Here is a 123,250-nt window from a genome sequence, read left to right as displayed (position 1 = left end):
GTCCCGATAGGCATAAGAGGTGAGGCAGCATCGCCTCCAAACATCCTGAAGAGTTGCAAGGTAGAGTTCAAGGGCGTTGCCCTGAGTTTTATTCACATCTGTGAAGAGCCCTCACCAACCCTAAGCCACTGGAGATCTGGCTGTACTGAGGGCGCCACGGTTTCCGGAGACAAACTGTCACCCAGCAGGAATGGGAGTCGCTTCCTGACAGAGGTCCCTCTTCCTGTGAGGGGTTGGTGGTGAAAGATGGAGAGGATCCTGTAACTCCCAGTCACAACTGGAAGCAAAAAGAGGATGTTGGCTCTTCAGGAAACATACCAGGCAACGGAGTAAAAAAAAAAAAAAAAAAAAATTTAACCGTATCACAATGAGGGACGCTTATTAGCTGCTGTGAGGGCTTAAATAAAGCAGAGACTGGAGTTCGATGTAGCAATAAAGAGGTCTCTAACTGTAACTGGCTTGCTAATAGTGAAGAAGAAAAAAAAAAAAAATCAATGGCCAAAAGCCTGGAGGCCCAGATCCTTCCCCTCTTGTTGGATTTTGTCAGGTCACGTCACTTCCCCGGGCCTCAGTTTCCCATCTGTAACGTGAGGGCGTTCCCCTGGAGGGAGGTTCTCTCTAGCGTTTATGCCTTCATTCACTCAAGAACAATGAGGAGGTTCTGCTGCTGCTTTGCTGAGGAGACTAAAATGAAGACAGTCCCCGCCTCCAAAGTGCTCAGCGGCCTGGTACAGGCTCAGTGAAGGTGTACCAGAGAGGAAACCCCCAACGGTCACGGAGGGTGACCATCAGAGGTTCAAAAGGAGCTGAGTTTTGAAGGATGAATAGGAATCTGCCAAGAGCGAGGATAATTGGGAATAAGGAGTGCTCATCACGTTTCCAGAGATGTGAGAGCATCTGGAATGTTCTGGGAATTGTAGTTTTGAATGACTAAAGTTTGGGGATTGGGAGATGGGTCACGCTGGAGGCGTAGGCACGATGAAAGGCCTGGTAGGTGCTCAGGAATTTAGAATTTTTCTTGGAAGTCGTTTGGGATTGGCTATTAAAGGGGTATGAGGTTTCAGAAAAAACAAAAAACAGTTTCCAAGGATTTTTGAAGAATAGAATAAGACTGGCGACAATTCCCCCCCGCCCCCCCCCCCAAAAAAAAAAAAAAAAGTTAGCCATCGCCTAAACTAATTCAAAAGTGATACAGCTGGAGAGGAAGAGGTCTCTGGAGATACCTAAGAGGCTGACTTATCTGGACTTGGTTACCATGTGACAGCGGTGCCAATCTAAGGAATGTGGGGAAAGAAAACTGCATTTGGGTTTCAGTTTGAAGTGTGGGAGGAACATGCAGGGTGGTTAGGTCTGAAGTGGTTTAAACTGGCTGATGCAGGAGACACAGATTTGAGAAGTTAATTCGATAAATATTATCGAGTACTTGCTCTGCGCCAGACTCTCCTAGCACAAAGGGTCCTGTTCTCACAGAGCTTACGTTCTGGGGTGGGTGGGTCAGATGGCCATTCAAACCTTGACAGTCTAAGTGGTAACTGAACCTGATGCCCTGGAGTGGTTGCTCCTTTTTGACTAAAGTTAATCCCAGAACCCTTTGCTCCCCCTGAGTGCAGCAGATCAATTTGCACAGGCCCTGCTGTTCAAATAAACACATGTTTTATAATGTTTCTGTTTAAAACTAAAGGACAGTTTGTCACGCGACATCATTTAGCCAAATTTTGAAGTGGAGTTGTAGCTTTAAGTTGGATTTGTTGGGGCCTAATATAAAAATCTGGCCACTTCTCTACAGAACTTTTAAGAGTTGTTTGACAAGTCGTTCGTTTTTTTTTTTCTTACACGCATACTATGTGCCTAAACATTTGAATACCACTTAATAAAAGTTGAAAGTATGTTGTACTCCTATATGTACTTTCTCTCCCTCATACACACACACACACACACACACACACACACCACTTAGTATTTCTGAAGCACATACTGAAACTGGCAACAGGATATTTCATGCTTGCTTTCTTTTTATTTTCATTGTGTTTATAGTTTGTCTTGGTAACTTCTGTGCCTTATAAAGATATAAGACAGTGTGGAAGAAAGTGACTCTGCAATCAAAACGTCTATGCAGGGGCACCTGGGTGGCTCAGTCAGTTAAGTGTCCAACTGTCCAACTCTTGATTTCAGCTCAGGTCTTGATGTCACAGTTTGTGAGATTGGGCTCTGTGCTGACCGAGCAGAGCCTGCCTGGGATTTTTCTCTCTCCCTGTCTCTCTGCCCCTCCCCTATGTGCTCTCTCTCTCAAAATAAATAAATAAACATTTTTTTAAAAGTCCATTAAATCACTTTAAGCCCATATCCTTCACTGAATAAATGTATAGATTGGGTGAGGAGTTCTCTTCTAAATTCTTTGATTCTTGGTGCTTTTCCCTTCTGTTCCCTTCCCTTCTTGTGCTTTTCCCTGCTTTTTACTTTCTGTACAAAAAGAAAGTTCTGTTGCTTTCTACATCTCACTTTTACATTAACTCCCAGTTGGTAACCCACACCCTAAGTGCACTCACCATCTTACCTATCTTGATTTTAACACTGCAATTACTAATTGAGGGTTCCACTTAATGAGGTACAATCTACTTTCATGTGTAGATTTTCTAATTAGTGGTTAGGTTAATAGACATATTTTAGAGGTCCTTATTTTACTTGAAATTGCCATGGTTAGAACATGTACAGCAAGTCTCACCAGTCTGTGTCCATCAGATGACAAAGTCTATTATAAGTTATGACTTTGCCAGAATTATGAAGATGTACCTACTTTAAGAAAGTACCATGCTTGGAAATCTAAGTTTTAAAAAAAGTTATTACATTAGGAATAATCATTTATCTGACTAATCAAACATCTCTACAGAATACAGAAGAACCTTCAAAATCATATGCACCTTGGATGTTGAGATATGATTTGGCTTTTTCACAGCCCTGAAAGAATGCTCTAGTGCTTAAAATATACCATAATTGCAAAAATAAGTTTAAAATGTATTAAGAACTTAGTGTGAGACCTGAAACCACAAGAGCCCTAGAAGAAAACACAGGCAGTAATTTTTCTGACATCAGCTATAGCAACACTTTTTTAGATATGTCTCCTGAGGCAAGGGAAATCGCAAAATAAATTGGGACTACATCAGCACAGCAGAGGAAACAATAAAACTGAAAGGCAACCTATGAAATGGGAGAAGATATTTGCAAATGACATATCTGATAAAGGGTTAGTATCTAAAATGTATAAAGAACTCAGGCCGCCTGGTGGCTCAGTCAGTTAAGTGTCCTACTCTCAGTTTCAGCTCAGGTCATGATCCCAGAGTCGTGGGATTGAGCCCAGAGTTAGACTCTGCACTAAGCGTGGTGCCTGCTTAAGATTCTCTCTCTCTGTCTTTCTCTCTCTCTTTCCCTCTCCCCACTTTCACTCTCTCTCTCTCTCTTTGAAATAAAATATATATATTCAAAGAACTTATACAACTCAACACCACAAAAACAAATAATCCAATTTATTTTTTTCAAATAATCCAATTTAAAAGATAGAAGACATGAACAGACATTTCTCCAAAGACGACATACAGATGGCCACAGACACATGAAAAGATGCTCAACATCACTAATCATCAGAGAAATTCAAAATCACGATGAGATATCACCTCACACCTGTCAGAATGGCTACAGTCAAAAATACAAAGAACAACAAGAAAATACAAGAAATACAAGAAACAAGAAGTGTTGGCAAGGATGTGGAAAAAAAGGAACTCATGCACCATTAGTGGTAATGCAAACTAGTGCAGCCACTGTGGAAAACATCATGGAGGTTCCTCAAAAAATTAAACATAGAACTACCATATGATCCAGTAATTCCACTACTGGGTATTTACTCAAAGAATACAAAAACACTAATTTGAGAAGATATACACACCCTTATGTTTATTGCAACATTGTTTACAATAGCCAAATTATGGAAGCAGCCCAGGTGTCCACCGATAGACGAATGGATAAAGATGTGATACACACAGAAGCACACACATGCACACTTACATATGTATGTATATATATGTAAGTATATACAGTGAACTATTATTTATCCATAAAAAAGAATGAAATCTTGCCAGTTGCAACAACATGGGTGGATCTAGAGAGTATAATGTTAAGTGAAATAAGTCAGAGAAGAGACAAATACCATATGATTTCACCCATTTGTGGAATTTAAGAAAAAAAATGAACAGAGAAAAATGGAGACAAACCAAAAAACAGACTCTTAACTACGGAGAACAAACTGGCAGTTACCACAGGGAGGTTGGTAGGGGAATGGGTGAAATAGGTGAAGGGGATTAAGTGTTCACTTATCTTGATGAGCCCTGAGTGATATATAGAATTGTTGAACTACTATATTGCATACCTGAAACTAATATAACACTGTATGTTAGGTGTACTAGAATTTTTATTTATTTTTCATTTTTTTAATATTTATTTTTGAAGAGAGAGAGAGAGAGAGAGACCGAGCGTGAGTGGGGGAGGGGCAGAGAGGGAGACACAGAATCTGAAGCAGGCTCCTGGCTTTGAGCTGTCAGCACAGAGCCCGACGTGGGGCTTGAACTCACAAACTGCGAGATCATGACCTGAGCCAAAGTCAGGTGCTTAACTGACTGAGCCACCCAGGAGCCCCTGGAATTTTTTAAAAATACCGTAGTTGTTGCTTTTTTTGTTTTGTTTTGTTCTGTTTTGATTGATTAGTTGTTTTGTTCTGCATTTTGTGGCAGCTGCTGTTGCACTTAATGTCTTGATATTTTTGGGTGTCAATCTATGGATTATGTCTCATGTGAAGTACTGGATAAAATTTGGGGGCAATAGAAGTCTTGATTTATTCACAATCAATTAAACTACTTATTCAGCAGATAGTCTATTGAGAACCAACTACATTAAAAACAACATTAAGCTTATCTTAAAGAAATGTATATTATTATAAATATATATAAGTAATTCAATGATATAAAATGTTACAATAACAACAGTTGTGATTAATACTAAAATGTTCTATCTATGTAGTGGGTGGAATAGTGTGCCCCCACGCCCAAATTCATGTCCATCTGGAACCTCAGAATGCGAACTTATTTGTAAATAAGATCTTCACTGATGAACTCCCTCTTCAATTTTGAGAATTTGCTAGTATGGCTCACAGAACTCTGGAAACAGTTTATTTACTATTACTGGTTTCTTATAAAGGGTACAACTCAATAATGGCCAAATGGAAGAGGCACAGGGTTGGGTATGGGGGTGGGGGAGAGGCCATGGTGTTTCCATGCTCTCTCCAGCACTCTGTACCCCAGTACCTTGATGTGTGCACCAACCCAATCTCCAAACCCATCATTTAGGGATATTTATGGAACATCCATTACACAGGCATGATTGATTAAATCCCTGGCCACTGGTAATTGACCTCTCCCCACTTCAGAGTATCGGGATGGGGTTGAAAGATCCAGCTCTCTAATCACAAGGTTGGTTCCTCTAGCAAACATCTCCCCTTCTGAAGCACCTAGATTCCAGCACCCCCCCCCCCATCACCTTATTAGCATAAACTCAGGTGTGGTTGAAAGGGGCTTGTTATGAATAACAAAAGATGCTCCTTTCACCCCTATTAGGAAATTTCAATGGTGTTAGAAGCTCTGTGTCAGGAACCAGGGACTAAGCGCCAATATGTATTTCTTATTGTATCACAATTAGTTTTCTACATGACAAGCATTATTATTTGCCATTACAAGGTCTTAACTACGTGAATAAATCCACACTTACAGGAGAAACTCTTAGCTCTCTTCCTTCCAGCTCATTTCTCACCACCTTCCGTACAGATGCCTTGTGATCTAGAAACACCAAACCACTCTCCTTTCCTAAACTGGATCTCATCTTTCACGCATTCAGAAATTTACTTCTCTATCTTAAGTATCCTTTCTCTACCAGCCCTCTTCCTTGGTGAGCCTGCAACTTCCCACTTGCTTTTCATTCGGGAACTAAATCCCTTGAGATGGTAGGGGCTGGTATCTTCATTTCACAATGGGGAAACCGAGGCTCAAGAAGGGTTGTGCACTCTAGATCTCTCCCCAGATTACTTGTGCTTTTTAACATCTGCACAACTCCCTACACTTTGCTTTTGTTCCTGCCACCCCTTCCACTTTAATCCTCCTCCCTTTCACCCTGATCCATGGAAGTCCTGGCTATCTTTCCAAGCCCAAGGGAAATCCCACCTCCATAAGACTTGCCCAGTGAGCCCATAAAACTTGCCTCTGCACTTCTTTATAAACCCCTCCTGGAAGTTACTTTGTCCCTGTAGGGATCTTTACTTAATGGGGATTCAAGTTGCAGCAAGTGGAATCCAACTAGTACTAGCCCCAACCCATTCCTCTTTCCACTATGCTTAGGACTTCAGGGTTGCTCTAATATTTGAATACAAAAAACCTTTTGCATGCTAAGCAAAGCTTCATTTTGACTGACTTCAGGAGAAAGGGAGATATAAGCCCATTACTTATAGAAGTGTTTTATTGTGTTCACCAAAGGATAATGGGGAGAAGAATGCAACAGTATAACAATGAATGAAGGAAATGAAGGAATTCCTGCTCTGGGGGAAGCATACAACAGCTGTGCACCCAGCTGTAGGAGTGTTTTCCAAAAGCAAAACAAAACAAACCAAAAAAAAAAAAAAAAAAAAAAGATTGATTATACGCACTGAAGCCAATAGTGAGTACTTTTAAGAGAGAAAAGGGAATATTCCATCACTGGAGTTATCTGCATACTCTGGATTTGTAAATACTGCTTCAAGACCCTAATTGTGGAAAGGGTTTGCTTGAGGGAATACTTCATGTGAGAATCATTAACTTTTCTGTGTGCTATCTCTTTGAACTTCAAATGAAATAATCTGAGGGCTATTACAAATAAATGAATATTCACCAGGGCTTCTTCAAGGATTAGAAGAACACCATTTGTGCTGTGCGAGTTTATCCATCACCCCACCCCAGGGCCCCATATGATGTCATTGACCATTTAAAGAAATGAGTTTGTATATTTTTCAAATTTTGTTCTGGAAGAAAAGCCTGTTGCCATTATGCTCAGTTTATTGCCAAAATTGAACACAACTCTTTTATAAAATATATGCAACAAGGTAAGATAAAGAGCAAAATGAAATTTTCCCTATTTCAAAAGATAGAAGTGAAGAATGATCAGTTTGATTAGGCAAACAGGGCATGCCACTTAGAGTGAAAGAATCCCTGAAGCCATGTAAAATACAATGTAAAGAAAGTAATCCTATCTAGCTTCATATTTACAATGGTAGAAGTTACATAATTACTGCATAAATATTCATCAAAATTCTTGTGTGAAACCAGGTACAAATGAAATAAAAGAAAGTTATACATCAGATTTATATTATAAGGAAAATAAATCACTAGATGCTGTTGCTCCTGCAATGCTCATCACTGCACATCCCAGATTTCACAGAGAAGTGGGGTGAATTTGTGGTCATTTACTCTCCAAGACATCAGCATCTCGGCATGGTGATGATTGAATGTCCGCAACTCAGTCAGTCGACCCAGGAGACAGGCAAAGTGTTGGGGATTTTCAGGCTGATAAATCTTGCACAGCTTTTGTAGCACATCAAGCAGTGGTTCCTGAAGCTTCTCTACTGCCTCTCTGTCCTTTATGTATTGTCTGTCTGTTTTGAAGTTTAAAATAAGATGACAAAATAAAAAAGTGGAAAAGTATTCATTTGGCATAATAATAGCAATGGTAACTTTCTTGCAACGTAAATTACAAATGTGCACTTCTAAATGTACAAATAACGTATTCAACTTGATGAATTTTCACACACACACACGTATATATTCATGTAATCACAACTAGATCAAGATATAGAACACCTACTGGCCCACCACAGAAGCCTCTCTAAATTCTCCTTTTAATCCATGCCCCCAAAGGTAACTCATACGGTAGATATAAGCATCATTTCTAGTGGGTGTATTCTAAGTAGCAGAATTGCTAGGTCATAGGGTGCGTGTGTGTGTGTGTGTGTGTAGCTTTAGTATATATGGCCAAAAACTTTTTTAATTATAAGTTTTATGGTAAAAAAAATTAAGTAACAACTAGTTTCTGCCTCAATATTATATATAAAAATGTTTTAAGGCTAATATTGAAATATTGGAAACATCCTGAATACCCAAACATGGTAACAATTAAGTAAGTGATTGTACATTAATATGATAAATATGATGGATACATATATTTCAACAAAGTTTTACCAATATAATTTTTTAATGACATGGGAAAATAAACTTTAAAGAAAAGATAGTATGCTCTATATTATGTTAAAAAAGATGTAGGGGCACCTGAGTGGCTCAGTCAGCTAAGCGTCCAACTCCTGATCTCACAGTTCATGAGATTGAGCCCCATGTCATTCCATCTCCACTCTGATAGTGCAGAGCCTACTTGGGATTTTTCTCTCTCCGTCGCTCTCCTCCTTGTACTCTGTCTCTTTCTCTCAATAAATAAATACATACATACACACATACCTACATACATACATAAACTTTAAAAAAAGTAAGTTTAAAAAGGATGTAATTTCCTTTACTTCCCTGTTCAAATTTCAATCCCTCAGAAAAGCCTTTCCTGCCCACCAATTATAACATTCTGCTGCCACTTTCCTTCCTTATATCCTCATCTTTATAGTTGTTTTACCATTACCACCTCCTGAAAGTTATTTTTGTTTCTTCATTTATTGTCTTTCTCATCCTACTAGGATGCAAGCTCTATGAAGCTATATTTGGCCTGTTTCTTTACTGCTGTATCCTCCATTGTCTGGAACCATGTTTAGTACATAGTAGGTGCTCCAAACTCAATTATTCAATGAAAGACTTTAATGTTTACAAGAAAAGCTGGGAAGAACTACACTGAAATATTAACAATGATTCCATTTGAGTAGTGGAATTACAGGCCATTTTATTTTTTCTTTATGCCTCTGTGTCTTCTACACTTTTCTTTAAGAAATTTTATTGCTATTATACTGGAGAGGGAGGAGAATAAACAAATGGCATAAAGATAAAAACATGACAATAAAATTACCTGGAGAGAGGATAACAATTGCTGTAAGCAGAGCATACTCTTCTTGAGTCATTTTCAATTCTGCAACACTTTTATAAAAACTAAACATAGGTGTTATATACTCATCAGAGATACCTATGGGGGAAAGATGAAAAATTACAGAGGCATAGTTAAATTTTTGAGTGACTAAAAAGTGAGAAACTACAAACATATATACATGCACATGTTAATATTTATGCACAAATAATGTCTATATTTTATTTGTCCAATCAAAGGCAGGTCATTGCAAAGAAGGTCAGTTAACAAAATCCTCAATATATAACTTAATCAGTGATTTGTGTGTCCTTGATTTCAGCAATGCCTTTATTTTAGTCACTCCTGTCCAACAATAAATATCATAATGTTCTTGAATCGCCCAAAGAATCTCCCAACTTCACCATTTTCTGGATGGGGTATGGTTAATCTTTTTAATATTAATATCTATTGTGGGGAATAGGCTTAAGAATTCCCTGAGCTTGCACCAATGGGTTAACAAGGCTTAGAGCAGAAAGTGGCCACAGGGCAAAAGCGGCCCAGTGTAGAACAAAGAGTAGAGCAGAAATCTGCTTCCACAGGACTAAAGCTTCCTAGAATAGGTAAACAGGTGAAGAGGGCAAAAAAGACCTCCGCCCCACTGGCCCAACATGGCGGAGAAGTAGGGGGATCCCGCATCTCTCAAACAAAGAAGTTCTGAAGCCAAAGGACTTTGAACCCCAACAGTCTGGGAGGAAAAGAGACTGAATCTACCAGGAAGAAAATGGGACAACTTGAGAAACGATAGGTGGGTGATTGTGAATTGGGGAAGATAAAACAGGCCACATAGACATGGAGGGGAGGGATCCCCTTCTGCGGAGAGACAAAAGGCAGAGAAAGAGCAGCTGGGGAAGTGTAGGACTGTATCTGGACAAGAGAAAAACCTCGGACTGGGACTGAGGAGGGATCCTATCTCTAACTGCAGGGTTTTCTTCAGACTGCGGCTGGCTCCCTGTTTGTGCACCTGGGGAAGAGGGGAGCCAGCCCTGGGTTTGGGGGTAGATCAGGGGAGCAGTCTGCAGTAGGAGAAAGTGGCCCCCTCTCAGGAGCACTGTGGGAAAAGGCAAAGCCTGCCTGCATCCACCACCCCCAGGGCCCAGCGAGGTTGGCGGGGCAATCCGCAGTAGAAGGCAACCCTCCCTGAAGTGCTGCGGCACAGACAAAGCCAACTAAGACCACATATTGTGCCACACAGAGAGGCGCTTCCCCAGTGTCAGAGCGCATGGAGTGGGTCTTTGATTCCCAGCCAAGTCCAGGGTCAGGGGAGTTGGTAGAGCGAGAAGGACAGCCCCGTCTGGGCCCATGGCACAGTGAGGATGACTCAAACGGAGTCTACCGGGTCCATGGAGAAGAGACTGGGGGATCGCCATTCCCCCCACCACCACCACCAAGGCAGAGCTTCAGGGATCATCCGAGGGCCCCACAGTGGAGGCAGGACCAGACTACACCAAACCAAACCATGCCCCTCCACACTGGGTAACTGTGTATCTACTGGAGCAAGACAGACCCTGTTTAACCAGATGGACAGCTCCTCTAGACCAGTGCTGCAGCATTGCCTGGATTAATTCCAGGTCAATTCTGGATATACAAATATATTCTCCCCACCATTTTTCCTCCTTATCTCTTCCCTCCTCGAGGCTGGTTACCCTGGTTATTGGTTTGTCTAAATAGGCAAATGAAATCAAAGGCATCAAAATTAGCACAGATGAAGTCAAACTTTCACTTTTCACAGACAACATGATATTCTACATGGAAAACCTGAAAGACTCCACCAAAAGTCTGCTAGAACTGATACATGAATTCAGCAAAGTGGCAGGGTACAAAATTAATGTATAGAAATCGGTTGCATTTTTATACACCAATAATGAAGCAACAGAAAGAGAAATAAAGAAACTGATCCCATTCACAATTGCACCAAGAAGCATAAAATACCTAGGAATAAAACCTAACCAAACATGTAAAAGATCTGTATGCTGAAAACTATAGAAAGCTTATGAAGGAAATTGAAGAAGATACAAAGAAATGGAAAAACATTCCATGCTCATGGATTGGAAGAATAAATACTGTCAAAATGTCAATACTACCCAAAGCAATCTACACATTCAATGCAATTCCAATCAAAATTGCACCAGCATTCTTCTCGAGGCTAGAACAAACAATCCTAAAATTTATATGGAACCACAAAAGACCCCAAATAGCCAAAGTAATCTTGAAGAAGAAAACCAAAATGGAAGGCATCACAATCCCAGACTTTAGCCTCTACTACAAAGCTGTAATCATCAAGAGAGCATGGTATTGGCACAAAAACAGACACATAGACCAATGGAATAGAACAGAGACCCCAGAATTGGACTCACAAATGTATGGTCAACTAATCTTTGACAAAGCAGGAAAGAATATCCAATGGAAAAAAGACAGTCTCTTTAACAAATGGTGCTGGGAGAATTGGACAGCAACATGCAGAAGAATGAAACTAGACCACTTTCTTACACCATTCACAAAAATAAACTCAAAATGGATGAAGGACCTGAGTGTGGGACAGGAAGCCATCAAAACCCTAGAGGAAAAAGCAGGAAAAAACCTCTTTGACCTCAGTCGCAGCAATTTCTTACTCGACACATCTCCAAAGGCAAGGGAATTAAAAGCAAACATGAACTATTGGGACCTCATGAAGATAAAAAGCTCTGCACTGCAAAGGAAACAATCAACAAAACTAAAAGGCAACTGACAGAATGGGAAAAGATATTTGCAAATGACACATCAGATAAAGGGCTAGTATCCAAAATCTATAAAGAACTTACCAAACTCCACACCCGAAAAACAAATAATCCAGTGAAGAAATAGGCAGAAGACATGAATAGACACTTTTCTAAAGGAGACATCCAGATGGCCAACAGACACATGAAAAGATGCTCAACGTCACTCATCATCAGGGAAATACAAATCAAAACCACACTGAGACACCACCTCACGCCAGTCAGAGTGGCTGAAATGAACAAATCAGGAGACTATAGATGCTGGAGAGGATGTGGAGAAACGGGAACCCTCTTGCACTGTTGGTGGGCATGCAAACTGGTGCAGCCACTCTGGAAAATAGGGTGGAGATTCCTCAAAAAATTAAAAATAGACCTACCCTATGACCCAGCAATAACACTGCTAGGAATTTACCCAAGGGATACAGGAGTGCTGATGCATAGGGGCACTTGTACCCCCAATGTTTGTAGCAGCACTTTCAACAATAGCCAAATTATGGAAGGAGCCTAAATGTCCATCAACTGATGAATGGATAAAGAAGTTGTGGTTTATATATACAATGGAATACTACTTGGAAGTGAGAAAAATGAAATCTGGCCATTTGTAGCAACCTGGATGGAACTGGAGGGTATTAGGCTAAGTGAAATAAGTCAGGCAGAGAAAGACAGATACAATATGTTTTCACTCTTATGTGGATCCTGAGAAACTTAACAGAAGACCATGGGGGAGGGGAAGGGGAAAAAAAAAGTTACAGAGAGGGAGGGAGGCAAACCATAAGAGACTCTTAAATACTGAGACCAAACTGAGGGTTGATGGGGGGGTGGGGGAGAAGGGAAAGTGGGTTATGGGCATTTAGGAGGGCACCTGTAGGGATGAGCACTGGGTGTTGTATGGAAACCAATTTGACAATAAATTATATTTAATAAAAAAAAAGACCTCCACAGCAAGGCAAAATTACCTGGAGCTAATCAGTAAAAACAAAAATAAATAAATAAATAAATAAATACATACATACATACATACACACACACACACACACACACACACACACACACACACACATAAATGCCTTGTTAACCCTGAGATAGCATCCTCCATCTGTCTTATCCCCTAGACAAGTTAAGGTAAACAGACATGGCACCTGGCACCTGCAGTAAACAGCCGTCTGCTCGGTGCTGCAATTCTGTTTTGTATTGACTGAAATCCCTAATACCACATATCTTTGAAAACCCCTTTCTCTCACACACTTGAGTTAATGATCACTGTTTTATTATCTCTTTTTGCACATCCATCACGTTTGTAAGCCTTCTGATCCTAATAAATATGGAGCAAGGACCCTTACTCGGGGCTCTTGTCTCCTCCCGAACATTAGCCTCTCTTGTATTCAATTCTGTGTCTGCTGTCTTGCTGGACAAGAGAGAACTCCAGAGTCAAAGTTTGTGACAAACTGTAATTAAGGTATAGGTAGCATCTTAAATAATCAATAAAAAAAAATTACTGTTCTTAAGCCCAGAAGTATAAACATCTTGACTTAATACATTGGCTAAGATTCTTCTCAGTTCCAGTGCCTACTAGGGCATTGGTACTTGGCTGTTCTCTTCAAACTTACATGTCTAAAACCAAAGATACCATGTACAGAACTAAACTCCTCATCTTCCTCCAAATCCACCTCTTTCCTGATATTCCCATTCTCAGTGACATATCTTTACCCATACACTCTCCCCTGCCTGACAACTGAGATTTGGCCCTCTCTCTAACCCAGTTAGGTGCCAAGTCCTATGATTCAGCATGATAACTCTCCCTAGGTGTTCTCTCTCCTCTCCACAACCTCTAGAATTGACTTAGTTTCAGTCCTTATTTCTTTTCATCCGGACTGCCTCCTCAGTCTTCAGTTTGGTCCCAGAATCTCAAAATTCAAATCACACCCTGTCTCCTCAATTTTTACAAATCTTCAAAAACTCTCAGTGGCTTTTGGCATAAATGTTCTTCCTTTTTACATAGGAAGCTCCAAGACCTGTACCCACCCACTACTCACCTACCTGATAATAGTAGTAATAGTAGGATCCATATTTATTGAGTATTCATTATGTATTATACACTGTTCCAAGCACTTCTTATGCTATAATTCATTTAATCTTCCTAATACCTCATGAGGTAGGTGCTGTGAGGTTACCTCATTTGCCCAGAGAACCACAGCTCATGATTGGTGGAAACAATATTCAAACCATGGATAGCTAGCAGGCTCCAGTGTCCTGGCTTTTAGCTGTCACTAAGCTGTACAACCTTTCTATCACACAGCCTTTACTCCAGCCATGTTTAGCCACTTGGATCTCCCTAAATAATTCATAATGCTCAGTTTTGTTTTTAAATTTTTTTAGTTCATCTATTTTGAGAGGAAGAAAGAGAGCACACATGAAGGGGAAGGGCAAAGAGAGAGGGAATGAGAGAATCCCAAGCAGATTCTGCACTGATAGTCCAACGCAGGGCCCACAAACTGTAAGACCTTGACTTGAGCCAAGATTGAGAGCCAGTTGCTTAACTGACTGAGCCCCCTAGGCACCCCCACACTGCTCAAGATATTCTAGCTGGAATATCCTCTGTCTCCTTTATCTAGATGTAACTCTTCATAATTTAAGGCTCTTTTGTGTCACTTCCTCCACTCATTCAACAAGTATTAACTAGGTGCCTGTTCCTGTGCATGACTCCATTCCAGAAAAGTTTTGACAGGGGAATTACAGAGACAGAAAAAAAGAAGAAGAAGAAGGAGAGGGTGGGAGGAGGAAGAAGGGAAAGGGAAGGGAAGAAGGGGAAGGAGGAGAAGGAGGGAAGGATTGGGGGAGGAGGAGAAGAAGGAGAATGAAGAGGAAAGGAAGAGGAAGAAGAGGAAAAGGAGGAGGAAGAGGAAAAGGAGGAGGAAGAGGAAAAAGAAAAAAGACCATGGGTGGGCAGGGGGTGGGGGAGACTGATACGACTTATGGATGAATTAAAATGAGGTTGAGATTCCCTGAATTGTTCCACACTAAAATAGAATGCTGTATCCCATCCTGAAGCAGACCTAGAGACATACAGCTTTGGTCAAACCAAACTAGAATACATTTGGATTCCAGATGCTAAAGAGCATAATTATCATCTAATATTCTGCTTCATAGAATCAGAAAGTCTAAATCCTTACCTTGAGAATAATCTAAAGAGTCTTCCCAAACTGAATCCCTAGTCTTCCTCTCTTTAGTCAAAATGCCACACTTTTCTCCCTCCTTTGACTTTTGATTCTTTAATCTACCCAGTGGGCTCTCTTAACAACAGTGTCTTTGTTAAGCAATTTGGGTATTACATCATGTGGAAGATTCCAGCTTTTACAGATTGATCCAAATACCCATCACTGAATTAGATACAACTTAAAAATGTAGAAGGTGAAGTATGTGATCCTGGGAATACCAGTCCTGGTTTCCAACAAACATAGAGGTTAAGAGTTAGTGAGCCAGCTCTGAGTTTGAAATTTGACGTATGATTTGATCTTAGTCACAGAACTTAAACTCCATAAACCTCAATTTCTTCATTTGTGAAATGTGAATTATAACAATAAGAAGCTGTTATATTGTATGAGATAATATGCGTGGAGTGCTTAGCATAATGCCTGGTTAATAATAAACCCTCAATAAATGTTAGAGCAAATACTAATAATAACTATTATTGTTATTCAGGAAATTGGATTAATTTTACTTCAGTAGTTCATTTTAATCTCAGTTCATCTTAATTTTAGTTAGATTAAGCTCATGTACTTTTGTGTTTACAAAGCTACATTTTTGTTTTGTTTTTATATTCTGCACTTTCCTAGAGATGAATCCAAATTGGCCGATCAGAGATTTGCTTCAGTATTTTTCTAGGTGTTAAAGCTTAACTACATCTATATTTTCTTGGCAAGGGTGTTCTATTTCACTTTAAAAAAGAAAAATGGCAGTCTTTAGGCTTTCTTCAGCATTCAGGGACTACGCTCATCATATCTGGCTACCCAAAATAGTAATTCATGATTCTGCTATTTTTAAAAATAGTTTACAAGGATATAGGGATAATATTAAAGGCAGCTGATTTGAAAATATTTAAATTTTAGAAATTATCTTTAACTACCTAATTTTCTATTTTGTCTTTCTTTTTTTTAATTTTTTTAATGTTTATTTATTTTTGAAAGACAGAGAGTAAGCAGGGGAGGGGCAGAGAGAGAGAGGGAGACACAGAATCTGAAGCAGGCTCCAGGCTCTGAGCAGTCAGCACAGAGCCCAACGCGAGGCTCAAACCTACGAACTATGAGGTCGTGATCTGAGCTGAAGTTGGATGCTTAACCGACTGAGCCACCCAGGCGCCCATCTATTTTGTCTTTCTAAATCCCCATTAACCTACCAAAAATGCTACCTTCATTAGCGACCTCATTATTGTTAATAGTTTTCAGGAAAAAAAAAAAAAAAGTAAAGATGTTGGTTATGATTGTTCATATTGTACATGTTCTACAAGCCAACAGTGAATATACATTATAAATGTAAGAAATAGAATGTTATAAAAATAAATTTCCTACAGGATAGATCAAATATAAATCTGCTTTTGGAATTAGAGTTAATAATCAGAATTAACCACAGCACCATCAACAAAGGGGTATTTTAAGTGTTTACGAACCAGCAATTTCTAACCTAAGAAATGTAACACTAACATCATTCTGAAGGGGCAGTCTTTTCTTGATTTCCTGCCTCCTCCTCTCTGGAGACTTGCTTAAAGTTTTGTTTTTTGCTCTTTTGCCCAATTAGCTGATTTTTGGTCACAAGGGGGGGCTATTTTCTAACTTAAAGACAAAGACTACTGTGGAAAAGTGCAAAGTTGTAAAAAAAAAAAAAGTTTGTTTGCACTCCTGTTTCTTGTTTTGCCTTAAAAAAAAAAAAGAGGTATGTAATTTATAAATTATTTTAAAATCAGAAATATTCCTTGAGAGAAAAACTATTTGATAGAATTAACTCTGCTATTTTCAGTTATTTTGAATGTAAATGTCTTTCATTTCCTAATTATCTTCCAAGTTTTGACTGGGAAAAAAAATAAAGCAGAGGGGTGTGTATGTGTGATACAAGAATACGTATTATGTAAGAAAATTCCCACCCCTTCATTGAGGGAAAGAAGAGGAGAAAAGGAAAGGAAAGAGTGTGTGCTGACAAACAATTTCTGAGATTGATAGTTTGGACCTAATTTTAAATACCAATAAAATTATATTTGTCATGTCAAAGATCTATTTGAATGAAAACTCATAAACTAAAATCTGTTTTTTAGTATTTATTAAGTTAAAAAAAATTCCTGGTATTTTAAATACTTCTATCTGATATATTATAATTGGTTTGATCAAGATAGACCAAGAATCTTATTAAAAATGATACTATTTGCTCAAAACCATATAATTTGACATTTTTCTAGAAATGATGCCGCCCCATAGCATAGAAGTTAAGGTATAAGTCTCTGACATGGCACACAAAGCAATGTTTGCTTTCTGCTTTCCTTCCAAACTAAGCTCTCTCCATCTAACTACTCCATCCAGTAGTTTCCCTATGAACTAATGACTTCCACTCTTGGTTCCTGAAGCTGATTCAGGTCATTGTCTACACAGCTTATCTACCTCCCCCGACCCTAACCTTATGGCCATGTACTATGGCAAAGACAGATTGAAACTCCAGCCCAAGGTCCAGCCCCCCCTTGGTCTCATTTCTCTTGTCAGAGGTTGGTTAGTCAGCGACAGTACAATTCTGACCAATGTGACAAAGGGGAGTCTACTCAGGAGCTCTCAAGAAAGATTTCTACACTCAGGAAGAGACCATTAAGTTTCTACATTGAGTTTCTTTTTCCTTTGGCCATTGTTGCACCACATGTGATGCCTGAAAATGCTCTGGCCAGGAAGAGAATCAGCCTGAGGGTAAAGCCAATACACCAAGAATAGCAGAGCAGAAAGATGAAAAAAGACCTATGTTTCTGATAATGTGTTGATCCCTTTAATTAACCAATTTTGCTGTCACCCTTCCTCTGGGTTTTTCATTTGAGTTAATGTCTTTACTTTTTCAGGCCATATGTAATTGGATTTCCTGTGATTGTCAGCCAAGAGCATCCTAACAGATAGTTCCTCTAACACATAAGATACATTTTTAATGTTTTCATGCTTTTGGGTCTGAAGTATAAGGTAGGATCCCTGTGAGGCTAGGACACACCATTGATTTTTCAAGGCAACATTCAAATTTTGCTTCCTCTGTGGAGGTTTCCCTGTCACCGGGAAGCATAATTATTTTCTCCCTTCTGTAGGTTCAATTCTATTGCATGTATCAGAATTCATATCTCTTTCCCATTAGAGTGTGAAATGCCATAAAAAATTTTTATGCGAACAGGAACTAATGCTGTATTCCCAGTGCCTGACACACTGCCTGACCACTAAATGGTGCTCCATAGATGTTTCTTATCCACCTCTGTATTCTCAGTAACTATCATCCTACTGGAGACATGGTTAAGAATAACAATTGTTTGTTAAATTGGGCAATATTATGTTTTGCTAGTTCTTTGCAATGAAGGTCACATAGTTCTGAGATGTAATGGTGGCAAGGGAGGCCATTAGACAATGGAAACATTTTCATGGTGTTAAGAGATTGGACCCTAACCTCTACTTCAACTGCTAAATTCTACCTAGTGAGTCATTTGTGCCATACTGTTGGCCTTAAGTAAAAAGCTGCCATCAGATTGGCAATTCAAAAAATAACTACTTTCAATATAAAAGATTTCATTTGAAATACTTAATAAATACTTTCCATTAGCCCTAGTGGTTAAAAGTTATCTGGCTAAATTAGATCTTACTGGTGCTTAGGAATTGCCAGTGTCTGGATTGTCAAGTTCCAGATTCATCTCAACAAAATTCACCAATTTTTGTATGACAAATGTGTGCCATGCACTATGATAACGCTGGGAATAATCTTCTAGCAGTTAATGGATTAATGGAAGGGGCAGATACATAAATACATAATGTCCAATACTGGACAAGTATAAAAGGCTTAGGGAATACAGCTGAGAGCCATTGAAAAGGCTGACTCTTGTATCAATTTAACACTTTCTCTTATTTTGAAAAAGATTTTTCCTACAGTTTGAATCCCAAATTTTTCCATGCCAAAACTACCACATGACCACTATGAAAAACAAAATGAGAGGTGTTGAGAACTCCAAATTTTGACTTACACATTTACCTTTTTTACAAATATTCTGCCATTTGTTCTTTACATTTCCAACCCTTTTTTCAAAGTCAGTATCTGAACTGATAATCAGCTTACATCTTCTTCTTTAGAAAATTTACTTCTTCCAATTGTTTTCATTTGTTACTAAAGCTAAAGCAACGAAATCATGTGTATTTAAAGAGCAGAGACATAAGCACAGTATACTACATAGAGCACACCTTACTATGCTACTGTAAACTAGTTACAACTCTACCATGCTAATAAGGATGTCTCATTTCTCTAACCTCCTTGATCCTGTTTATCATTTACTTAAAACCAATTACAAATTGCTACTCATTGCTTATACTTTCTCTCTCAACCAAAGGGCAGGAATCTGTGTTTTACTAGGTCTTTGTATTCCCTACTAGCTGATAGTAGAGCAAATATTAGGCCATGGTGAGTGAAACATATAGAAAGAGTACTGAGCTTTGAATTGAATCACCTGTGTTCATCTCTTGGCAATCTGCTGATTAGTTGTGTGTCTTTGAGCAGGTCAACCAGCCTCTCTAAGCCTGTTTCCTCATCTATAAAATAAAAGCAATAGCACCCACCTTCTGGGGCCACTGTGAATACAATAAGATGATGTGTATAAAAGGAAAGCATTGAAAAAATCACAAGAGATATTGTCATCCTGATAAATACAAATAAATTGAATATTTCATTTATGTCTGTTATGGGGATCAAAAAAAGACCAAAATATACCATAAATTTCAGTGGTTATTTATATTTGAAGTTAATAGAACAAGTTACATTGGTCTGTGAAAAGTTATTGCTCATTCCCTTAATGTTAAAATAGAAAATCATTCAATGTTGGCAATTATAGTGTTGTCATATTTTATCATATGATTATTCCTATTTTTAATAAATATTTTAGCTTTAAAGCCTAGTTTGCATAATACTACATTAGGAATAATATAATTGAGGCACTAAAATTATATGGAAACAACCCAACCACAGGTTATGTCAGATATAATCTTCTAAAGCTTCAATTAACATATAAAAACACTGTAACCCTCATTAATTAAATGTATCTCAGGAGACAGTATTTTTGTGTATGTAATTGAGAAAATAATAGCAAACAAAAGAGTATGAATATGAAGAAAAAAAAGAAATTTCACATTATATTCTTTAAAAACTTCTGTAGGCATAAACAGGGCAACTTTGAGATATTATGTTTCTCTAGAATTAAAGGTACAATAGAAAGAATATGTTATATTTGCACAAGAATAAAAAGTTATTCTGAAAGGTCATCTTGCAAGATCATGGTTCTATGTGGTGTGTGGAAGAGGCAATGTTCTGAAAATCCACTGGGAGAAGCAAATTCATAAATATTAATAAATGGAAGCATCATTATAGATAATAAAATATGAAGCAGCATGCAAGTTTGAATGGTTTTTATTGTTACAATATGTGGTTGATGTTTGGATAAAGTAATCTATTTGTGAACTGGAGGCATGCATATTTATTTATACAGTTCTTCTTATGGAAAACTTCATTCTTGAACTTTTCTGAAATTTGCAAAATCACAAGTTCTGAAACCTATGCTAATCAAGCAAGTTTTTTTCTTTTTTATTACCTATTTTTTAACCTACAAGACCCTCACCATTTCTCACCTAGTTTTTGCACTGATTTCTTTATAGGGACCTGCTTCTTATCTCAATCCCTCCAAACTTTCCTTCATATTACTGCTCGAAAGATCTTTCTACAGTACTGGTATGGTCATGTCACACAGGCTCCGAACATTACAGAAGACTCCCCATTATATAAGAACTACATTAAACTACTTTTGTGGTGTTCAACATCCTTAAAAATCTAGCGGTTACCACATTTCACCTTCACAAATATTATTTTTAGCAATATCAAGGTATTTGTGAGTCCTCTACATGGATGCTCTCACATACCTCCTCATCTTTGCACTTGTAATTTCTATATTACTATAATCTAATGGATATATCTCTTGGAATGCCATTCTCAGGCTTTTGTGGCTTGACAAGTTCCTAACCATGATTCACTTGTCAACTTTGCAAGCCTTTTCTGACTCACCAAGTAAGCTCACATAGAAAGGCAAGCACATCTTTATGCTTCTATTTAATTTTTCAATTTTATGCTTCTATTTCATATTTCAACATACATTCCTCATAGTCCTTATTACACTGCACCTTGATTTGGAATCCTTTGCTTATAGCTCTTTCCCACTAGTCAGTAAGCTCCCTGAGGACAAAGACATTTCCTCATCTCCATACCCTCAATAATCACACAGTGCTTGGCACAAAGTAAGTATTCAATGGATATTTGTTGATTGGAAAGATCTCCTTTAATGTGCCTATTGATCAGTAACTTATTTTCCTCTCCTAATCAATGGCCATAAAGTTTCAGTTAAGCAAGATAAATAAGTTCTAGAGATCTACTATACAACATTGTACCTATAGGCAACAATTCTGTGTTGTATACTTAAAATTTTGTTAAGAGGATAGATCTCATGCTAAGTGTTCTTACCACAATAAAAAAAAAATCAAGATACTCAAGGAGCTGCCTGCCTGACTGGCTAAACCAGCAATCAGAAATATTGATTAGTTAAGAGAAGGCAACCAGTAAGGCTTATACAACTAGATGGTGCCATGGAGGTTACCTGATTCAATTCTTCTCCCTTACTCCCAGCATCCTGGACGATGGATGGAGGGACGGACGGACACATACACACACACACACACACACACTGTACATTCCAGAACATGTAAAATAAAATCTGTCCAGGACAAGAATCTATATTTCTTTATAATACACTGTCTTTCAAAAGGTGAAAATCTCCAACAATCTATTTCTCAGATCCTTTCCCTTCTTTCCATTTCTTCTGGCAGCACATTCGTGAAACCTTTGCCTTCTGACTGGTGTTGCTGGAAGATTTGTAAAGCATGATGTTGATGTTTTTCCTCCCCTGCTCAAAAATCTTCAGTGTCTCCCTGTTTCTTTTTTTTTTTTTTTTTAGTGTTTTATTTTTAAGAGAGAGAGAGAGAGACAGACAGACAGACAGACAGAAAGTGAGCAGAGGAGGCGCAGAGAAAGAGGGAGACACAGAATCCGAAGCAGGTTCCAGGCTCTGAGCTGTCAGCATAGAGCCTGACACGGGGCTCGAACCCATGAACCATGAGATCATGACCAGAGCCAAAGTCAGATGCTTAACTAACTGAGCCACCCAGGTGCCCCAGTGTCCCCTATTTCTTATAAAATAAAGAATAAAACCTTTAGCCCAGCATTCAAGGCCCTCAACCATTTGATTCTTTTTAAAAATTCTATTTCCCTTTAATGTAACCCTTAATCTAAATACACTCAACTATTCATTCTTCTTTGAATGCATAACCTGGGCTTTCTTGCCTCAATCCTTTGCTTGGGTTGGTCCTTCTTTCTTGTACCTCTATCCTAAATATCCACATCTAATACCATTCAAGGCCCAGTTTGCCAGTGAAATCTTCCAGAGCCCTGCCAACTAGGAGTCACCTTTCTCTCAGTTCTCTTCCACATTTTTTTATAACTATCTATGTAAAGTTCATGTCTTCCTACTAGACTGTAAGCTTTATAGGAGAAGGAACACATCTGATTCCTCTCTTTACTGCCTCCATAGTAGCTTGCCCTTAAGTACATGTTAAACTAGTAAATCAATGATATATACAAATAATGCATATTTTAAATGTATATTCTTTAAATCTATCAATAATGATAATTATACTTTCAGTGTTTAAAAAAACACAATGACTATGGATGGCTGCTTTTAAAAAATAATTTCCAATTTTTCAATTATTTTTCTTATATAACAAATGCAGAACTTCCTACAAACTTTCCTTCCAACCTCTGTTCTAAAACACTGATTTTATAAGTACCTAAACTTTGTTCTAGTCTTTCATAGAAGGATACTTTGGGAAGAAAGGATCTTGAGACATCATTTCTTCTCATTCATCTCTCCCCTCCCAACCCATATAGAAAGTATCTCAGGAAAACAAGCACTTATCCTATTTTAAGACTCTTCTAAGATAAACTGCACAGAATTCCAGGAAATGTATTGCAATGTCTCTTAACCCTTTCTGTCGCAGTATTCCTCCATAATAAGTTCAACTCATACTATTATTTCATTTTGTCTCTTGAGAGGCATGTAGCATAGTGGCTTAGACACACAGCTTCTGAAGTCAGACTTCCTGTCTGTCTCTGGGAAAGTTATTAACCACTCTCTGTGTCAGTTTCCTTATCGATAAATTTTGAATAATAATGGTACTTACTTCATAAGACTTTGCAAGATTCTGATGAAATCATGTATGTAAATTATTTAGAACAGTGTCTAAAACCTAATGATAATGATATATAAATGTTGCTATTAATAATTCTTTTTATTTTGCTTTGAATAGAGATGGATAATAGTTTGAGCCACAGTCTTTCATAGATGAAGATTTTGAACAAGTGAATTTTTTTTTCGACTGAATAATCCCAACTCCTTTATGCTATGTTTTTTTATCTAATTTTCCAAACTTCTAAAAATTCCTCCTTTGGCCCTTAATCTTAGTATAGGGCAAAGAGTATTTTTAGTATTTTGCTACTACAAGGACATGTGAAGCAACCCTCTAAAAGCCTCATCTAAGGGCACCTGAGTGGCTCAATCAGTTAAGCATAAGACTTGAGCTCAGACTTCAGCTCAGGTCATGATCTCACTGTTCATGAGTGTGAGCCCCACATCAGGCTCTGTGCTGACAGCCCAGAGCCTGGAGCTTTCTTCAGATTCTCTAACTCCCACTCTCTCCACCCTTGCCCCACTCACACTCTATCTGTCTCTCTCTCAAAAATAAATAAATATTTAAAAAATTAAAAACAAAAAGCCTCATCTATTTAACACATATCTTTTTAGAGTCATTCACCATACTAGTCACAATGCGAATGTAACTTTGCATAAGATAGGTAAGAAGCCTGCCTTCATGGAATGCTTACTTGCAGGAGCAAACTCTTTACCATTAACCAAATCACATACCGCTCCTCCGAATTCTTTCTTCCAATAGGTCAGCATGTCCAGCTGGAAGCTTCTTATTGAAAATCTCAGCTGAACGGAGGAACATAGCTTCTACTGCAGACCCTTTCAGCAAAGCAATTTGATCTTCATGGTCCAAAGTCTGAAATCCTGGATGAAGATGATAATCAAATCAAGTATCAAGGAACTGTGAATGCTATATAACAATATTTCATCATCATTATCATCCCCATTGATAAAACATTTCCTTAAAGTTATTTTGTAATTGTTTTAAGATTGGGTAGTCAGGTTGAGTCACTAAAAATCGATTTTTCTGTCCCAAATAGAAGCTGACTTTTATCTTATTGAGTAGTTGTACAAGTTGTACAAGTTGGGTAAAAAAGAACGTCCTATCCACACCAAAAATACATATAATGGCAGTGAAGGCTGATTCAAATGAAGTAACTCAGAAGTTAGAAGCAAACAGATTCTCTTTTAGCCATTATATTAGTCACATCTGGTGATACAGGGTCAACTCTGAAGAATGGAAGCATCCACAGACCAGAAAAAAATCTTTACATGTATCCAGCCGTGGGAAGGAATTGACAACCTGAAGGAATATAACACCACTTGGAAATCCAAAGTCCTTATCCAGGCTTGTATGCCACAGTCTCCAGCAGCCTCTCTGACATCATTTCCTCCTCTTCCTTTCTCTTACTCACTGTGTTCCAGCCACACTGACTCATGGCCCTGCTGTGAACATACAAGTTTGCTTTGCCTCAGGAGTAAATGCCCTTCCCCAGCTATCCAAATGCTTTACTCCCTCCACTATATGCAGAGACCCTATATTCAAGGTGACCCTACTAAAATAATACTACTCCCCATAACTCACTAGCCCCTATCTGCTTTATTTTTTTTAATGTTTATTTATTTATTTTTGACAGAAGGTGTGTGATCAGGGGAGGGGTAGAGAGGGAGACAGAGAATCTGAAGCAGAGTCCACACTGTTAGCACAGAGCCTGACACAAGGCTCGAACTCATGGACACAAGCTGAAGTCAGACACATAACCAACTGAGCCACCCATTAACCCCACTAGTTTCTTTACTTTTACTCATAGAATTTACCACTACCTGACATAATAAATTTATCTGCATATTTGTTCATCGTTTGCCACCTCGAATAGAGTATAAACTTCATGAGGGCAGAGACTTTGCCCGTTTTGTTCACTTTTGTATCCCCAGTACCTGGCACATAATTGATATCCAAGAATTATTTGTTGAATAATTGGATAACTGAATAAATGGGAAACAAACATAAGCTCCTATGCACATGTATACATACACATAACACACTTATGAAGATAAACTAATACCATCAGGGGCCAGGTGGCTTAGAAAAGTATTAAATAGAAATGGGAATTTAGAGAAGAGAGTAATGTTAAGGTTTAAGAATCACTATCTTAGGGGTGCCTGGGTGGCCCAATCATTTTAGGCATCCCATTCTTGATTTTTGCCCAGGTCATTATCTCAGGGTTCATGAGATCGAGCCCCGCATCATTTGTTGGGCCCTACTGACAGCATGCAACCTGCTTGGGAAATTCTCCCCCTCCCTCCCTCTAACTAACTAACTAAATAAATAAATAAGTAAATAATTCAACTTAAAAAAAAAAAATCACTATCTCAGAGCTCCTTTGAAGGCAGAAGCCATTCCTGCAGGGTCTCCAGCACCCTGGACAGTGCCTGGCACAGGTCGTGCACCATGAACTACAAAATGAAATGATTCATCTCTTTAACCCACACCCTTTCATTATTGGTATTATATCACTATTACTGTTATTTTTATTAATGTTGTCATTTCCATAATTATTGTTAAAATATTAATTTTAACTATATTACTAGTACTGTTAAAATTTCTTTCTCAGGAGTTTTGGTCTTTTATTTCCTATTGTATTTTTTTTCCTTCTGTTTTCTCATTTTTAAAAGTTTATTTTTAAGTAATCTCTACAGCCAACATGGGGCTTGAAACTCACAACCCCAAGATCGAGTCACATGCTCTCCCAACTGATCCAGCCAGGTCCCCCTGCTTGACTCATTAAACACACATTAATTATACTCTTTCCTCCCCCTCAGGAACTAGTCTAAGCACCGGAAATAAAGAGATGTGTTAGATATTGCTGTTGCTTTCAGATAAGCTACCTTTTATGAACAAGATTTTTTTCTTCAATTATTTTGTGGTTCAAGACCAATAGACCATTTGAACTGAAAACCTCTCTTTTCACAAACAACCAAAAATATATTTCTCCCTTTCCCAATTCCTCCTCCCACAACTTTCACTCTTGAATAATCTTGTTTTTGATCAAGATTCCCCTCACCTTAATTAGCATATAACAAATTAAGTTCCTCTTTCATTGTAATAAAGAAATGAGAGAATATTAATGTTAAAATGAAAATGAGAACTTCCTCCTCACATTTTATGAGTTTATGTAGGCTTATGTCTATTCATGACACTTTAATAAAATAATAGCATGATGCTGGCCAAAGAAGACAAATTAACCTAATTAAAATCTTACATCAGAAGTTACCTTCTATAATTTAATATTACAGTGCTGTGTTGTTATACAAGGTATTTATTATACTCTTCCAGTGCCCGGCTAGCTCAGTCGCTAGAGCATGAGACTCTTATTATACTCTTCCAGATCATAGAATTCTATTGTACTAATATATTTTTAAAACACTGAAACAACTTAAATCTATTGGCTGAGATAGCATTGATAATGTAGCCAAAGGAATTGGGAAGCTGAGAGATAAGAATCTTGAATTCCAGTTTCTGTACTGGCCCCATCCAAATGACTATAGATAAATTCCTCTCCCTTGTCCCACAATATATTGTTCAGTAAGCTCTATTGATTTTTGAATCTCTCTTCATTTTGTTTCCTCTTCCATCTCCCAGTGCTGTTGCTTTATTTCAAGCCTTCTGCCTTGACTGGTGCAGTAGCATCTTAAATGATCCTCCTGCCTCTGGTCCCTCCTCGTTCAAATTCATCTTATACAAAATGGAACAAGTCATATCTGTATTAGCATAAATCCCATCACTTCCCTCTCAATATAAACAACAACAAAAAACCACCAAAAACTCTTTACCATTCAGTAAATTAAAATGAAATGTAAATTCATTTCAAAAGTAATGAAAATTAAATTCCTTACTTAAGCCCTTGTTAATCTGACACCAACTTAACCTTATGCCTAACCAAGGAGTCTACCACATTATGCTGTGGCCACATTGAATTTTTCCATCTCTAATAATCCTATTTTTGTTCATGCCTCATTATATTTTCACAAGTAGATCTCTTGACCTGGAAGGTTCCTTCTATTCCATACCACCAGGACAACTCCGTTTTCTTTTAGACCCAATTAAAATATGATTTTCTTTGAGGTCTCCCTGTCTTTCTCAGGTACAAATAGCAACAACTTCCTCTCTGTTCAAACAGCACTTTGTATATAATATTTTTATTATAGCCTTTCTTAAATCACTTCCCTTGAAGGCAATAGCTACATACTTAGTATAGAATAGGTATCAACAAGTGCTTGTTAAATGAATAAATGGATGAATGACAACTTCACAAAGTCTCAATTTCTTAGTCTATCAATCTGGAAAAATAATTATAAGTGATTTGAAATATCCTACCTGGCTCTAACCATTCATGTCTATAGTAGTTAGACATATTAATTTAAATCAAATGTGAGATAATTTCTACTTTACGACCAACAGACCTGACTTTCTCAGTGTCACAAGAATATTGCACAGTATAGCATATACATGTAAAAAATACCTGGAAGTTTTTTTGTGAATTCTACGAGAATCTGTACATGACTGGTAGCCATTTCAGTTAAAATGAGAAAATTTTCTTCTGCACTGAATTCTTCTTTTAACTAAATTTTAAGAAGAAAAGCAAATGATTAATAAGTAGATAAAAGGATAAATCAACACAAAATCATTAGACTAAAGAATAAGATTTGGATAATAAAATTTAAGATCGAGCTTATATTTTTCAGTTCCTTGGAGAGCAATTACTATTACCAAGATAGATATGAAACGTCTTGTTCTTTGTCTAATGCTGCTAAAAGTTTAAATGCATAACTTAAATTCTCAGCTCTAATTATTTCAAAGTAACAAATTCATATATAATTTATATAGAAAATATTAACTTTCAACCTATGCATTTTTAGATATTTGTACGTACAATTTTATTTGTTATTTCCTGAGGCATCCTCTGTTTGCTATATGAATCCATAATATAATGAAGAAGATTCTGTTGATCTGGGGTGAGTTCAGTTTTCTCCTACACTGGCAAAAAAATAAAAGGTATTAGGGAGGGTTGTTATAATGCACTTTTTCTATATGCACATTCATCTGGAGTATACTAATCTCAGAAATTATTGATAAAAGCCCTAAATATGGCAGGAACTATGCACTCTGATACAGTGTGCACTGTAATGGCTTACTCTGGGTCCTTGGTCAAGCATATCACAACTCACTAAATGGGTCCCAAATTGTTCATTTTTCTATCTGTAAAATAGGGATAACAAAATATTCATTTCATGTATATCTTGGGGATAAATAATAGTCTAGATCTGAACCCTATCAACCCCATTCATAGAGAAGTTCAGTGAAAGTTCAAGGGTTAGTCACTAATGAAAAGTTCCCACATATAAAATAGAGAATCCAATTAAGGGCATTCATATAGGGCAGGAGTTGACAAACTATGGCCCATCTACCAAATCTACCTGACTCTACTGGAACACAACCACGTTCATTTGTTTATGTGTTATATACACTCCTTCTACACTAAAACAGCAGAGTTCAATAGTTGTCATGGAAACCTTGTAGCCAAAGCCTAAAATATCTGACCGTTTACAGAAAAAAAAATGTTTACCTAGCTCTGAAGTAGAAAGTCATCAATCTGGACAATTCAGATGCCAACTATCACTTTCTCCTTTACTAGCACATTTTGAAGAGTGTGGATAATTGTGTCAGCTCTTTGCTTCCTTATACCAAAAAGTGTTATTGATGAAGTACTATGGCAAAATAACACTTTGATATAAAATTATTTTTTTCTCAAATGAATGCAAAATACTATACTTGGAAAACTAAATATGGATGAAGTTTTCTTTGTTAGTAGTACAATCAATATTAAGAAGAGTGTGACTTAAATAATCATGGATTTTTGTTTTCTCAACTAATGGCAAATTAAAGTTCCTCCATATACCCTGTGGATTATCACAATGTGTTTAGTTAATCATCCAAGATGCTGTTCCTCTATTTTGTCTCAAGTTGTTCAAAGAACTTCTTGCAAAAGAAATTTGAGCATAAGAAAATTGTGAGTTCATTGGGAAAGGCTTCTCTCTGTTGTTCCACAGATGTGTATCCACCCAATTTTACCCATTGATAGGGACTAATCAGCAAACCTCTACTGAGTACATCTCCTTCCCACTGTAGGCCTCCCTTCTCAATGACAGGGAAAAGAAAAAGGTCATCAAAACTCAACCTGAAAAATCCATTCTATACACTGAACTAATTCTACTGGCAACCTCTTGGTAGTAGGAGTGGAATGGAGCCAGAGAAATGGAGAGCTTTCACTTTTTTACCTGATTTACTGCTATTATTTGAGTTTCTAGACCAAAGCAGGTATTACTTTCTTGATTAAAAAGAAAACTATTTAATACACAATTGAAATGAAATTCTGCTTGTGGCTGTGGCTCTAATTTTAAAGCCTCCCAACCAGATCACTGATGTGGATAACAAAGGCAAAAGAAATATAGAAAAAATTAAATTTCCTTTGCAGCCCATTGACAAGTACTTGGGACAGGCAAGGTGACCTTCCTCCAGGAACTCAACTGCCTCAATGTTAATACTTCACTAGAGGCAAAAGGCAACCTTTGCTTGACATTAGCCCGACCTCCAGGATCCTGTAAGTCTTCTTTAACATATAAAAATCCCTTTGGAAACTTCCTTTATCTCTACCCACCCCCAAAGATATATGTTAGCAATCAACCTCCAAGCATTTGCCCACTGATATACATCTGAAGGGTCTCATGACAAGGGTTTACTAGACAATATAAATGACCCCTGGAGATCCTGGACACTTGCTTACAAATTCCTTAGAGACTAACCTTATCTCTAACCCTCTCCCAACTTGAAAGTGTATAATCAATCATTTCTCATAATCCCAGTGCTGCTCTTTTTGCCCACAGGTCCTGTCCCCATGCTTTAATAAAACAACATTTTTTTGCACCAAAGACGTCTCAAGAGTTATTTGACTGTTCACTCCCAAGCTGCAACATTTCACATTAATCACTACATGCCAGAAGCTCAGCTCCTTCTGGCTTTAGCCGACACCATTGCATGGTATTACCCTGCATGACTTAGTCGTCGAGGTCACTTGTCGCAAATCTCGACCTTCACTGTCTTCATTAATGGTCTGATCTGCATGCTGCTTCACATTTTTTCTTAGTCGTTTAGATTTACACTGAATTTCAGTTAACAAGCCTGACAAAATAAAAAACAGAGACTTCACCATGAAGTTCTAGTGGGTGTGTGGTCATGAGGCAGCTGATGTGTAGTCTGCTCACATCTGTGCAATTTGGCACAGAGCTAATTCTAGCCCTTTTGAATTTTAAGACTTGGACTTGAACAAGAAATTTATCCCTCTGTGAGTCTCACTTTCTTCACTTGTAAAACAGAAGTAATATGTACCTAAGAGTTTTGTGTAGATTAAGTATAATTGGGTCTTCTTTAAAAAAATGTACTTTATATAAAGAATTTGTAATACCAAAGCATTGTAGAAATGCAAGATATTCAGTAAATAAAAAGGGAACGACACCCTCCCTATTCCTAGTCTAGTGGACCCTGAAAGCTAGTGTTTCACAACTAATACTATTCTCATCCATGTTTATATAACTGTACCATCAAAAGCATATTCAGTTTCACATTAAACACACATAAGTAAACATGTGCTGTGTAAAACAAATGTCAACATCCTTCAGAGAAAATTTTTAAATCTTGTTAATTTTCAGAACTGTATAAATTATTGAGAACATAGAGATGAAAATAAGTCAAGGGGACTTTGAAATTTTCTTCTGAATAATTATGCAATATCATCATTAATTTACACTTAACAGAGCTATAAAAAATAATGCAAAACAATCTTCCATAGTCCCATTTAACCTCCATATTCTCCAATGTTAATGAGAAATTCCAGGAATTTCTTTGTCCAGGGCATTTATTTTACAAGATCAGATGAAAGCTCTGCATCTGTTACTGGACAAGTTTGTGTTCATAAATAATATGATAGACTTCTATAAGTGGAGTGTTGAAAAATGTCCTCAGTGCTTCCGTTGGAACAAGTTCATATTTAAGTGATGAGCAACATGAACCATCCAGTATCAAAGTAAGCGTTTCCATTGCAGGATTGGATTCCAGCAGTCATCCCTCTTGCAGTCTCTTGTTTCATATGCTAAGAGGAGATAGTGATCATCTACTATAAAACTTTCATCCACCAGAGCTGGATTATTTACACTGACCTATTTTTCCCCCTCATGCACACATTATTTCTCTCGGTCCATCCCAGTTGCTTGTACAGTTTGGGAACAATAGAATTGGAGTCACCTTCCAAAGGCTTTTATTCCATGTGGCATTCCCTCCCTGAATGTTATCATCCCCTTGGTGACATTTGTTTGTCATTTGTTTTTTGAGGAGGAATGGACCATATCTCAAAATCTGAGTGGTCTGTAGAATTTGCAGAATGAAAAATTAATACATTATATACTAGCATGCATTCCAAATTGATGAAGATTATGGTTCCTCACAAAGCCAGCAGTTAATACAGTGTCTCTTTATCAGATCAAAGGGCCAAATTATATTAAAACTCACAGTAGTTAATTTCCTGTGTAAACCTATACAAATTGGTTCAAAGCTGCACTAAGAGAAGAAGGACTACTAATAAAATGACTTGGTTTAAAACTCTATTTAGACAATTCAGAGGCAGTTATACTTTATAAAGCATTCTTAATCTTTCCCACAACTGTGAATGTTTATGCTAATTAAACAATAAGAAAGATATTAAATCACATTTGGAGAAAACTTTTAGACTGCTACTGTAGATTAATGCCACCTCACTCCACATATGATTCCTTGCAACAATGAATAACAAAAAACTGTTTCAGGTGAACAAAATGCTCTTTAGCTGACACTTTGGACAATTTCAGTGGTTCATTACCCTTTTCAAGAACTTTGATGGCTTAGTAAATCCCTTCTTTAATATGTGAAGTACCATTCTAATCATGTGAGTTACCTGCCATCTGCCTCCTTAGATTTTTAGTGGAATTTAATTGCTTGATGTGAATACCTGTATACATACATTCAGCCAACATTCCCATCTCTTTGCATTTCCTTAGGCGACACTCTTGGCACTTTCTTCGCATGTACATGTCCATCACACAGTTGCCCCCATTTTTACACTTGTACACGGCATTTTTGGTAATGCTCCTCCTGAAGAAACCTGTGAAAGAAACACAGAAAGGAATAAAAAACTATCCTAACAACTTCCACTCAGAAAAACATATTAGGATTAAGGGATGCCAGAACATTTTCTCAGGAACCCCTGGCAAACACCCAGGCAATCTTCAGGTGGACTGGTGACAGATAACTTCAACTGTACTGTGACTTCCAGCAGCCTGCTGTTTTCAATCTCTATCTCAAAGATAAAGACATGTTTGAACTGTAGCCTCTCTTAGAGAAAATCTTGCTTTTTTTTTTTAAGAATGGTTACTTTCATTACATCTTTACTGGAAGACCATTGTGTTCCAGTGAGCTCTCGATGCTGGTGGTCCGAAGGCGAGTAAGTCATCCCTGCCCTCTTTGAGTTTACAGCCTAGTGGAGGGCAAAGCCATGCAAGCAATCAAACAAGTGAAATTAGGTGTTCTTGGTCTGTGCTGGGGCAGAAGAGGGAGGGAGAATGGTCCGTTCTGGGTGAAGAGATCAGACTTGGAAGCAAGTGTTGCGTTAATCCTTGCAAAACAAGTTGCTGTTTACCAGGCAGACTGGGAGAGGTCACATTCAAGGTTTCAGTTCAGTTCTTAACATGCCCAGCCTGGTGCAGTAATACAAATGCCAACCTTGATTTAAAAGCAAACACCTCCCCTGAGATGGTGGAGCCACCATTGCCAGCCTGCAACAGTTAAGCTGCAGGTGGGGAGGAAACACAAATGCCTTTCTTTCAGTTTCTTTTTTCTCCCACTTTCTACTTTTACTCTTCATCCTCCACCTGGCTAACCATAATTTCTGACACTTCCAGACTCAAGGTGGAGTGTGAATAAGGAGAGGATTTGGGGAGGCATGGGAAGAAGTGACAGGAAAGTGCTTTCTTGGCTGGCTTGTGCCCCGCAAGTTTCTGAAATTGACTCCTTCTCTCTTGGAGTTGGGTTCTTTAGAGAATGCCCACCACTGGGATCCATTCCTTTGCAAGTCCTCAATGAGGACAAATACATCTCTATTCTAGCCCAGGGCTTCTATCTCCTTCTTCCGCATGTAGGAATTTGGCAATTCACCACCATCCTCTGTACTCTGGGTCCCTCCATGTTGCCTTGTCATGAGCTGATGATAATGACCCCGTGCCAGCTTTTTTTGGTCCAGCAAACTGCGGGGAGGAGAAATCTCTCCCACTTACCCATAAGCAGTCAGCCACCATACCTCCTGCCCTTTCAACTTCTCAGGTGAAAGTCAGATGCCAGTCTCCTGTGTCCCTCAGCCGTAAGGGATACGTATCAATCTCCTCAAGGGATCCTGTTGAAGACCCTTTCATTGCGCCTGGGGCAGGAGGGCCTCCTTACTGTATAGATTACACCTGAGAAGGGTGGGACACATTCTCCTAATTCTCACAAAAGTACCATACTTTCAGTGGTGGTCCCCAAGGCAGACATCTGTATCCCATCTGCCCACTCCTTTGCAATGGGGAATGGGATCTATAGCACACTAGTCACATGCTCCAAAATCTTTAAAGAGTGTACTCTAGAATTTCCAACTCCTGCACACATCATACCTCAAACTAGGTGAGGTTTTAACCATTTCTTGACTACTGACTGCAAGATGGGCTCACTTTGGATGTAGCAACTAGTGCCAAAACTGAGATAGCAAGAGCCTTTCCTATTTTAACAGACTGTCAGAATAGCTAACATTTATTAAGCACTCACTAGTTTTTGTTCTATTTCACCTGTATTTAGTTATTTAAACTCCATATCAATTTTATGATGAAGATAATATTATATGTCCCCATATTACAGAATGTGGGAAAATGCACAGAGAAATTAAGCATTTTGACCATGATCACATGGTTAATAAGTGGATTAGGAGGATTCAAACCCAGGCAGTCATGGACCAAAGGCCACACTCCCAACCACTATATCATAATTGTCTCCCTTAGGTTACAAGAGAATAGAATAACAATATTAAGTACCTACCACCTGAAAGCTACATTCTCTAACCTGGGAGACGTCCAGATAAATAAGACAACCCTTGTCCTCAGAGTTTCCAACTTAGAAGACAGAGAAGAAGTACATTTACAGCATAATATAAGATAGAGTGATAGGATAGCTAATTAAGTAATAAATAATTGGAATGTAGATGAAAAAGTGATCATTTCAAGGCCGCATTATATGCTTATGAACATACTGTCACATTCAGAGGAGGCAGCAATTCCATCACAGACATGGAGATTTGTACATTTGTTATGACAATTTTTCCTGCAGAAGGCAATAAAAATTTGTTCTAGTAAAATAAATATGACAATGTCTCAACACCTAGAAATCAAGTGTCTTGAGAGGAAAAGGCATTATAGAGTCTAGGAATGGCCCTGATTAATTCCAGGTAGGGGAAATCAGAGAATTCAGGAAGGAGTAGAATTTGAGCTGGATGTTGAAGAATAAGTACAGTTTTGAAACATGGACTGTGAGGGAGGAAGCACAGTCTGGGAAATGAGAAAAGGCAACAAGTTATGGAAATTCCAGGGAAGAGTGGATAGTCTATTTTGGTGGAAGGGTAGAATGTAGGGAGAATTAGTGAGAGGTGGGTGAGGGCATGTAGTGGGACAGAATATAAATGCCCTTTAATGCCACAATTGAGTCTTTACCGTGCAGAAAGAGAGAAACCATTAGAGGATTTTGGAAGAGGGTGTGACCTAATCTCCATGTTGGGAAGAATCCTTGGTGCAAGGTGAAGAAAAGTGGACCAGCCCAGAGGTTATTAGTGCCTGAACTGGCTGGAGGGTGAGAAAAGAGAAGAGGAAAGGGAGGAACTCATGACTTGGTAACTAGTTCAACATAAAAACAGAAGCAGAAGGAAAAATTAGAGATAGCAAGGTTAAAAAAAAGTCATAGACTTGCTTGTGAAATTGTCAGCTGGTGTAACTTTCAGTAGGAAAGATCTTACCATTTTCCTAAATGTCAAATCCAACCACACAAAGTCTAAAAAAAGATTTTGTGCTTCAGATCAACATTGATATTGGGAGTGCAAATACCAAAGCATGTATTTTAAAAGAGACTCTAGGCAAGGGAAGGAAGGAAGGAAGGAAGGAAGGAAGGAAGGAAGGAAAAATGTATTTCCTGGTACCAAATAATTGAACTCAATGACCGTATTAGTCGACCTGAGTCAGTCTTCCACAAATATTCAGCCCTTCCCAGGAATGATTCAATTTAAAACCACCATAGATACTGATAGCTCAATAGTTAACAGAAATAAACCTCCTTATTCCAAGATGAATCAAAGGAACAGTGCTAAGACAATTCTGCAGGTTTTTTTTTTTTAACTCTGGTATTAACTGAGAAAGAAATCATTATCATCTCAATAGCTGAATTAATTAGCTTTCACTCTTAGGTGGCAACACAATACTATCATTATATCACTTAAATATGGGTACATATACTATATTTATACTTATGCAAATCATCCATACACATACCTCTGCCTCTATCTTGTGCATATTTAACAATGCCCAGAAAAGTCATTTGAAAATGAATGGAAAGGAAATTCACTGAGGAACAGAGGCTTCCTGGTAATGAAAGATGAATAGACAGACCTGGCATTGCCATCTGAGGAATGTGTAGTGCTGGGGGATTCCTGGAGAATGTCTATAGGATAGTAAAATGGATCCCTCAAATATGCATAATATTGCACATTCTGCTTCTCTGCTTCTTTATACAGATATAACTCACATACCATAGCCTATTCACAACTCCTATATACATATGTGTAAGTGTGCACACATATGTGCACACAGTGCACATGTACACATCAGACTCTAGTGACAGTAGCTACCCATTACTTTGAAATCAATAAAATATTGGCTGTTTAAAACTTTGAGGGTTCCCACACGTTTTACACAGCAACAAATGCACAGAGCTGAATAACTAGTGATCTCTACATCCAATATGGCTTAAATAGAGTCAGGCTTTAGGTCTATCTCGGCACACTGTAGAATAACAAGGACTCCTCCACCCTCTTATATAGAACTTACTTTGTATCAGGCAGTGTTCTAAACACTTTGCTTATGGTGATTCATTTACTATTCATAACAATCCTATGAAATAGATTCTATTATTATCTCTCTCTCATAACTAAGGAGACTGCGTTACAGAGAGATGAAGCACTTGCTCAATGTTCTACAGATAATAAATGGTGGAACTTAGATCTGAACCCTGATAGGTTCAGTTCCAAACTCTGTGTTCTTAACCCCTCTACATTAGGCTGTCTTTCTAGTAAGGAGTTCATATTGCTAAAAATGGTCTTTAGACATTAATCTCCCCCAATCCCACACCAAGTGTTAAGTGCTCCATGGTTTCTTCTCTATATCCAAAACTGTTCAAAACACCCTATTCCCCTCCTCCAACCCAGGTGTCTTTTCCACCACAGATTCATTATTAGGAAACTATGCAATGGCCACAAACTAGAGAGGAGGGAGCCGATATAAAAAGGTAAGCTTTGGTGTCCATCACACAATTTCTTAAAGATCTCAGTGCTTCTCCTTGAGCTGCTTGCTGAAATTTTTAGAACTTGATAATAGACTCCTGATCACCTAGTAGGAGCTGTTTCAGACTATTATTTTTGAAAAAGCAACCCTCACACTTCTGAAATGAAATTGATGAAAATTATTATTTTTTAAGCTTTCTTTTAATTCATTAGTTAACATACAGTGTTATATTAGTTTCAGGTGTAGAATACAATGAGTCAACACTTCTATACATCACCCAGTGCTCAGCATGACAGGTGCACTCCTTAATCCCCATCACCTATTTCACCCAGCCCCAACTCCCTCCCTTCTGATAACCTTCAGTTTGTTCTCAATAATTAAGAGTGTTTCTTGGTTTCTCTCTTTTTCCCTTTGATCATTTGTTTTTGTTTCTTAAATTCCACATATGAATGAAATCATATGGCATTTGTCTTTCTCTGACTGACTTATTTCACTTAGCATTATACTCTCTAGCTTCATCCACATTGTGGTAAATGACAAGGTTTCATTCTTTTTATGGCCAAATAATATTCCATTGTATATATATCTATACACCACATCTTCTTTATCCATTCACCTATTGATGGACGATACATGGGCTGCTTCCCTATCTTGGCTTTTGTAAATAATGCTACTATAAACACAGGGGTGCATGTATCCCTTTGAATTAATGTGTTTTTTTTTTTATTTTTTTGAGTAAATACCTAGTAGTGTGATTACTGGATCATAGCGTAGTTCTATTTCTAACTTAAAAAAATTTTTTTTTAATGTTCACTTATTTTTGAGAGAGAGACAGAAAGTGAGCAGGGGAGGAGCAGAGAGAGAGGGAGGCTCAGTATCCGAAGCAGGTTCCAGGCTCTGAGCTGTCAGCACAAAGCCTGACATGGGGCTTGAACCCACAAACTGTGAGATCGTGACCTGAGCCAAAGATAGATGCTTAACTGACTGAGCCACCCAGGTGCCCCTATTTTTAGCTTTTTGAGGAATCTCCACACTGTTTTCTATAGTGGCTTCACAAGGTTGCATTCCCACCGACAGTCCAAGAGATTCTGTTTTCTCCACATCCTATCCAACACCAGTTGTTTCTTGTGATGAAAATTATTATTGACTAGTTAATGCTAATAGTAATTTTAAGTTTTTCCCCCTTTAATCTGTTGGGGAGCCATACACAGGCAAAAAAAAATTCATCTGACTTTTCCAACACTTACTTTTACCAACTACAATCCCTACTGACTTTTTTTCTTAAATAAATTTTTTAAAGGACTGACTTTGAATTACTTGGGGAAGTTGCCTAACATCCTTTCAAAGTAGTCAAATCTACAAACAACTTAGTAGCCAAAGGACATGCATCAAACTTCTATACTCCCTTCAGTCAAAAATACCACAAAGTAAGAAAAGTTCATGAAATAGCAGTCTCTAAGAGTTAGAGTACAACTCCCTCAGTGTATCAAAAATGTTGATGAATCTCTGAAAGCTAGGAAACAGAGTAAATTTATGAATAAACATTGCCCAAGACAGGTGAAGAATGTAGGATTAGGAGTAATGGAGGAAACTCCAAGTTCAGATACAAGATGCTCATGGCCTACAAGCATTCAGAAGGAGTCCTGTACTAAGCCAGGAGTTAGCTAACCACAACATGAAGGGAAAATTCCACCCCTTGCTTATTTCTGCATGTGCTGTAACCTAAGAATGGTTTTTACATGATTAGCAGTTGGAGAAAAGAAAAGTATTTTGTGGTATGTAAAATTTTTGACAAATTTTAGTGTTCATAAATAAAGTTTTATTGGAACACAGCCAAGCTCATTCATTTATATGCATGTCTGCTTTCACATTACAATGACAGTCAAATAATTGTGACAGAGACCTTAGTACACATGAAGCCTAAAATATTGACTATCCGGCCCTTTACAAAAAGTTTGCCATCCATCTAAGCCATGGATGGTAGTAGTATTTGCACGCAGTCTCAAGCAATGATATAAACCAGAGTGGGAGGGCGATGCTCAGGAGGAATGGCCTAGAAGACAAGGACTGAAACATTCTATCCAACACACATCTTATCCTCCCTCCAGATTGCTAAAAGCAGCCTGCACAAACACAAACAGCTTCCTCAGAGGGGTGAACAGGGAATCTCAGAGATTCCTTAATGACATGACTGTCCTTTCTAAAGTCATTTGAGAAGTGCCTTTGTGGGAGTTTGCCTGGAAGGCAACTCTTGAGTCTATTCCTCCTTTCACCTTAACCTATTAATAGAAGGTACAGGGTCAAAGTGTAAGACACTGCAAGGCAAGCTTCCACAAAGGCCCTTCTTAAATTATATATTTTAATGCTCTTGTATATCACAATTAGAAATGAAGACACTTAGATGCTTCATTATTTTTTAAAAGTGATATGACTAGTGATTGTCATTTCTATGTGTGCAAGGGGCTAACAACCCTACTTAGTTACTCAGAGGATGGTCTATTTTGGGGTGCCTGGGTGGCTCAGTCAGTTGGGCATCTGACTTCGGCTCAGGTCATGGATTTCACAGCTTGTGGGTTCGAGCCCACGTTGGGCTCTGTGCTGACGGCTTGGAGCCTGGAGCCTACTTTGGATTCTGTAGGATTCTGCTCCTCCCCCACTCACTCTCTGTCTCTCTCTCTCAAAAATAAATAAACATTTTTTAAAAAGAGGATGGTCTATTTTGTACACAAGTGAGTGTTGTTCAATGATTCATAGTTGTGAGTGCTTTGGGAAAGTATATTGGTGGAGAACACCAGGAGATCATTCTGTCAAATGACCAATGGGTTTAGATTCACCATCATCTAGATTTCATTTGGTTTTCTCTTTGTTGGTGTGTTTTTTCCTTAAACACAGAACCAACTTTTGAAACACTCATTTTCCTTGCATATGCTTTAGTGTTGAATGTCTTCAGAAAGTCACTGACAAAAGGATACAAGGAAGGACAGCACAGAGGGCAAAGTATAGCTCAGGAGTCCTGGAGATTTGACTACCCATTCTACCCCAATCTTTTATAGCTGTGAGGCCTGGACAAGTCTCTGAGTGTTGGTATCTTTATTCGCAAAAAGGAAATGATAATACCATCTACTGGAGCCATTATAAAGATAAATGAAATAAACAGTCTATAACAGAATGCCATAACAGAAACAAAGTCATTATTTTCCCCAATTTGTTTGAGCCCATTAATGTATATTTTTTCAATAATTTTAGCAATGTTAATATGAAAGGATAATTTATTGAGTGATTCCCAAGTATGCTTTGTTCTTGCTCCTGTTGTTTTTTGGGGTCTGTTTTTTTGTTTTTTGGGTTTGTTTTTTGTTTTGTTTTTGCTGCTTTGATTCCTCTCTCTCTCTCTCTCTCTCTCTCTCTCTCTCTCTCTTTTTGCTTTTCTTTCCCATCCCAGGAGGAGAAAAGATAGGTAGCTATCTTTCTACATTTACTTAATAAAACAAAAGGTAAAGTCCCTCTCTAAAAAAAGAGATAACTGTCACATAGAGTTTTTTTCAACCCCTCATTGAAAGGGTTATACTTGATCATCTCAAAGATGATAGAGGTGGAGGTCAGCGCTTTTATTGGGAAAATGAAGGGAGGGGTAACAATGCTCTGCGTTAGCTTGCTTTTACCATCTTTAAGAGCCATATAGACTCCAAGGTAGGCAAACTCCAGGAGTTGAAGGCTTATGCCAACTAGAGGGTTTTTTTAGTCCTACTTTCATATTTACATATTGCTTATGTATTTAGTTTAAACACTTTTCCTTGTTTAAATGTAATTTTTGTCTTAGGTTTGTCTTGCATCATTGCTATATATTTATTTGAAATTTCCATTTTTGCCCACTGGAAATCATCATATTACTATTTAAGGATGTTCTTTTTGATACTATTTCGTTGCTTTTATATTTTTTAATCTTTTTTTTTCTTTCTTACTGTTTTCTCTTTTTGTCTATTTTACATAAACTGTTTCCTTGCTTTGCTTTAAAATGGTGATGAAGAGAACTGGAATTTTGTCTGTTTTGTTCACCATTGCATCTCCTATGCTTAGAATAGTGCCTGGCAGGGGCACCTGGATGCTCAGTCAGTTAAGCGTCCAACGTCTGCTCAGGTCATGATCTCACGGTTCGTGGATTCGAGCCCCACATCATGCTCTGTGTTGACAGCTCAGAGCCTGGACCCTGCTTTGGGTTCTGTGTCCCCCTCTCTCTGCTCCTCTCCCACTCACTCTCTGTCTCTCTCTCTCTCTCCCAAAAATAAATAAACATTAAAAAAAATTAAAAAAGAATAGTGCCTGGCATATGGTTGCTGAATAAAGAATTGAATTAATGAATTCAAACTCTCAGGAGCTGGAGACTTAACTAATTAATTAATAGGAGGAGAGATAGTTTTGAAGATAGTGTATGATCAAAATTTGGGAGGCCAGATGAATAGAATAACAATAATAAAATTGTAAGAATTCACCAATAAAGCAGCAATAACTAAGGCTTACTGAGCACTCAAGTGTGCCAGGTATTGAGCTAGATATTTCAAAAACAATGCCTCATTTTTTTTTCTTCACAACAACTCAATGATAATAATAATAAGAGTGGACATTTACAGAGGGTTCACCATAGACAAGTACTATGTTAATTGCTTTACACACATTATCTTCTTCAATCTTCCCACCAGCCTCTAGGTGCCTACCTCAAAGGGATGTCCCAAAGATTAAATGAGTTTGTACATGCAAAGCCTCCAGATAAAGCCTGCACATAATAATCATTTAATATATCTTATCTATGAGCAGCATCACCATCATCCTCCTCTCAAGGTCTTCCTCCTCCTCCTCCTCTTTATTATTATCCTCACTTTATAAGTGAGAAGTCTGAAGCCCAGACATATTCAGTAACTTGGAACAGCTGGGAAGAGAATCAGCCATGGGGGAAGGGTCGGATGATATCCAGGTCATCTGCTGTCAGAATCCCACTCTTGTGATTTTTTAAAAAGTTTTATTTATTTATTTTGAGAGAGAGCGAGAGTGGGGGAGAGGCAGAGAGAGAATCCCAAGCAGACTCCATGCTGTCAGCACAGAGCCTGACCCAGGACTCAAACTCATGAACCATGAGATCATGGCCTGAGCCGAAATCAAGAGTCAGATGCTCAACCGACTGAGCCGCCCAGGTGATTTTTAGAACACTTATTACAAAAGGCTTCCAACGCAGTAAAATAGCATAAGCCCCACCCCCTTGCATCACATTCTAGTTTGACCTATAGAGTTCATTAGGGTTATTATCAGATCTCATAAAATCAGACCCCAAAGTCAAATAGGATTTCAGGAGGTTTGTGTGTGAATCAGGGCACCTCAGCCCTGACCCATAAACAAAGTGCCCACTGCAAACACTCTGCATCTATTCTACATACCAGAATAGTTTCTGTAACTATTGAGTCTTTTCTACAACTTCAGAACTAAGTCAGAATGTGTTCGAAAGGACAACAGGTTACCCATTTACTCATAAAATGCCTTTTAAGATTTCTTTCAATCTCTCATTGGTAGGTGCAGACTCCTGGCCTGGAGATGAATGTGACTGACAGTGACCTATTTAAAAATGCGGTCATTTGAAATTTCCAGTCAGATGCAGATCAGTTTTGTTAGTTGAGGCTTGAAGTTTGAATCAAAATTCATCCCCAGACATTAGCACATTTTCGTATGTTCCACTGATAACTGGGGGAAAAGAAAGCTCTTGATTTAATCTAGTGCTGAGCAAATGGCAGTCATTGTCAATGCGTTATACTTGTGTTCTTGCAATTATACTTTTAAAAATGTATTGCAATGACTCTCATTGATGCCATAAATATCTACAATAAAGCATACATTAAAATTAAAATATTTCTAACAGAAACAGATATAGAGACCAATGAAATCAGGATGTTAACCATGATCTTTGCTTTGTTTTTAAGTTTTTAAAAATTTTCTCGTGTGTGTTTGTGTGTGTGTGTGTGTGTGTGTGAGTATCACAAGTCTGACAGATCTGCAGTGAAGTCTTAAAGGAAGAGAGCTCCCAGGATCTTTAAAATATAAAAATCTGGGGTGTTGGGTAGCTCACTCACTTAAATATCTGACTTTTGATTTCAGCTCAGGTCATGATCTCACAATTCCGTGAGTTCGAGTACCACATCAGGCTCTGTGTGGGACTCGAGCACAGTGCCTGCTTGGGATTCTGTCTCCCTCTCTCTCTGCCCCTCCCCTGCTCTCCCTCTCTCTCTCTCAAAAATAAATAAACTTTAAAAAATCTTATAAAATATAAAAATTTAACTGAATTCTACAAAGACCCTGTTAAATTGATATTATCATTCTTTGCATATTGGAGGCTCAGAGAAGCAAAATAGTCCATAAACTAAGGATTGGCTAGCTGGATATCCACTGTACCTACTTCTAATCTATCATACATTCTCTATCATAAAGGCAAGACATTGGACACAATCTTTCCCAGACTCCCTTGCAGCTAACATTGTGCATATGATTTAAGCTCTTCCAGACACATGCCCTTATAAGACTGTTGTTTCTGCTGGCAAGTAGGATTGTGGAATTGTGCAGCAATATTGGGTTCCAGCTGCTAGCTTAGAGGATGTTGAAAAGCAAGACACAGGGCCTTCATCATGCACATGTACAGATTTAGCTGGCACGCCATGTCTCTAGAGCCAGTGATTATGGTGGAGGCAGCTTGCTGGTCCCAAGATGGCAGCTAAGGTGGTGTCTTTCTGGAACCAACAGTTCTGTGTTAGCTTCCTGTTTCCCCATCTTGTTGACTCTAGCAATGGCCCGGGCAGGCCGGTTCTACAGTGTGTGCACTAAGCATCCTCTTGGAGACTCAGCATAGAACCTGCTCCTCTGCCCTTCCAACTTCTTCTGCATTCATTCCTTACTGCTTGAAGTTTTGGTTTCTGTTTTATTTCACCGAACTCTGACCGATATATTAAGTAACTTGCATACTCAGCCAAGAATTACAGAGTCTAGATTCAATGCATGCCTGTGAACCCCCAAAGTTCACACACTCTCTTTGATGGAAAGTTAAAGAGTAAAACTGACTTTGTATCTTGTAAGCACAGACAAGCAAGGGGTGCCAGGTGAGGGGACTGGGTTGGCCAAGCTGTTAGGCCTTCCTGGCATAGGCTCCTGCTTCTTCCCCTTATACTCTACCCTATGCTGTGAACCTCCTACCTATCCACTAAGCCAGGATCATTTTCATTTGTTTCCTCAGGAGAACATATACAGAGCACAAAGGAGCTCATTATTGGTTTTTAGTCACCACAATCTGAGCCTTCAGATCCCAGACACTAAATTTCCCCAAGTTGGGAAGGGTAAATTAAGAAAGAAGAAATTTAAAAAAAAGAGTCAAGACATATATTAGATATGTGAAAAGCCCTGAGTTCTGTCCTTCCCCTCTTCACGCCCAGACTGCATCCTGGGATGCTTGTATTGAAAGATTATAGAAACTCCATGTCATTCAGGAGTTCTAGAACAGAAAAATTCTTGCACCCTTCCCCGGAGACAGCCCGGAGAGGCACCAGGTGTTGCCTGCACACTGGGTGGCAGGGGAGCAGATGAAATGGCTTCATGTTTTCTCTGAGCAGTCAGGTCTTCCAGCACGACACTGCAGGAGCATCGGGAACCCACCCCACCTGAGTTGCAGGACAGCAGGCAGGCCAGACAGGAAGGAGGAGTGTACTCAAGACCCCGGGATGGAGCCTCAGAGACTTTTCCCACTGATCACCGCAGACCAGCTAGAACAACACCCAGCAGATGCTGGACTGTGTTAACAACACTGGAGACCAGAGTCCCACCTGCAGTGCCCAATACCTCCCTGACCCTGGATAATCACAGAATTTAGACAAAACCCCAGAGAAATGTGAGAGTTTTTTTTTGGTGGGGGTGAGGGTGAGAAGAATAATCCTAAATTAAATGAAATAAAGGCTCCACAAGGGCTTGAAACTGAATTCAATCCAGCTACACAAAATGAGTTTATGTTTCCTGTATACATGCCCTGACTCTTGTGCTCTCTCACTATATAGCTTCTAGTTAATAGGCTGATACTCACCCTCAAGAGTCATTGGTCCAGAACAAGGTCAGAAAACTACAGCTAGGCCTATGAGCCAAATTCGGCATGCTGCCTGTTTTTTTTTAATTTCCTTACCTATTTTTGTAAGTTAAATAAAGCCATGGCTATGCCCCTTCTTTATGTGGCTGTGTTTGCAGAGTTGAGTAATCGCAAGAAAGACCGCTAAAATATTTACTCTCTCTTTACAGAAAAAAAAAATTGCATACCCTAATGTAGCACACGGGCTCATCCTGGCCCCATCTCATCTCCTCCCTTGCACTCTTGTCCTTTTGCTCGTACCACTGGGGCAAAGTCTCAAGTCAAAATCAATGAAAAAGCTCTGCTTTTTTTTTGCTCTTAAAAATTATATCTACATCCAGCTCCAGCTTTTCCTTCCTGAACTTGCCCAAGGACAACTTCTTTTTTGACCACTTTTCTGTCCCCTTCTGTCCTATGACCCTGCACTTTCCTGGTAGCCCCCCCCCCCATCTCTGGCTTTCTTCTATACCCTTTAGGGGATTCTCTTCCCCTGCCTGCTTTTAAAGTCGGTGTTTTTTAGGGTTGTCCTAGGCACACTGGTTTCACTCCAGTTACCCTGGATGCCCCAGATTCTTCTCAGGAGGACCAGGTTTCTCTAAGTGCTCATCTGTAAGGAGTTGAGCCGACCCAGGTTACTGACTTCAGGAGTCTATTTCCTTGGCCTAGACAATACCAATACTTTGGCCACTGAATTAGTCAATACTAGCCTTGACCAAATAGCTCAAAGAGTAGAATGATCATTTAGTAGGCAAGGATTAAAAGACATGGTAGCCAAGTGGTTAATAGCAAATGCTCTGGAGTTAGATTCATAAGCTATGCTTTTGAAGCTCCACCTCTAATTAGCTGTGAAGACTTGAGTAAGTTGATTAACTTCTTGTGCTGCACTTTCTTCATCTATAAAATGGGAATGAGCATGAGAACTAATAAGTTTACTACTGAGGTATAACAAATACATTATATAATAAAGTATTATTCTCCTTGATCTTAATTTTAAGAAAAGGAAAAGAAAACAACCTAAGGCTCTGGGTGGCTCAGTCAGTTAAGTGTCCGACTTCGGCTCAGGTCATGATCTCATGATTCGTGGGTTCGAGCCCCACATGGGGCTCTGTGCTGACAGCTCAGAGCCTGGAGCCTGCTTTGGATTCTGTGTCTCCCTCTTTCTCTGCCCCTCCCCCACTCACACTCTGTCTCTCTCTTTTTCTCTCAAAAATAAACATTAAAAAAATTAAAATAAAAAATAACAACCTCCCACCCCTATAAAACCCACAATCCATAAATTCTTTTTAACCATGTGTAAGGTTATAAATAGGAAATAGTTTGTTTATATATAAGCTAAATGCTCTAAAAAGGCTTTTCCTAGAAATCTGTAACAGGTAGGAGCAGAGGAGGAGAAAATGGGAACTTATCTGGAAAAAGGGAAGAATCCAGTCTGAGATATCTCAACAACCAACACAGTAAAACTTGAACAAGGAGAAAATGACCAACCAAAGAAGCTTACCTTTGCACCCCTCACAGGTCAGCGCATTATAATGGTATCCAGATGCTCTGTCTCCACAAACAACACATAATTCATCCCCTTTTATTCTCCCCGTTGTTGTACCCATTCGAGCCTTTTTTGTTACAGGAATCTCTGCTACCTCAATCTCTCCCTGGTAAAGAGTCTCAGCTGGCATTCGCCTGAGTTCATATATTCCAGGAGAATACCACTCTTCAGGCTGCTGGGGGTAGAAACCCAGGTTGGAATAATAGGACGATGAGGAAATCTGTGGTTGAACTTGGGGAAATGGAACATTGTTGTATTGTGAGTATGGTTCCACTTCTAGATTCTGTCCCAAAGGACCTGCTGCTTGTTCTGTTAGTACACCTGAACAAGAGTAACAAAACTGGAATTAAGAAGAGACAAAAATTTAACTATATAAATATTAACAACTTTTTTACAGCCGAAAAACACCGTAAAAAGGACTTAATGACAAATTACAAGCTCAGAACAATTTCCACAACATAAAAGACAGACAGAAGACTCATATCATTAATATGTAAAGAGCACTTGAAACCAATAAGAAAAATTCAACAGCCTCATGGAAAGAAAAGATAGAGAATATAAATGGACTGCCCGTTTTTAGAAATACAAAGTGTTTTTATAAGCATACAAAAATGCATTCACCCTTACCAATAATTAAATTTAAATTTAAATTTAAATAATTCTCGGATAATTTCAGATGTGTGATGCTTTAAACCATGATAGTAAACAGTTTTCTCTTCCTCCCTTTGGACTTCCCTTGGTTAGTCCAATATATAAACTGCAATATAAAATATGATCATGTTCATCCTCAAATGAGTAAAGGTTAAAAATGCTCGACAGAACACACTCTTAGAAAAGCAAACATTCTTGGAGGGTAATTTTTCAATATCTTTCAGCATCTAAAACTCTCATACTCTTTTAACCCAGCAATTAGACTGCAAGGAATTTTTTATTTTATTATTTCATTTCATTTCATTTCATTTCATTTCATTTCATTTCATTTCATTGAGGGAGACAGCATGCAAGTGGGGGAGAGGACCAGAGAGAGAGAGAGAGAATCTTAAGCAGGGGCTTAAGATGCGGGGCTTGATCCCACAACCCTGGGATTATGACCTAAGCTGAAATCAAGAGTCAGATGCTCAGCTGACTGAACCACCCAGGCACCCCAAGGAAATTTATTTTAGAGATAGGTTTGCATCTGGGTGAAATGTTTCTGTAAAGATGTCCATTTGCAGGAACATCTGTAAGAACTATAATCAGAAACAATTTAAATAGCCACCAATAGGAGTCTGGTTTAATGAATTACACGATGTGATGCACTGAAATACTATGTAAATATGTAAACAATAATTTAGATCTATATGTATTGATAAAGAAAGGTTTCTGTGATGTGCTACTATTTGAAAAAATTAAGCTACAGAATAATGCATAGATTTATGTGGGTATTGAAAAAATAATGTGTGTGGTGTATGTGTGTGTGTACAAGGCAGATTTCTGTATGATACAAAAGAAACTGGATGATGGGGACTGGAAAGTGAGATTGTTGACTTGTTCTTTGGGATAGGAGGTTGCATAGTATTTACACTGTTTGTACTTTTGCCAAGTATATTTGTATTTTAATCATTATTTTAAAAAAAGGAGGGGCTTTAAAAAAAAAAGAAAAGAAAACAATGCAGTGCCTGGAATTGACTATGGTTCAAATACCAGTCCTGTTACTTATTTTCTGTGTGCATGTTGGCAATTTATTTAATGTCTTTAAGGATCAAATTTCTCTTCATAAAATAGGGAATAATACCTATCTCATTAGTTTGATGTAAGAATTAAACAAGATAATGCAGGCCAAGCACTTTGCTAAATGTTGGGCACACAAGGAGTGCCTGATAAGTTATAGTTGCCATTAAATTATTATTAATAATAATCATTATTCCTACCACCATTATTACAAAATGAGACTTTTATCTATAAAACCTCTAGGTATTAGAAAACTATCAGGTTGTGAAACTGCTTCTATTTCCTAGAAGCATAAACTATGACTCTTTAGAAAATAAAAACATTTAAACTATGCAAAGCACTAAAAAATTTAATAAACACAAATAAGATATGAGAGTGTACAAATGTGTCTGATTCTTCAAAGCATAGTCAGGCAATCCTAGACTGAAATTCCAACTCCATCTCCTATGAAGAGCGGGACTCTCAGGCACTGATGAACCCCAGTTTTGATAGCAGCAAGCCTGAGATGAAAATATCTCTATCAAGGGTTTTGCTGAGGAATGAATGACATAATACAGATTCACAGTTCTTCACCGGAAACTCTTGCTGTCATATGTGTTTTGGAATTCAGAATTGTTTGTGTTTTGGAACAGAATATAGTGCTATTTTTCCCAGCGTGGTCTGGGACAGAACTCAGAATCAAACACAACACTCTTTTCCAGAGTGAAATGTACACATATTCTTACTAAGGAATAAAAAAATGCCATAAATATCCTCACATCCGTTCAGGTCAGGTTTTGCCACCAAAGAAGTTTGTGTCAAACTTTGGATAAAACATTTGGTTTTTAGAGCATTTGGAATTTAAAATTGTTGGTTAGGGACTGTGGATCTATGTATCTATACATGTGGAATATTTTGTGCGGTGCTCAAAAAATGATTGTAGATGTGTTGTTATTACTGCTACAACTACTCCTGTCAGAAAACTCTTAGAGCTTCCCTCCTAATGCCAGGCACTTGTGTATTTTCATCTCTCTCTCACAAAATCTTAGGAGGTGAGTAACATCATTATCCTTATTTACAAAGGAGTAGCCTGGGGCACAAAGAAGTTAGGCAACTTTACTCCTACCTACCCGAATAGCTAAGATTTGAACTTTGGTAGTCTGACTTCAAAGCATCACTTGTCTCGGATAATTTCAGATGTGTGATGCTTTAAAGCATGATAGTAAACAGTTTTCTCTTCCTCCCTTTGGACTTCCCTTGGTTAGTCCCTTCAATGCCTCTGCTTGCAAGTAAGCTGCAACCAGGTGTGCAAGGCTCTGCATGATCCTACCTTTTATTTTCCAGCCATTTCTCATGTTTTGACTTCTCTATTCCTTGAATGTATTGCTGCTTCCAGACTCAGGACCTCCCTTCTCCTCACCCCTACCCTTTCCCCCTGCCCCCCGCCCCCACACGACTCTTTCCTGAGCCTGGAAACTTCTGCAACACAGCCATCCGCTCACAGAGCTTCATCTCACTATTCTCCGCTTATCTCTAAATTTATTTTTCGGTATAAGCTTCTCTTGGGAAGTCTTCCCTGGCATTCTGCTCCTGGGCATCCTGAATCTAGTTACATGGTACTTACCTATCCTCTCTGGGCTGCCCTTTGCTCATCTGTAAAGAAAAGACTTCATGTTGGATGACCTTATAGTTCTTTATATCTAAAATCTCCATAAGTATATGACTAATAGCCTATAGGCATAAGAATTCAGGGATCTTCTACAATGGCAGTGGGGAATATATGCATAACAAAAGTTTGTTAAAAAGAATGGTTTCTGCATTGACTCAGAAAAAGATTGCTGAAGCACAAAGTATACACTATCTGGGCAAAAATTAACTTCCTGTCTTTTATGCCTGACTTCTCCATATAAAACTAGCATTGAATCAGTATATCTGACAGACAAAAAGTTTCGGCAGTGGTGCTTTGTCTTATTACCACAAAATGGAAGAGTATGAAAATATGATATTATCACAGCAAAAAGAAAAGATAAAATATAAGCAAAATCCTGATCTATTTCATAACCAAATATGACTAAAATTTGTAGAATGAATAGGTTTGAAAAGAACTGAGAAGCATTAAAAGCATTAGTTTCACTTACACTTATTCCTAGATTTTGTCCTCCAACTGATCTTACCCCAAGTCAATTACCTGTCCCCAGACCCAGCCCCTCTCTTTCTGTAGGTCCAGCAAGGTTGAGCAATTTGCCTGAGGTCAAACAACCAATTAATGATAGAATCTGGATTTTACAAAATCCAAGGAAATGTGTAGTTTTTTTCTCCTCACGTGACAATTGCAAGATCTCTGAGCACTGTTTCAATAAAACTAATATTCTTGTAATCAATAGACACAATATACTCCCAAGTAAAGTCAGAACATGGAATCAGTGTCAAATGTCTTTGGAATCATTTCAAGTAAAATGGAAAGTTTTCACAAAGACATTGAAAATATTACATGAAAACAATGAAATGTAAGAATATGAGAACAGCACATCATATTATTAAATAATGTTTCTATTCTCAAAGCACATCCACTTCTAGTATTTCAGTGTCCCCACCAAATCTTGACAGAGGAGAAACAATCAGTATGCAGGCAACTTATAGTAAAAAACCCAGCGTGATCAACATAACCCAAAATAGTGAGATTAGAACAGCTTCCATCATGAACTCACTGACAGGCTTCAAACAACTGCCTAACATTTTTCTTTTTCATTTTTTTCTGGGACTATTAACACCCAACCTTGCTATCTCATGGGTAATTCTGAATATAAAATAAAGTACTTGAGAAAATGTTTTGATATGTTGAATGCCATAAAAAGACATGTTTGCTTCTAAAAGAACCTAGCAAAATCCTGATTTTAATGATAGTTGACTGATAGTTAATTAGTAATTATTAACACTTAGTCTGTTTTAATAACATAAGTTATAGGATACTTCTTTCATTTATAAATATATACTGAACACTTGTTATTTGACAGGAACTGTGCTAGACTCTGAGGATACAACAGTGAACAAGATAGAGATAATACAGACACAAAAGGCCCATCCCTTCTCTGTGCATGTGTTTGTGTGTGGAGAGATGTCAAGGGACAAAAACAAGTAAATGAATACCAGAACTTTGTGATAGGACTTTTCACATCAGATGTGGAAGGGGCAGAGAGGTAAGTCAACTTTAAAATATGCTTTCTAAAAAGGTGCATTTATTTCTACTTTAATACAATTTAAAGGGAATATATATATGTATGTGTGTGTGTATTATACATACATACATACATATATATGTATTTGTATGTACATATATATGCGTATATGTATGTATATAACACATATATTTGGATTTATCAGTGCTTTTCTGGAATCAGTCTAACAAGGAGAGGGACAATTTGGATTCCTTTATGACAGGGAATGTTCCCTGAGAGTTTAGAAAGAGCTTTTAAATGACAACACATGAATAGACATCAGGGGAGTCTGAAATCCCCTGCAAAAGGAAAGCAAAACTCTTTTGGGTAGAGTCTTTAGCATTTAATAGTTTTTCTAAAGGAGTAGAATCTGACCGAATTTTGTGAGATGATGGAAATGTTTTATACCTACCAATATGGTAGCCACTAACCATATGAGAATGTGGCTAGTGATATTGAGAAACTGAGTTTGAAGTTGTATTTAATTTTAAATAATTGAAATTTAAAAATTTGTGGCCACATGTGCCTAGTGCCTACCATATTAGACCATACCTCTCCAAGGAGTGTGTGATTGAATCCTTGGGTACCCAAATGGGAGAATCAGGTTCATGTAATAATGATGGCACTTTGCCATGATCTCAGTTTGTTTCTGAAGAGCCTGGAAAGCGTTCACATTATATCCATTATTTTACTCCTGGCACTATTTTACTCTTGACCATAGTAAACATTTCATGACTGCTTGTTAAAATGTTTCACGCATGGAAAAATTGCCTTCTATGCCTTCCTTTATTTCCTAATCCAATGTTTCTTAACTTAGATGATATGGCTTCATTTGTAAGCTGTCTGCCATTCCTGGCCTTTGTGATGTTGGTGCCTTTCCCTGGCTTGCCAGCTGACCACCTCCTCTGTGAGGCCTGTCCTAGCTCCCCTCGATTAATCTCCCCTAGAATTAATCTCACCTACTGTCTGTACACACTTCTATTGCAGCGCTTAGAAGCATGGACTATTGTTTGACTTGTTTACAGGCTTATCTTCCACGCTAAACTTGAAGTTTAGTGACATACAGGTTTACCAGGGCCCTTCTGCATGCACAAATCTGGATTCAATTCACCTGCAATTTGCTAGATGTATGAATTTGGGAAAGACATTGAACTTTTTTAAGCTTCTCTTCCTTCCTTTATAATGTGGAATAAACAACCTGGGTGAGAGGTTGTAGTACAGGTAAGCTAAGGCAAAGAACATAAACTGCATAGTGCTGGATATAGCATAAACATTCAATACATTTTTTAAAATTTTTTAATGTTTTATTCATTTTCTGAGAAAGAGAGAGAGAGAGAGAGAGAGAGAGCGAGCAGGGGAGGGGCAGAGAGAGACAGAGGGAGACACAGAATCCAAAGCAGGCTCCACGGCCCGGAGCCTGATGTGGGGCTCAAACTCATGAACCATGAGATCATGACCTGAGCTATAGTCAGACATTTAACTGACTGAGCAACCCAGGCACCCTTCAATACATTTTTTATTGTGTGGTTAGCCAGTGAACTCTTTGGGGAATATATTAGGTTATATTCCTCTCCTCTTTTTTTTTTTTTTTTTTTTTCATTCCTGGCACCTTACACACAGCCTGACACAGTACGCCTAATAAATGTCTCTTAAATGGAAATAGTGGAAAATTTGCTTCTCCTGCCTTTCAACTAACTTCCTAAGTACAATGCCAGTCACTTTTGAACATCATATTTAAATAAAATGTTATGCTGCCATGTCTACAATCAGAAATAGGCTCAAAATTATAATTATTGTAAAAATGATTAGAGTTTCTCTTTTAACTGAAAATTTAAAAGGTAAGAGTCTGTTTTGAGAAGAATATTAAAATAGACAATATTACATTATCAGTCTATGTTTTAATTATAATCTGTGCTTTGCTTCAGAGAAAACAAACAGCCTAGGCCTAAAGCTGAACTCTTTACTCATCTAATTTTCCACAGACTTGGGAGAAATCAGCTGTGAAACTAGTTCAGTACATCGATGTTTCTCAATCTCTTTTTATTTTTCTCACCACAACAATAGTTTGAAATACATCTTATATCATGACCCCTGTATACACATAAACATATGTAGAACTAATTGAAACAAAATTTCTATGAAATAACACTTACCCCTACTTCTTGAAGTACACTCTGACATTTCTATTCTATTCTACTCCTATTCTATTCTAGTCTAGTCTAGTCTAATTTTTAATACTGGTTATAAGCCCCAAATAGACTTCATGATCCACTGGGGTCTAAGACATGCCATTTTTAAAACACTGCATTAAATAATGCACTTCAAAGTGTTTTTTCAAGTGTCTACAGGCATTATTGTTAGAACTGTCTAGTGTTTAACTTGAAAAAATCTTGCTCATTTTACATAATATTCAATGAAGAATCTTAGGAAAAAATACTTAGATTTTATCTCAATGAGATATTCACCTGCCTCGAATCCTAAAAAATCACCCCACCCCAACTTCTCACCCAGTCTTCTGGCTCTGACTGAGACATCTTTGACATAGATCTGTTGCTAAAATCTCAAACAAAAGCCCCCACACTTGCTCAGCCCAGTTGTGTAAATTTGACCAAGAGCAATTGTGAACAGTATCCTACCTTTATCAGGCTTCATGCTCATCATTTCCATGACAAATCTTGATGATGTGTGGCTATGGCGAGGACTACTTTGAATTGGATATTCTAACCCCTGAAACTGCATTACCATTCTTAGCTTATTCACAGCAACTGAAAATGAGACCAGGTAAGGAGTGACAGAGGCCAGAGGTTGTATGGTTTACTGATTAACTTCATTACAGAGCAGAATATTTGTAAATGTTTATGAGAAAAGTCCTCGATGCCAAGTTGCCTAGTAAACTGGAAACCAGTCTCTTAGCTTAATTTTGGGGAGTACTTTCCAGTTTCAGAACTTAATATGTAGAATAGATTTCTGGTCAGTGGCCCTAAAAGTGGATTTGGGATCAATTGACATGCTCTAGGTCTTGACATTTGTTCCTATCAAAAGACTACAGAATAATTTAATTTTATGATGTCAGGAAACAATAAAGCATAATGCTTAACAGTATAAGACCAATTGATCTGGGTTTATATCCAGTGTTATTGGTGGAATTGTGTCCCACCCCCCACCAAATTGGTATGTTGAAGTCCTAACCTCATCATGTGACATTATTTGGAGAGAGGGTTTTTATAGAGGCAATCAAGTTAAAATGCAATCATGAAGGTGATCCCTTATCCCATATAACTGGTGTCCTTATATAAATGGGAAATTTAGACACAGAGACAGTATGAAGAGACACAGGGATCTACAAGCCAAGGAGAGAAACCAGGAACATACCCTTCCCTCAGCCTCCAGAAAGAATCAACCCTGCCAACACCTTGATTTTGGACTTTTAGCTTCAGGAATAGTGAAACAATCCATTTCTGTTGTTTAATCCACCCAGTCTGGGACTTCATTAAAGCATCCTTAGCAAACTAATACATCCAGACTCCCTTGGTACTCACTAGCTCCGTGGACCATGGACCAATTCCTGAACCATTTTCTGCCTCCATTTCCTCATCTATAAAGTGGGACTTATAACCATAAAATCTCATAGAGTTAGTATGAGGATTAAAGAAGATAATATTGATGAAATGCTTAGCACAGTGGGTGGATACATTACATTGATGTTATGATTCTTCATCTTTGGACTCAGGTTGTAGGGTGGCTTGCTTACTGAGTAGAAATAGTTTCTACAGCACAACTGGTGGATATCAAGCTTGTGACTGTTGCTTATTTTTTGGAAGAGAGGGCTCTAGAATAGGAATTGGTAGGACTAGGGTTAAGCTCACATTTAATGCAATCAGACACCCTGTATAACCTTAGGCCAGTCTCTCAGCTTCTCTGGGCCTCATATGTCTACATCAACAGATGGTAAAACATAGATAATAATTCCTGCCCTACTTCCCTCATAGACTTGTTGTGAAGATAAAAACGCAATAAATATGAAAGCTGTTTCAAAGGCAATAGTGATCTGTACAAATGCAGTCATCATTGCCAAGACATTTCAACAGCTTTCACGTGTTTACAAAGTGGTTCCACATGCATTACCTCATTTGATCCTTCTCACATCCTCTGAGGAAGGTATTATATCTGAGGCCCACTATCTTCTACCCTATTTTACAGACTCTACAAGGCAGTGACATTGAGTGATTTATCTAAAGTCATGCAGTTAGTGAGGGATGAAGTTAGAACTTTACCCCAGGTCTTCTGACTCAAAACCCCGTGGTTGAAAAACTGAGGCACACTTGCCCCAGTTGCCAAGAAAGGGGAAAAGAGTGATAATGCATGGGTATGTTTCAGTTCAGCTTGCCAAATCACTTACCATTTGCAAAGCTATTCTCACTCCTCAGTCTACTTCTGATTTCATTCTCCTCTCCTCACAACCCCAGAACTATCCTTGCCTTGAGAGGATCCTGGGTGGAAGAGCTACCCAAAGGATTTAACCAGGACAAATTATCTCTGACTTTTCAATTTTAATAATTCTCTACTGACTTTTTAACTGGTCAAACAAATGGGCTTCTTGCCCTCAGAAACTGCTATACTAACAAGGAAATGAGTAGGACAATTTAGCTGATCGGGGAAACAGTTGTTGCTGAGTGACATTCACACACAATATTCTCATAATAAGGCTGGTTGGATCCCTTTGCTTCTTTCTCAGTGATGACCAACTGCCTCATGTTATTTTTTTTCTAAAAACACATTATTCCCCTGCTGTTCTGTGCACTGAAATAGTAACCACTAGTCATATATGGCTACTTAAATTAAAATTAATTAAATTAAATTAGAATCAATTCCTCAGTTACGCTCGTCTTATTTTAGGTGTTAATATGTGGACAGTAGCAACCGCATTGGACAACGTAGATCTAGAACATTTCACCATCACAGAAAGTTCTATTGGTCCTATTGCATAAGGTACTTGGGAACAATGTGAATGATACATCCTTCCTGGTAAGTCGGAGAATGAGCTACGAAGCCTTGAAATTAGGTAGTCCCAGGTTTTCTGAGAACTATCCTTTAGAGGAGACTTGACCAATAGACTCTGGGTGATGTAATCTCATTGGAAAGACCTCCCCTGAGAAGGCGAATGTGAGTGTTCTCTTAGCCTGGATCCTTAACCATCCAATTCTAATTCCTTGTCTTGATTATATTTTGGTTTCCACTTAACTACCTATGGAACTTTAAGCAGATTATTGAACTTTTTAAATCTCCATTTTCTCACCAGTAAAGGAGAATAGTAATGGTATACACCTCATAGGAGTGTTGTAAGAATTAATATTAATGGTGGGGCACCTGGGTGGTTCAGTCGGATAAACGTCCAACTTGGGCTCAGTTCATGATCTCATGGTTCATGGATTGGAGCCCCGCATCGGGCTCTGTGCTGACAGCTCAGAGCCTGGAGCCTGCTTCGGATTCTGTGTCTCCCTCTCTCTCTGCCTCTGCCATACTCGTGCTGTCTCTCTCTCTCTTTCTCTCAAAAATAAATAAAACATTTTTAAAATTTTTAATAAAAAAATAAAAGAATTAATACTAATGGCAAATAGTTACAGAGTACTTGTGATGTGCCAGGCATTCTTCTGAGAACTTGATTAAATAAAGCAAGTCACTTGCATAAAGTTAAAGGACCACATACCAGTAAATGACAGAGATGGACTTGAATGCAGGAAGCTTGCTAACTAATATAGAATAAGTATGATATCTGACATATAGAAAGCACTCAAGAAATAGTAGCTGTTACCATTAGCACAATTCTTTTTATCCCTGTAAGTGTAAAATTTTCAGTCTGATTTTATATTCAACCTTTCTCAGCTTGGTTATTCTGATTGCCCTTGAGATTTGTTTCTTAGCCTACAAGGTTGAGCGCAAGGCCCTGGATGGCAATGGAGTCAACCACCAGTTAGCCACTTTGTAATTCTTCATCCCACTGCATGCCTTCTCCAAACTATTCAGCCCTATCAGAAGAAGCGCTGTTTTGTCTACTCTATTTTGTAATAAGGAAAGTCCCTGTCAATACTTCTTTACCATCTTCCATTTCTAAACTCCACCAACAAGGGTTACCAGATCTGAGATTCCTGGGAGTGCAAAATCCAAAGCCATAGTGAATTAGTAAAAACTTAGATATTGCATAAATCTGCAGAAAAGATATGGGTAAGAAACAGTAGTGACACAATATTTACATTACACTAAAACAAAGCTCCCGATTTGTCTGAGCCAATGGTATCTTTTCATCTTCTGTAAACTTTCAGCTTCAATTTAACCATCACATCAGAACTACATTCACTTTAGTTGAACTCAGTGAGATTAAAAAAAAAAAAAAAAAAAAAAAAAAAACCTGAAGTGAAATGTCAGAAATATTCCACAAAACTGCATCTTAAGACCTTTAATTGTATTTTAAAACATCTGACTGACTCTGTAACACCTGAAAGATTCTTTTAATTTAAGCAAAAGACATAAGCAAGAATAAGATTCTAAAATGAATATCTTTTAATAAAAATAGAACTACCCAGGAGCACCTGGGTGGCTCAGTCAGTTAAGCATCTGACTTCGGCTTAGGACATGATCTCTCAGTTCATGAGTTCAAGCCCTGTGTCTAGCTCTATGCTGCCAGCTCAGAGCCTGGAGCCTGCTTTGGATTCTGTGTCTCCCTCTCTCTCTGTACCTCCCCTGCACACACTCTGTATCTCTCTCTCAAAAGTAAGTAATCATTAAAAAAATTTTTTTTAATAAAAAAATAAAACTACCCAGAGAAAATGGACATAAACAGCTGAGGGAAGCACAAAGTAATGACAAATAGCTAAAGGAAAGGAATTATTTGGGATATGCCTCCTGCCACTTGCTGATCCTCATTCAAAATAGGGCTTTGGAAAGACTATTAGATACAAATATAAAAATTAACATAAAAACACAGATTCCATAGCTATTGTTAGCAAAGCCATAATACCAAGATGAGACAGAACAAGTGTTTCCTTCCTTAGGGCACCTGGAAATTTATTTCCATGCTGTTGGGTTTTGTTGGCTCCTTGAAGATTCTTTGCATTCAACAATGTTAAGATAAATAGCACTTCCTTCCCTTAATGAGTAGGGTGGTGTTTATCATTTCAACAATTTAAATAGTAACAACTACCTTGAAAACTCTGGATTAATTATGTTGTGTGATGCCTTCAGATTTACAAAAACACTTTCAACACAGCCATTCAATTCTCCCAACAAGCTGTAATGTGTCATTATTATCCCCATTTACAAGGGAGAAAACTAAACTTCAGAGTGTCTCAATTGCCTCTTAGACTTTATTTCTTTAAATTTCATTGCTTATTTCCACTCACAATCAGTGAACTTTTCCCAATATCACTGAGCCAAAAGAACCAGAATTCACTGCACTAAGAACATTAGATGTTGGAGCATAAGACAGTACCTTCTCTTGCTTATGCTGTCCTATTGTTAGAATGCTTTTTTATTCATCTGAAATTTTGTGATTTTTTGAGTTCTTAAGGCACAGTTTGGTAAAAGAATACATAGGTTTTATTTAACATACCTATTCACCATGTCAAACTGTGGGAAGCTGTGGACTTTGTCATGATTACCTTTTATTGTGCACTAATTGCATAAAGATCCTGCCTTCTTCATTCATCAGAGAAGCCTTTCTCAACCCACTAAATTAATCTTTGACCAAGTTTCCTGGCTTATAGGATGTCCCAAAGGAAAGGAGACTTATCTCTTTTAGGTCACCATGTCCTTCCATTCTGAGTCCTATATGTGGATTGAGTTACCAATGAGCTAGATTCCCATCTGGATTTGTCAGGGATGTGTGGTAGCAGAATAAATTAAACGACCTCAGAAAGTGATTCCAGTCTCATCTCTACAATTCCATTCTGTCCCAGCTTCTTTCCTTCTTTTCTGCAAGAACCAGTTTAAGAAAACAGAATCTATAGAGCAAATCTGCCCCATCCCCCCTCCAAATCTTAGCCTTCCTTTGAATATTTAAACTGATTTAGCAGAAAAATCACATTAATACTGTATGGCAGACCCCTCTGGTGGCGGTGTCACATCCTGAAGCCCACCCCTCATTTCAGCTGTAGCCACAGCAAGTGATCACACATGAGCTCAGACTCACCTCATACTTAGTCTGTCATTTAAGGATCATGCTGCATATCTTTTTGCTTTCTGCTCAGAACTTCTCCAACACCATAGGAGGGAGACCACTTGGCCTGATTCCACTGGGAGTAATAAAGGCACAACCCACAAGTGCCAGGGAGTTCATGCCCCCAGGGGTGACCCTGTTAGTAACTGCCCCAGTCCCTGGTTCCTCAGAGGACAATCCTCTGTGCTACTCTCAGGGGAATCAAGATCCCCTTGTCCACAACAGGGACCCTCATAACTCATCTCATGTTGGTTTTCCTCTGTCCCCGTTTCATGACTCCAGTCTTTGATTTCTACAACCCAGGATCACCTCTCACATAAACTGCCTGTGCGCAAGTCCTTGCTTCAGGCTCCTGTCTTCAGGGTAACCATTTATACATGAGGAGATGCGCTCCCATCACCTTACCCAAAGCTTCAGAGAGTAAGGGGTCCATAGCCATCTCTAGAAGAGGCTGAAAGTTCTCACTGCAGAGGTAATTAGTGTCACCGGTGCCCATTAGTGAGTACTTATCAGTATTTGCTATATAATCTTACCAGCACCTTCCCACTGTCTTAACATTGGGATTTCATTATGGCCTTTATAGTAACCTGCAGGAAGGAGGACCATGCCCAAGGCCACCTTAGAAGTCACGTCATGTGCCAGATAAGTGCCACTGAGTCCAGGTCACCACTTTCTAGCACAACTATAGCAACTTGTGGATTCAGATGTTAAAACTAGACAGTGGTTCTAGAATTCCCCATCTAATCATCTCCTTTTACTCATGTTGGTTAATGGGGATGCAGGGTCCAAAACCAGTTGTCTAGACTCTTTCAATGACCCTAAATAAAAATGAAAAGACAAGGCCTTAAAGTCCATTGCAGACGTTGGGCTTTTGCATTTACTATTTCCTCTGCCTAGAATGTTCTCCTTGGCTTCTTGTCTTTCAGTCTCAGCTCAATTGTCAACTCCTCAGAAGCTTCCCTTGGCCACACCAGTTAGAGCAGTCCCATCCTTCCGGTTACTGTGATATCACCCTGTTTTATTGTTTTCATAGCACTTACCACTACCTCATGTTATTTTGTTTATTTATTTATTTGTATGCTTATTGTGAGTCTACCCTCCACTAGGATCTTGCCTGTCTTTTTCCCTGCTTTATTCCAATGCCTGGTATATAGTTGGTACTCAATATTTGGGTGGAAGAAATGATAGCTATCCATATGCTATACAATTAACCTCACTTTCCTTTGTTGTAACAACATGATAGCTGGTTTTCATTACACAGACCATTGGAAAAGAGTTTCACTCTCCAGCTAGTTGAGTCCATGGGTTAATACTTCCGAGTCTCTAGCATATCTCAAAATCCAGGAGTGGTGAGTTAGGCACTGTGGGTTACTCATCCATGGGCCATAGTCTTTTCCCTGGTGCTCTGAATCCTAAGCTCAGGATGGGAAGCCCAAAGAATCCAACAGGCTCATCAGGAGACAAAAGAAGACGGGAGGAGGAATAAGGAAATTAAAATGAAAGTCTCCAGCCACCGCTTTGGTGTACCTTTAGCTCAGATATGTTGTGTGGAGTGAGACTGAGCTCCCAGGAGGAAAGAGATGTGATAAAAATGCTTAGGGCCAGCTCTAGAACTTAATGGAGAAAAGGAAAGCATGTCCCAATGGCCACACTGGATATTAATTTACCAGGAGAGAAGACCAGATGAAGATTTGAGGAAACTGCTCCAGTCAGGAATAACAGCTGTGCTGGTGGCTTATGTGTCTTATACTATGTATTCTCAGAAATCTTAAATGACTGTGTTAGGAAACAAATTAAGAATGTGGTCTAGCAAAGGAGAGCTGGAGGAAAAGCAACACTGAAAGCATGAGTTACAGTGCTTCCTCAAGCAATCATTTCCAGATGCTTCTAACGTGACAGCACCTTCACAAATTTTTCTCTATCTGCTCACATCTTTTTCACCTCATGGCTGATGAGGTGAGCCTTCAATCTAATAATGTGCTTTCTCAGAGATCCTACCATGCAATCATAAAATTTCAGTGAAGTGAAAAAATAATCTTAAGTGGAATTTTCCTTAGTCTATGATATACATGTACAGTTTTAACTATCCTGTGAGTTCTGATTAGTAAGACAAAAATTATAAAGATGTCTATGCAGGTTGTTTTCAGGACTCATAAAAGGGTAGAACAGAAGTAAATGGTCATGTAAATGGACATGGAACTAGGCACCGTTGTCTTTGAATGCATCCATAGGATGAAGAAACGCCAAATGGAAGCAATAAGATACAGCACTTATGTCCCAGAACTGGCATTTCATAAATAATTACTGCTGCCTTTGGTCTCTCTGAGAGTTACTGATAAATATCTCTTTTTCTCCCTAAACCTCTTTTCTCCTTCCCTTTTATTATTTATTAGTTGGTTCTTATTTAGCAAGTGCATACTAGGATTAGTAAAATATGGTCACTGCCCTTAAATGCTCTTATACTGTATGGTACAGGTAGATATGTAAACAGGTAATACAAATAATGACCTCTCCTTGGAAATGACCTGCTAAACCATTACACACTAAGATGCTAATGACTACTGGGTAATAGCATAAGCTATTAATTAATATTGTTCAAGGTTGTCTGCAAACAAATAGGCAAGGATGTCATGCCTTCAAATATTGCATTTTGTGGAATTATAAATGTTTGCATTTTCACTATCAGAGTCCATGGTCCATACTTTAATGTAGAGTAAAAAACTGGGAGCATCCAAGCCTCCCAGAAGGGCTATTATACAGAAGGGAATTTTTTAAGAGTGGCAGAAAGCTTCCCTGCCCCATCTAAAATATTGCTGCTGTTGAGTCTTTGCTGATGTTCTCAACTGAAACTATAATGAGAAGTTTTTTCATAAATGCATAAAGTGAAGCAATATATCATTTTATGGTATCATCTAGTTACAGATCTACTGAAAACAACTTAGTACAGATTGTCCTCAATCCAATTTAAATGACTAATCATGACACTGTGCCATATATCCCCCAGCATGGGAAGAAGAGTAGAAAGGAAACTTATTGCAGAACTATAACCTAAGCAACCCCAACCTTTTATAGGTATAATATTAAACCATAAGAAGCATGATTTCATACTCTAGTACATGCTATAATAATATCAGAATTAGCCTGGAACAGGAATCTGTTTCTACTCCCAGCTCTGTTAATTATCTAGCCTCATGGCCTTGAACAAGTCACAAAGCTCTCTTGCCTTGCAGCCCTCAACTATAAAAAAGAAGACCATCAGGCTCAATAAATCCAAGGTGTGATCTGCCTCTAACCTGGCATGGTATCTAATGTTTATTGAGTACTTAGATGGAACAAAAACTTTTCTGGGTTCTGTTGGATTCATCATCTAGGCTTTTTTCTCATGTATTTCCCAGTTGCACTTTATTTTCACTTATATTCAAATGAATTTGACAACTTACCAAATAAATTTTCAGAAAGAGAAAATTCATCCATGACAGGTAAGTGGGAGTGTTCGATGAGATTCATTTTTGATCCCATCCAAAGTTCTATTTAAAATATCCCTTTGTTACAGTAGTCTTCAAAAGAAAACTCTGAAAGACAAATAAGTAGTAGAGTTTGAGGAAGGGTGGGGGCATAAATATTTAGTTAAAAGAGAGAGGGAGAAAGGGAGCAAGCTTATACACAAAATAGCAAATGGGTCTGTTTGTAGACATTTTGCCAGAGCCTTTCTGTACATATCTGTTCTCAGTATTTATCATTTTTACCCCTCATTTGAACTTACAAATGACCAGGATATGTGCTTTCAAAAGAGATACTCTGTAATGGATCTGGGAAAACACCATATGTTTTCATTTAAATTTCAGCACTTGAGAAATTTGTACAAGATTTGATGACATTTTGGTTGTGTCTTTATTTCTTTTACAAGTAGAAAAAAACAGAAACAAATAGAAAGGCTTTGATTAAAAATGGGATAAATCAATGACTTAATCTCTTAAACCTTATTCCTAAGTTGAACAGGTATTTCCAGACACAAAAGTGATTTAAGACCATTTCCTTCTGGAATTTTCTTTAGTAGGCACTATAGCAGCAAATCAAAAATTCACAAAATGTTCTCACAGGATCTTAATTTTTGCTTTTTAGAGAAAATTTCAGAGGCTTGCATTTTTCACTCTCAGGGTCTATCATGGTCTTCTATTTACATGGGATAGAAAAAAAAGTTATGGTAAAAGGAAAAATAATGGTAAATCTCACCAAAGTGTCTGAAGTTTCATACTGAGTAATGTCCAGAATGAATCCAAGAACCCAAGGGAAGCAATGTCCACTTTTAGTTATATCTTTAGGCCTTCCTTCCTTCCTACCTTCCTTCCTTCCTTCCTTCCACTATGTTTCCTACTTTCCTGAAGAGAGAACTTGAAAGGTCAAGTAATGAAAAGTTATACAATCAGAATTTCTTTTCCAAGGCTGTTTTCTAAGGATGATTTTTTTAGACCTTTTTATCATGTCTCTACTAAGAAATCATTTTGTTTACAAATAAATATTTACATTTGCTATTCAGGAAGAGCATATAGAGTTTCTGTTGGACAAATTTACTTCATTATAATGTCCCTACTATTTATGTCTCTATTTCTTTCTCTTTCACTCAGCAGAATGTTCCAGTTCAAGCAGAAGTGAGTTTCAGATACACTAGGCTTCTGGTAAGGTAGTCTACCAGACTATGCTGATGCATTCATTTATTTATTCATGCTTGCAAAAAACATTTACTGAGGATTTATTCTGCATTAAGCTCTGGGCTGGATCTTTGGCGCTAAAATGGTAAAAGAAAAAAAAAATATCCACGATCTATGACATCAAGCTTAATAAAGAGATTAAAAATAATCACACATCGGGGCACCTACGTGGCTCAGTTGGTTAGGTATCCAACTTTGGCTCAGGTCATGATCTTACAGTTACTGAGTTTGGGCCCCGCATCTGGCTCTGCACTGACAATGTGAAGCCTGCTTGGTATTTTCTGTCTCTGTCTGCCTCTCCTCCACTCTCTCATACATGCTTGCTCTCTCTCTCTCTCAAAATAAATAAATAAACTTAAAAAAATCACACATATACACAGACAATTACAGATTGTCATGAAAGCTGGTGATAAAGCCTAAGATCAGTATGCTCTAATAGAGAGGTTGGGGCATGAAAAGGTGCCAAGATAGGGAAGTAACTGATGAAGAAGTGGTTTCAAGGGCAATTTTTATAGAGGGGTGGCTTCAGAGGCAAGAAAGAGAGAGAACCTCCTGCTACAGGATACAAAGCCCACTGTGGGAATGCAGACAAATCTGGGTCCATCTGGTGAACCAATGGCATGGCCCTACCAGAATCTACTCTCCAGAAAGCTAAGGGACCTGTTGGGGGGAAAAAACCCCATTCTAAAGTCAGAGGGAGCCAGGAACCTTCATCCTAAAGCAAACCTTAGTCATTTCAGAAATGTGTAATTCTCAATGTAGCACGGTTTGGCCAAACTATACTGGATTCAAAAGGCCTTCCTGCCACCCTAAGGTGAGAGGGAAGGCTATAAATAAAAATGAAATCTAGAAGCATTGAAGTATAAAATAGAGGTAGATCCTTCCAACAGAATGCAACAAGTAGGAGAGACTACTCATTCTCATGCAACTCTGGCACATATCACAGTGGAACTTTGACCCCAAGAGGACCAGGGCCTTTCTGGGGCAATTGTGAAATAGCAGCAGCACCATAGGTATCACCATAACCCATGGAGAAGGAGAGGAACTGTGACTGCTGGTTGGGCACTACTCTTACTCATGGACACAAGAGGTAATGGAAGAGACAGCCAGAACAAACCTGATCATGAACAAACATGAGGAGACCCTAAGGCACTTCTGAAATACTTGGACTCTGATAGAAAGCTGAAGGTCCTGAGTAATAAACCAGTAAAAGATGAGTTGTCACTATTTATAAGACCTCATTCATACTAACAAGCCAGTTGTGGACTAGGAAAATTCAACTTTTAATATGTGTGTATGAATTGTTTAGGTAATATTCACTGTGTATATATTAATATGTAAATTAATTGTGTATAATCATTATGTATATGTGTCTGCATATTGTATAATAAATGGATTGAAAAGCCTCCCCAAAATTCAAGCAGCTATTCTTCTAGATAGAGTTCCTCCTCTGGAATAGGAAATTCCACAGTTTCCTTCCCATAATAGTTTTCAGGAACCCACAATATAGAGTTAGGAATTTCTCCTAATTTTCAATCCAAATGTATACTCTGTAATAACATAAGACCCTTTTCCTCTGGTCTTTAAAAAAAGCGGGGGAGATTTTAGTTCTTTGACTCTTCCCTTACATTTCCCTCTGTGCTATGTTTTTCTCATATTTGTCTTTTTCAGCTTTCAGTCATGTTCATCAAGCTCCCTCATACCACATGATAGCTCTGTAATATTTTCCAGGTATACTCATCTTTATTTTGGATTCTTATATTTTCCTTCTTATATTTTACTCTGTATGTTCATATAAACTTGGTATCTTTAGTTCAAGTGCCTGGCACATAATAGGCCCTCAAGAAATGTTGGCTCAATTAAATGATCTGTATTAATTGCTTCTCCCACTTAGTTCCGCCAAATTCCCTGCCATTTGGCACGCTCTTCCTGGAGAAATGGTACAAGATAAGGAAGAGGTTCTCCTATTATTAGCACAAAGGACATAATTTGTCAATCTCTCACCCAAATGAAAGTCCAATTCCCCAAATTCTGTAGCACTTGAGTTATTATCCCTGGCTGGAGATCCACAATATGGGTGCCCCTGAGTAGCTAACAAGAGAGCCCTCTAGAATCTGGAAACAGTTGGCAGAGTCTGCTCAAACCAGATTTGTTGGGTTTATGATTCCTCAAGGGACTTAAAGAAAAGGACACTCTTTAAGTTTTGAAATGGTAATGCAAGCATATGGTAAGCAATTCAAACAGTACACTGAAAAATTAGTCTTCCTTCTAGCTCTGTTACCCATTTCCGTTACCAAGTTCAACTACAATGGCCAGTTTCTTGTGTATCCTTCCAACACTACACCCACTCTTAGCATAAAGGGCCCTTAAACAGTGCCTTAAATCAGGGTTTGGCAAACTATTGCTCACAGGCTAACACTGGTCTGCCATCTGTTTTTATACAGCCTGCAAGCTAACAATGGTACTATACTTTTGGATGGTTGAAAAAAATCAAAAGAAGGATATTTCATAAGACATAAAACTTATATGAAACTCAAACATAACTGTTCATAAAGTGTAAGTGGCACATAGTCACATCCATTTGTTTATGGAATATCTATGGCTTCTTTCCCCCAGAAAAGAAGTTGGGTAGTTGCAACACATACTGTATGGCCCACAAAGCTAAAAACATGTATTATCTAGCCCTGTGCAGAAGTTTGTTAATCCCTGCCTTAAACAAATAACAAAATAAGAAATCTTTTTAAGTAAGTAAATACAGGCAAACTATGAATAAATGTAATGATTGCCTTGGGGGTATAAACTCACTTATATACATCTCATAATAGTACGGTCTTCTTAGCAGCTCCTTACTAGGACTGGCGACTTTAGCCTTACCTGGTTTGTCACGTAATGAGCATCTACCATGTCCCAAGCGTTTGACAATTGTTTCCACATATATTATTTCTTTAATTAGGGTTACTTCTATGTCCTCCTTTCTGTAATATTTTCCACCCCCTTGTTAGGGGAAGAATTGCAATGGAAAGCCTAAGTCCCAGGAGACCCCACACCTTAGCTCTGCAGTCTTTTTTCCCCTCAAAACCTCCCTTCCATAGAAGGAGTCATATTTGTAGGTTGAGAATAAGCAATGAGTATTCTTTACACTAGTGGCCTCAGAATAGTTTTTGTTCATTTATCTCATATAAAATGGTTGAAAAACAATATACTCCATCAACACATTTTTTGGTTTATATCCATAGTTTTTCACTTAAAAGTTGCAAAAAAGTTAACTTCTGACATATTATAAAAATTGACATTTTATGTGTTATTACATTATTCTCAACCCTATTCAATTACTCTTAAATCTACTCTTAAATACCACACCAACTTAATATCTTCCCTTATCCTTCAAAGAAACACTCCCTTATCCTAAAAAGTGTTAACATCTGGAAAAAAATTTTTTATCATTCCTGTTCCTCTCTGAGTTCACATTTCATTCCACTAGACTGCAGAATCTTACTCCAGCGTAGCACATTTTAATGATTGGATGTCTATAATTGATTATCATATCATACTTTTCTGTAACTAAAACATGCACATAAATATGAATTTAAAAAGTCTAGTGAGCTTAAGATTTTTAATGTTTAAATAATAAATATTCTGGATTGAGTTTATTACTAATTATTATCAGTGTCCATTTCATCAAAACTATACCTTGCCCATTAGGCTTTCTCTACAAATAGCATGGATCTTTCTCCTTGGAGCTAAAGAGCACAGGTAGAGAAAGTCTGTTGTGGATGAATGAGCATGCAGATGAGAAAGGAAGTCACCACTGTCAGGCACCAGCCACACAGCCAGCAATGACTAAGCACAGCATTAAAAGAACACCTCCTTGGGGCGCCTGGGTGGCTCAGTCGGTTAAGCGTCGGACTTCAGCTCAGGTCACCCTATCACAGTCGCTATCACAGTCGCTATCACAGTCCGTGAGTTTGAGCCCCGCGTCGGGCTCTGGGCTGATGGCTCAGAGCCTGGAGCCTGCTTCCAATTCTGTGTCTCCCTCTCTCTCTGCCCCTCCCCCGTTCATGCTCTGTCTCTCTCTGTCTCAAAAATAAATAAAAAAAATTTTTTTTAATTTAAAAAAAATAAAAGAACACCTCCTTAGAAATACAGTTAAAGGTTCTGTTTAAATACTGAACTTTAAGAAACTATAGACAGAGAACCTAAAAATTCTCTGGAGTTAGTAATAAAAATGCAGATCACAGAAAGCCATTATTTCTATTCAGATAAATTCATGTGTGTGTTAATACACAAAGGATTGAATTTAGAATCAGAGCAAAGAAAGAAAGATGTCTGAATTTGCACACAGACTTCCCTACCTTTCTGTTTTCCTGAAAAGTTAACATTTATTTTTAAATGAAAGTATTTTTAAAATAAAAGAACCATTGCAGAAAATTCAGACAATACAAAAAAGCATTTGAAAATGCCAAATTGCATTCTATAATCTTTTTTTAATCTACACTCCCAGCAGCATTCGGTAAGAGTGCCTGCCTTTCTCAGCACACCTTCCTTCAACAATCTTCGCTAACCTGATAGGTGATGAATCCTATCTCACTGTATTAAATTGCATTTCTTTGATTATTAGTAAAGTTAAAAAAAACTCTACATCTTTTTTTCTTTTTACTTCTTTGTTTTGAGAGAGAGAGAGAGAGACAGAGAGGGCATGTGCCCATGAGCTTGGGAGGGGCAGAGAGAGAGGGAGACAGAATCCCAAGGAGTCTCCATGCTTTCAGTACAGAACTCAACACAGGACTTGATCCCACAAACTGTGAGATCATGACCTGAGATGAAATCAAGAGTTGGATGCTTAACAGACTGAGCCACCCAGGCGCCCTTTTACATCTTTTTTGTCTATATGTGATAGTTTCTTTCCATTTTCTGTTTATGTTCTTTGTCATTTTTCTATGGAAGTGTTCATCTTTTTTGTTGACTTATAAGAGTTCTTTGCATATTGAATGTATTCCTATTCTGGAATATCTGGAATATTTACTACAAACATTTTTATTTGCTTTTAATTATCTTCACCTGAAAAGTTTTTCCGTTGTATGTGGTTAAATATATCAGATTTTTTAAGCTTATTTTTATTGCTTTTTATTTTTAAGTTTATGGTACAAGGTGAGTTTTCTCAGAATTGTTTGTTAAATACTTTTTCCCACTGATCTATGCTCCTTTTATTGACTCTAAATTTAGTTTCCCATTGATCTCACAGTTCTATCTTGTACCAATATTATCCTTCCCTATTAAGGTTCATTCTTTTTCAGTATTTCCTAAGATACTCTCATCTTTTTATTCTCTGTAGTAAATAATCATATCTTGTGTCACATTCTTTTTCTAAAAAGTTTCTTTAGGAGTTTGAGATGGTACCAAACCTATATATTTAGGTAGGAGGATTTACCTCTTTATAATATGCAATTTGCTTTTCATGGGCAAGTATGTCTCTATTTACTCAAATGTGCTCTTATAGCTCTCAGTTTTGTAGATTTTTTTCCATGTATGCCCCAATGTCTCCATGGACACTCCTCTGTCATTTATCTTTCTCCTCCTCATGTGGTAATTAATGAGTTAGCTATATCTGTCATCTTCCCCACTGTAGCACAGGATTGTAAATTCGAAGAAGGCTGGAGTCACAACTTATATTTCTTCTGTGCCCTCCTATCACACCTGGTAGTGCTACACATACACAGAAGCAACAGCTGTGGTCTAACAGAGAATAGGGATGAGACGTGAGATTAGGATGGAGAACTATGCTGACCTTCCCTAGCTTCATGTATGACCTGGGACTATTCACTTAACACTTCCTTCCCCATACTAAACTCTGAGCTTCAGGTGAATGAAAACTTAAAAGTCTAAATTATAGGGCTGCTGTAGAGATTAAAAGGTAACCCTTCATAAGTGTTTACATATATGTATGGGTGACATGTACACAAATGTTCACTGCATTGTTTCCAATAGTAAAAAATTGGAAACAGCATATATGTCCATCAACAAGACAATGGACAATAAATAGTACATGTATAATGCAGTAAGTATATTCCTAAATGCTATACAACACTTAAAGCGAATGAACTAGGACTATCCATATGTATTCATATGGATCAAACTTAAAACATCTTGAGCAAAAGAATCAGGTTACAGAAAAATACAGTTTGATAAATGCATATAAGTTTAAAGATATGCAAACAATGCTCTATATTACCATTGATACTCTAATGCAGGGGTCAGTAAACTAGGATTCATGAGCCAAATGCAGCCTGCCAAAGATCAAATTTGCCCTTTTGTTTACATATGTCTGTGGCTGTCTTCATGCAACAATAGCAGAGTTAAGTAGTTTTGACACAGTCCATATGGCCTGCAAAGCCTAAAATATTCACTATCTGGCCTTTATAGAAAACACTTGTGATCCCTGCTGTAACCTCTAGAGACACGTATGGAAGTGTTGAATCCACATTCAGAACAGTGGCACAGAAAGACTGGGTGGGTACATAAGGGAATTTCCACAGCATCTATAATACTCTCCTTAAGCTGGAGGGTAAATACAAGGAGGCTGATGATATTACTCAATTTTTTGCATATGGGAAATATTTCATTATGAAAAAAGACTGAATGAAACCATGTATGTGAAAAGCTTCCTCATCTATGAAGTTACACAAGTTCATACAGGATTCTATCATTCTTAAGGCTCTGAGGAGAAAGTATTCCTTTCCGTAAAATGTTTGGGGACTCTGTGTCAGTGTGGAGCTAGTGGAAATGCTGAGCAACACAATGAGATCTATGTTCAAGAGTACTCTAATGAGAAGGTGGCATGGGCAGGGTAAGCAGTAAAAGGAGGAAATTTGCTGCTGAAGTAAGATGACTTTATGCTTAGCACAGTGGTGTCTGGATGGATGGAAAGGAAGAGACTTGAATAGAGCAGATATAAAGGAGGAGCCAGGACAGAAAGAAGCCTAATGATTCAAAGTTTAAGCCTTGAGTATTTGTGGGAGCAGGGATAAAATGTTTATTTTACTTTATGTTTATTTGTATGGTGCTGCAACCTAAGTCTTAACTTAAGGACCCAGGAATAGTTTCAGAAATGGTATGCACTGTTTGTTTTTAATGTGATAAGACACATAGTGACTGGTAACTTGGACTCCCACTTTCTAGTTATCAATTTTTACTTGTTTAGATCCTGCGTGTGACAGGAAGTTCATGGTATGTAGAGCTTTTCTGATGCAGCATAAACCATGTGCAAGTAGAGATCTTGGAAAGACCCTGTTCCAATTAAATAGCTTTGACTGTGATTTAGAAGAATCTCAGTTTTCAGAAGATGAAGATAAAAACTATTTATATATGTTGGTTCCCTATGAATTCTACACACCCAAGGACACAGTCCTTGGGGACATTTTTCTCAGATGAACCCAGTTGTTGATGACAAAGTATACCTTTTGTTAAAAATGTAAATCATTCTTAAATAGCAGGGAAAAAGTAAACTTTTTCTAGCTATCATTATTTCATGCCCAGGGGAAACCCTGGATTTAGCCCAAAGTCTGGAAGAATGTTCTTAAGAGAAAGGAGCTCTAACGGAGCTCCTTAAAAAAAAGAGAGAGATTTATCTTTCCAGGAACTTGGTTTTCCCAGAAGCACTCAAATTTAAGTCATTCTTTTCAGGGTAAAAATACAAATTTAATTTAAGGTAAATAGATCTTTCTCAAAGTCCACAGAGATTTATAGGACAATCTGTGGCCAGTACCAACCACAGGTCAGGCAGGATAACTGCAAGTCAGTATGGCCATTGTGACTACATTATTCTGAGAACGATGCCCTATAGGAACCAGACCATATTTATTACTATCAGAGTAGTACATATTTGGGGAGATATAGATTAAAATAATATCTACCATACTATGAGTACTCAGTATATGGTAGCATCATCCATGCTATGTTATCTCATTTAATCTATAATGAGCCAAACAAATATTAACATACATACTTTATAGATGAGAAAACTGAGGTTCAAAGAGATTAAGCAAATTTTTCAAGCTCACACTGCTAGTAAAAAGCAGAATGGGGACATAAACCCACATCTAGCTCTAAATTCATGCTCTCTCGTGTACTCTCCCACCAAGACTGTCACTAACCACTTACCAGCCCCTAGTAAGGGTGAATCGGCAGTTCTGCAAGGTCACTTCTGCCTAAGGCAGTCAATGTGTTCATATGCACATATTAATGAAGTAAGCCTATACAGGGCTTGCCCATTATATTGTTTCTTCTTTTGTATTTCTAAAGTACCCACTTAAAGGTATATTTCCTTGAGGCATTGTGAACCAAAAATACTTAAGCCAACCAGACCTCGACAGCCCTTTGAGTTTCTGTGCTCTGGAGGTTACACAATGGTGCCTATAGAGTGGCTGAGCTTTGGGGCGCTCCCGGGTGGCTCAGTCGTTTAAGGGTCTGACTTCGGATCAGGTCATGATCTCATGGTGTGTGGGTTCGATCCCCACTTTGGGTTCTGTGCTGAGAGCTCAGAGTCTGGAGCCTGCTTAGGAATCTGTCGTGATCTCATGGCTTGTGGGTTCGATCCCCACTTTGGGTTCTGTGCTGAGAGCTCAGAGTCTGGAGCCTGCTTAAGAATCTGTCTCCCTCTTGGGGCGCCTGGGTGGCTTGGTCGGTTAAGCGTCCGACTTCGGCTCAGGTCATGATCTCACGGTCCGTGAGTTCGAGCCCCGCATCGGTCTCTGTGCTGACAGCTCAGAGCCTGGAGCCTGTTTCAGATTCTGTGTCTCCCTCTCTCTCTGCTCCTCCCCTGTTCATGCTCTGTCTCTCTCTGTCTCAAAAATGAATAAAGGTTAAAAAAAAAAAATTAAAAAAAAAAAAAAAGAATCTGTCTCCCTCTCTCTCTTTGCCCCTCCCCAACTAGCGCTCTGTCTTTCAAAAAATGAAAAAACGTTTAAAGAAATAAAAAAGTGGCTGAGCTTTATTTCCAGCTGACTATAAAAGTTGAGGCCCTGAGAGCCAAGAACTTGACAGTGAGTACCCTTCCATTCTGTACCTGCTCCCTGCTGGTCTTGCTCAAACTCCAGACTGGCTTCTCAACTACCTTCACTAGCACTAACCTTCAGGAGTCTTTGATACCACTTGGTACCTCTTCTTGTCACAGTTGTAACTCTGTCTTTGTGTTTGTGGTGAGTGGTTGTCTATCTCCCCCACTGGACCATCAGCTCCAGGAGAACTCACATTGGACCTCCAGTGCCTAGCAGACTGCCAGGTATGTATTAGATACAAAATAAATACTTACTGATTGAATGAATTAGAGGGTGGACAAATAAACTAACTGCACACACATATGAAAAAATGAATAATATACCTTAGTAGATAACCACCTTTAGAGTCCATCTTGTTTGGGCCACAGGACCATTAGTGAATCGAAATGTACAACAGCAACACACATAGAAACTGAAGAAGGATTTTTTTTTTAATCACATACAAAACCTGACAACTAAGGCTGCTTTCTCACAATGAAGCCCTCATTAGTGAACTGTATCCATTCTTGTTGGAAATCTCTTAACTATTTTAAATGCAAATTGACCATCCCATAAAATAGTTTTAATAATCCTCCCAAATCTCCTTTTGTTAATTTCTCTTCCCTCAGAATTATCAGAAATAGTTTTGTGTCTTCTTAATGTTTACTCTTCGTAGTCAAGAAAGCTGTCTCTTTTCCTCCATAATCTTCTATAGTCAGAATGGTCAAGAAATTATTTATGCTTTCTCTATTACTGACCTATCATCTATTTTCCCAAATAGTTCATTAGATCTCCTAAAATTTTATGATTATTATTTATGTAAATTATTTGTTATTTGTGAAAGTAGACACCATACATTCTTCCATTCTACACTCCATTTTGCAATGTTAGTTTGCCACTACCCCTCAACAGATGAAGTCTATTCTCCAGCCCTCGAACATGAGCTGATCTGGTACCTTTCTTGACAAGTAGAATGGTGAACACAATGCTATGAGACATCTGAGTGAGACCTTAAGAGAACTTTGAGCTTCTTTTTCTCATCTAGGAATGTTGCCCCGAGAGTGGCACACTATGTATAGATGCCCTCAGATACAAAACCTTTAGGACAGAGAAGTCCAGATATCCCAATTGTCCCAGCTGACAGCCACATCAAAACTATAGGCATATTTACAAGGCCATCTTGGACCTTCCCTTCCAGTTGATCTTGTATCTGAGTAAGTCCCTGCAAAAATGTCAGAGAACCTACTCAGCTGACTCATAGAAATATGAGAATTAATGAATCATTATTCTTTTAAGTCAGTATGCTTTTGGGTAGCTGTTAACAAAGAAAAAAATAACAGATGTAGAAGCAGTACCTGTAAGAGGGAGGATGTAAAAACAACAACACAAAAAGGGCTAAAACATGTGGCCTTGGCTTTGGGATTAAGGGTTGGGCAGAGCCTAGAAGGGCAGTAAGGAGACTGCTTTGGAAATTGGAAGAACAGTGAGAAAATTACTATAAGAAACTGCAAAGGGGATGGATCACTTTTTATAGTCATGAAAAAATTGGCAACACTGTCACCTGTGGTAACTTGGGAGATGGAGTGTTTTCTAATAAACTTGTAGACCTGATTGAGGAGATTTCTAAGGAGTATAATGAATGTGTCAGTTGGTGTTTTTAGCTATACATGATAAGGTCCATAAAGAAAGAGATGAATTAATGAAGGCACTGTTCATTTTCAAGTAGAATTTAAAGTAAAATGATGCGTTCAAGACATGCTAAGTTGAAAAGTAAGACTGTTTTGCATTTTTGGTCTCTCCATCTGGCAGAAGATTCTCAAGTAAGAAATGGACAAAGGGTAAATATCAAATCATGGGTGTGGCTGTAAGATCCTTGCTAAGAGTTCAAAAAATTTAAGGAGGTGCCTAATAGATATTCACATCTAGGTAAAAAGGCATTCTAGGTAAACGGGCATAATCCTGTTATCTCATAGCATTGTTCCATAATCGCTTGACATGTCCAAAGTAGAAAGAAGCCTGTCTCAAAAAATTATGGATGTAGGTTTTCAGGCACAGAGTAAGTCCTAAAAAGGCTCATAATAAATCCATAAAGTGTTATGCAAATTGTTCTAGTGAGACCAATGCTATCTTGAACCAAAAGCTGATTTTGCATTTTTTCCCATTACTGAATGAAGTCTATTTCATCAAGTCTATTTCATCACCCCTTTAATGAGCTGTTATTATTACAACTTTCTTTGACCAATAGAATTGTTTGACTTCTGAAGCTAAGCCTCAAGAGACCTGTGACTTCTGTTTTCACCCTCTTGGAATGATGGGCTGAGGCCACCATGCCATAAAGAGGCCAGGAATGAAATACTCCAGGAGAAAGAGACTTGGTCATTCCAAGCATCCCAATCAACAGCCAATCTCAGAGACTTCAGTCATGGGAGTAAGACCTAGTTTATCTTCCAGTTGAAATCAGTTGCATGATTGAGCCCAGGAAAAACCAGCAGAAGAATCACCTATCCAACCCATAGAATTACAATAAATAATAAATCATTATCTTTTTCAGCCATTAAGTTTTGGGGCAGCTTGTTACACAGTATTAGATAACTGATTATAATCCCCCAAATGAACAATATGGCATGCTGGCTTTTGTCTCACTGGTATCTAAAGAAAGTGAGTATTTCCTTTAAAGTAATATATTTACTCTTGGGGCACCTGGGTGGCTCAGTCGGCTGAGTGTCCAATTTTGGCTCAGGTCATGATCTCACAGCTCGTGGGTTTGAGCCCCACATCAGACTCAGTGCTGACAGCTCAGAGTCTGGAGCCTGTTTCGGATTCTGTGTCTTCCTCTCTCTCTGTCCCTCCCCTGCTTGTGCTCTGTCTCTTTCTGTCTCTCAAAACTAAATGTTAAAAAAAATTTTTTTAAATAAATAAAGTAATATATTTACTCTTTAAAAATGGTATCTCAATGTCAAGTTCCAATGTCAATGCCAAGTGAATTCATTTACTCACCTATTTATTCAGCCAATATACATTTATCAACCCTGTGTCAAGCATCAGATATAAAGACAAAAAAAAAAAAAAAAAAAGAAAGAAAGAAAAATCATGATCCTTCAGGAAGCTTAGTATAAACATCAGTCAAGGAAACCCAATTAAAATAGTGTGGGGGCTGCTATGACAGAGGTAAGCATAAGTCCCTTCAGGAACATAAACAAGGACATTCATTTATTCAACATTCATTAATTCTCCACTATGTATCAGACTTTGATTTAGATCTTGGAACTAGAGTGAAAGATGAGAAAGAAAAAAAAATCAGTACATTCTAGTGCAAGAGATGGATAATTGAAAATAAACAAAAAGTGAGATTTCTACTAATGATAATAAGAAAATAAAGGGGACAAGTGATAGCACGATGCCATTGGACACTGTTTTGGACAGTGGGAACCAGGAAGAGCTCTCTGAAGAGTGGAAATTTAAGCTGAGAAGTGGAGGATAAGCAGCAAAGCTCCAAGGCAGAGTGGTCAGCAAGTTCTGCGAGCCAGGCTCAGGACACTGGAGGACAGCAAAAGCCCAATGAAATGAGTGAGCAAAGGGAGAGAACAGGAGGTGAGGTCTGAGAGAAGACAGCTTTCATATGGCCTTGTTGACTGTGGTAAGCAGTTTGGATTCATTCTAAATGGGAATCACTGGTGGGTGTGAAGCATGTGACTAGGAAATATTTCTGAGGGTGGAGGGCTGCCTCTTGAATTTAATCCTGAGTGGGCACTAGACTAGGAAGAAGGCATGCAGTGGGATGGCTATAGGAAGGGAAATAGCATGCTGTGTGCAGCATTGCAACAATGCTAGTGGATTCAGCTGGCATCAGTGGGGGAAGAATGACCTACCTCTTCAAGACATAGTGTCCAGAAAATTGACAATTCCTTTGAGGGAAAAAAAAATTAAAGCTTTGTACCTTGTATCATTCTTACAAATAAGTCTCAGGTGGATTAAAAACTTTAAAATTATAAAACTATTGAGAGAAAATATAGGAAAATACATTCATGACCTTTATGAATGTAGGGATTAAGAAGAATCTATTAAATAATAAATAAGTAGTAAAAGAATAAATTTGACTATGTTAAAAGAAAAAAGAAAGAAATCAAGACACCATAAACAGAGTTAAATTTAGGAAACAAACTGGGAGAAAATGTTTACAGCATAAATAGCAGCCAAAAATTAGTCCAAACCATACATAAATAACTCCTATAAATAAAAACAGAAAGGATAAACAATCCAAGAAAGAAATTGGCAAAGGATATAAAGAGGAAAATTCACCAACAGGAAAACAAAAAGCCAATAAACATACAAAACATCTGAAATTAATTAATTAGAAAAATGCAAATTAATGTTAACTAGACAGCATTTCCACCTATCAGATTATCAAAATATTTTGATAATATGTATTTTTACAGACTACTAGTGAGGGCATAGGTTTTAGTCTTTTTGGAGGGCCCTTGAGCACTGTATATTAAAATAAAATACAATTCTAATACTTAAATATGGCTCCTGGATAAACCTTTGCACACATGCACAAGGATGTTCATTGCAACATTGATTCTGTTTAGAGTGGGAAGTAAAATCTCAAAGTTTATTAGAATTTTATCTTGAAAAATAAAAATTAATCAAAATCTATATTGCATTCACACATATTAATTTTTAGTCACCAGAACTCTGTTGTAATACTTGGACCTAACAAAGAAAAAATATGTTACTCTTTCTATGCATTATTTCACTTTGCAACCAAGTTGCATTATATTATTAGCACTGTATTGACACAAATTTATAAAAAGGAGAGAGGATAAGAATAGAAGACACTCCTTTATTACAAAAATTGGAAAGGGGCAAAGTGAGGGAGAAACTAACTGCCTGTGGAGGGCACAGGGATTAGAGAATGATAGCGTAGGGAGAGAGAAGAGAAAGATGGGTTGGTATTTTTATGTAGAGACGTTTGCCTTCCCATGCAACTAGGTAACTAAAAACACTCCTATAGTATGTGGCCACATCTCCACTGGCAGGAAATAACACCACAATAGGAAATAACTGGGAAAAAGAAAATTGGTCCTATTTCTTTCCGCCCCTTCATAATCTATGTTGCTAGGATGTAAGAGGAAAATGAGACTATTAGTGAAATGAAGGGGAAACTCTTCCTATCAAGAAAAGAACACATGCCTTCATGTTTTCCTTTATTCATTCACCTGAGGACAATGTGAGCCTTTTAAAATCTATCACATGGTGATGTGTATTCTCCAGGCTTTCATAACCTGCAGACTCTATGAACCAATAGCAGTGCTGAGCTCCTCTTGGACATCCCTAATCACAGCACCATGGTGGGTTCATGGAGTCTTTAATTAAGATACTCTTAACTGAAATCTCCAACCAGCATTCCCAGACTGACCTCTGGGTTAAAGCAAATAGTGCTGAAACTTTCCACTTCCCCTACTCATGGTGTAGTCACTAGAAAACACCCTACGAGGCTTTGGGAATCTTCACAATTGTGCTATGGCTAACGCATCACCTCTGTCAGCTGAACTGCTTGCAAGCAGATCCTCCTCCTCTCCCATAATTCCAGATTTCAAGTTTTCCCAGCCTCCAACAATGTCAGGGGGGCAAGGAAAGGACTTTGGAGTCAGACTCCATGTTCGGGACCTGTTACTTCCTAACCATGTCATCGTGGGTAAGTTATTTGTCTTCTTTCATGAGGCGCCTGGCTAGTTTCAGTTGGTAGAAACGTGATTCTTGAACTCAAGGTTGTGAGTTCTAGCCCCACACTGGGGGTAGAGTTTACTTAAAAAAAAAATGAGTTGTCCTCTTTGAGCCTCTGTTTGCTCATCTGAAAAATGAATATAAGACAAAATTCAAGTAGGCTTATTGTGAGATGGGAACAGGCAGTTTTAGTAAAGCCTGTGACCTGTTAGTAGACACTCAAAGCCAGTTCCATTACAAACTCATGAAGACACACACACGTTTCTTTTCCTTTCCTTACAAAGTACTCAGGGCCTCACAACTATAGGGTGTTCCATTACAATCTGACCAGATTTGGGAGGTGTAGAGGTGTGGGAAGACCAGATTACATTACTTCACCTCTCCAACTATGGTGAGAGGGCAGAGGAGCCTAGAGAAAAACACTGCTGCAAATAGTGAGGAAGGGTCTCAGGACAAGAGTGTGTTGTCCCTGGCTGGTACTTATCAGCTACCTTCAAGTTGCATCAGCCACATTGCAACATTCTCAGCAAAACAGAAAAGTCCACGGTGCAAATGGCATAGGTCCATAATTTGGAGTGGGGCAAGGGGAGCAGTGACTCAAAGATGAAAGTGTCTACCATTTCATAAAATCACAGCTAGAAACCCAGTGATAGTTCCCTCAACATCTTTCTCTACTTCTCTTGTTAATACTGCCGAAGTCCTTCTAAGGCAGTGCCAGTGACACATCAAATATCTTTAAAACTCAGGTGAGTTTCCCAGAGAAAGAATCCAAAGTGAGTCATGTGTATCCCCTCCCCCCTTCTAAATAAAAACTCAGTTAAAAGAAATGATCCAGGCTCACCTTTCAGTTGCTTAATTCACTGTGGCAGTAAGCAGACAAGGAGATGCCTTGTCTGTAGATTCAAACCTTGGACACTTTTAATATTGAAGTTCTTCCTAACATTTTCCATCTTTTTTTAGTATTTCCATCTGATATTAGTATGATAAATGGAGAGCAGGTTTACAACCGAAATCAAAAGAGAAAGCTTTTAAACCTACTCTTCTCCTAGGAAAAACTTTTATTTTAATTAAGAATGGCTTAAATATTGTCCTGTCCCTAGGTCCCAAGTCATTTGATATTAGCAATATTCCCAGACTCACAGCAAGATCTGATAAATCACCAAAATAGAGCATAATATACAGGTCAAATTGTCTATGGAATCAGAACAGAAAACATTTCTGAAATTCACGGTCTCTGGTGATTCTCCTGGGTGACCACAATGTTTAAAAGATATCCCTAAATAATTTGTCAATAAGGTAAGCAACTGTTAGACCCATTAACTCCTGCTGCTTTTTGTTTGTTTTTAGTTTCTATTTCTCTCCCTTCTTGTTTTCAGGATTTTACATCAAACTCTACTAACAGAATTCGTTCATCGACCACACTTCTTAACGTTAAAGAAAAATTTTAAATGATAACTTCCCCTCTGTTGCCTTGAGATAGACACCCCCTCCCAGAGGAATTAGGTACTCACTTGGATTGTCTCAGGTCAGAGATGAACTTTCAAGGCCCTGGGAGGATTCTGAGTCCAGTCTTCCTTCAAATCGCAGCAATTCTGCTACAAATGTTCAGAACCTGGGTTTGCATTGGGGTGAGTCCAGGAGACAGTGTGGTGAGGAGGAGGAGGAAGAGGGGAGAGTTCTAGTAAAAGCTGTAGATGATCACAGGCGGCCTTCCGGCTCAGCAGCAACATCTCTTCCTTGGCTCTGTGCCTCATGAACACAGATTAGTCATTAACAATCCTTTCCCTGATAAATGATATAAACATAGAAAGGAACCTTGGGAGAGCCTCGAGATTCCCAGGACAAACTCCCAGAGCTCCAGAGTAGGGAATGGGACCCAGTCGAGGAGCCCTGAAACTTGCCTTTTAAAACATTTCTCCTCAGACTGCCTGCAGGATTCTGAGAACCCAGGTTTCTGCACCAAGGCCTTAAACTGGAACTGTCCTCTCCCCTCCCCCCATCCCCAATTTCTTTTAATAGCTCCACTACCTCCCAGGGACTGAAGTTAGCAACTGAGCCTTCTTGACCCTTCCCTCTCCAGGGCCTCCTATATCAAGTAATAACAGATTCATGTGGATTCTATCTTTGGAATGTCTCTTATTTCCAGCCCACCATGTTCCTCTGCTAATTTGGGCCTACCACAGTCTCCTTCTTGAAGAACGGCACTGGCCTCATATCTCTTTTCCTCTTTTCTTTCTCTGCTTTCCAAGTTGCATAGCGGCATAAAGCGTGGGCTCTGGTCAGGTGCCTACTTGTTTGTCACAGCCCTCGGCAAGACACATAGCCTCTCTGAGTCTTAGCTTCCTCATCTGGAAGATGGAAATGGAGTATTTCATGGGCTGTGGTGAGAATTACTTGCATAGTTAAAAATGTGTAAAATGTTTGAAAAAAAAATACCAGCAGGCGCACAATAAATTTTAGCCATTATTATTTCTTTGCTTTATCAATTGAACTAATATTGATTGGTTGTCTGCATACCCTGTACCCAGCAAGCACCCTGCTAGATGCTCTTCTAATCAAAAACCCCCAATGGGTTCCCATTGACTACAGAATAATTTTTAAATGCTATGGTTTGACATTTAGAACCCCTTCCACCGTCTGACAATCTAGCCCTAATCTATCTTTCTAGCATTTTCTCACATCCTGTCTCTCCATAGACCTTAACTTCTTGCCTACATATGCCAAGCTCTCAGACCTCCATGCCTTTGCACAAGTTCTTCCTTTTGCTTAAATCACCTTCCTTTCATATCTTCATGTCTGCCAGGCCCACCATAATTGCTGTGTTCTCCCTGAAGCCAACCCCATTCTTCATCTGTCTCTATGCTGCCCACCAAACCCTCCTCACTCTTTATTTGTAGTTCCCTCAATGTCCCTTAATTCTTCCAACCTTGTCTATTAATGTTACCTACTTATCTCTTTTACAAGAACAAAATTTCTAAAGGACAAGGACGGTAGCCAACTTGTGTTTGTATCTGGTCTTAGCATAGTACCTCTCATGGCAAAATGGTTGCATAACTATTTGTTAGCTAAATCAATGAGTGAGCTGAGAAAAGAACAATTTTCCAGAGTAGCACACCTGTGCACACACATGGGTGTGTGTGTGTGTGTGTGTGTGTGTGCGCGCAAGCACCAGTGTTCCCAGTAAAGTTAGTAGAAGGTCTACATTAAAATCTGTTAGGAATGGTAGATTTTACTCCTCTTGTTAAATAGCATGTGTTAGTCCTACAGGTTCACACTCCTTATGCCTGTGGACTCCCTATATACTGAACCATGCCCCCGGACACACCCCTCATCACAAGGAAGAAGAGAAACTTAGCCCTATAAATTACCCCCTCCCATTTGGAGAGTCTGTGGGGACACTCACCCTGCTCTGCAGCTCTGGGCTGCCCGAAGGACTCCTGCATGACTCCCAAACCAGTTCTTCGTGGATGGCAAGAGCCTATGCTATGATTTCATTCTCCCCAGTAGCAGTGGAAGGTGATGGTGGAGGACACACACTCTGGAACCTATCACTTGTGTCCGAATCTCAGCTCTGGCACGTATGAGCTGTGTGACCTTAGACCTTAGGATTTTATTTAACATCCCTAGATCTCCTCATCTGTAAAATGGACATATAATTACTACCCACTTCACGGGGGTTATTATAAAGATGAAATCAATTCATATGTGCTACATGCTAGTACATCTAGAGAATCTGATACCTAGAAATGCTATCTAAGCATTAGCGATTATTGTTTTCCCTAGCATTTCATACTATCACATCTGCCCAGCTGGACTAGAACTGAAGGAGCTCAGGTGTCTTGAGAGTGAAAGGTATTGAGAAGAAAATTTCAGGCAAGGGTAAGGCAGCAGCAAAGCTCTGAGCCAGGAGGTAGCTTGGAGAATCCCATGAAGTAAAAGAAGGCCAGTGTTTTTCAACAGAGTATGGAGGACGCATGAAGAGATAGGGGTAGGGGCAGTAGTATGCCCGGGAATGTTTAACAGTCAGCTCTCAGGGAGGTGAGTACATTTAAAGACACATCCTCATGTTTCGCCTTTTTAGATATAACAGATGTGTAACATGTTTCACAAATAATAATAAAACATAAAATTTTGTGTATTGTAAATTCCATGTAGCCAATTGACTCTCACAGAATGCTTTTAGTTAGCTTGCTGAATTCTCTTGTATTGGTAACTGGTTTTCAACCATGATTTAATAAATGGAACTGCATTCTAGTCCACTGATGCTTTCCCTAGTATATTTGCTGTCATGAAATCACGTGTGCGATGTACTGTTGAACTGTTACCGTCACACAAATTATATTCATTAAACTGTACCCTCTTTCAGCTCCAACATATATGTTGCATCACTTAATCAATCAGCGATGCAAGCAGCTTCTTTGATGAATCAAATAATCGTTTTCAGACATCGGAAGACATTTCTTCATTTTTGGGTGTGTGCTCCTCACAATGTAAAGCTACAAGCATGAGGTGCTTTTAAGTTTAATCTTTACTATTAACATTTTATACTCAGCAAAATTTTCTCTAAAGGGCCAAAAAGTAAATATTTTAGGTTTTGCAGCCACATATGATCTCTGTCAGATTTTTAAAAAATATGAAACTTCTTAGTTTGCAAGCTGTACAAAAATATCCGTGGGCCAAACAATCAACAAAGCAATGAATCAAGTCCTGATTTATAGATTTTGCTCATTTCTGTGGTGTAAATATTCTCACTGTAGCCACACTATCAACAAGATGTTACTCAACCCAAGGTTGGAAAGAAATGTACAGTGGCACATCATTATTTAGTATTTCTACATTACAGATACAACAGATGGAATTAACAAGGGCAGAGATAATTGTAAAATATAGTAAAATAACTAGCATGTGATGAGTTTTGAGTATTTATTACCTCTGTTTTTAAAATGTATTTAATTGTAAGTTTATTTAATTTTTAATAATGGCTATATTTAACAACCAACTCAAAAAGCTCCTGAAAATTTACCAGTTGTCTCTTATGAGCTGGGACAAGCCAACTCAGCACATCACTGGGGGCATGAGGGCTTCTTACATTCAGTCCTTATTAGTTAGAAGCTAGGAAGTATTACCTCCATTTTACAAATGAGGAAACCAAGGCTTAGAGATTCAGTGACTTGTCAAAAGCAACAAAGGTGGGCTTTAAACAGCTTTGTTTTCTTCAAAGCTGATCTAGTTTCTCCTATACTTTATTCTACTACTAAGCCAGGCAAAGTGAGATCAAAATATTTATGAAATGCTTATCAGAACTGGGATATTTTAATTAATTGCTGAATAGAATACAGATGAGGGAAGTCATTAACATATTGCTAGTGATCAATTCTGGTATAGTATTAGGTATGCAGCAGAAAAACCATTCTGTCACAAAAAGATCTCTATTCATAGAAATTAATATTTTTTGATTAATGCTTTGGCTTCTTTATCTGCTAGAGGATTCCTCCTTTTTTTAATTGAAAATTCCCCCCATCTACCCTAATGAATGAGTTTCTCACAGATCAAGGATGATAAAAGATCCTGAAGCAAATGGGAAGCAGAACAGGTACACTGTGAATATTGTAGCAAGGGTGCAACCTAACCTAGGGACAGGAGGTGTGTGTGACACCACAGTCAGAGAACAGAGACAGGGCACTTAGCTTCACAGGGCAGTGACCACAGGGGGGACACTGAAAAGCACAAAAGGAGAGAAGGAAAGAGAGCATGGATAGTCGAGTTGGCCTCTTTCCCCACTGGCTCACTCCTGGATGTGAGTGTGAATGTCTGTCCCAACACTGAACTGGTCTTAGCAGAAGTGTGTGTGCAACAATCCTTATACTACAGCCTTAAATAACTTCTTTTCTCTGGTTAGGCACCACAACCCTCAAGAAGCTATGCTCTCAAACCAGAGAAAATTTCTAAGACCTAGGACAACATGGTAGGGGCAGTGGCAAAAGCATGGGCTAATCTAAAGGTCAGGGACGTAGGTTTGAGTCCTGACTCTGGTTTTGTCATATGACCTTGTGCAAGTCAATCTCTCGATCTTAGTTTTCTCCCTCCAAAATAATATAATAATGGAAAACGATGTCCACAACATAGGATTATTGTGAAAATCAACATGAAATATCGTATGAAAATGCATGGTATAAAAACAGCAAAGGGAAGCAACTGCCAGGCACCATCAGATGTGAAATCTTCTAGAAACTGGAAACCATACAAGAGTCTGACCCATCTCTCTGCCATCACCTTTTTTAAGTGACTCCCTAAAGTCATGGGGTCTACATTGCGGAGATAGCCCTCTTATAGATGGTGAAGAACATAGCTGAACATTTATCTGAACCCAGACAACCAATCTTAATAATCAGAACCTTTTAAAAGTAAAATATTCATAACCTGTTTTAAGATGTAATCCATGAGAAAGAACATTACTATATTGTACTTAGGAAGTCTCAGGTTAGTTTCTCCATTCATCCTAGATCCAATGCACTTTGCTTTATGTATCTTCCTTGCCCCCCCTTTTTTGGAGGAGTCCTTTATTGCTGTTGTTATTGTTTTTAATTCATAAGTAGCAATGGTAATTGTAGAAAAATAGAAAATACGTATAATCATAAAGAAGAAAATAAAATTCACTTATATTCTTACAACCTATAGAATCATAGAATATACTATCCATACTGATCTATTTCCTTCTTAACTTTTAATGCAAATAGATATATCACAACTTCTCATCTCATAAAAATGATATCATATGGTATATACTGTTCTGAATCTGCTTTCCTCCTTTACTGTATCATAAATATTTTAATATCACTAAATCTTTTCTTTTACATATAACATAATTTAATGACAACATAATATTCAGTTCATATATATATATATAGCCCTCAATTGACCAATTGCCTACTATTGAAACTTTCACTTGTTTCCAATTTTCCTCCATTATAAATAATATTGCAATGATCACCCTTTGTACCTAAATCCTTAGATTCTAAATCCTTAAAATCCTTAAGATTCTACAGTAAACTTAGCAAACTGATTCCAGAAAGATTGGGCCAATTTATAGTCTCCCAATAGGGTCTAAATGTGTCTATTTCTTGCCCTTTGCCAGCAAATGGGGGCCTTGTTGGTTCTTCTCTTTTCCAGAGGAAATGTCCTATGTGATGCCTCCCATCCTCACTTACCCCTCCCAGTACAGAAGCAACATGGACATTGCAGCAGTGTCTTTTGAACTGTGTGACATGACCCATTAGTGGTTCATAAAATCAAGTTAATGGGTCATGACCAGCATTTATTTGTTTTCAATGAAATAGAGCATTTGTTTAAAATAGTATAGCAAATATCACCATTGCAAGTAGAAAAGTATGTACCAATTACTGGAGCTTTTGTTTCACTTACACATGTACATGTTGATGAGGCCTAGATTTCAATATAAAACAGTTGTAAGATCACAGCGTAGATCTAACTAAGCACTGGTTAGTCAAAAGATCATAGAATCCAGGCTGATGGGGTATAGATTCAGGGCATAATTTGGTGGGGAAGGAAGCAAAGGGAATAGAGAAAGGACACACATTCCATTTATATTCCCTGGTAGGAAAGCTATCTTTCTTCAATGGGGAGAAATCTACGTTATTAATGGAAATGTGATAGAACTCTCAGAGGTACACAAAATTAGCTACTTAAAAAAGTGTAACATAAGTCATGGTTTTATAGTAGGTGAAATTATAAATTTCAGGGTGGGACAAGTAATCTGTACCTGTATCTTCTCCACATATTTCTGTCACATTATGTCTATAGTTTTAGATCCAGGGGCGCCTGGGTGGCTCAGTTGGTTAAGCATCCAACTTTGGCTCAGGTCATGATCTCACAGCTCGTGAGTTGGAGCCCCACATCAGGCTCTGTGCTGACAGCTCAGATTCAGATTCTGTGTCTCCACCTCTCTCTGCCCCTCCCTTGCTCATGATTTCTCTCTTTCTCTCTCTCTGTCTCTCAAACATAAATAAACATTAAAAAAATTTTATAGTTACAGATCTGCCTCTGCTTATTCCACCAGTGTTTGGGGGGCAACTCACCTTATCTCTCTAAGCCCCAGCTTTCTCACCTACAAAATGAGGATATTCAACCAGATGACAGCCAAGGGCCCTTCCACATCTGCGGTCCCAGGGATCTGTGCTGTGCTGATCCATTACAGCTTTCAGTGGCCCATTAACAGGAGCTGTTAATTGCATGGCTGTTCATGAGCATGCGATCTATGCAGTCATACAGGGTCCCTCACTTAGAAGGCCTTGTGCTTAAGTTGAATGCTTTATTGTCATTGTTTTGAAAATTCTTAATAATTTTTTGACAAAGGGTCTCATATTTTCATTTTCCACAGAGCCCCACAGATTACATAGCTGGTCCAGTCTATTAAGTCAGACAACATGAAGTCTTCCTGATAGGAACATGGAGTTCTTTCCTCTGGCACTGCTGGGAGATGACGCAGTGGCTCTCAACCCCAGTGGATAAAGTACAAGCTGCTTAGAGGGTTTATGACTTGCAAAAGTCTGCGGTGCACTACAAACAACACATAAGGGATGCTGTTTAGAACTTTTGTTCTGCCCAAGGCTTGTGTTCAATTGTTCCAGCCCCAGCTGGAGTGGATTGTCCAAACCGCATTCAACTCTTACAAAAAATAGTCTTAAAATAGGATGACCCATTTAATGCCATGTGCCACTCTACGGGTTAATTGGATGTGAAACATTCACAGCAGGTTCTCAATAAAAGATATAATAGAAAGATGAAGGTCAGTGTTGGGCCTGAGTACTATATTATGTCCAACCTGCATTTTAAACCCAGAAGCTGCTAAAAAATGATTAATAGGTAGAATAAAGAAAACATTTGAGGGCATGGTCCATTTTATATTTGAAAAGGCCCCCATCTGTTTGGGAAATTCAACTGATAGCTCAATGGTAAGCTATCTTTCTTCAATAGGGAGAAAGCTACTTATCATCAAGAAGGCATATTTTCAGAACTTTATAATGGTGGTGACATTGTATTTACACTATTCATTTTGTTTTTCCAGGGACCAAATATAGACCATGACAATAGAACAGCATCAGATATGGTGAAAATCATAATGCTGGTCTCCTTACAAAATCATGATACTGAAACAGAAGAGGCACACAAGGTACTTAAAATGTCTGTCTTTACACATAGAACAATCATTTATTAAACATCTGGTTTAATAAAGACTTTGTTCAACCTTTGCAGAATTCCCTAATCAGCATGGTCCATGTGAAAATGTTATCTATTTTCTATACCCTCAAAGCACTCCATGTTCACCCCCCTCCATGCACTTTTTATTCATTATTGCAATTGTTTATTTCCTCATCTGTCTCCTTTACTAGTTTGTAAGCTCCTTGAAGGCAAGTCCTGTGGTGGTGTTTTTTTAGTTTCTCGATCTCTAGTCCTCACACAGCACCAAGCCTATTACAGGTGCTCATAAAATCTCTACAGTTAACTAAAAGAATGAGTGGCACATTATATATGAAGAGCTTTTACAAATCAATAAGAAAAAGGTCAACAACACAAAAGAAAAATGGGTAAAGTACATGCAAAGATGATACATATAAGAGATTGCACAAATGACTGTTAAACATATGAAAAGACTTTTTTTCTTCAAATTTTAAAATTCTAGTTAGTTAACCTATAGTGTAGTATTGTTTCAGGAGTAGAATTGAATGATTCATCACTTACGTATAACATCCAGTGCTCATCACAAGTCCCTCCTTAATCCTCATTGCCCATTTAGCTCATCCCCCCGCCCCCACCCCCACACCTCCCTCTAGCAACTCTCAGTTTGTTCTCTATTGTTAAGAGTCTCTTATGGTTTGCTTCCCTCTCTTTTTTTCCAACATATAAAAAAGACATTTAAACTCAATCATAATAAGAACCATAGTAAAAGACAACAAAGGATATATAAATGGCTGATAACACATAAAAGACATTCATATTCAATCATAATAAGAGAAATTCAAGCTATACTGAGATATCATTTTTCACCCATCAGATGGGCAAAGATAAAAAGAAGTTTGCTAACATATCATGCCAGTGAGGATGAAGAAACAAGTACTTTCACATATTGCTGGTGGGGATGTATATTGGTACAATCTCCAAGTAGAACAGATTGCAAGTGTATATAACCTTTTACCCAGTAATTCCCCTTCCCGGAGTCTATCCTAAAAGATACTCACTCAGATGTGTGAAGTGATACTTGAACACAGTGCTAAATTCACCTAGTATGCTCCAGATGTACTGTACTGATGATTAAAATATTAAAATTCTTCTTTGTTGGGAAACATAGCTGTCCTGAGCCCACCCAGCCGCCTACTCCTGCCCTGCCCATCCAGCCCCTTCCCCAAACCCCAGACCTTGCTGCAACCAGGCATTTCAAAAGAACAAACTGAGGGTGGATGGAGGAGGTGGGTACAGGATGGGCTAGATGGGTGATGGCTATTAAGGAGGGCACTTGGTGATGACCACTGGCTGTTGTATGTAAATGATGAATCACTGAATTGAATTCCACTCCTCCAATCAACATTGCACAGTATGTTGGCTAACTAAAATTTACATTAAAAAAAAAAAAAAAAGAAGTAACACCTGATACTGCAGGGGCCTCCAGGACCATGCTTCAGCACTGTGGCCAGCCTCATTCTGATTGATTGGTGCTTGTGCTGTAAGGGTTGTTATATATTTGGATAGCACTCCTATGTCCAAGGCTGTTCCCTGAAGCATAGAATGCAATAGCAAAATTTGGGAAACAACCTAATCAAAAGCTAACATTTATTGAGAGCTTACTATGTGCCACTCACTGTTCAAAGCACTTTACATTGATTCTCATATTTAGTCCTCACAACAGGCCTAGGATGGAGGTACTGTTATAATTCCCATTTTATAGATGAGAAAAGGAGGCACAGAGAAGTTAAGTAGGTTAACATATAGCCAACATCATATACTAATCAGCGATGAACCAGAACTCTGTCAGGGTAGTCTGATTCCAAAGCCTATGCTCTTAAAACAAAATGTGTTTCAGTAGAGACAGGTGACATTAATTAGGGTATACCCATGGAATAGAAACTTATACAGCCACAGAGAAGAATGGGGAAGCTCTTTTTTTTGTAATGTTTATTTATTTTTGAGAGAGTGTGTGTGAGCTGGGGAGGGGCAGAGAGAGAGAGGAGGACAGTTTCCCAAAAGGGCTCTGCACTAAAGGCAGAGACACTGATGCAGGGCTTGAACTCACAAACTGTGAGTTTATGATCCAAGCCAAAGTTGATCACTTAACCAACTGAGCCACCCAGGTGCCCCAGGGAAGTGCTTTATGAACTCATAATTGATATAGCATTCAAGCTAAACTACTCATTGTAAAGAAAGTACAGAAAAATGTGTGTAGTACTTATCCAATTTGTGGATACACACATGTGTGTATATGTATTTAGATACATAGACATATATATGTATGTATACATATATGTGTGTATACACACACACACATATGCACACACATAAAATCACAAATTGGATACGTAGGATGTGTCTGAAATGATATATAAGAAACTGGTAACACTGGTTGCCTGCTTCTGGGGGACAAGGTATTAGGAAAAATGTTTGCTGTGTGTACTTTTTGCACCTTTTGGATTGTATACTATATGCACATACTGCCTGTTTTAAAAATTAAACTGCAAATTAGTGTTTTAAATGAATGATATGTACACAAAGATTCTGAGTCAGAAAGTCAAAAGGGCTTAGAGAGAAATAGGAAAGGTGCCCAGGTGGTCAGAGGTGAGTGAGATTACACCCTTCTGGTCATCAGGCAGAGCTGAGCCTTTAAAGAAGGGAAAGTTGTGAGGATATTCGGGGAGTGGGGGAGGGCAGCCTGCTGTGGGGCAGGTAAGGGGCCTGTGATGAACTTTAGCACTCAGTGAAGACTGTGTGTCCTCTCTGGATGTGAGTACATGCATAGGAAGCCAAGATCTGGGTGTGAAGGGTCTGGGAGGAGCCCCTGAGGTTGAATGCAGATTAGAAATCAGCCTTTTGTTGCCCATTCTAGGGAAGTTCAGGGGAACATAAACTAGAAGTGCCCAAACTTTGTCTTGTCTCACATCCAGGGCTGGTAAGGAGTTAAGCTGTGGAGCCATTCTCAAAGGACTGGACAAGAAACAAAGAAGTAATTGAAGGGTTGGTGGAAAATAGGGCTGAGGAAAAATGGTCCAAGGAGCTGATATTGTTGGTTCTGAAGGAGGACAATTACTGTCCCCTTCTTGACGACACATCATTGTCATTGGGAGGGTGACCAGCTGTTCTCTGTCACCACAAAGGAGACAAAGAGGAAAAGGGTTTCAACTGTAGCATGAGCAATCTAAATTAGATTCAGAGAAAATCTTTCATCAGAAAAAAATTAAGTTGTTAAACACTGAGGGAACAGACTCCGAGAGAAGATATGGTATCACTATCCTTCCCTCTAAATTAGACCTAATGGTGTAGAAGCCAAGCTGCACCTGACTCAGTCATCGTTTGTGTATCCAGTGTCTTCATCTTAAGCTGTGGGCAGCAACACCAACCTCATAAAGTTGTTAAAAAGGTTAAAAGAGAGCCTGTGTGTAAAGCATTTAGAACAAGGCCTAATATACAGTAAACACTGAACGATAGCAGCTATTGTCCTTCAGGGTAAAATAGACAGTGTCTACTAACCATGAAACTCTTCAGTGATTTAGATGGTCACTTGGGATGGTCCCTGGTGGTCTTTTGAATTCAAGCAAATATCCCAGTGCTTCAATGGTTTTATGTCCACAGCTTTATAAGGAAATTCTAACTTTTCTGGAATAAATAGTAGACCATTCATCTCATCTGCTTTGGTTGTAAAGAGTTCTGATGTCAACCATATTCCCAGAAGTCACATTTAAACAACCTCACTCTCTGGGGAAGTGCAGACCACAGTTGTTCAAATATTTTGAATTGGGACCCAAATAGTAAATAAATTTCATACCTCAATGCAGACCACAAATGCACACACACACACACACACACACATTCATATATGTGTGACTGAAATAAAAGTTCATAAACAAAAATGCTTAGGCTTCTATGTGTCATCTATTCTGATATTTTCTATTTTATTTTATTCTAATTTTTAAAACACTGATCTTGACCCACTAGATTGATTTCATGACCTGCCAATGGATTGTGACCCATAGTTTGAAAAACTTGTGTCAAGTCTAAGAGCATTGGGCAAGTTTCTGAACTGTTCTGGGATCTACTAGAACAACTATAAAAAGAAGATTAAAGTATCTATATCTTGGTGTCTTATGAACTTTAATTTAGAACATCAAATACACTGGACTTCACTTTTATTTAATAGACCCTCCTCAATTAAAGTTGATAATGTCATTAAAATGGCTGCCACGAAGGCTCTGCAGGCTTGGGTCCTGGCCCAGAGCCCATTTGCTGTTATTTGGTAGGTATCCTCCCAAGTCAAGGTGCTTGGTTTCCTCTCTGATAACAAATGCTCATCAGCAAACCAGAAAAGAATCTAGAACAAGGTGAGAGGTGGCCACAAGCAAGAGACCAAAGTTTTCCCCAAAATATGAGAGGACTCTGTTTAATATGAAAACCCAGAAGAGAGTGAGTGTTGGGGAGCTGCAGAGAGAGGTAAATTGTGTCCTCTTCTTTCATGTAAAAGGCAGGGTAGGACAGAATATATTTTAGAGGGAAAAAATCTGTTCCAAGAGGCAAAAATACAAAAAATAACTAAATATTTTGTTTCTTGAAGAATCCATGCTGGGGCACCTGGGTGGCTCGGTCAGTTAAGTGTCTGACTCTTGATCTCAGCTCAGATAATGATCTCCCAGTTTGTGGGTTCAAGCCCCATGTCGGGCTCTGCACTGACAGAGTAGATCCTGCTTGGGATTCTGTCTCTCCCTCTCTCTGCCTTCCCCCTCCCCAAAATAAATGAATAAACTTTAAAAAAATCCATCTTGGGTGTTGAAAAAATTACTGGAAAAAGCTCTTCCTTCAACTACGACAAATGAAAGAACTATCAGTGCCATTTGAAATAAATTGTCAGAAAGAAAGAATGGGCATTTCACCCATAAACACGTCCCCTTTTACCCGGTAGTTATGATTCCTTGCTTTGAACCCCAAAAAACTAAATACAAACAGTTTTCAAATTTTGTTTCTGTCATGTTTATAACTTCTTATCAAGAGCTGTGAAGCAGGATATTAATGGGATATATGTGTGTTGTCCCTCTATTCTCCAGTCCCTCCAGAAAAGCCACCACTCTATGCAAGTAGATAGATCTTGTGCATTTCCTTTTCTTTGCCTACCCACCCCCATGGTCCCATATATCCAACTGGGGAAAAAGTAGAAAACCCCTGAAAGACCTCTTCAAAAATATTTTAATGGTAACCTGAGAGGAGAGAGAGAAGAGAAGTGACTTGTGGGCAAGATTTAGAATTTTAGAGATCCTGACTGAGAGGAATATGGTGCCAACATTACCATCCTCCAAACATAAATCAAAATAGAAAAAATATTAACCCATAACATCAATAAAAAGAAATCCAGTTAAGGGTGCCTGGGTGGCTCAGTTGGTAAAGCATATGACTTTGGCTCAGGTCATGATCTCACAGTTCGGGAGTTCAAGTCCTGTGCGGGGCTCTGTGCTGACAGCTCAGAGCCTGGATCCCGTTTCAGATTCTGTGTCTCCCTCTCTCTGCCCCTCCCCAGCTCATGCTCTGTCTCTCTCTGTGTCTCAAAAATAAACATTAAAAAAAAGAAATCCAATTACATTTAGATTTCTTTTGATCAATAAAATGATTTTTTTGTAATATCAATTCTTCTAAAAGTGTGTGTGTGTGTGTGTGTGTGTGTGCACCCAAGCCCCTGCATTGCTAATACTCTAATTGACTATTCAACTCTTGGGTTTATTTAACACTTAGTGTTTTAGAGGAAAGATATTCTCAAGATTGTAAAGTAGAAGATTAGTAATAACTCTCACTCTGCCATGTGTAGTGAGGGGACTTCCAAGAAATGACTCCAAGGGGTTTCTAGAAAGTCTGGGCTTGAGGCCCAGGGGTTCCAAGCCTTGCCAAAGATTCAGGCACCCTGCGTGTGGTGCAGAAACCAGTGAGCTGCAGAGAAGGCCCCTGCAGTCTGGGACAATGGGTAGCCCCGTGGTGAACACTGTGGATGGTGTCCCATAATTGATGAAGTTGTACTATGTATAAGAGCTTGACACAACACTAGAGTAGAACCCCAATAATGACCAAGACTGATTATCGTGACAGCTTGGAAGAATGGAAAATAGGATTATTTTTCACACACTTGAGTTTCTCGCCAGCAATTTAAACTTGCTCACTCCTGGACCTGACATCTTAGTGACACCTCTGCAGATGTGGCTGAAATCTTTCTTCCTGGACCATGGAGCCTATGGCCTTTGAGAACACTTCTACCAATGTCAGGCAATTTTCTCCCCTGGTCCAGCTCAGCCAATTAGACTTTATACCCTGGGCATAAGTTGTCAGGTTGGTGTCTTACAAGCAAGACTTGAGCAATAGGCAAAAGATGAGCTGAATACCTATACCCATCTCTTGGGTTTTACATTTCAGAAATGAACTCATACTCCCAATACAATAATACATCATCATCTGTTATATCAAAAGGATATACGGCAAGGTGACACTTTAGGGAGACACATCTCACTAGAAAATGAAAAACTGTTTCAGACATAAGATGCTCTCAGCCCATCCCCCCCTTTCCTATTGGTAGGCAGAGGAAGGGAATGTGTCTGTATCAGATTTGGGGATCAGATATCACAGATGAGGCTGAAAAGAGTGAAAGCTTTGTTCTTTTAACAAAGCCCATTTTCAAAATATTGTCCCTCCCTGCTACTATACTTATCAAAGAGAATCAGATTGTCATCAGAATGAGGCCCGGTATCATTTTATAAAGAAAGTAGATCATTACTCACTGGATTTTAATTACTAGGTTTCATTTTGTCGATGCCACCTCCTTTCATTTTTTTTCTCCTAAAAGATCTCCTTGGAAGTTTCTTCCATCCTTTCTGATTTTATGATTCCATATCTTATGAATATTAAATACTTGGTTTATTAACATTTTTTCTTAATTGATTTTTAAAATTCAGTGCTAAGCATCAGTCTCTATAAATCACTTTGGTAATATCTTCTCTGTGAATCTATAGTCATTGGTTAATACAACCAATCACGGGCTTTTTCATTAGTGGATAGTTTATTAAAGTGTTATTCTTATAGCGTAATATTAAAGCATCTATCCACAAATGTGGGCTTCCCTGGGCTCAATTGCTAAACGTACTATATTGAAAAAGCAAAGCTACTATCTACAAGATAAAATGAGCAGAATGTGTCTATAACAATCACATATGAAATCTAAAGTTATAATCGGAGCTGGAGTTCCTCTTCTTCCTCCGAAAAGGTAAAATGAAATAAGATGGAGAAGGTAGTTATGAAAATCAAATCAAACAGATCTTCAGCAATAGTAGAAAGGGGAACATGTGAATTATCATTCAGACCAATGAGGGTATTGGAAGACTGGACCCCTCATCCTCAGGGGCAATGTGATATTAGAAAGATTTCCAAATCAGAAAACTTGATGCATGGTGTAATGAGGATGAGTACAGTTATGGGCACAAGCACTCCCCACTTCACCCTAATTCATTCATTCATTTATTCATTCAATCATTCATTCAATACATATTTATTGAGCCCTTGGTCTGAGCCAGTCATTGGGCATACAACAGAGCACAAAACTGATACATTTCCTATCTTCATGAAGCATATTATCTAGTAAACTCCAAATCTACTTTATATAAACAAACACCATGAAAAAAATGTGTAAAAACAAAAGCAACTGAAACAAACTTAGACCTCCCTGACTGCAAATAAGAATCAAAGAAAACTAGACAATCATCATCATACTCATTATGTCCTGACCTGCCATTTTACATATAATTACCCTAGTACTTAAAAAACTTTTTAAAGTAGATCCTGTTACCTTCTTTACAGCTGAGGATGCTGAAGCAGGCTAAGGGACTTGCTTAAGCCAAGAGCTAGAAGGTAGCCACAAGACCCACAACATTCTAGTGCCACACTCTTTCCCTGTACAGGGATGTCTTCTCTGGGCAGAGGGATTTTCCTGCAACTGAAAAACCAGACTCATCATATTAGAATAACAGAAAGAGGCCTACCTAGAGCATATTAGCTTAACTCTTCATAGAAATGCTTCATAAGGATTTATCATCTCTTTTAGAGATGATATTAGATCATCTATTAGAAAAATAACTGTTATATATACATCACTTCTGTTTCTTCTAAAATACTGCAGTTGAAGATATCATCATTTACCTTACCTCTATTATTAAAGACCACACAATAACTTGTTTTGCCAAGCTTCCATGTTTTCTTACATTAGATATATAACTCATCATGGTTCCCTTTTTGCTCTAGCTTCTAGGAACTTCTAAGCTTAAAATGTCTGATTTTACTTTAATTCACTCATTTGTTCACTCAACAAACATTTATGGAAAATGATTACTTTAGTGTGATTATCTTGTCCCTGCCTCAAAGGCTTTTGATTTCCTTTTTATCTTTATTGTAATTGCTTTTCTATTATATGTTTATTATAATGTATTTTATTACATGTGTTTTTGGGAGTAGGAGAGAGGGTATAAAATGTAAATGATTGACAGCTAAAATGGTTTTACTGTAAAAATGATAGAATCTGGGATACACTGTAGTAGCTGTGACTGAGAGCACAGGGCTTAGGATCTTATAGTCTCTGGGTTCAAATCTTAGTTCTGCCCCACTCACAGTGTAAACTGAGACAAAATACATTTTCTGAGCCTCTGTTTCATAAAATGGGACTAAGCATTCCCACACAAGATGTTTCTAAAAACTAAATAGGATAATGTATATAAAGCATCTAGCACTGCATGGCACATAGTGTTTATTAGTCACTACTTGTGATTAAAGCAGGTAAATACACAACAAATAATTCTACCCATAAATACCCAGTCTCTGAGGTAGGTTGAGGTTGGTTTCCATGGAAAATAAGTGGACATTTTTAAAACCTCAAAATTTAAATTAATTTTAAACTGCTTCCCTTTGGTCCTCTCCAAGATTCTCGGCAATGTTCCATCACCCCTGGTTGTTGAGCCCTCTTGTCTAATTATAAACCAAATTCTGGCTTGTTAGCAGAAAAGATTTTCTCAGGCTCTGTTCTATAAACAATACCAGAAAAATCACAGATGCTTTGAAAACTGGGAGGGCCCTCCAGTCTGCAGTTTTTGGGGGTTTTTTTTATCTTAAAGATCCCACAAATGAGTCTGGCTTTAAATTTTGTGTATTTGCTATCAATAAGCACAGTACCTTATACTTTCCTCTTTGATAACATGAATCACACTTTCTTGTTTATGTCCATGTCTGCCTCACCCATAGGAAACGTCTTGAGGGTGGGTAGTATTTCCCATTCCCCATTCATCCCCAGTTCCCAGCCCAGTGGCAGGCATATAGTAGGTGCTCAATAAATATTTTCTGAATCAATGAATGACTTACCCAGTTAATAAAAAGCTGCATTAAGCCAAGGACCATATCTAATACATTGTGTTATCTTCCCATAGCACCTATCATTGTGAATGAATGAATGATCATTTAGCTGAGTCCACTTGAGATACAAATAAATTTTTAAATAATAATCATTTAAATATATATTTTTTAGCTTAAGCCACAAAATAATAACTTTTTAAAATCCCAGAATCAATTTTTGGAGAATTTTCAAAGCTACGACCAGCATTTAAGTTTGGATTTCTTTGTGACTATTTTCATCAAAATTCTCAAACAAACCTTGTGAAGAAGTTCTCACAGTATTCTGGTGTGGAGTCTTGGTGTTGTACTTTTTCTCCTAGTGATAGGGGAAGCTGGGACAGAGAGGGGTGAATGGACTCTCCCAAGATCAGAGTGAGTTTAGTAAGGTCTTCAGCTGGAGCCTGGGTTGTGTTCTTCCTAGAACTCAGGTCTACTTCATATCTAGAAGATGTGAAAGAGGACTGCCAGGGGTTCATTCACTATGAACACCCAGGAAACTATAGAGAAATTACTCTCCAAAGTTGGGTTCAAGGACACCAAGCCCATGGAGGGTGATTCTGAGTGCCTACATCCGTGAACTGTTTCACTGTTCTTTATCATGCACATTATTGACTTGCACATGAAACTTAACCCCTTCCTAGATTCTAACCCATACATAAAACCCAGCCTCACAGAGGCTTTCTTTAAATGGCAGACCTGATAAAAATTTGGAGAGTCTAGATTCTTTGTCAAGTAACTTGGTACCCCTCCCTTTCTCCTCTTCCTCATACCTTCATTTACCCATGCAGAGAAATATCCAAACTCCTTTTATCCTACCTTCTCTTCCTAGACTTTGCCCTGATGCTTTTATTTTTATACCCAACTAACTCATAAATATATTTCCCTAAACAATACACTTCCCTTTATAAGAAGAATCTTGTACCAGCTGTTAAAGAATGATTTTCACCACTTGGGCAGAGATTCCTAATTATTTCCCAATATCCATTCTCCTTTCATAAGCTTAAAACTAGAACTCTTGAATTTTAACTGGGCACATGGACACCCAGAACAAAGACTTTCTCAGCCTCCCTACGTGCCAGGTGTAATCATGGAACATAAGCAGAACTAACATGAGAAACTTACTAGTATTCCTTACAAGGAAGGAGCATGTCCTCCACTTTCTTTATATCTGTTTCCTATTGGATGAAATGTGGACATGATGGTGAATGCTGGAGCGGCCATCTTGGACCATATGAGGAGGTTGTATGTTGAGAATGACAAAGCAACAAGATCAAAGGAGTCTGGGTCCCTGCCAATGCAGAGCTGCTATTTTAGTCCTAAACTACTTAAACTCAGACTATTGTGTGAGGGACAAATAGATTTTTCCCTTGTTTAAGCTACTTTTATTTTGGTTCTTCAAGGCAGCCATTAAAACTATATCCTGCCTAATACACCTCTTTACACAGATATTGGCAAACATAAGCAACATCAGTAAGTACTGTGACAGGCATTCTAATCAGATTATCCATTGGAGTAAGCCCTGCTCATTTCCTATTGCTTTTTTTGTTTTCCTTTTTCATGTAGACTCATTCTGCCAACTCTTATCAAGTTGACAGATCTCTATTGTTTTGGTTATAAGTAAAAAGCTTAGCATTTTATATGAAATGGAATTTTTTCAAACATTTCCAATTAACACTGCATGCTTCTGAGTTTAGCATTAGTTTACATTTAACTTAAATTTAAATTTTCTATTTAAATTTTCTATTTAAATTTCAATAAGCTTAAAACTTTTCTTTAAGATTGTGTCCTTCTATAAATGTTTTAGAATGAAATCTTCAACTATGCAGAGAAAATATTGTTTAAACTCCAAGAAATCACTAATCAATCATATTCAAGAAATTTTAAGGCTTTGTCATACTTGTTTCATTTAAACTTTATGTATATTACTCTGTGACTTGCTTTTCCATTCAACACCAGGCTCTATTTCATTCATTTACATTCTCTTTTATAATTATTCTGCAATGTAGCCATCCTCCCATTGATGAACATTAAGGTTGCTTTCAATTTTTCACTATTCTGATCAATGCCAAAATGAGCATTCTTACGTTCTTACATCTTAATTCCGGGGTCACAGGTTCAGATGTTTTCTAGGATATGTCCCTGGAACTGAAATGGTAGCACTATAGTGTATGCACACTTTCAACATTAATAGACTTTACTGAATTGCTCTCCAAACTTGCTCTACCAATTATACTCTCATTTTTCTACATCTTCACTGACATATGATACTGTCAGCTGTTTTACTGCCAATATGATGAGTACCAAATGGTATCTCATTTTAATTTTCATTTCTTTGATTACTAGTTAAGCTTCTTTGACATTCAGTTTTGCTATTCTGTGACTTGCCTCTTAATATTCTTTGCCCATTTGATTATTGGGTTGTTTGGATTTTTCATTGATTTGTAGCTAAAACTTTACATATTTGGAATCTTCAATTTTTCTGGTTACATGCATTACAAATATGTTCTCCTTATGGGCTGTCTTTTAACTTTGATGCACAGAATTTGAACACTGTAATGTTGATTCTGTTTTACTATGTATTGTGCTTTTGTCCTGATTAACCATACAAATATCCTTCAATATTTTATTCTAAAAATTTTTAAGTTATTTTTTTCAAATACAGGTCTTTAATCCATGGAGAAATAATATAAATTTGAATTAAAAATGTTTAATACTGGGAATACAAAATTATACCTTTTTTGACAATTGAAAAATTGGCAAAAGAAAAAAATTGTGAAAAAGTAGAAATGACACCCAAAGTATCCACAAAAAAGATCAGAAGTAGCTGAAAGAATTCTGTCATATGTATTGTTTCTTTTTATGTAATTTTAAAGTATTCCCTGGATCCTTTCATCCATTTCTCATGCAACATATAAGCCTCAGCTTATGTATCGAGCTCATTTTATGCCCCACTCCAGATCTGCTCATCCTCACATATCCTGCAGCCTTGGCCACTTGCCCTTCTTCCCAGGCTGGAGCAATCCCAGAGATGGCTCACATCCCAGCTGCTGCCACCATCACCTCATATTAGGTTATGATCCCACATCTCCAATTTTCTCATCCTCCCTAGAGATGAAGGCTGGGCTTAAGCACAGATTCCTCTGCGCCAGCTGTAAGGGAACTGCAGCAGGTCCAGGGTGCAGCCCCAACCTACTTTTCCCAGCAAGTGTTTGCCCAAAGTGAGAAACTCAGTGCCCTGTCGGGCAGGCTTTTCCCAAGGAGCAGAAGATGGAAATAGGTTTGCAGATAAATGCCATGCCCTTATTCTTCTTCCACAGTGGACTGTTCTAAGAAGCAATGAATCCATGTGACCACTCAGATGTCCCACATTAGCTAGCAATGTTTTCTTTAAAAAAAAAAAAAAAAAATAACGTTTATTTATTTTTGAGCCAGAGAGAGAGACACAGCATGAACGGGGGAGGGGCAGAGAGAGAGGGAGACACAGAATCGGAAGCAGGCTCCAGGCTCTGAGCCATCAGCCCAGAGCCCGACGGGGGGCTTGAACTCGCAGACCGCGAGATCGTGACCTGAGCTGAAGTCGGACACTCAACCGACTGAGCCACCCAGGCACCCCTACTAGCGATGTTTTCTTGAGAAGGTGTGCCTAAGCTTGGCAACATACCAACTTGTATTGCTTTCCCTCGTTCTCTGCCTTATTCCCATTTATCGCTCCCTCTTGCATTCTTAGGATTGCATCCTATTCTCCAATAAGCACTGGCATGAAAGTTTTGCTTCATACTTTCTTTTCCACACTAAGAGAGCTTGCCTAAAATTTTCAAATGTGTATTATCCATCAGTAACTAAAATTTATAATTTTTATTAAAACTAGTAAGCAGTTTTGGATTTGCATATATGACCCATTTCTAAGGCCAGGAAGTCTACTGGAGAACCTCTAGGAGAGATTTTTTTCCCTCAAAAAAACAGAGAGCCACATAAGAATAAAGCTCTCATCTGCCTTCAAAACCCTCTTCCTTCCCACTTTAAATGTGTTATGTGGAAACCTGAGGTTTGGAGCTTTAGTGGCCATCTTGAAACTGTGAGACAGCCTTGGGAATGGCAGAGCTGAAAGGTAGAAAGAGTATTGGTACCTGATAACATCTCTGAATCCCTGAACTAACCCTGGAACAGACTATCTCCCGACTTCTTGTTCTATAAGATGGTTCTATAAATATCATCACTCTTAAGCCATTATTGGGTATTGTGATGTTTGCAGCCAGTCTCCCTAAACAACACAGACATCATCTACACACAATAATTGGAGCAATAGGAGTGGATGAGACCAGCAGAGAAGGCCTTGGGTAGGACTCCAAAAAATGCCAATGTTAAAAGGACAGACAAGAGAGAACAGAATCCACCAAGGAGTGTTAGAAGGACTAGCTCAGATGTTAATAATCCCAAATAACAAAGGCAAGAGTACTCATAATCTAGCAGCACCACAGGGAAGAAATGTAACTGAAAACTCACAATTTAGCTCTTTAATTGCAAATCTGTTTAAATATTTGGCCAAGATAAGGTGGAAAACAGGAACCACAGGTTTTTATCTAAATAAATGTTGTTGTTGTGTTGTTTTAATTATGGTAATTTTATTCTTTTTTTCCCCATCCCATTATCCCCATCAAGAATTCGAATGGAGTCATTCACTGATAGATAAAGTGAATATCTTCAAACTCCTTGCTTAAGAGTTTCCTATGGGTTTGGGTCATGAAATTCACTCAGCCCTGGAGAAATAATTGCCTGTCAGCATGAAGCCAGGCTGATGAGTAATTCTGACAATATCACACACCAAATTAGTGAACTGGCCAACTTCAAATTTCTCAACTAGCTACTGTTTCTGCCAAGTTTTTAATTGTGAATGGACGTGATAAGGTTATCCCTGTCCCTTCACTTAGAATAAATATTTGTAGACTCACTGACATTGCCCTGCCCATATAATGCATTTATTCTGTCATTGTGTTAATGGTGGTTTAAGGATAAATACTCTGCTAGACCAAAGCATAAAAGATGAGATCGGGAAATACTTCGTGGGAGATAATAGTGCAATTTTAGAAATTTTTAAGGTAAACTAATTTAGCACTAGGAAGAAGAAAGGGCCTGGGAAAGAACTCTGGAGTCAGAGTTGCTGTCGAATTTCAGCCCTGTCACTTGGAAACTGTGAGAAATTAAGCAAGTTGCTTGGACTCTCTGAATCTCAGTTTTTGCTCTGCCAGATGGAGATAATATCAACTCCATAGGGTTGTTCTGAAGACTAAACGGTGTCTGAAAAGAGCTAGCACAGTGCCTGGCTTATAGTACATTTTAATGAATAACTAAAACTCCTAAATCAAAACATTTACAGATTGTTTTTAATATTTAAGAGATTATTGAGGCTAAATATCTATTAACTACATTGCAAAAACATTCTCCCAAGCAGCCTTAAATTTCTTAACTTGTATATAGTGTTTTTCTTTGGGCAAAAAATTTCCACGTTTATGTCGTTGTGTCTGTCCACTTTTTTCTCTTTATGGCTTCTGTGTTTATGTCTTGCTTAGAAAACCATTCTCATTTTCCAGATTTTAATATGTTGCCCCTTATTTTGTCCTAATACTTGAGTAGTTGCATATTGCAATAATCAGAGATTTTGTGTTAGATTATGACCTAACTTTTTTTTTCAAAATCAATATCCAGTAATCTCGCTCTTCTATTGAAATGACAACTTTACCAACTTTACCATAGATTCAATTCTGTAAATGTATACCTCCGTTTCTAAACTTTGTCATCTGTTTCATTCATCAATTTATCTATTTCCACATAAGTACTACATTGTTTCCATTAATACTGCCTTATAGTATGCTCTAGTATCTGGTAAGGCAAGATCCTCATTATTCTTTTTTCTCAAAATATTTTTTATTCTAGCACAATTTTTTTTAATCAGATGAATTTAAGAATCAATTTATTAGTTTTCTTCCCCCCCCCCCCCCCCAAAAATCCAGCTGTAAACATTATTGGGACTGGATTGAATTGATATGTTTATGAAATTCAGTCTTCCCATCCAGATCTATTCAAAATGTCTTTTGTAGCCTTTAAAAGAGGTTTCTGCACATTTCTTGTTAGGTGTATTCATAGACATATTTTATAGTTTTTAAATTATAAGAACAATTCTTGTTAGGTTTTTGATCCCCATTTTATAGTTTTGTTGCTAAGATAACAGGAAGGTTTTTTTTTTTTATACTTTCTAATTGGTCATCACTGCTATACATGGGAAAGCTATGGTTTCTAGCTTCTTGTGTGATCAGGTGTGTGCTCTTCTGAATCTTTATATTAGTCTTACTAGTTTTTCCACTGGTTTTCTTGAATCTTTAAAAACAGAACATCAGATTTTTACAAAGAGTGACAATTTTATCTCTTCCAATCAAATATTTATACTTTCTTCTTTTTCTCATTATATTGTATGTTTTAAGCTCTCCAGTATAATGTTGAACATAGTGGTGATAATTGGCCTTTTTGTCTTGTTTCTGACAGCAGTAGGAATTTTTCTGATGTTTCACCATTAGGCATAATTTTTTCAGATTCTACATTTGCTGAGAGATTTGATGAGGTAGAGGCACTGAGGGCCATCAAATACCAGTGTCTATCTACTTGCATCTGTTAGCAAATAGCTTTTCGAATGCTGAAGCATCCTTGTATTCCTGGGATAAACCCTACCTTTTTGTGAATTTTGTTTCTACATTGCTTGATTTAATGTACTGATGTTTTGGTTTTTTCCCATTCATGTGTCAGTGGGTGAGCATAAATTTTCCTTTGTGTGTGTGCTCTCTGTGATAGTTGTTGAGTTACTGTCTCTCAGCTCCAAACCCACCCTTCTATACTTTGATTTGTGAGGCTAGAACTCTGCAAACCGTATTTCTGCTGTCAGCTGGCTTTTTATTAGGTTCCGACTAACAAAGGAGACTGCAGGGCTAGAAGAGGAAGAGGGGATTTACTCCTTCCTGACAGCTTGCTGTGATATTCCTGTTTGCTCCATTTCCTGTGTGTGGTTTCCTGGCAACCGCACCACTTCTTCACCCAGGCAGCAGCGGTGCCTTCCCATGGCAACAGCTGAATCCAGACTGTAGTTTTATTCAATACTTGCAGAACCAGCCTCAGCATGTTCCACACCCCTACTCCACTACATCCTAGACACCAGCACCAGTGGGACAGCAGCCTCTCTTGAGAGATCTGAGTTTCAGTTCAGGGGGACCTCTTCCAAACTTCTATATTTTAATAAATTTAAGTTCTTCCCTTTATTTCTTCATGCCCTGGGGTGGAACCTGTTTTTTTCAGTTGCTACAATTCTGATACCTTAGAGTTCACTTTCTATTCTTTCAGTTACCTGGGTAACAATTTTACATCTAGTTATCAATTCTTTCCATTATTTTATCATTTTTTCAATAATTGGCAAGGTTTCGGTCTCCTGACTAGACCGTCACTCATCTGCTACCCTATCTGGCTTTTGGTAGGGTCTGCTAGCCTCTTTGAATGAGTTGGAAAGCTTTCCTTATTTTTTCATCTGTTCCATGAAGTTTAATGAAACTCTCCTATAGATACTTCTGGGCCTGGTGCCTTTTAAGAGCTATATATTGAAACTAATTTTTAATTTCTTCTATATAGTTCTATTCAATTTTTCTATTTCTTCTTGAGTCAATTTTGGGAATCTAGATTTTCCAAGAAAAGCATCCATTTCAACTTAATTTTCAAATGTGTTCCTATTAAGCTATTCACAGTATTTTCTTAAAATTCAGTTATCACTCATATTTTAATTTGCCTGGTTATAGAATATTAGATTCAAAATCAAATTCCTTCAGGCTTTTGAACATTTGGTCCACTGTCTTTTAGCATTCTGCCAATGAGAAGTCTGTTACCACTTAGCTCTTTTCCCTTTTGTAAAGAAAGCTTCCCTTTTTCTTTCCTTCTTTCTCCCTCTATAAAAGTTTCCTAATTTTTTTCTTTAGAGTGAAGGAAATTCACTCTAAAGTGAATTTTAGAGTGAAGAATTTTAGAGTGAAGAATTTTCAGCAGATTGATTTTGTTGCAAAAAATTTTCTGCTTGTAATTCTCTGTAAAAATGTGTCTATTTCCATGTAACATGTCTATTCACTTCTAGAATTTTTTTCTGTTGTTTTGATAATTTTTTATTATTTGCCTTCTCTGGAAATCTTATCAGATGAATGTTGGACCAGCTTCCATTCCTGCCCATGATAGGGTAATAGGGATTGAATTTATGCTCTTGCTTTAAATGATTAGAAAACTGGACAAAATATATGAAACAATGGATGTTAGACATTGGATAATAGAATTTAGGACTATCATCTCTAAGAAAAGTGAAACAAATTAGGTGATTGTTATGATTGGCCCAGCTTACTTTGGGGAGGCAGTTTCCAGGCCATAATGCAGGGAGGATGCTGTGAAACAGAAATAACTTGACAATCTTGTTAAGTTGGGTAGTTCAGGGAACTACCATTGCTTAGCTGTCAGATAGCCAAAAATTAAAAAGTATGATCTCACTTTCTGTTGGCAAGACTGTGGGAAAACAGGCACAGAGGCCCTCATCATGCTGGTGGGAATGTAAACCAGTAAAACTCTTCAGGAAATATATCAGGCAATATATTACAAAAGTACATATGTACTTACCTTTTGAACCAGCAATCTCATTTCTAGAAATCTACCTTGAAGATACACCTTCAATTATATATATTCATCGCATCATTGTTTACAACTGCAAAAATATTAAACGATCTAAATGCACATATATAGGGGACTAGTTAGTTAAACTATGATACATCCACATATGAGAATATAATGCCACTATAGAAAAGAATGAGGAAGACTATGAGATAATAGAGAGTAATTTCCAGGATATTGCCAAATGAAAAAACAAAGTATGAAGAATGTAAATAGTATGCTCTCCTTCCTGTAAGAAAGAAAAGTATATAAGAAAATATATTTCTGCTCATTTGATAAGAAGAATTAACGAGAAACTAATGCGATTGTCACCTGTGAGGCATGGGTGAGAGTTGGAAAGAATAGGGGAAGAGAAATGGGGTGATGGGGTGAGAAGGGTAATGACACTTCTCTGAATATACAATTTGAGTAGACTTGACTCTTAGAATCACGGTATGTTTCATATGCCAAAAGACAAACAATCCATCACCACCAACTAAGATGAGTGTATGCAGAGAGGAAGGGAAGGGGAGGACCCAAAATGGGATGCAAACAGTAACAAGTGAACCGAACCATGATACAAGTGAATAATAGAGTCACACTTGCTGCACCTCTGCAAAGTCAAATCAGAGTCCAAACTAGACAGCCAGAATGCACTGTACCAGCCTTAGACTGCCTCATAGTAGGCTCATACCTAATTTTGTTATGTTTTTCCAATGCTTGTACGTCTGGAGTCCTCTGACTGTTTCACTGATGTTCAGCTATTTGTCATCACCCTAAGTGACATCCTTAGTTAACATCTGAAGAAAGCCATAGGCTTAGGAAAATGTTCATTAATGTTTAGATTTGGCTCTTTTTTTTTCCATTTTAGAAAATTTGGGGTAGGAGGATGTCAGGGGGAAGGGAGGAAGAGAGGGAGAGAGGGAGAGAGGGGGAGAGGGGGAGAGGGGGAGAGGGGGAGAGGGGGAGAGGGGGAGAGGGGGAGAGGGGGAGAGGGGGAGAGGGGGAGAGAGAGAGAGAGAGAGAAAATGAATCTTAACCAGGCTCCACACTCAGTGTGGAGCCAAACACAGGGCTCAATCCCATGACCCTGAAATCATGACCTGAGCTGAAATGAAGAGTCAGATGCTCAACTGACTGAACCACCCAGGTGCCCCTAGATTTGGCTCTTAGTTTTGGAAATATCTGCTATTGGGATCAAGACCATTCCCTGCCAAATAAGGGGTAGAGAAAGAAAGAGATTGATTGGCATAGGGTTGGTGGAAAAGAAAATTCTTCTTTTGTGAAATAAAGAGCACTATGGTGGATGAAAAGATTTCATAATCATCAGTTTCTACATGATTTTAGAATGTTCTTCATGCTGATTAACAAAGATTAATTATAGTTAGCCTTTTCACTTTAATCAAAATTGGAAGAGAAGTAGGCACAGGTTTTAAAAGCCTGGTGAGACATTGAATATGTGAGTGCTTAAATGATTCACTGCTGAGGACCTGAACTCCCAGCTTATCAAGATGTGTTAGGTATAATACTGAGAGATAATCAATAATCAAGAAGTCGTTTTTTTTACCTTTAAAAATATTGACCTGCTGATTTCATGCTCAACAATTTCTCATGAGGAAATCATCAGAGACACATGCAAGTGTTTATGTACAAAGACTGCAGCATTATTTTTCATAGCACAATAATGGATGGTACCTAGATGTCCAACAGCAGAGAAACAGCTAAGGACATTATGTTACAGCTATACTGTGTCATATTATGCATCTATTTAAAATGTTTTCCAAAAAAATAATTAAAAAATGTTTTCCAAAAACTTCTAATGAAATGGAAATTCTCAGAATATTAGAAAACAATGCTACAGGGAAGCTTGCCTTCATAATGCTGCCTGCAAACAGAAAAATTCTGGGTATCAATAGCTCAGAGGTATTTTCATTATGTTAAGTTTTTTTAAGTAGGATAAATATGTGTGTGTGTATATATACTGCTTTACATGTATATTTATATATTTTTAGTTTATGCATACACACACACAGAAAAAGAGACTAGAACAATTAATAAGGAAGGGGGAAAATGACTAGATGGAAACATCAAAATTTTAACAATGTTTATCTTTAAGTAATAGGAACTTTGGGTAACTATTGTTTTCTTACTTCTATTTTAGATGCTTTCCAGATATCCTGCAGTAAACATGAGTTACTTTTGGTAACTGTTTTTCCTATTGCTCAAGCCAATAATCTTGGAGCTATCTCAATCCTTTTTCTCTAAGGTCCCATATCGAATCCATCAGCAAACCTGTCAACTCTACCTTGAAAGCAGTACTGAATCTGTTCACTCACTTATCATCTCCCCTTTTGATGGTCCAAATTACTCTCATCTGGCACCTGAATTTCTGCCACAGCCTTCTTTCTGGTGTTTTGATTCCACACTTACTCTCCACTCCTATCCTCCATCTTTAGAAGGGCTAGGAGAGGGGTTTTAAGAGAAAATTATGGGGAGTAAAACAGGGTCCCGTTTACAGAACAAGCCAAAGTCTAAAGAGGAGCATTTCTAATGGGGGAATTCCAGGAAAGCCTGATACATTTCAAGGAATACTAGAGTTTGACATTGCATATGAAGTTATGTTCCTGTTCTGTTCTTAAATTGCACACCCATCTCCCATTATCAACTCAAAACACACAATGAAAATCGTGTCTCCATATTGAGAAAGTAGGAAACAAGAAAGATGACAAATGAAGAGCAGGAAAGAATTGGAGAAAGAAGTGACTGACAGGAATCTTCCAAAAGCACTGAAGTAGAGCATGGAATTTCCCACAGTAGGTGTGAGGAAGAATTGAGCCATTTAACTCCCACAAGAAGAGAAAAGGGACCTCAAAAGTCTGGAGAACTTAAGTACATCCACTCAGGCAATTATGTTACATTAACACAATATCAGGGAAACAATGGTTTGGACCGATGTCATTTCCACATTGCTTTCTTTTTTTTAAGTTTGTTCGTTTATTGAGAGAGAGAGAGAGAGAGAGCATGCAAGTGTATGAGAGGCAGAGAGGGGGAGAGAATCCCAGGCAGGCTCAGCACTGTCAACGCAGAGCCCAACGCAGGGCTCAATCTCACAAAATCATGAAATCTTGACCTGAGACAAAGTCAAACACTTACTGACTGAGCCACCCAGCCACCCCTCTGCATTGCTTTCTAATTGGCTTATGTGAATATCTCATGAGCAGAGGCAGTGCCTCATTAATATTTATATGCCTGACACCTACCACAGGACCTGCCACAAAACTGGTGTCAGAAAGTCATAAAATTAGTGGATCAGCAAATTAGGAAGGAAGAAGGAAGGGAGGGAAGAAAGAGGGAAGGAAGTAAGGGAGAAAGGAACAAATAAGGAAGAGAGGGAAGAAGGAAGAAGGGAGGTAAGAAAGAGGGAAGGGAGGGACAGATGGAGGAAGGAAGAAGGAATGGATGAATTTACAGATAACAATAAAAATGACTAGTGCTTCTAGAGAATTTACCATATCAGGTGCTATTCTAAGTGCCTTCATGTACTAACTCATTGACTAAAAATTAGAATTCAGTTCCCCCTGGCTTTCTGTACCTTGTATATTTTCATTATTAGTGTCACCAATGATCAGATTCATGGTGCAAAGAAACTCTCTAATGAGACTGATTTTAAAAAGCAGATGTCCTTAATTAAAAAAGATGATGCTCATCAGAGCTGTTCTTATATAAGTTGTCCAGGTGCTGTTGGCTTATGAAAATGCGTACGAGCACCAGAGGTTAGAAATGCTGAGGGATGTCCTCATTATTCCATTATATGAACAACTAGAATTGACAGGCTAAGTCAAAGCAAAGTAATTATGCTGTTAATTCAGGCCTCCCCAAAAGCTGCTGGTCTCGGCAGTTGTCTTAGTTCACTAATAACAAACCTAACAGATTTGTAAATTTTTCCCAAGGGTCTTCGAGTTAATTCTCTTTCGTTTAGTCATTCAATAAGTATTTCCTGGGCCTCTACCTTGCACAAGGCACCATTCTAAGTGCCTGGGTACAGAAGTAATGAGAACTCTGTCACTGCTCTGTGGAGTTCACATGACCTCACAACTGGGACAGCAGAGCAGTAATCCCCACTTCACAGAAAAAGAAGTTATGGCTCAAAGAGTTTAAGAGACTCTGATTATGATCAGAGATAATGACGCTAGATTCTAATTCTTGCTACTTAGAATTTAAAACATGGGAGCTTATATCTCCTTACATAGAGATAAAATAGTTTACAGTATTTTTGTTTCTCCTCAGACTGAGGAATATTCTACCATGTGTCACACACATAGTGTGAAGGTAGAACCCTCTAGTCCCTTGTGGCAGTGTTGCTTAGAGGATTCAGTGGGGAGGTCCTTGGTGGGAAAGCCGTAGGCATCCTTGATTCCTTTCTTTCTCTCAAATCTCTCAAAAAATCTTATCCAGAACCCAGTCACTTCCCTCTGCCTCCATAGCTGCACTCTGGCCTAAGCCATCCTGATCTCTTGTCAAGATGTCTACCGTCCTTGTTCCTCTTTACTTTCCTCACCACAATAGCCAGAAGGATGCTTTTAACATGGAAGTTGGATCTTGTCACTTCTCTGACCAAAACCCTAAAAAGACTCCTCCATTTCACTGAGAATTAAAGTCAGCCAGCATCCTTACAGTGGCCCACAAGGCCCTACACAGTCTGGCCCCTATTTTCACCTGACCTCATCTCCTTCATTCTCCTCTTTGACTCTTGCTGTCTAGTCACACTGACTTTCCCACTGTTTCTCAAACCCACAGGGCCTGTTTCCACCTCAGGCCCTTTGCACTAGCTCTTCTCTCTGCCTCAGAGTTTCACCCCAGATATCTTCATCTTCAAGTCTTTGCTCAAGTATTATCTTCTTAGGGATAGCCTGCCCTGAGCACTCTATTCGAACTTGTTACACTCTCAGATACTTCTGAAATCTCCCAAACTCCCTTATCTTGCTCTATTTATTTCCCTTGTCACATTTACCACCTTCCAAAAAACCCTATGGATTGTTTCTATATTATGTTCATTGTCTTTCCGCTTCCACAAAGTTGGGAATCTCTCTTCCTTTTATTTATTTATGTAATCCCAGAAACTAGATTAATGCCTGGCATATTTAAACACCAAGCATGCATAATCATTATTATTACTATTATTTGTGAATGTCAAGGGGCAGGAATTAAGACACCAGACTTCAGGGAAGATGAGAATTTTTCATAGTCAAAGATAATTAGATTTGAATCCTAGCTCTGCCATTTACTTGGGGCCTTGAGCCAGGTACTCAGTGTCTGTGACTTTCAAGTCTCTCGAATGCAAAAAAGGGAAAACTATTACCTCACAAAGTTGCAGGATTGATGAAATGATGTAATATAGAGAAAGTATCTACATGGAGTCTGCTTGGGATTCTCCCTTTCTACCACTCTCTGCTCCTCCCCCAACTCATGTTTTCTCTCTCTCAAAATGAATAAATAAACTTAAAGAAAAAGTTTTTGGTGCAATCAGAACACAATTAATATTGACCCTCCCACACTGCTACTCAAGTAGCAATTTTGTTTTACTTTGGCCAGATTCTTACTTAACAGCATGGCTTTGAACACAGTCCTTCCCCTTTCAGTCCATACAGCTATATAATGAAAGGGTTCGTTGAGATGTTCTCGTAGCCCATGACCACTACCAGCTTGGAGACTTCCACGGGGACCAGTGGGAACCTTGGGCCTCACAAGACATTGCTTCACCTCTTTCAATGAGTTAGCTAATCTACCTCTGTTCATTACCCAGCCCTTTAAAAGTCAACAGATAATAACAAGAGATAAATAAAACCTTTGTCACTTACTGCTGCCTCAGTTCTATGCAAGTGAGATGCCAAAAGGAATTGCAACAGGAACCTTTGAACAGGAGACCAGTCAAATGGCACATGCTGATAAACTTGTTTAGAATGCAGTTTTCCACTGGAATTTCTCAGAATTAGCCAACTGCACTAACCAAGACCCTTCTAGACAGCTGTTTAGACTAGTTGTTCCCAGACTTCTCACCATTGGACATCCCCTGTTTTCCCACAACCTCCCCCATATAAGCCCAGGTCTCCAAAGTTCTTTCTACCAAATAAACTGATGTAGATGTATCAAGTGATAATGCCTGTATTTTTTCCATTAGTTGAACTAATAGTATGGTCAAAGACTTATGTTCATGGGAACTTCCAATCAGCATGAGGTAGACATATTTTCAAGCTGCATGGTTATCCTTCAAGCCGCAAAGAAATGGTGATATTTACACAGCCTGAGCGCCTAATTTGAAGTCTATTCATCTGTTCAACATATATTTAATGAATACCTGTTATCTGCCAGACACTATTCTAGGTTCTGCAATAAATATAGCAGTGAACAAAATGCACAAAAATTCCTACCCCCATGGATTTTGTGTTCTAATGAAGATAGACAATAAGAAGAAAAATAAATAAAATCTACAGATAGCATAAATTCTAAGGGAAAGCAGGAAGGAAGGTGGGATGCTCAAAACATGGTAGGGGGACAGGGGTTTTCTCTTTCATGGTGAGGTTGTTCTTTTTAATGGTGAGAAGGTGACATTTGAGCAAAGATCTGGAGGATGTAACAGAGTGATCCCTTGAGGCATCTGGGAGAAAAGGAACAGGCCTGAGGAGGAAGCATGCCCAGCGTCTTTGGGGAGTAACTGAAAGGACAGCTGAGAAATAGGAGGCAGAGGAGAATAGATCTAAAGAAACTCAGAGTTTTTGCTCAGGATCAGTTTTTACTATTTGTGAGAAGGGAGCCATTTGGAGGGTTTTGAGAAAAGCAATGGCTTGGACTTCTATTTAATGACACCATTTTAACAGTTGTGTGAGGCAATGGGATGTTTCCAGTAATACCCTTGAAATATTTAAAAGGGCTCCTAAGGGGCACCTGACTGGCTCAGTAAGTGGAATGTGTGACTCTTGATCTTGGGATTGTGAGTTTGAGCCCCATGTTGAGAGTAGAGATTACTTAAAAACAATATCTTTTTCCAAAATTCCAAAATTGCTTTGTTAAAAAAAATAAATAGGGCACCTAGGTGGCTCAGTCAGTTAAGTGCCCAACTCTTGATTTGGGCTCATGATCTCACGGTTCGTGGGTTCGAGCCCCACATCAGACTCCACACTGATGGTGCAAAACCTGCTTGGGATTCTGTCCCCCTCTCTCTCTGCCCTGCCCCTGCTTGATTTCTATCTCTCTCTCTCTCAAAATAAATAAACATCTCCCTCTCTCTCTCTCTGTCCCTCCCCCACTCACACTGTGTCTCTCTCTCAAAAATAAATAAACATTAAAAAAACTTGTTTAATAAACATTAAATAAAAAAATTTTTAATAAAAATAAAAATAAAAAGGGCTCATGAAAGTAGTAAATGCAGAGCTTAAGCATTAATAATAGCCAAAAAGTGGAAACAGCCCAAATGTCCATCAATTGATGAACAGATAAACAAAATGTGGTATATCCATATAGTGGGATATTATTTGGCCATAAAAAGGAATGAAGTGCTAACACATGCCACAACACGGATGAACCTTGAAAGCATTATGCTAAATGAAAGAAGCCAGTCACTTAAGGCTATATACGATCCTATCTATACGAAATGTTCACAATGGGCAAGTCCACAGAGACAGATAAAGTAGATTAGTGGTTGCCAAGAGATGAGGAAAGCTGGAGTGAGGAGTAACTGCTAATGGGCACTGGGTTCCTTGGGGGTGATAAAAACACTCTGGATTACATAGGGACGTTGGTCGCACAACTTTGTTAACATGCTAAAAGCTCCTTTAGCTTCACGTTTTAAAGGAGGGAATTTTATGGTATGTGAATCAATCTCAATCTTTTCAAACAAAGGATTTCGCTTTTTGGAAACCAGTGCCAAGAAAATGACTTTCTCTCTGCTCTCTGCCCCACTGTCCTCCCCTCAGGTAACATGCAGCACTAAGTGAAGTCAATTTTGTGAAAGCAGTCAATTGAAGTCACATGCGAGACCCCAGGAGTGACCAGCAGAAGAACCACCTGTCTGATCCCAACCCAAATTGCTGACCTGTAGAACTGTGGGCCATTTCATAGTTTTGTGTTTCAAAACCACAAAAAACCAAAAGTGATGGTTTTCTCTGCAGTGATAGATAAGTACTACAGAAATCTTTGGAGTTTCAAATAAGGTGTGAAATAACATTTTTATCGTTTAAAGACCAGTTTCATCCCAAATATACTGATGAATCCATCCATAAAAACCATGGTCTTCAGGGGTGCCTGGGTGGCTCAGTCAGTTAAGCGTCTGACTTTGGCTTAGGTCATAGTCTCATGGTCCGTGGGTTCGAGCCCCATGTTGGGCTCTGTGCTGACAGCTCGAAGCTTGCAGCCTGCTTCAGATTCTGTCTCCCTCCCTCTCTCTGCCCCTCCCTAGCTCACACTCTGTCTCTCTCTCTCTCAAAATTAAATAAACATAAAAAATTTTTTTAAAAACATGGTCTTCAAGCTTTCTAAAAAAGATAAAAATATTATAGCCTTCATTAGAGACAGTGCAGCTTACAAGTCTATGCTGGGTCACAGGGGTCTTAGTCCCTTCTCTTCAAAATGAGATCTTAGCCTCAAGCATATTAAAACCATGTGAAACCACAAACACTAGACCAAAAAAAGAGCCAAAAGTCATTTGACTCTTTACCCTATTTCAGCTAAGAATAGTATGAGAAAAATTCTGATGAAAACCAAGATAGCATTTTAGACCAGAATTCATTATGAAATGTGTTTCTAAAGAAGATTAAAAAGGAAGTATCTGTGAGCCCTAAACTGTGGCGTTTCGATTCTGTGTTATGCTGAAATAATCAAGGAACCATTACATCATTCTTAAAAATGTGAAAGACTGAAAGATGATCTTTGAACATACAATCTTGGAAACAACTTGAAAACAACCAGCACTGTTAAAATATAAAAAGCTATTTTGTGAAAAAATTCTGTAATTAGTAAAAGCCAAGATGTTTGCTCTTGCTGTGCATAATTATTTGATCTGCAGAGAAATGAGATTCACTTTTGTTATATAAATAGCATTATTTTTTAAATGGTTCTTTAAGTGATAATATTTAACCAGGCTTTATGGCTATTTATTCATAGAACCTCATAGTACTTTCCATTAATTTCTCAAGGATGTTAACATTATCTTCCTGGGGTGTTCATCATCATGTTTGATCACATATTTTGGTCAGATGGTATATGGCTTGACAGAAAACTATGCATAATACTTTCAAAATGAGTTTATTTCATTCCAATGTCTTATAATCATCTTATATTTCAATATCTTATAGCAAGGGTGGGAAAACATGGAAGAGAAATAATTTAGAGAAGTTCTTGCCCCACCACTCCAAGCCAAGTTTGCCCACTCAGTGTAGGACAGCAGAGAAAGAAAAGAAGGGTAGAAACAGACAAGAAAGGAGAAAGGAGAATCCAAGTGAAGTAAGGGGAAATATGATAAAAAATAAAGAAAGGAAATTAGATGAGGAAAAAAGGGGAGATGAGAAGGCCAGATCCTTGAGCAAGAGAATTAGGCTTTCACAAACAGCATGTCAAGCAGTGACTACCCAGCTGTTGTGTAACTATTAGGGTTCCTTCAATTTCGCACCTGTAGCTCATTCTGGCAAATCTTAGCCTCTTTTGGATCATGGACAACTTTGAGAATATGATGACAGCTATAAAATGCAGATAGATCCTCTCTCCAGGCAGAAGTGAACATATACACTTACCTTTTACTTCACATTTTCTGGGGGGTGTTCTATAAAATTTGGTGTTCTATCCCTAATTGAGAAGTTTCCAAGTCTCATATCAAGGCACTTGGGTAACTACCCCCACACCAACATTACCTGGAACCGCAGTGGTTTTACCTGGCTTCAGGATCCAACCATAATTGCTCCTCTTTCCCTGTGATACTCTCTCCACATGAAATTTGTGGCAAGGTGAGCGCTTTGCTAGAAAAACTTGGTCTCCTCCCCCAGGAGTAAAGGAGGCTACTTCTACTCTGCCACAAGCCATGACTGAAAGGCGGTGCTATCCACCCTCATTTGAGAAATTTAAGGAAGAAAGGAAATAGATTCACCTGGCAACAACTGCTAAGCCAATCTGCAAATACTACAAATATGGCTGAAAGAGCTGAAAGTCTCTTAAGTTGGTGGTATGTCTTAATTATTTGACTGAATTCAAACTTTATTTCACAATCCAGACATTAGGAGTGGAGATGTGTATGTGGAGTGATAAAGTTAATTCATATATCAGGACCCACAGAATGAAGGCAGCCAGAGTGGCCCAACCCACACCCCAAATCTAAACCTAAGTCAGCCTGCACATAGAGAAAAAACACCTGTCAAGGAAACCTAAAATACACTAATCACAGTCCTGCACCTCAGCTTTAGCTAGCTGACCTTACCCTGGAAAGTACAACCTGCTCAACTTCTAGGAAAATCCCCGACCTCCTAGCCAATCATGGCCTGTTTCCATATTGCCGCCTTTAATGCTCTATAAAACTCCCACTTGCCCCAAATCCTTCGGGAACAGTGTTCCACGGCTTGTGAGGCACTGTACTGCCTCCATGGGCTGTTTTCCCTGGGATAAAGGACATGAAACTCATTACTAAATTGTTTTAATTTTTAAAAAATTAAAAATAAAAGTAAATTGTTTCATTTTGTCATTTGACAGGATAGAAAGACAAAAGGGGAAGGGAAGGGAGAGATGAGAGAAAAATGCTATTACTTTGTGCTATTCCTGTTTGAAGTATTTTCAGGCCCTGGAATTTTAGTTAGCTATTCTCTTCAAGTGTAACTAATAAAGAAATGCATTTCAAAGCCACCTTGAAACTGTTTTTCAGGCAGCCACATTTTGCATCGTCTGTTCTGTTGTCACTGCTAATAAATTTAACTGGTCACTTATTGAATGGTAAATAATATAGAAATGGAAAGTCAGGTTAATTTTCCCTTGAAAATATCTCTCACAGGTGAGGTCAAGGATTTATAATCAACAACTATTATTTAAATAGTGAAAGTTTAGAAATTGCCTAAAACATCTAACAACTGGCCTAGGCACATAAGATGAAATAATAATACCAATTGGCCACTTTAAAAATCATGGTTTCATCTGCAAGGATGTGGAGCAATGGGAACTCCTATTCATAGATAATGGGAAAGTAAACTGACATAACCAGTGTGGCAAAATGTTGAGCAGCTTCTTACAAGCTTACACATCTATGCTATGACCCAGCAGCCCCACTTCTAGAGAAATAAAAACATGTCCACAAAAAGACAAGAATATTTATAGCAGCCTTATTCACAATCACCTCCTCCCCCACAACTGGAAACAATCCAAATGGTCTTCAATAGGAGAATGAATAAACAAATCTTGTTATATCCACACAATACAGTATTATACACGTATAAAAAAAGGAAATGCTGATAAACACAGTAACATATATCAATTTTTAAAATAGTGTACTAAGAGAAAAATGGTAGGATTTGGAAGAGTTGATTCCATCTGAAGCTCAAAAATAGGCAAATTTAGTCCACAGTAATAGAAATCAGAATAGTGATTACCAGTAGGAGTGGTATGCAGGTGTTATGTATGCATAAGTAAAAATCAGTTCATGTATAAACCTAAGATTTGTGCTTTTTACACTATGTACATTATATCTGTAAATCATTTTAAAATCATGTTCTCAGGGCGCCTGGGTGGCCCAGTCAATTGAGCATCCGACTTTAGCTCAGGTCATGATCTCGTAGTTCACAAGTTCGAGCCCCACATCGGGCTCTGTGCTGACAGCTCAGAGCCTGGGCCCTGCTTCGGATTCTGTGTCTCCTTCTCTCTCTGCCCCCCCCTCCATTTGTGCTCTGTCTCTCTCTCTATCAAAAATAAATTTAAAAATATTTAAATCATGTTCTCAAGGAATATTTAAAGACATGGGAATTTATTATACCAGGTTAAGTGTAAAGAGCAGGACATAAAACCATTTACTGTAGTATGATACCAAATTATTCAAAAATACATTATGTGTAGAGGAAGGACTGGAGGCATGTGTGCTAAATGGCAAGAATAATTAAATCTGCTATGATACTAGGGTAATTTTTATTCCCCTCAATATATTTTTCTGTATTTTGAAATGTTTCTACAAGGAGCATATATTACATATTTTAGGGGAAAAAAAGGTTTTCTAAGCATTCTGTAACTACCCTCCCCTCCCCATTTCCATTGTTCCGATCCTGGCTCTGCCCTCATTTCTAAATTATTATAACAGACTCCTAACTGATGTCCCAGACTCAAGAGTCTATCTAGCCCAATCTGCTTCTCTGGATATTTCTTCCTTTTTAAAAAAATAGAATTCTATCTTTGTGCCATGCGTGCAATATTTTTTCTTCCCTTTTACATTAAGATTTATTCTAATGTCTACATAGAAAATAAAAAGCCCACCCTTTATTAAACCTATACATCTAAGATTCTGTCATTACCATGACATTGAAACTGCTCTAGTCAAGGTCACCAATGATCTTCATGTTGCTAAATTCAATCATCCATTTCAGTCCTCATCTTCCTTGATCTTCCTTTGACACAACTGATCACATCATAACCCTAAAACCATCTCTGAGCCATACTTTCTTCACTTGGCCACTAAGTTCCTCTGCCCACCCCCCAAAACCCTCCTATCCCCCATGTACCCATCTCTCCTGCTGATTCCTTTTCATCTTCCTGATGGGTCTGTGTTGGAGCATCCCCAGGGCTCAGTCATGTTCAAATCTTGATTATCTCATCTGGTCTTGTGGCTTAAACTACCACTGTATGATGTGATGATGACTCACAAATATACAACCTCAGATCTGACCTCTGCCCTGAATTTCAGAATGTGTTTCCACTGCCCATCTGATATTGCCACATACATATCAATAGGTAAGTAAAATTCCAAAATCAAACATGTCCAGCTTCCTGATCCCTTCCTCACCAATCCTGATCCTCTTCAGTCTTCTCTCTCTCAGTAAATGTTCCATCTTCCTTCAAAATATCTCTAGAACCTGACTGCTTTAAGAACCTGGTGTTCTTTGAATATGACAACCAAGTGTGTTCCCACGTGAGGGCTTTTGTACTTGCTTTTTCCTATTCCTGAAACTCTTTGCCCAAATATGCTTCTGACTTGTTCCCTCACTGCTTTCATTTCTCTGCTCAAAGTTCATTTTATCCCTGAACACTCAATATAACACAGCAACCCCTACACTCCCTATCTCATTTACCCTGTTTTATGTTTGTTCTTAGCATTTACCACCCTCTGCTATACTGGATTTACTCATAAACCTGCTGATTTTTTGTGTCTGCCCCCTAGAATATAAGCCCCATAAGAACAGAGACTTATTTTGTTAACTTGCTTTCTATTCCTAGTGCCTGGACCATTGTAGGTACTCAATAATTGACATGCTGATTATGAGTGCTAAATAATTGAAGGATAAATGAATGAATGAATGAATGATGCACTTTCTATTACCATGTCAGGGCTTGGTGGGTGGCCTCCACAGAGAGTGAGTGGGTGGTTATTTTGATGGGGAAACAAACCCTAAATGTCAATGGCTATATGCCTTTCTCTTAGTAAATTCCCACTCCTCACCCCAAGATTCCTTCAATTTCCTGTATAGGGGATATAAACCTGACCACCAGTGTTTTGGAAACTCCACTCACAAATGCAGCTGAAAACTTTCAGTATTCAGTCTGAAGACTGTTAATTAATTTCTCTGTGTTTAGTAAGTTTCATTCATTCATTCATTGGACAAATATTTACCAAGTACTGTTCTATGTACTTGAGATATATTATCGGTGACCACAATAGACTAAAATCTCTACCTTTGGAGCTTGTATTGAGCTACCATAGGTGTCCTCGAGTCCAGAGATTCCCTGTCCAGAAGATAGAACTACTACTGTTTTTCCACTGGGTACGGGGATAAGCAGTTTCTTGGTTGAGCTGGTCAGGAACAGACTCTGGAGTTACAACTGCTCCTTATATACACTTCCAGCAGGGTTGCGAAATCTGGCAACTCTCACTTTCAACCAATCCTTGTGTTTTCAACCCCCCTCCTCTGACCTCATTATACCCACTCTGTCTGTGCTCCAGAGGTACCCGGGGCTGGGGCCTTCAATTCTTCAGCTTCCATGGGTGCAGTAACTCAAAATATCTTCCTTCTTATTTCACTCGGTTCTGCTGAGGTCAGTTAAGACTGACATATCCCCATTCAACTTTCTAAATGCAGTTTTCACCTCCTTTCTTTTGTGTTTGTATTGCCATACTTGGGGTGCCTGGGAGAAATTCAGTCCTGTGAAACCTGTCTCCACCCTACTCCCCAAAACACACACCCAGTAAGCATTGGATTCAGCCTTTCCATGTTACTGTTTGTGTACCCAGGGAAATAGGGAAAAGGTAAGGACCTCTAGTTCTTAATCTCACTTCAGTCCAGCAGTTGGTGAGATGAGAGATCTCACTTGTTCATCTGCTGTTTCACCTGTCCCTGTGCTTGGGTCTAAACTGTCATAACTCATTCCATCAGCTGGTTCATGTCTCGCCGAAATAAGTAGGACACTCTCCTGACTTTCAGAATCACCATTGTCTGGAATTACCACAGCCAGGAGAAGCAGTGGAGAACAGAATAAAAATTAAGAAGTAAGATTAAAATATGGCCATAAGAGCCTTGCTTTTAAGTTCTGCCCAGAAACACCATTTACTTCTTAATAAATGCTTGGGAATAGATAGTTGAACCTTCCTCATGGGGTTGCCATGAAAATTAAATGAGATCATGTATGGAAAGGCCTTAGCATAAGGTCTGGGGCATAGTAACACATGATATCTAAAGAAAAGTTCAGTTTCTCTAGTCCTTCAAATTGGTCCATATGGTTATTAACTCAAGTTTGAATCAGGCCAGAATCTATTCTACTCTAATGAATTGATATCTTTATGGTCTCTCCTGGAGGGGGCTCAAAACTCCCTCCCATTCAGGATTTCCTTCCTATAACCTAGTTAGGAACTTCCAGAATGCCACATAGCAGACTCATATCATTTATGGAACTTGGGGTTAGGAGACTAATTCAACATGCCAAGTAAGAGTTCAAAAGACCCTGAACCTGGGTCACCTGGGTGGCTCAGTTGGTTAAGTGACCAACTCTTGACTTATGCTCAAGTTATGATCTCATGGTTCATGAGTTCGAGCCCTGAGTTGGGCTCTGTGCTGACAGCATGGAGCCTGCTTGGGATACTTTCTCTCCCTCTCTCTGCCCCTCCCTCTCTCTCTGCCCCTCCCCAGCTTGTGCCTGTGCATATGCTCTCTCTCTCTCTCTCTCTCTCTCTCTCTCAAAAGAAATAAACATTAAAAAAAGATGGGGGCACCTAGGTGGCTCAGTCGGTTGAGTGTCCGACTTCAGCTCAGGTCATGATCTCACAGTTAGTGAGTTTAAGCCCCACATTGGGCTCTGCTGACAGCCTGTCAGCACAGAGCCTGCTTCATATTTTCTGTCCCTCTCTCTCTGCCCTGTCCCTGGCTTGTACTCTCTCAAAAATAAATAAACATTTTATAAAAAAAAAAAAAAAGAAAGAAAGAAAGAAAGAAAAAAGACCCTGAACCTAGGCTAGAACTAAGTGGCAGATGTAATTAGTGTTCACTCAGTAATCCACATGCTCCCCTTCATTCCGCAGCCACCTCTGAAGTTAGGTTGGGACTATATGGCTAGTGTAGGTCAATGGACTAGAAGCAGAGATGACAGTGTCATTTCCAAGTGGGGCCCCTTTTGCATGGTGATATCAGAGGTTATATGTTCCAAATGGTGAACTACAAGATGGTGAGTGGAGAAAAAATAAATCCTAGATACCTGAGTGACTGTCTGAAACAAGTTTCCAGTCTAGTCAATTAGTATACATAAGAGAGAAACAACATTTGCTGTTAAGCCACTGAGATTTGAGACTTATTACCACACTATCCCTAGGGAAATGAATCAGTTCAAGAGAACTTGTGAAGATAAAATTAAAAGAGACTTCAGCGTCCATTAATGGTAGGCTATGTAATTCAGATGAACCTTCACACTAGAAAAGCTGAATAAAATTTATTTATTTTTTAAAATATCTGCTCAACAGCATTGGAGACTCATCAGAGAAGTGAAAAATTACCTGGTTACCATCTGGCCATCTGGACAAAGATAAAAATCCAGAGAAATAATCCTGACATTTGAGGCCACTTTTCTCCTGGGAGCATTTGTTAATTATAACAAAGCCAGTGTTTGATAGCTGAGCAGTTTGATGGCTGGGTATAGAAACAAAAGTTGGATGCTAGTAGAGCACGGTAGTATGGGTTGGGAC

At 38.4% G+C, this 123,250-nt stretch overlaps 1 protein-coding gene and 1 long non-coding RNA gene across 7 annotated transcripts; one reads left to right on the top strand and one right to left on the bottom strand.

Annotated features, from left to right (window-relative positions):
- Positions 1 to 4,732: 4,732 nt before the first annotated feature.
- Positions 4,733 to 81,358, bottom strand: NR1H4 (nuclear receptor subfamily 1 group H member 4). 6 transcript variants are annotated; one of them, XM_060656643.3, is made up of 10 exons: positions 80,976 to 81,356; positions 63,437 to 63,568; positions 46,836 to 47,201; positions 32,586 to 32,738; positions 30,594 to 30,727; positions 28,422 to 28,520; positions 28,011 to 28,110; positions 24,205 to 24,351; positions 9,121 to 9,234; positions 4,733 to 7,717 (listed from the first exon to the last, which is right to left on the bottom strand). In XM_060656643.3, the coding sequence occupies exons 2-10, from the start codon at positions 63,513 to 63,515 to the stop codon at positions 7,479 to 7,481; spliced, it is 1,431 nt and encodes a 476-aa protein (XP_060512626.2). In that variant the 5' UTR covers positions 63,516 to 63,568; positions 80,976 to 81,356; the 3' UTR covers positions 4,733 to 7,478. The 6 variants fall into 6 exon arrangements, with proteins under 6 accessions (XP_060512626.2, XP_060512627.2, XP_078305682.2 ...); XM_060656644.3 differs by having other exon boundaries at positions 32,598 to 32,738; positions 80,976 to 81,354; XM_078449556.2 differs by lacking the exon at positions 46,836 to 47,201 and having other exon boundaries at positions 80,976 to 81,358.
- On the top strand, positions 79,352 to 115,309 carry LOC144616877 (uncharacterized). The gene is made up of 3 exons (XR_013556673.1): positions 79,352 to 79,435; positions 88,550 to 88,654; positions 114,828 to 115,309. It is a non-coding gene; the product is annotated as an uncharacterized LOC144616877 (long non-coding RNA).
- The last annotated feature ends 7,941 nt before the right edge of the window (positions 115,310 to 123,250 follow it).

Source organism: Panthera onca, chromosome B4 (genome assembly GCF_046562875.1).
Source record: "Panthera onca isolate mPanOnc1 chromosome B4, mPanOnc1 haplotype 2, whole genome shotgun sequence".
NCBI classification, from domain to species: Eukaryota; Metazoa; Chordata; class Mammalia; order Carnivora; family Felidae; genus Panthera; species Panthera onca.
This window is presented reverse-complemented; position numbering and strand designations above follow the sequence as displayed.

What these genes read in the sequence shown, in the direction of transcription:
- NR1H4 (XM_060656641.3), bottom strand. Translation starts at nt 54,529, where the DNA reads ATGGTAATGCAGTTTCAGGGGTTAGAATATCCAATTCAAAGTAGTCCT. An exon ending in GACCTGTGAGGGGTGCAAAG is followed by an intron (nt 32,739 to 46,835) that starts GTAAGCTTCTTT and finishes TTTCTTTCACAG; the next exon opens with GTTTCTTCAGGAGGAGCATT. An exon ending in GGCTGAATGTATGTATACAG is followed by an intron (nt 30,728 to 32,585) that starts GTATTCACATCA and finishes TTATTTTGTCAG; the next exon opens with GCTTGTTAACTGAAATTCAG.